This window comes from Zootoca vivipara, chromosome 7 (assembly GCF_965207765.1).
Source record: "Zootoca vivipara chromosome 7, rZooViv2.hap1.1, whole genome shotgun sequence".
Lineage (NCBI taxonomy): Eukaryota > Metazoa > Chordata > Lepidosauria > Squamata > Lacertidae > Zootoca > Zootoca vivipara.
In genome coordinates this window covers 44243236-44383595 of record NC_142590.1, presented here as the reverse complement: position 1 = coordinate 44383595, position 140360 = coordinate 44243236, and the positions used below count along the sequence as shown (strand labels likewise).

Below are 140360 nucleotides of genomic sequence, written 5' to 3'. Positions count from 1 at the left end.
TGAATACATGAAAAAGGTGTCCTGTTTGAAGTCCAAACAGGGCAGGGAACACATTCCCCCCCCCCCAAGAAAGGACAATCACATTTTTCTAGGGACAGGTGGCAACCCGAGTGCCAGATTTAGTCCTAGAATAAATGAAGCAGTAATAGTAATCCCATTAAGCAGAGAGCCTTCTCTTCAACACTGCGTGAACAAAGCCAGTCACCATACAGAAAGAATGGAGTAAGAGCTTCCCAGACAGAGGATGTAACATTAACCCAGCAGTTCTCATTTTAGAAATAAAGCATAAAGCACTTGAATAGGGCTTTTAATAGCGCACTTGGTTTCCCGCTGTTCCTCCTCAGTTTCAACAAACTCAGTAAATACACTATCTGGGCTTCATGTATTGTTTCCTGGGGTCGAACTACATGTTACAGCAGAAGAGCTCTGCCGGATCGGGCTGAAGGCCCATCAAGTCCATCATCATGCTCTCTCAGTGGCTAAACAGATGCCCCTGGGAAGTTCACAAACAGGCCCTGAGAGCAATAGTACCCTCCCCATTTGTGCTGGTATTCACAGGCATGCCACCTCCAGAATCATGGTTGGAAGCCACAGCCTTATCCTCTATGGATTTGTTTAACCCCCTTTTAAAGCCTTCCATGTTTGTGGCCATTATTATATCCTGTAATACTACAAATTACAGGTGTGGGTGACTCTAATCTGATCCAGAACCAAACCAGGGGGTAAAATCCCCTTACAACTCCACCCCCTCGGTGCTGGGTTTGAGCTGCAGGGGGTGGGGGAGGGGGGACATTCTGGAAATTTGGGTAAAAAGTGCACGAATGCAGGCACATCTATGTAGCTAATGTAATGTACAGACTGGCTTGCTCTTCTCCACTCCAGTGTGACCTGGATTCTGCTGGCCTCAGGATAGGACTCTGAAGGGTGGGTGGGCATGGAGCCTGAAGGGGATCAGGAAGCCACAACATGGAAAAAAAGATGAATAAGTTTAACACATGGCGGTGGCTGCACATGACCAGATCAGCATGAAGTAGAAGTGGAATAATTTGGCAATCTGCATGGGCTTAAGTAAAGCAGCCACATGATGCTTACTTCTGTGTTCCAAGCAGTGTTATGAATTGCCCGATTGTGCAGTATATGTAATGGGATGCGGGTGGCGCTGTGGGTTAAACCACAGAGCCTAGGGCTAGCCGATCAGAAGGTTGGTGGTTCGAATCCCCGCGACGGGGTGAGCTCCCATTGCTCGGTCCCAGCTCCTGCCAACCTAGCAGTTCAAAAGCACTTCAAAGTGCAAGTAGGTACTGCTCCGGCTGGAAGGTAAATGGCATTTGCATGTGCTGCTCTGGTTCGCCAGAAGTGGCTTTGTCATGCTGGCCACATGACCTGGAAGCTGTACACCGGCTCCCTCAGCCAATAACGCAAGATGAGCACCACAACCCCAGAGTCATCCGCGACTGGACCTAATGGTCAGGGGTCCCTTTACCTTTATATGTAAGGGCACCAGAGTTATAGAAAGGCCCAGGGCCGTCTTAAGCAGGTCGGGCGCCCGGGCGCCGTGGTGCGCAGATCGCTCCGGTGCCCCCGCCCCGTTTCTTTCCGTGGCTGGTGGTTTCTGCGTGACTTCGCCGCGCAGCGCCCTCCTGCCAACCCGGCGCCCTGCGCCACCCAGCCTACCCCTAGAGAAAGGCCCTGCTACAGTTGCTCTGAATCGAAGCACGGATGTAGGAAGATTTTCCTGCCACCTTACATGGGTATGTAAACTCAGGTAGACACAGCAGGGCCTGTTCTGTAATTGACTCAGCACTTCACCTCATTTTCCATTACCTTAGCGGCTTTCTCTCTGACCTCTATGCACCAGAAAACTAATCTGCACTTTTGACTCACACCTGTTCGTAAAAATGTCAATTCCTCTGAAACAAAACAATCATCTCAGTTGCTAACTACACCAACGCAAACAGCCGCAGTAACATATAGACAGTATCAGTTGCTAAATAAGCTGCACTTTCCCTGGGTTTTCCCCAGCCCTTAGCTAGCACCAGTTGAATAATACCATGCAAGTGGCAGCCTTGCTGCAGGAGGGCAGGGGGACACCAACGCTTGAAAGTAAAAGCAGGGGACACACATGTTCCATTGTTGAAGATGGCATGTAAACTAAATCAATATAAAGTGAAAGTACCACAAAATAGCATCTGCTACTGTAGACCAAAGGAGGCAGCCTTCTGTTATATGTCTTTTTATTAGTTGGAAGCATTCCATAAAGAAGATATTGCACTAGTATAATTATTGTTATAATGATTGGTGATGATATTGTTATTTTAATAATAATAATTATTATACGCCATGATGCTATGTGCAACTAATTAAGTCATAGGTGCTATCCATAGGAGGCTGGAATATTCACACGAGCACATTCATGGGCGTAGCCAAGGTTGTTGGGGGGGCAGGCCTTTTGTTAGGCGGCAGAACCCCAGTTTGCTATGTATTTCTATTTATTTTTATTAATTATGGGCGGCAGCCCCTCCCTGCCTACCCCCTTGGCTATGCCCATGAGCACATTCTATTCAGCACTCTCGTTCACAATGGACATGTTAACAGGGAGGAGAAAATTTCATTTTTTTTCAATGACAACATAATATCGTTTGACAGCTAGGAAAATGCAGTATTCATTCAGCAAAGGCTCTGAATCCCCAAGGAACAAATAGGAATCAACATTGTGCAAAACCAAACAAACCATCTCTCTGGAAAGACCCTCAGTGGAGGAATAAAATGGTCTCCTCACATGCAGTTGGGACAGCTCCTCATCAACACTACTGCAATGTACAAATCTCCTTGCAAATTTGGGGGACATTTTTTTTAATCAAAGTGATGCAGAAATATGATGCATTGAAATTAAGTATGGAAAAATGATAAACTGATAAAAACTGAAATTTCATCTAGAATGTAGAGGCAGACACCTCTATATTCAGTAACCACATAATGCAATCTTGTATGGTAAGCCCCTAGAAAAATCCCTTACATCCTGATCAAATTCTTCATGGGAAGAGAATCTTCACTTGTGCCATGGAATCCCCGATTGCTATATCTCTAAATTAGATATTGTAATAGGAAAAGATCCTGTTTATTACAGATGAAAACCATGGAATGTGACCACTGTACCAGTAGCACAATTCGGATAAGAAAAGCATTTAGAAAAACACATCTTGATAGTTCCAGAAAGCAAGGCATCCCACATTGAATAAGGAGGGAAATCTCCACCTCAAATTCTGCCATTTCCGATGACTTGGAGGACAAAAAATGATTATTGGTTCTAAGCTGAATTAAACATATGAAGTAATACTAAGAAACTAATTAATGCTCAATCCTCAAACTTTTACTCAACCAGCATTAACAAATTAGGGCTTTAGCACTGATTGAAGCTCCAATTTTTAAATGAATTTCACAGGTTTAATGCCCATCTCATGTTGTATGCAATATCAAGTAAGCAATCAAGGAAGTAGGGCTGAGAATCCTTTGAGAGAAGCCTAGGTTCGGTCCTGGGCCCATCATCTGAGGCACAGATGAGGTAACATGACATATACACACAGGCTCAATTTGATCAATAAAACAGGTGAAAGCAGCTAATTGTTTCAAAATGTTGTTTTCCAGTCAAAATGTTGTTGTCCATGTAGCACAGTGATGGGCAAACTTGGCCCTCCAGTTGTTTTGGGACTACAATTCCCATCATCCCTGACCACTGGTCCTGTTAGCTAGGGATGGTGGGAGTTGTAGTCCCAAAAGAGCTGGAGGGCCAAGTTTGCCCATCACTGATGTAGCAGGAGTGGGTTTGAAGGGCCAATCATCACTGTTGGGAAAAGGGGGTGTGCTCAGGCACTGCATAACAGGAATCAAGAGATAACAGGCTCTCCATGCAGTTAAGAGCTATTACATGGAACCTTTTAGAGTACCAAGTTCCCGGTAAGTAGCACTTCACTCAAGAGGGTAGCACCTTTGGAGAGGATGCTTAAGATGCATCTATTCAATAACTATTACCTAACAAGTATCAGTATTAACACAGAAAATCCAGTGGATGTTAACCAGCAAAGGCATTCTTGGTTCGGTGGCTGAAGCCCTGAGTCTTTTGTACGGGCCCCCAGATCTTCTGGCTTTTTGTGCAGGGTCCCCCTTTTTAAAACGCAGGATGTGCATCTAAGTGCAGCAATGGTTAGACCTGAGGCACCTACCATTTTCATTTGTCTAAGGTACCTTATAATATTCATGCAGGTTGTTGCTGATCTGTTTTGTGACCCTTTAAGTACCTAGCAACACTACTGCTAATCAGAGTGGTCAGCAGGACATGCAGCATGTTGCCAAAATAATCCCACGTTTGTTGAAAGCAAGATGTTGGTGTGGACAGCCCACTGGCCTGGCCTGTAAACTGTGCTCAAGGCTACACCAGCGTTTCTCCCCCTTGTTTATGAAAGATAGATTCAGGTGTTATATGAAAGGCAAAGCTCAGAAAGAGGCAGATAACAAGGTGTAAAGTCCCACTGTGGGGTGCTATGGTGTCATGATGGGGATCCTAGCATGGACAGGGCCCTTACCTTGGGCAGGGCAATGGATGAAAGGTAGGAATCTGCCACTCCATACATCCCCAGCCCCTTGTAGGATTGCTCTGCCCATCAATTGAACCAGTTTTGTCAACCTGGCACCTTCCAGATGTTCTGAACTGCAAGCAGGCTGGGCGTGATAGGAGTTGACAGTCAAAACATCTAGAAGAGGGCATCACACTGGTGAAGTGAAGGCTGAATTGTTTGATATTTTGGGTAGCCAAAGCATTCCCAGATGACACAATAATGCGCAGCCGATCACTCATGCTGTGCTTCTGGTATACAGTATATGGTTTCACCTTTACTACCATCTCCACATGAAAAAACATCAACAGAAAAGCTCATAGGAACAGCTGACACATGCCTTGATAACATATTTTGTATTCTAAACTGCTTATTTATTTCATTAAAAATTATACCACTTGATTGTAAGGAGGGGAGGAGTCAGAGTCGTTTACAAAAAGATAAAGCAATAGACTTATCACTAAAAAGATTACAACTGTGATTTAAAAACAAACTGTTCCAGCCTCTCCCCACCCTGCACCAAGAATGCATATAAAAATATTTCATCAGATTATTTGCACATGGGTGCGAGGATAATTTCCCTTTCTTTGATAATTTAAAAACCTTTCTCAGATATCCCCTCCCACTTTTCACAATCCCTAAAAGCAGAGGATCCAAGATAACACCAGTATATGTTGTACCAGTCACCACTCACCACAGTATTTTTGTACCGCTTACAAACATATAACTCTTCCTTGACAGTCATTAGCCAGTTCTGCAAGAGAGATTGGCAGATAGTGGAGCAAGGTGGGGTCAGTTTCTTCTCTTCACAGTGACTTTGACCCAGTATTATGAATCTTCCCAGCTCAACAGCCTGGCAGAGCTAACTTAAAAGCTGCTCCCCAGTTTACCTCCCTGTTGTGGCCTTCACTCCCAGCTCCATCTTGATCCCCAGGCTCTCTTAGCTGGGTCTTCCAGCTGGCTCACCTGAACTGTGGGTTGTTGATGAGAGTCCTGAGGGCGGCAGCAAAGGCAGCTGAATCCCCTAGCAGGACAGCTGAGCAAGGAGAGGCCATGGTTAGGGAATGGGCTCCGGATCAGGATCAGGTCCAGGCCTAGGAGACCAGGGCAGCAGGCACGCTCAGGGGCTCAGCGGGGGCTTCCTTGGCCTGTCTGTCTGTGATAAAGATATAGCTGAGAGAAGTCATGGCTGGCTGGGCGCTCAGCTGCGAGGCAGGAATGCAGAGAAAGGCCAGAAAAGGGGGAAGCAACATAGCTCATTGCCAGGCAACAGCAGCTGCCCAGGCCCTAAAATCCAGCTGCTCTGGGAGGGACCGCAGAAATCCTGAAGGGAAAGGCTTTTGTAAAAAGCATGAGCAACGCAGCAAAACAGGCTGGAGAATGTGGAAAAATGAGAGAGCGGGGGTTAAATAAAAAAGGAAAGGGGGATAGACTCATTCCAGGGGCTGTCTTAAGCAAGCAAACTGTACCTTTGTGTTGGGGAAACTGCCTGTGTGTGTGTATTTTTGGGGGGGGGACTCAGAACTGGCTCAAACTTGGCAGGAGCTCATCCTTGGCATTGGGAGGTCACAAGACTGCCAACTCCTCTGTCAGCTAAATGAAAATGACACATCTCTGCATCTGGTATCCTCAGTGTTTCTGCTTTGCCACAGAGTTGCTAAGGTCTTTTGCATAATTTCCTGAAGGCATATAGAAATGATTGCTTCATTGTCGCAGAATGCATGTGCGCGCGCACATGTGACAAAAAGAGAGATTGTGACGTGTTGAGGTCATATGACATCCACGTATAACAGACTCCAGCACTATCTTTCTGTCAATAGTAGCTCAGGGCAATGCAGAGATGTAGTTTGGGTGGGAGGAAATGTTTAGGATCGTAGCAACATCCTTAAGAACATATACCTGGCCACTGAAATAGTTCAAAGGCCTTTGACACTGCTCTCCAAGGGCCGATTCTTAATTTACCTAATTAGTGTGGCTGATGTTTCTGTGGTTCCCTCCAGGCCAATGTTTTATTGTGGGCATATTTTGCAACGTGAATTAGTGGCAGATTTGATGATGATTATGTTATTATTTATACCCCACCCATCTGGCTGGGTTTCCCCATCCACTCTTTATTATTCCTCTTTATTAGTTCTGCAATACTTCCCCAATGCTACTACATTATTGCTATCCAGAGGGCCTATAGCACAGTAAAAATGGGACAACAAACCCAGAACATCTGCAGGAAGTTACGAAATGTGTACTGATTGGAAATGAAGCAGTATGACCACCCCAAAACTTTTGCAGGTGCGAATAGTATTGAAAGCAGAATCTTGTATGACCACCCTGAAAGCATCATGAGCAGCAACACAATGAGTGTACAATAAAATGGATGTCTGGATTATTATGTCCCACAGCTGAAGTAATGTGTGAAGCAGGGATACCACTTGGTAGGAGGGGCAAATGACATGGTAACTCCCCATATCCATGCCATAACGTCATCTGGCCCTAAGGAGAGGTGAAACTAGCAATGACATGGGGAAAGAATCGTATTATATGACACACACACTACACATGCTACTTGTTTCAGCATCACCAGACTAGTGTGGGAAGTTAAATAAAACATAATAAGTGGCCCCAGTTAACAGCCCCTGTCACTTTTAGGAGGTAGCTCTCATTTGGTCTTTGCCTCTGTGGTGTAAATGAGACGCTGCTAACACCAGCTCCCTCAGGCTTCCATTCAAAGCCAAATACTGCCTTAAACTAACTGTCCTAAGTAATGGTCTGAAGTGCCAGTCCATTGTATCTGTTAAGGCACTTTCCAACGGGCAGGGATTATGTAGTTCCACCAATGAAGCTAGGTTGGTCAGTGTGGGATGGAAAGTCATATTAAAGGTGCAGGAGGAGCTAGTCATATTAAGTCATTAAAGGTGCAGGAGGAGCTAGTTCAATTTCTTAAACAGTCACTGGGCAACCCCACTTGTAAGTAACCAAAACCTATCCTTAGCTGAGGAGCTGCCCTACATAGGTTTCATGCTGTTGAAATAATATATTTGGGAGACTGTCGGTCTCCGCAAGGCCTTCTGGGGCAGAAGGCTCTTTAATGAAATCCTTAAGGTTTACTGCCCAAGGTACTGGTGCCTAGGTAGTTAATGCCTAAAGTGAGATGTACATTACTGGCTTAAAGCACGGCACCTTTGTTTTCCTGCTCAGCATTTCAAGTTGCATTTGCGTGTTGCTGTGTGGATACGTCAGGGACCTGTTTGGTTTTCCCACGCCTGCAACTCCGCCACCCTAGAATTCATGAAGCTGTCATCTGACATGTGCAACAGCTGTCTCAAATGTACACCCCTCAGCTTTACTGCAAAGGGAACAAAGCTTACATTTTCAAATCAGATGGAAGCTGGTTTGAGGGAAAGGATACCAAACAGCAGTATTTCTCAAGAAACTACATGACAGATAGGAATGTCATGTATCCCCGGCTTTGAACACCAGTGGTGAGAGTGCACTGGAACCAGAATGAGCGGTAATGTGTACGCAGACTAAGTTAAAAACTACTCTCTCCTATCCCCAGAACAAAGTGTACAATACGCTTCCATTTGTATAACTCTCTGCCTGGCAATTAAGTGCTAGTCCTGTCAAAATTGTTTTATTATGCAGGTAAAGAAAGCAGTCTTGGTTAGTCAGAAATCACCTGACCGCAGCTGTACCCCCGCATCACTTTGTTTCCTCTAAAAAGACATACGTGGAAAGTGCCTTTTGACTTCTACTTAAATGTCAGATTTGACCTGGCATCAGTGAACACCTTTAGCTGGACAATAGATTGACTGCTTGCAGGAAGTGGATGGCAAGTGCTTGGATGAAGGGTAACCAAAGATATCACTGGAACTGATGGAGCCACAGGGGAGCTGCAACCACGGCAACCTGATAACATAAGAATAGGTTCGACATTTGATCATAGCCAACTGTATACTTAATGGCACATTCTTCATGTATATGTGTAAATAAAACCATGATGGGCTTCTTCCTTCTGGGGAAATGCACTTAAGATAGAGTTGCACCAGTGAAGGAGCAGACAGGATTGAGCACCCCTTCCCCTTGCTATTTATTTGCTCCAAATCATCCCTTCCTGATGCTGTTTTGCAGTTAAGCAATAGGGCCCGTCACGGTTTCATTACATGCATTCATGTGCAGCTGGTAGCTGGATCCTAAGGCTCTGTTGATGGCATTTCAACAAATTTAATCCAGCTTTGAGTAGCTTTAGTCAGCCAATATACTTTTCTATTTTATTTTGGAATGTGTGTATGTGTCAGAGTGGCAACCTATGCCTCATAAGAAAAGGGGACGCAGATTTGCACAATATTTGCAGTGCTAATTTATATGCATGAATGCATTTTTTAAATAAAAATACAGTAATTTAAATATAAAGAAAATACATCTCACCAACTGTGTGGCCCATGTGCCTACTTCCCACTGTTCTTCCTTATCTCTAAACCAATTTTGGCTCATGTAGCCCTTGAAATAGAGGATTGTACTCTGCCATCCCTTCAAATGGAGGAATGTCCCCTTTATGGTAGGACACATGGGCATCCGTGTTGGGGTCTGTGTATGTGCAGACATGCCTATAATTAATGTTATCTAATAAATAATATTTGACTAACCAAATAGTAAGAACTATTTCTGGAATACAAGGTACTCGGTGGGCTATTTTTTTTAAGAGCCATGCTGTTTTGGAACCAGTAACAAACATTGTAAAATAAACTTATTATTATTAAGTTTCTTCTTTCCTTTCCTTTCCATTAGGGACACTAAGGAAAAAGAGTGCAAATAAATGAAATCCAGTTACTGCAACTGGCAATTCCAAATAAGTCCATTGTGAGACAGTGTTTTGTCTACATGGCAGGACTTGGGCCTACAGTGAGAATGAGGGTGAAACTAGAATTGTGTGAACGAAGCTCATGCAATTTGCAAGTCTATGAGAAGTCTGAGGAGCCTCATAACTGTGTGGTGGGAAGGAAAAAGAGAGCTAAAACTCAACTCTACCATGGTACTGACTTCCCCACCACACCCTGCCTACAAAGATGCTCTGCTCTGAAAGCTGATCTTTGCTGTTCATAGGAATCCTCCCTGATTGCCAAAGGTTGGTTCGCTTAAAATGCATACAGCAGCTTCAAAGAGGGCACAGTTTTTTCAGGAGTGTGGCAGGAAGAGAAGGGGTTTCTGGGCCCCTCCAGAATTTCACATTCATGATTATTCGGTGCTCATGATGCTACCAGGGCAGCCATACACAATCCCACTTTCAATGCTGTTTGAGGTTTTGAGGTTGTATGGCTTTTCCATTCAGTATGTATCCTGCAACTTCCTGCTGGTTTACTTTTCATAGAATCATAGAGTTGGAAGAGACCACAAGGGCCATCCAGTCCAACCCCCTGCCAAGCAGGGCCATCCAGTCCAACCCTCTTGTCCTGCTTAAGTCGTGTGCAGCCCCTGCAGACAGCAATAATGAGGTAGCATTGGGGAAGCATCACAGAACAAACCAACAAAGCAGAATAAACCTGCCACTAGTGCATTATCATTGTGTCAAGGACATGTTGAAGAATATCAAACACCAGTCTGGAGAGATCCCTCCCCTCTCTCTCCCAAGGCTGCTGAAGTTCATGCAGTTAATATCACCTCCAGTTTGGACAACAAGCTATATTCAGCTATGAACCATAGACACAAATAGGAAGGGAATGGTGGGGTCAGAATGTATGACCTCATGGAGCCCCCTTGACTACAATGGCTACAAGGGACATTAGGCCATAACCAAATATTTCCTCTGCCCCCCCATGAAACATAGAGGCATAAACTGCCACACACACACTCTAAGCTGTGCAAAAATAATGTGAGTGAGACAGTCTCCACGGAGACCATGTATTTTGGGTGGCAGCCTGCCCAGTCCTCCTGCAATGCCTTTGATGGCTCTCCTCATTGAACTGTCACATTAAACAGCCAATGATTTACCAGGACAGGGGAGGGAGCTGAATAAGGCAGGGAGGTAGGGGGCGAGGGCATTGGCAGGTCCTTGCAACAAGCCTGAGCAAGCTTTAGCAAGATGAAGGGTATTAAACGGCTTCCACAGCCTATCTCTTGGCCACGGATGTAGCAGGACTCAACTTCTATCAAGCCCACTGGCCTCTGTGTGGGGCTTCATTGCTTCCAGGTAAGATAGGCCAGACTCGAACATCACTGTGGTCCATCTCTATAAATCACACCTTTTGCTGACTGAGCAAAATATTTTGCTGGTGTTTTCAATGGTTTTCTTGCATGCTCTGCAACTCGTGTGTGCTGTGCACACAAGATCACTTAATGGGAATTAATTACCTGTAATCACATTTAAGTCATCCTTTTTGCTTAATCAGTATCCGGTGAGGTTAAGCATGTGCCGATTTCCCACCTAATGAGTATTTGAAAATGGAGGAGGGAGATTTATACTGTTCTGTTTAGTTAATCTGACCTAAAATGCAAAAGGTTACCAGGTGGGCGTGAGAATACTCCTATTACTTTCAGTTGAAAGACCCAGGGCTTTTATTCAGCCAGAACCTGCCTGAACTCCGTTCCAGCACCTGTCAGGTGGGTGCCATTGCCATTATAAGAGAACAAGGGAGGTGTTCATGGTGCGTTCCGGCACCTCTTTTTCTAGAATAAATATCATTGGCCATGGGAAATCATTCCTTTGTTGTTGTTTTTCTGTGGTTGTTTGAATAAAGGACATGGAAGTCAGTTTAAAAAGTAGTAGATCTGTATTGTTATCATGTAAACGTTTCCATAAAAGATAGGATGCCGTTTCTAATCAAATTAGCCATATTTCACTTAAATTCCTAACCTGCTCTATCTCCAAGAGCTTAAGGCGCCTACAGTCCTACAAAAATATTATAAATAGTCTATGCCAAATAATCACAGGATTAAAGAAAAATTAAAATGGGTTTTTTAAAATAGCAAAGAAAGGAAAGGAAACCAAGTCTTCATTTATACCTACATAGACGTGATCTCTAGTATGCACCCTCACTCACTTTCAAGCAGTTTGTAGTATGTATTGCTTCCAATCCCAACAGAAAAGAAGTGAAGAAGGCTCAAATAATTTTGCAGCTGTTCTTTCCACTCTTCCTTCTTGGTTTTAATGTCCCTGGCAATGGCCCATTTATCCCACTTCCTTTATGTTTTTTTTTCTTAAGACTCTTGCCTCATAGAATCTGGAGTTACAGAGTTATGGGAAAATCTCAGTTTTCATGTGTAATTTTAAAAAGTAACAAAACTACTCCTTGGCCTTTTGAGCTAGCCTGCTTTCAACCCCCACTTCCTAGAACCACTCTCTCCCCTCCCCAACACATTTTTCCTTAATGGACAAATCCAGCCTCTGAGCCTGGATGTCTTACACCAGGGACGGAGTCAGTTCCTCTATCCCAAGCTCCATCACTTTCTTTCAACCGTCTGTTATTTCTTAACATATTTATCCACTGCCCTTTTGTGCAATAATGTGCCCCCCTCACAGGGCAGGGAACCAAACAAATCAAGGCCTAAATCTCAATAAAAACATGCAAATTTAAAAACAAACCTAAAATAGCAACAAAAAGCATCCAAAAATAACAGCATAAAGTCATGCAATGACATTCTCAGATACTCTGGCTACATAGACATTTGTACGTTGCTGGTTTTGAAGGAGGGAGTCAACTTTTTCTTTTTGAGGAATGCTCCTGTAAATAAACTTTTGTCCAGGTGAACCAAGAAATGGGTTGCTGGGAGAATAGTGGCCCTAGTGAGCAGTAATGTATTGATGTAATTTAGTTTTTCTTTCTCTTGTGTCCCAGGAGTTGAATACCACTTAGGCATGGCAGAGCGGCCTCAGGTACTCTCCCAGGAAACTCTAAACCAGATGATGTCCTCAGAGTGCACAGACTCTGGCCATCCGAAGGCAGGGCCACTCTCTCTCCCCCTGCACTCCCAGTCAACAGATATGGCACCCAAGCCACTACTTCGTTTGCAGAGTATCGAAGAAGGGAAAGCCCCCTTTCCACCATCCCGGAGAAGCTCCATCATGAGCACCCTCAATGCCCCTTTCCCCAGCAGGAGGAACTCGCTGGCTGCTGGGGGAAGGCGCCTCTCCATTGGACCCTGGATGCATTGCGGTCGAGTGAGTTTCTCTGGGTTACCACTCCTTGAACCCATGCGGGAGACGCAATATGAAAATAGCTACAAGACGAAGCCAGATGAAGGCTGCAAATTTAATGCCTCCCAAGTGCAGCAAGTTCTTGAGTCTGTCCTAGCCACCTCCCTAGGGGATGCCAAGTATATCCCTGCAAACGGCGGGCAGGTGGCCAAGAACCTGTCAGACCTCATCCGGAACAGAGTCAAAGAGCTGATCCCACCTCGCTACAAGCTGGTGTGTAACGTCTTTCTGGGCCAACAGGCCAACCAAGGTCTGCACATTGCTAGTCAATGCCTCTGGGATGTGGAGAATGACAGTTTTGCATCTGCCACTTTCACTAACTCATCACTCTTTGCTGTGGCCACAGTTCATGGACTCTATTTTGAATGAGCTTGCTTTGCTGATCCTAAAGTTCCCTCTCCCTTACCTGTTGCCTAGGTAGCAATAAAAGAAATACATAATGTGACTTGGGTAGTTATTACCCATATTTAAGCTAATATGAAATACAGTAGTGGAATAATTTAATATCCTTAGTATCATTGTCAGATAAAAATATATTACAGTAGTGTCATATCTTGGAAGTCGAACGGAATCTGTTTCAAGAAGTCCGTTCAACTTCCAAAACGTTCGAAAACCAAATTGTGGCTTCTGATTGGCTGCAGGAAGCTCCTGCAGCCATTCAGAAGCTGCGGAAGCCCCAGCGGATGTTCGGGTTCCAAAAGAACTTTCGCAAACCGGAATAATCACTTCCGAGTTTGTGGCCTTTAGGAGCCAAAATGTCCGAGTTCCAGGACATTCAACAACCAAGGTACGACTGTAATATGAAATAGAAGGGTTCTGATGGCTCTTGAGCTATTAGTTTCTTTTTAGCTTAACTTTAGGCTGCTTATTTACCTACACATAGACAGTACAATATAGAGAGAGTAATATTTTCTAGCATCATACAAACTAATTCCCAAAGACATGAAAGAACCATGAGTGCTACCAGCGCAGTTTGGCAAACACTCAAAAGAGTTTACAGAGCATTAAACTACGTAGATTCTATAGCAGTTCTCAGGCAGAATAACATTGGGAATCTTTTCCACAAGTAGAAAGGTATCTTTCTTCATGCCCAAGTTGTAACAGCCTGTATCTGTATCTTCCTATGACCAAATACAGTAGCTTATGGAAAACATGCATCTACTGCTGATTCAGCACATATCAGCATCAACTTCATGAGAAAAGCAAGTGCAGAAGAGGCATGAAATATTCATAAATACAATGTATTTCCATCTACTGTATAGTGTGGAGATGACTCAAAGTTAGGACACTGGCTTCAACTGTAACAATCCTGGATCTGCGTGCCTATACAGTGGTACCTCGGGTTACATAAACTTCAGATTACAGACTCGGCTAATGCAGAAATAGTACCTCGGGTTAAGAACTTTGCTTCAGGATGAGAACAGAAATCGTGCAGGAGGCCCCATTAGCTAAAGTGGTGCTTCGGGTTAAGAACAGACCTCTGGAACGAATTAAGTTCTTAAACGGAGGTACCACTGTATTTGCCATGAATTCTCTGCAAGGTGCTATAAGAAGTTACAGGCTTAATTTAAACCCGTTGCTAGAAGATACCGTATTTCATGTGGGTGTGCTTTGAACAGTTTGTATCTATGCAATTATCTGATTGTACCAGAAAAATAATTTCCTTTATCAACCCACTTGCCAGTACATTGTATTTTAGATGATTAAGAAGAATCTCCAAGAGACTTTTTTTTCCTTTTGGTAGGTATGAGGGTGTGGTGAGAAGGAATAGACTAACTCCATGACCTCAGGAGGCTCTAACATCTTAAGCCATCTTAATAAGCTTTTCACTTAAACTATGCTGCAGCCAACATTCAGAAAAAAGTCTCAGTGCTGATTAAGAATGACAACTTTCTTCACCCTGATAAACATTTGACAAATCAACACATAGCAAACAAAGGCTACAATCCCATGCACACTTAATGGTGAATACATGTACATATGTCCAAGCATTAAGTTTAACAAGCCAATCGCCACATGTAGGAGGAAGTGTTGGACTAGGACCTGGGAGACCAGGGTTCAAATTCGCACTCAGTTATGAAGCTCATTGGCTGAAATAACCTCTCAGCTTAATTTACCTCACAGGGGTTTTGTGAGGGTAAAATGGGGAGGGGAGGACCGTAAATACTGCCTTGAGCTTCTTGGAGGAAAGGTGGGGTAGAAATCAATCAATAAATCCAACAGGGCTCCTCTTATGGAGTCTGCCATTGTTCAGTTGTGCATGGTAATTCAATTCAATAAAGGCATATTTTGGCTGCTGCCAATCTGAGAATGACGTAGGAGAACCCCCTCAGTCCAGTTCAAAAACAGCCAGCTGGCAACCTTACACAGAGTACCTCTGCCCTAAAATAACTCCTTTCCATTTTTTACAACGGCTGCCCCATTTTTGCAGACACCGGATATGCTTCAGTAAGCCTCTGTTGGCAACAGTACCAAGAGAAGGGATGTCAGGGCACCAAACAAAGCAGGTGGCTTTGTCTAACACACACTGTTGCATATGACCTCAACCCAGAGGAAATTCCTTTGCGCACTCATCAAAAATAGTAAAATAAGAGGCTAGAGGTAACAAGGTGATGACAAAAGCAGTCAGCAAAAGGTGGGAAACATATGCCAAGTACCTCCAATAATCATAGCTGCCAAGTTTTCCCTTTTCGCGCGAGGAAGCCTATTCAGCATAAGGGGAAATCCCTTTAAAAAAGGGATAACTTGGCAGCTATGCCAATAATTCCTAAGGGGGGTTCATTTTGGACAGGTCATTAGAGAAATAGTTCACCTACTATACTGTGACAAGGTGCTGCAAATTGTACCCATTGACTATGAAAGAACAGCAAAAATCACAAGCAACAATAAGGACACTTTTTGTTTGTAGAGGGATTTTTTAAAAAGAACAACCCACCAACACTACATCTCAGCTCAGCATTTCATTAGCTTAGTCTATGCAATGTGTAAATCAGTTCTCACAAGCAGGAACATCTCAGCCACATTCAAACAGCTGCAAGAGATTTCTGTACTGGATGTAATGCTTGAACTAGCCTCCAACCATGTTGCCTGTGTACAGGGAAGTCCTCAGTGTTCATGCTCTGCCTAGACCAAAATAGCCTTTGCTTCCATTACTCATGTGCTTTGGTAACCACCCATTTGGATAACCGCCATGCATTGTACGCAGGATGCCTTTGAAAATGTCCCAGAAACTTCAGTTGGTCCCAAATAGGCCTGCAAGAGTAGATGTTTTGATCATGTTACACCAGAGCTCTCTCATCAGCACTGGCTTCCAGTCCATTTCCACTCCCAATTGTTTTTGATCTTTAAATCCCACTCAATGGCTTCCTCCCAGACGTTGAGATCAAGTTCAGAGATCCCTTTCCAGGTGACCCCAACAAGTGCAGCAGACAGCTATTGGGAAGAGGGGCTTTTTGGCAGTGGGACCCTGACTGTGCAATGCCCAGCAATGTACCTTCTTTCTGTAGCACCAGGTGAATTTTGTTCCCCAAACCAAGTATATAAAAGAATCTTTATTTTTCCTACTTCTTGAGCAGAAGTTGTTTTTATTATCTGCAGCTAATGTTGCGTTGCTAGCTAGCACATGATGTATGTCTACTGTCTGTAGGTGCACACCTGCCAAGTTTCCCCTCTGGGGACATACTAATATATGGAGCAGCTTTCTATAGCATGAATATGTTATAGTAGTCTAGACCAACGAAACATTGATACAGTTTTTTATCTGCCTCGCAGGCAGCCCCACTGAAACTCCTAACCACCAATGAGACACTTACAAAGTAACCATTGTTCTTTTGCTTTTAATAAAAATGAGTTTTATTGTAATCAAGACAGCTGGGTTTTTGGAGGCATGGTGTGCAATGATTGACAAGACACAGGTGCAAAATAAATAGCTCATAAATACATAAATAAATCTTAGGATGTTCACACCATTTAGGCTCCATAGCTGGACAAATAGTCTTGTCAAGTTCAAAACATTAAACTGGCAGCTTCCAACGAAGCCGTTCAAGTCTGTACCATGGCAATTTACAGAATCCCTCTGCTGCATCTTGGAATGAAAACAGCTGAGAAAATGAGGCAAATAGGGTGTTTCACAGTCTCAGCACAAAAGAAAAAAAGCCCATTTGCCTAATTAGTGTAACAGTTCCATTACCCAACATGTACCTTTGCAGCCTCGAGTGCTTAGCAGCAGCAGCAGCACTAGGTGTTTGAATTAACCCTGATTTCAGGCTGAAGATTAAGCTATCCTACCTCTGTTCCTCCCAAATTAAAGAGTTGTAGCAGTTCTTCCCTACCAATTCCAGAAGGCAGCCAGCTAACTAGTCCCCCAAGGATTGTGGTTGCCCTATCACAGCTAAAGCAGGGAAGCAGTTTGATCTTGTGGAAGAAGTTGCCTCTGCAGCATCCGTTTCTGCTGCCCTTCTTAGCAGAGCAGCCACACCCAATTCACAGATTTATTGTTTGGTCCATGAGTCAGAACCAGGCAAGTGATGCAACTCTGAGCAAAAAAACCTGCATTCCACGGGAAGGCAGCGGTAGTGTTGCAAGAGCCTGAAAAGGCTCACAACAGAAATCACTTGATTTAGCCTGAATACATGAACTGGACTCGCAGGCCTCTAACCCTTCAGACACAGATGCCAAGATCCAACAGCAGATTTGGCATTAGGCACTGGACAAAACTCGGAAAACTTTTTTTTAAAAAAGATTTGCTATTACCCTCACTACTTGTTTCCCATGGAGTGTATGGATCACAGATTCTCCCCTCCCCATCAACAAGCCAATGTGCATAACCATCTGTGCAACGGCCACACAGGAGTAAAGGCAATTATCTCTACTCCTCCTCTCCAATGTGGACTGGAGCAGTCATGTCAAAGTGAAAAAAAAATCCCTTTTGTTTAACAATAATAAAAAGTCATTAGGTGGCTAACATTCCAGAAGTTGATGGATTCTGAAGAAGGGCTTGGGCCCAATCCGAGTGCAGTTTTGGTTTTGAAGTTTTTCCTTGTAGAAAGGCATCTGTCTAAGGAAGAATTCTGATGTCTCAAGAGTTGCCTTCTCCTGCACCGTCAACATCACAGCTCTTGGAAGGACAGAAAGGGCCAAGAATACCAGGTGTCCACCCTGTAGCCTTATGCATCCACTCGCTGTTGAAGCAGCTTGAGGATGTATTTGAGCCTACGCTGGAGCTCTGGTGAACAGCCAAGTTCTGCTATGCTGCTGAGCTTGTAGGTGTAGGAATTCCTGTCACGGTTTATGTAGGTGAGGAGGCAGGTGTGGTCAGGTTTGCTGAAGATCACCTTGGTATGATCATTGTAGAAATTCACCTAGAATAAAGGAGATGGAGCACATCAGACACTTGATACTTGCGCCTCTTTCTGTGCAGCACTCCCTACCCTTTGGGACTCCCAACTCAATTGGGTTTAGCCTGCGCCTAGGTATCTGCTAGCATAGCCTTAATATGGAGAGTAGTTTTCTGCCCCCACCACAGACATCTCTATCTAAGTAGAAACAAAGGGCAAATTGCTGAAGGGATAGGAATCCAGATTTAGAAAAGGGCCTATGGAAAGCAGATATGTTTTAGTATTTGTAGAGGTGCTTTAAAATGTGTTAGAATTCATAATTCATAAAGCCCTATGCGACTTGGGACCCTCGTACCTACGGGACCGCCTCTCCTGGTATGCCCCGCGGAGGACCTTAAGGTCCACAAACAATAATATTCTGGAGATCCCGAGTCATAAGATGGCTAGATTGGCCTCTACTAGAGCCAGGGCCTTTTCAGTACTGGCCCCAACCTGGTGGAACGCTCTTTCCCAGGAGACCAGGGCCCTGCGGGATTTGTCATCTTTCCGCAGGGCCTGCAAGACAGAGCTGTTCCGCCTGGCCTTTGGGTTAGACTCAGCCTGACCCCTGTGTTTTTCTCCCTCATGGCTTGGATTTATGGCCTACTTGAAATGAGGCTGCACTTTAAATTTTAATACTGTATTTTAATCTGTATTTTAACTAATTTTTTTTTTTAATGTTTTATTGTGGTTCTGTTGGTGTCAGCCACTTATGGCCTACTTGAAATGAGGCTGCACTTTAAATTTTAATACTGTATTTTAATCTGTATTTTAATTAATTGTTTTTATGTTTTATTGTGGTTCTGTTGGTGTCAGCCGCCCTGAGCCCGGTTTTTGACTGGGGAGGGCGGGGTATAAATAAAAATTTATTATTATTATTATAATTTCAAGACACCAGCTGCTACTCAAAAATAGCAGTTAGCCATAACTGAATGTGCTCTACAAAGCACATAGCCCAGCATCTACTTTCAGCTTCTCAGAAGCACTCCACAGAAAGCTTCTTTCCAAAGCAAAAGGCAACACTTCAGATTATACCCCACACAACAGTTATAGCAGCTGAGCCAAGGTATGGATATGAAACGCCAGCATGTGCCACCTCCATCAATAGGTAGGACACAGGGCCTACATAATCTGCTTAAAGGACTTGGTGCCATTATTACCTGAAAGGTTCCATTGCTAAAAAGCATCAATAAGGCCTGATTAGTCTTCACCCATTGCAGAAGCAGCAGTGGAACCTGTCCAGTCTCATCTATGCTGGGTAAGTCTCCTCCCTGGGAGAGAAGGGAAGAAAAAAAGAGAAATTAGAGAATCATTGACACCACAAGGCTGGCTTAGTCCTATCAGTTGTTTTTCCGTGTAACCTTATCCCTAACACTAATGCCAAGCCAAGGAGAGGATAAGTACCGGCCAAATTCAAGGAACATGAATTAGCACATCCGTTTAATGGATCATCTCTGCTTTGGGAAAGGAAGTCCTACTCCATCCATCAGTCGAGACTTTTGAGTACATGAAGTAGTCATAAAGATGGCAAGGCAACTAGGAGTGCAGAATCTGGCAGTAAAGAGCCCACCAAATACATGCTTTGGTGTTTGGAGCCACGAACCAAAGTTTGGCCAACATGATGAAAGCTTCAGTGCTTTCAGGTGTATCCCACAAGACCTTCAAGGGAGGCTCTTCCTATGAACCTTGAATATGGTCAAACATACTTGAGAGCAAGGGGGAATTGTTCTCTGCAAAAATGCAGCTCGTGTTTTCTGCATCGAGCTGAGTCATCAGCAAGCCAATGCAACTAACTCTGTACACACATACCAACTACGCCAAGCCAGGCAGCTGCTCACCTTCATTAGATGCTGTTCCATATATGAGGCAAAGTACTGCAGGACACCCATCTGCCCCTGCAGCTGCTCAGGGACAGCTGAAGCCGGGAAGGAGAAATGCTTGCTGTTTGTCAGGTTGTAATGCACTTTCCTGAAGGGAAAGAGAATGCAGTTAGCTACAGTAGCCAGATTGGCCGTCAGATACGGATTCTGGGGCAAACAGATGCCAGCAGGTAGATACACATGGCAGCATCAGGGGGAAGAGAAGCACCCAGTTCAGTTCGTGACACTGCCCTCCAGCCATTTGGTGCAAGCAGCAAAAGCCACCTCTTGTACCAAGTGGATCCCATAAAACTTTAGCTTCAGTTTATGAAAGTGGTCTTTCTGCTATGCTAAAAAAACAAAGGTTCTAACACACCCTCAAAGGGTGTCTGTGCCTTATTGAATCAGACCTTTTGCATCACCCAAGACAAACCCCTATGTGGGCAAACACAGACTGTCCCCACCACCGTAAAATCATAAAGATAGGGCCTGATTCAACTAAGTGCATTCAACTAGCTGGAACCAGTGCAAGGGTGCCTGCTATTGCAAACTGGACTTGCCCTCCTCTCCTCCTCAATCTACTCTGGGTGGGTTGGTAGAACCCCCGGAACACACAGGGAGAAGGGAGGTCATTCTGCCTGGCAAGCAGAAATGCTCACACTAAAAGAATGCTTGCTTTAGCACGATATTCAACTCCTCCCACAATCTAGTCCTCTAGCCTTGCTCCAAGTAGGGGAAGCCCCTTCTCCCATGCTTGTGAATTACCCAAGAATTTGATCCATACAGTATCTTGCAGTCCCCCTCACCACACCAGAAGGTGGCTAGTAGGACCTGAGCCCTAGTCAAGGTACACCATGACTACACTTCTACACTTCCCAACCTCAAAACCCTCCAGGACGTCCATTTCTTCCACTCACTTCCAGTTGGCAGAGAGGGCCATATGAGTTCCATCGTTGAAGAGGACACCAATGCTGTGGTTGGAGAGCTGATAGCCAAAACCATACTTGTTGGAATAGTCTACCCACTTGCTCACCCAGACAAAGTGCTCATGGCAGGCCAGGGAAGCGGGATTCCTCTCAGCTAGACAGGAAAGAAAGGTATTCATTAAATAAAGCGAATAGGTTCAAACCTATTTCAAAAGCGGTACTGAAATGAGGTTAGAAGAGGTCATGCTTGGGATAGGAACAGAATCAGTCTCATCTTTCCCACCCCCAGATGTTGCAAAATCATTGGATTACCATTTATCTAGATAAATGGGTAGATGGACACACACACCACCCCTTAGTTTCTGCATTCCATCAGGATGCTACCTAAAAGGAGGTGGCCCTTATTCTGGATGGCAACAAATATCAGGTTACCGAGACCCAGGGAGCCTGATGTTAAAAGCCTCTTTAGCAGGTTAGAGGAACTAGGGCTGCACCTCTCCTGCTTCTCCTCCCTAATACCAGCATCCAAGACAACAGTTTGTTGTCTCTAACCATCCCATTTGTCTCTAACCATCCCAGGGGTTGTGACACTCCCTGAAGCTTAAGTTACCTGGTGGCATGACAGATAGGCAGTTCTTCAGAAGACCAATGGCTGATTCAATGACAGATGATGCTGTGACACAGTCTTCAAATACTAGTGGGTGGGGGAAAGAGGGGAAGAAGATAGTTAAGTTTTTACAAATTCAGCTTACATGGGTCAAGCTCAAGAGATTTTCTGCTCCCGAAGCACAAAATTCAAATGGGAGTGGGAAGAGAAAGGCTGAAGAACCCGTTGACCCCTTGCCCCCATTGCCGAATTACAACTCTCATCACCTCCAACCACTGGCTATGCAGTCTAGGGCTGAAGGAAGTTGGGGCCCAACAACCTGTGCAAGGCCACGGCTTTCGCATCCTCAAATTAAGCCACTTCTAACATTAAGACCTACAGGACCCAGCCAAAATGCCATTGAACCCAGAATAGAATTCATTATCTAACCATGAGCAGAAATGAATTTTTCAGAAACAATGGAGGATGTGACAGCAATGGCCCTCCTCAATTGTCTCCAGTATCCAGAGTTACCCCGCCTCTAAGAATGGATTTGTTGTTCAGTTCCAATGACTGATAGGCATTGTGAGACTGAACCTGCCAGTTCAGAGTCAGTCTGCTCAAGACTTAAACTGCTTGTTGGCCCTACTGTCCACAATGAAGTGCTTCTCTGCTTTGCTCTTGAAGGCCTCTACCACCCTGGGGCTAGTCCTGACAGACAGCAGATTCCATCTGACCAAAATACATCGAGACATTGCCACTTCCCACCTTCACAGCTGCTGCTAGCCATTGTCCCACGGATGGACCTGGAGATAGATTTCTGTGAGCCTTCCTCTGCTACCGTATCTACTGGGCTAGAGCCAGGACTCTGACCATTCAAAGGAGTGACCTAAGGAGACAGAAAGTCTGATCAGCACATACCAGGGTAACTTCCTTGTTTCTCTTTCCTTCCTCTGAAAGCCACAACTGAACAGCCAAGTTCCTGCAGTTAGTTTACCTCATTCCCTTCGACAGTTTTGTGGCTCAGTTGCCTACAGATGGAGGTCTTCACAAGGCCTGTTACCAGCTTGGAGATATCATCTCTCTCTTCTGAAGGAGCCTTCTTAACTAAAGTAAGAAGAATACGAGTTAATAAGATCCTAACACAAAGTCAACAGGACAGGGCTGCAGATACTGCTTAAAGTAGACTCTCAAGTACATACATTAGGGGTTAGGGACTGACATGGAAGTTCTCTAGGGGTTGCTCTAGCTTGGCCACTTGGCGTTAATTTAAGGATCCAAGTGGCAAGCCTCCTTTCCCCATATTCTCCTATTCTATGCATCAGGTGGTGAAGGCTGTCCAGCTGTTTTGGGACTACAATTCCCATCATCCCTAGCCAACAGGACCAGTGGTCAGGCATGATGGGAATTGTAGTCCCAAAACAGCTGGAGGGCCAAGTTTGGGGATGCCTGGTCTAGTCTATTGCCAATCCTAATATCTCCCAGTTTCCCAACCCTGCAGATGAAGCATCAAGGGGAAACTAGTGACTACCTTCAGGCAGGACCAACATGTTGCTATTGGGGCTCATGCCTTGCTTGTGTGCTTCTCAAAGGCATATTGTTGGCCTTGGCAGGAACCAAACACTAACCTAGGTGGGCCTTTGGTGTGACTGAGCAGGGCTCTTATTAAGCAGAAGTGTGAGCCTAAGTTTTCACAGGCGCTACAGCCAGCTCCCAGAAGAAAAGGTCAATGTGCAACTTACCTTTTGACTTTCTTTTCCCAAAGAGAGTCTTTGTGACCTTTACAAACAGGCTCCTGGCAGGGTTGGGGGGGTTCAGTTCTGGCACCATCACACAGCTGCTGGGCGGGAGCTTATCAGGCGTGTATCCCTTGAAAGTTGAGGAAACTAATTAGCAAAGCTGAGCTATGCATCAGAACAGATTGTACACAATATACTGGGCCAATGCCAGCTTCAAGGCCCTATTGCCAATCAACAGGATTTGGCCACATTCACAAGTTTTGCAAGTCCTCTAAATGACATGCATGCTTGGAAAGGGTATAATAATAACAACCAGGCAGCCCAGAGCAAAGATATCTGAGGATTGTTAAGCGATAATTAGAAGCAGGATGTAATTATCTAAATTGCAATCCAGGCAGGATCCCAGGAGCTAACACCCATATTAATAGATCACTGCCATTCCAATAATGGTGGTGGCCCAGTCATAAGACTCCATATGAATAGGAAGAAGTTATCACCCCAAGAAAGAGATATTGCCACTTCTCACCTTACAGCATGTTGTGTAGCCTAGCTTACTACCTTGGCAGTGACATCCCTAGAAAACAAGCACACACACACAAAAGATTGCTGCTCACTTTGGTGAAGAACTCATGGTCCAAGATCTCCTCCAGCGTGAAGCGGTCCTGGGGGTTGCGTTTCAAGATGCCAACAAGCAGGTTCTTGGCTGGTACCGAAAGAAAGGCTGGGAGCGTGTATGTGACATGCTTGATGCACTTGTAGGTCTCTTTGAGGTCAGAAGTCTCAAAAGGGGGGGTCCCACATAGCAACGTGTACCTGAGGGGTGGGGAGAAGAAAGGTGGCAAGTGGTGAATTCACTCAGTGCTGAGGAGGCTCAAGAGCAGTTCTGGCCTAGCAGCCTGCCCTTGGCAGCCTCCATGAGCACATGACTCAGCAATAACTCTGGAGGAAGTCTGACAGGCGGCAACGCCCAGTTAAGTGCTCCCTGTAATGAAGCTCATAAGACACTGCTGTTGCTTTAGGTGCTCGCAGACCGGAGGCACATCCGGAGAGCATGACAGCCCTAACCATGTGATCAGAGCTAGCAAGCCAAGCCTTCCTAGAAGAGGTTCTGTGCCTAGCTGAAAACTGGGAAAGGAGAGAAGGCGGGATCTCCCCTTTGCACTCTGTTCAAGGCCACTCTTCCCTCATCCCCCAGCACTCAAGATAAAATTTCCATTTAACTGCGCTGTGAAAACTTAACAGGAAGCTGTGGCTAACCAGGGCAAAGAGAGCTGAAGGCACAAACTATTTTTTAAGACGACACTCCGGAAAGCAGCCGAATAGCACCTGAGCCAAATAGCCAGCCGTGAACCACAGGCCAGCCACTTTTTCCATTTGTTCTAACGAAATTGTCAATAAAGATTGTGAAAGATTAGCAGCAGCTTTGTGGTGTTTTGAATTTCATCAAGTAAACAAATTTGTCCTCCAAACAGACCATCTTATAATATGGCCCATAAATACACTGAAGCAATCATTTTGGGCAAAGCTTTATGGGTCTAGTTCAGGGGTCCCCAGACTTACCGAGCGGCGGGCCGGACGGCAGGGGAGTGCGCGCGCAGCGGGCCAGAGGAGTGCGCGCCCGTGCGCATGCGCACACGCACACGGGCGGAAAAAAATAGCCGAAAATCGCTTGTGCGCATGCGTATGGGCCTCCCCCGACCCGGAAGTGCACCAGAAATGACCTCTTCCGGGTCGGGAGAGGCCTGTACGCATGCGCACAAAGGATTTTCGGCGATTTTTTGCCGATTTTTTTGATTGTCGCTGCGCCGTGCGCCGTGAGAGCGGGCGGCGGCAGCGGGCGGCGGGGGTCGTCGCGGGCCGGATTGGAAGGCCGATTGGGCCGCATCCGGCCCGGGGGCCGTAGTTTGGGGACCCCTGGTCTAGTTGCAGTCAAGCTATGCTAGCAACATATGCTCAGCATACAAGCATCTTTTATCTAATACTCAGACCAATACTTCCATCGCTCAGGGGATCCAACAGGTAGCCTGAATTCCACACTACTATCATAGCCAAGAGCACTTAAAATAAATTGGCAAAGCCCTCAGCTTTCTATCAACCACTGAGAAGCTTCAACTGCTACTTTCCCTCTTAAGATGCCCTCGGCAAGTGTTTGTGAGCTTCATCTAGTGCAGAACATGGAGCACTACGCTGTCAAGCTGACACAAGCGCTTCAGCATTTGTCGGAAGCAATAGGGAGGCGATAAGCACTTAGCAAGGAGCCCTACAAAGCAGTTTGTGATTTGATCCCGATAGACTTGAGCAAACTGTTTCCTCATTCCACCAATCTCCAATAACCCCTACTTCAATTACCACCTCTTTGTTTGAGCCCCAGATAGAGGGATATGCAGTGGTACTCTGTGGCTAACTAACCATTTCCCCCACAAAGCCATCAAAATGCTAAACATTTTTAGAGAAGAGGAATCCTTTGTTTGAAGCAAGGTGCCAACAGCTGGAATTTAGGCTGCTTGGCTGCATTCAGACTCCATGCTTCATGCATTTAATTTCACTGCAGTTTCTCTTTAGGGTTCCTGCATTTGCTGCCCACTCCGAGCTTTTGATTGTAGTCTATTATTTTTAGTACTTAATCTTAAACAAGCTTTAAGTTGTGCTAGAGCATGCTGGCCAAAGAATCCTGCTTCCTCCCATTTAGCTATACAAAAAGAGCTAAAAAGCCAAGAAGTTGCAGCACTGAAACAGGCCTGCAAGAAGCCTTCAGAGGGGGCGAAAGTGCTTTGGACTTACATGACACAGCCCAAAGACCACACATCTGACTCTGGCCCATGCCCTTGTCGCAGGAGCACCTCGGGGGCAAGGTAATTGGGGGTACCACAGATAGTCCTGGAAGGCAAACACACATAGGGTCATTAGTTGGGCTACAGCAGGGATTCCTTGCCACCCCTGCCTACCTTTGATGCAGCTATACAAAAAGGGAGGTTCTGGCATAGGAAATGCTGCCGCCGGAAGAATAAAGGGGAAAGACATGCTTTGCATGCAGAACTAGATCCCAGGCTCAATCCCTTGGCTATCATGGACAAGTGATCTGGGCTCAGGGCAGCTTTGTTTGTGACATCTTAAAATCTTCTACCACAGACCATGCCAAGCCACTCCAACTTCACTCAAGTTTCTACAGAAATACCACTTTCACAACATCCTCTCAGATTCATTTCCTACTGCAAAGATTTTAGCTGAGTAAACATGTACCTGGGGAAAGTTACAACATGCGTTTCAATTAACCACAGAACTCTATCTTAAAAAGGTCTCGTTTCCCCCCCCCTTTTTAAAAAGAGTTCTACTGTTAGATGTTGGGCGCCCTCTTTTGCAATAGTACAGGCTGGATTATAGTTTCTTAACTCTAAGCAAACAGTGAACAAGGTTTATTTTACTACAACAGGATCACAGCTGATCGAGTGGATAACAAAAAAGAATGATCTGGCAATATTCTGCCAGTTTTCCATGCTGCAGCTGAGGTTCTGACTTGTGCATCTCACTGTAGCTCCTTTTCCAGCCACCTAGTGCCCCTGCAACATGTGACTGAACCAACCAATACCATACTACTTTGCTACATGGGCCTCCCAGTAGCCTCAGTCACATCTTTCTGACTAGAATCGCAATAGTACTGACTCGGCTGTCCCTTGCACCTATACTCACTCACTGCTACCCTGTTGTGTGCAAGAACCCTTCCCCATCCAGAACTCCTTTCTACGCTGTTTGCTTGCCCATCGCAGTTACAGCAGCTACGAACACTTTGCATGAGGCAGAAATCCAATAAAAGGTTGGGCATTGTTTCTGCTGTGCAAACATGAGGCTTCTGCCTTAGACAGAACTGCACACACAGTAACTGCTTTGTTCCTTTCACCACCAAGTTCCTGGCTGAAGCAAAGGAGTATTTCAAGTCCCAGTGTCCCTGTTGTGCTCCAATTCCCCTTTCCCCAAATGCACACAGCTGCAAAAGCAGGGGGCGGGGGTGGTGGGATAAACAGACTAAGGAGACACTGTAAGAGAACCTCTTTAATCTGGAGTAAGCTAGGGAAGCATTCAACAGAGAAAGAGCATACGAAAGTGATCCAGGCATCATACAGAACATCAAGCCACCTACTTTTTTCGCTGGTCTGCGGGCTCTTGTCTGGCAGCCAAACCAAAGTCTCCAACTTTCAGTTCCATGTTTTCATTGACGAAAAAGTTACCTGCAACAGAAAGTAACAAAGCTCTAAATGTCAAACATTGCACAACTGTCTCAGCAGTTCCTCCTCAAGGTACCTAGAAGTCAAAGCTGTGCTTATTCCCCACAGAGCAGCATTTCCTGAATAGGTTTTAGTATCTAGAAACCCAGTTTTTGTATTTTTTTTAAATGCAAGTTTCTAAGTTACAAGGAGATTAGATGCTTTCTTCTGAAGGTTACTTCAACCTCAGCAATACAAATTCGCTCCCAGCTATGTTGCACATACCCAGTTTCAGATCGCAGTGCAGGATGCCCTTAAGGTGGAGGTATTTCAAGGCAGAGATGATCTGTTTGAGGTAATATCGGACCTCTGCCTCCAAAAGGGTGTGCCGGGATTTCCAGATATGTGCCAAAGACTGCAAGAGAAAAGGTTTGGTCACAGAGATGCTGCTTGCAGACTATTAGTCTAAGAATGGCTCGTTGTCCTGGTATATTGCAGGCAAGAACCAGGGCGGTGTAGTTGTTCCAGTATTAGTATTAGAAGCACCATATTCAAAGGACTCCTCAGCCATGAAGCTCACTGGGCAATGCTAAGCCAACCTCCTCTCAGGTTCAAAATAGTGGTTTGGGCAAGTATTCCAAAACTCTCACATACTTGTGTTCCACTATCAGCTTCTTCTTCTCCTCCTCCCATCCTAAACCTCTGAATCCAGCTAGGGATGGGTCTTCATGTTTTATGGCTTCTCTCAAAATAAATCTCTTTTCAGAGTCTAATCACAAAGATTCCAAGTTTTGCTACAATGTGCCCTTTATACACGAGGCTGGTCATGAGTCCAGGGGGATTTACTAGACCTCTCCCAACAGTTATTCCAAAATGGATGTGAAGACTGCAGATTTAATCATGCAAGGCTTACAAGCAAGCCGAATGAAGATAAACGAACTCTATTAAACATTAAGAGATGCAACTGAAGTGCACCGAGAAAAGCCTCTGGACAGCAATAACCAGTTCTGTTTTAGCAAAAATGAAGTTCCTGTGTGAAATCCTGGATCCGATCCCAATTCTTTCTATACAAGCACTATTCCAACAAGTAATCCTTGCAGGGCAGTTTCATATCAAGTTTGATCTATCCCAGAGCAGCCAAAGCCATTACGATGCCAGTGGCTGACTTACTGTGTTTACAGGGGTTTGAACTGCAAACAGAGAACAAGCAGCTAAAATAGCATGACTGTTATGCATGGCAGCTGCAGCTTCCATGCCAAGGGCACCTGTATGACAGATTCTTATGCAAGCATTTGTGGCGCTGTATCATGCAAAGCAGGAGTATCAAATGGCAAACAGCAATTGTGCCAATTCAGTATCGGTAAGGAAACCTGCCTGTGAACATTCCTACATTCCCAAGGATGCTGAAAGGTCTGCCTGACCTACATGGTCCCCAGCACTCCTGGCAAATGTCTGACAGCAGTACTAATTGCCACTATTACTGGTCCTCCTGCTTTGACACAATAAGAGGCATTCTAACACAGCAACTCCCTGTACTGCAGTAATATATCCCACCTTTTCCTACTATGTCTAGTCATAACAGAAAACCATACTTTCATCCATTGTACCCATGGGAAGTATCCAGTGGATGATACATCTAGTACAGGCACCCCCAAACTCACCCCTACAGATGTTTTCGGACTACAATTCCCATCATCCCTGACCACTGGTCCTGTTAGCTAGGGATGATGGGAGTTGTAGTCCCAAAAACATCTAGAGGGCCAAGTTTGGGGATGCCTGATCTAGTATAAGCCAATAGGCAGAGGCCTGCCTCAAGTTAGAGTTCAGTGCAAACCATTCTACAGGTTCTATTTCTGCTGCCCTTTGTTCACAGTGCAATAAAACATCGAGTCCAACAGAAATAAAGTATGCCTGAAGGTAAGGTACGGGGAGAAAGAAAAGTTGGGACTCACTTTCCTGCTGCAGTGCTCAAGGAAGATATAGATGTTCTCTGCATCCTCAAAATGATGCGAGAATTTCACGATGTGTTTGTGGTGCAGGTCTCTGTGCAGCTCGATTTCATTGATGATCTGGAAGAAGCATAATCAGAAAGTTTAAGAGCTGGTAGCTAGGACATGGCCAACACCCCAGCTATCCTCATTCTGCTCGGGACTTGGAGCTACATACCTTCTCCCGTTGGTGCGGCTTGGCCACTCTGCTGTGAGGAATGACCTTCACTGCATAGGTCTTGTTGCTTGAGAGGTCTGTCACTTCATAGCACCTTGCAAATCCACCCTGCAAACCAATAAGGCAGCAATTAGAAGGGTGGGCTAAAGAAAACTCCTTTCTTGTCCTTGATAGATTAGCAACATGGGAAGCATCTCAGGTCTCATTTCCCCCTGGCACCTGTACCATCAATTTGACTTCTTAATTAAAAATAGGGGAACCGCCGTCTTCAGCCAAAGTGCTAGGACTATATTTGCCACCAAAACGAAGTCAACATAAAACACTAGTTGAGGATAGATTTTAAGGCTCTTCTTTTAAGGTATCACAAGTTACTGGAAGAACTGCCTGCTTTCATTCATACGTAATGGGTATCAGAAGAGGAGACCTTAGTTCAGAAGGTTGGTTGTACAGCATATGCTGTATATACAGAAAATCTCCAGTTCAAAGGCTCATAAGTAGTAGTGGAAAGACCATTTTTTGCTAGAGACCCTGGAGCTCTTGCTGCTTGTCAATGGTTGGACTTTGGACCGAGGTTCATATGCCTGCTAGCAACTTACTCAGCATTCTCTCTGCTCTTCGCCTAAGAGCACTGAATGCTAGGAAAGATGAAAACTAGAACTAGACACATCAAGACCACAAAAAGCAAGGAAACAGGATTAGGACAGGACCCAATTCAGATCTAAGTAGGATGAGATCACAGAAAATGCAATTGCCGCATGACTAACAGCATTCTAACCTGAAGTGTGAGAAACATCTAACATATGTCTGAGATCACTGCCTTAGCACCTCAGGCAAAGTATACAAAAACAGGGACCCAGCCAGATGGCAAGAACTAATGCAAACTCACCCTTCAAGTCCTTTAAGGATGGACTACTTCAAAACATGGTCATAGCCACTTAAGCCAGTAATATCTCAACCATGGTGCTAAAGAACAGACTCAATAATCAACTCAAATATTTCACGGGCTTCCGAGTTTTGTTTAAATGAGAGGGATCCAGCATCACAATTTCAAGTTTGGGAAACATGCCCAAGACATTTCTTTCATTCCGTTCCATTCCATTCCCTCAGTGACATTGCAATATATTGAAATTATAATCTAGGCCAAGTGTATGGGCTTGATAAAATAAAAGTTCCATTCCAAGTCAGGAGGGACAAGTTTGAGGAACTTGAACAGAGGAAGTCCAGCATTTGTGTCCTGCCCCTTTGGATATTCAAAATTTATGGACAAGTTTGTGTAACTTGAAAACCAACTTATTTTCATAATGGTAAACAAAATATTCTCCTAATTCAAACATTTGAGCATGTTATGCAGTGAAAACATTCCATTTTAAAGAAACAGTTTCACTTCTGACTATGGTTTAGTACATTCTCCAGACATACATTTTATTTCATGTTACAGCTCTCACTATCCTAGAGTTTGTGTCTATTCCTTTGGGTCTCCCCACACTCACTGTCATCATGCTTTTTTTAAAAACAGAATGTGGTTTAGTTCTTCTCACAAGACAACCTGCACTTAAGGAGGACTACAGACAGGTTTTTCCAGCTGTAAATAAAATATATCTTTGCTGCAGCCTACACCTTACCTAAAATAAGCCTCACACCTATACAACATCCTGAACAAAGAGAAACCAGTTTCTCATAAAATCCTAGCTTGGGCATCAGGACAGAAACAGCTCTGGCTACTATTGCCAGAAAGGATATTTCAAAGAAGCAGTAAGAACAGGGGTTGGGGAGAGAGAGAGAGAATGATACATACTGCCAAATTTAACATTAGCTCTACCGCGTTTGGAAGTGCCAAGACACCCACATACACAATGAGCAAATTTTCCATATGACACATCACATTGTTTGATGTAGGGCAAAAGGAACCAACCGACTGCACCCCCTCCTTCAAAGTATAATCTTTAAAACAATGCCAGATTTGCTCACCAAGAGGAGAGATTTCCAGTGGAAATGCTGCTGCTTTCCCCCCACCCCCTACTCTGAAACCTGATTACACAGATTGCTCAATGAGCAAGGTGGTTTTGAGCCAGGGGGAAAAAATTGAATCAGAAGAGTTCTAAGGCAAAAAAGAAATATTTACAGTATGTGCAGTCTGGGAAACCAGTGTTTGCAATACATATAACCAGTGCAGTCATGCAACATCTCAACAACTATTACCGCAGTGTTGCATTTGTTTTACTGTTCTAAAATGTTCTGTCATTTTTTCCTTTCTGTCAAGAAAAAAATTGCATCCTTATGCAGACTTTGTTACTAAATCGGCTGCTGAGCAAAATTTGCATTTGCCAGGGAATGATGCTATAGAATGGAACAAAGGATGAATGGAACCCTGAAGGCCCTGCTCCTTTAATAGGGACAGCAGACAGAAGGCCCCTTCTCCAATCACTTAAGTCCTTGCCTAGAATCCATTTGAGCATCTTTAGCAAGCTCGCATGGCTTTGCAACAGTAAGCATCAGATATGTGCTTATTATTATTTGGATTTTATAAACAAGAATAATGTTATACATGTATGTATACCATGTTTTCTCATGTCATTTGCATATCACAAAAATAGCATAATAAATGTGGAAAATATCTACAACCTATGCTTCAAGCAGAAACAGCTACTCGCCACTCTTCCGAAACCTCCATATTGCAGATTAGCAAGCCTCCATCAGCAATCTACTGCATGAGGCTTTTGCTAAGCAAGCTACTTGACACTCCTGGATAAACATGAGAAACTGTCGGGATCCAATCCCTAAATTGTCTGCTAAATTTCTTTTACATTTATGCCCTACCGTTCTTCCAAGGAGGTCACAGTAGCATAATCATAGCCCTGAACAGAACAGTTGTCAGAGTATGACCAGCCTAAGCCTGGTCACTCAACAAACTTCATGCAAACAGAATTTTCAATATGGCCAGCTACATTCTATCCCAGCACTCCAATCATGATATCACACTAGCTCTCTAGAAGGTGTAAGGAATGGTGGTCAGCTATTGTAGGCAAACTTTCCCAAGCACCTACTTTGTTGAAGTAGGACTATAAATAATGGAGATTACATAATCTAAATCACCAACCATATCTCGCCCCGCCCCGCCCCGCCCCCCAATCCCTGTGGTCCATGTTATACAAATAGTATAAGAATGCACTCGGGATCTGTCATGGCATCCCAGAATATATTCACTGAATTAGACCAGTAGCTGCTGTTCAGCATCCGCAAGAGAACACAAAACCTAAAGAAACCCACCAGAAAACGGCTTACTAGTCGTCAAAGGGCTAAGAACAACGATTTGAACATCCGGTCCCAGACGTGCTTGACTCAGTCAAATGGAATCATAGCTGCCTTGAAGAAGTCCTAAGAGATGGCCTATTATATTTTTTCAGAAAAACAGCAGCCATTTCCTGCCTCCTGTTCTCACACACCCCAAACTAAGACCCACTTGGGTAGCTTAACCATTTCTATCTAGCCTTCTTTAAAAGCTCCGGTCGCTTGGGGTGGGTGGACGGGGAAGAGCGCAGTAAAATACGAAGTGGGGGAATGAATGACAAGTAGTTAAATATTAAAGCCCCATCTGCACCCGAAGCCCCACACAAAACGAGATTGCGGGGGGCGGGGGCGGGGGGAGAGAATCGTGCCTAGACATGCCTGCCTCTGACCAAGCGAAGTCTTGGCGGGGGAAGGAAACCCTCCACGCACGCAAACAGAGAACGAGAAGAGGGAGGAAGGGAAGCGGATGAGGCGCTTTTGGGTCCCCTATCGCGACAAGCCGCGGATGCCGCTGTTCGTCACCATATGCGAAAGTCTCCTCCGTCGTAACTCGCGGGTAGCTTGGGGGGGGGGTCCGGAATTGGCCCTTAAATCCACCACGATCACTCACTAACGCCACACACGCTAGAAGCCGGCCGGCTCAGATTATAAGGCAGCGGGGCTGTGAAGGTAGAAACTCATTGGCCTTTCGGTTCCACGTAGCCCACCGCTCTCCCAAGACACCGCAGGTACCTTTCCAAGCAGGCGGCCTTTGCTGTAGGATCTGCCGGAGACCGGGTCCGTGATGATCCGCGTAGGTTCGGCTGGCTTCGGCTGCTCTACCCGGTCGGATTTGGGCGAAGCGACCGCGGGAGGCGAAGGCTTGTACAAATCCGAGCCCACCCCAGCGTCGCCGAACGGGTGGGGCTGGAGGAAGCAAGCGGGCTCCATGGCTAACGCGGCCCACTTACTACGAGCGGGTCTGCCCTCTCCCCGGTACCTTCTCCCCAACGTCCGCACAAAAAAATCACGTGGCGCCCTGGAAGTTTCGCGCGCACACGCTGCCTCTACCCGCGGCCAGGGAATCCCGCGGCTTTTATCAATGGGCGCGGCAGACGTCACCGGCTAGGGAACCCTCCCTCCAGCCAGGGGGCGGAGTTAGTTTTTTTTAAAGCAGCCGCTGCCCGCTGGGAGTTGCATGATTACTTTCTTTTTCTGCGAGGCCAAGGGGAAATTCGGAAGAATGCATGAAAGGGAACGAGAGGGATAAAAATAGCTTTTCTTCGCTCCCTCCCTTTCACCCGACCGAGGCCTTGGAGTATTAACAGTGGGAGAGGCAGGCAGACCAATGAATACAATTCAAAGTCGGCTTGAGTTCGGTTTTCCTAGGACAGTGAACTCTGCCTTGTTTCTTTCCAGCCCATGAGCTAGTTTATGCTGTGGGGAAGATCCTCAGCAATTCCTCATGTGGCTCAGTAGGGTTCTTTAGTAGGGCCCAGGAAAGGAAAGGAAAGGAAAAGGAGAGAGACCACTTGGGACATCATCCTATAGTTTATGTTGAGAGCATCCTCTGCCCCATCTTAACCGTGCTGCACTGGCTAGAGGAGTCTTCGTCAACCTGGTGCATGGTGCCCTCCACCCGTTGTTGAGCATCAGTCATGCTTGCTGGGTCTGGTGGGAGTTGTAGTACACCTGCATGACATTTTGGACTCCGACTCACCAGACCCACCCAGCAGGGTCAAAGGTGATGGGTCCCACAGGTTCCTCATTATGTTAGAATTTGCAGTCCTTCTTTATTTTAAAAGTTTGACCTGGTATAAGGCAATTCCCTATGTTCCAGGGCCGCCCTGCCCATGAGGAGGTCTGAGACAGCCGCCTCGGATGGCAGAATCCCAAGGGGTGGCACCCTCACAGGTACTGTGCCCACCTCTGCCACCAATGCCGGAGAAGTGAGGAGAACCAGCTTTGGTTTCCCGGTTCTGGTGAGATCTCACAGACCTCTCACAAGATCTCACCAGAACCCAGAAGCTGCAGTCATGTTACCCTGTTACCCCAGTAATCAAAGAGGGGTATGAGGGCAGCACTTTCCCATTTCACCTCAGGCGGTGATATGGCCCGTCTACGTTCACAGCATGAAGAAAAGCATTATAATCTGCTAAAGTCTGCACATCAAGCAAGGATTAAAGGAAAAGCTGCACAGCTAAAAGTAACTCTATTACGAACCTAAATTTGTGGGATTGTGACCTGACAAGATGCTTGATACCCCACACCACAAGTTGATGGGAATGCACCTGTGTACTCCCAAAAATTATCCATCCTGTGAACTAGGATTGCATATGATGACTGTGGTGATTGTGGTAATTGACTTTTCCATATAAGAAACACTGGTATGGGAGTTGAAAGATGATCCCTGGAGAATCTATGAGTGGGTGGAGCCTGACCAGCTGGAGGAGCTTCAGAGGAAAACTAGTTGTTTTAACTTCTATTTAATAAAAACTCTCTTGTTTCAAGATATTGAATGCAAACTTATTACAATTGTCAATGCAACTTTAAAAGAAAACTAAATTATCTGCTCTTTTCAACAGGGCTTCCAACTTTTCCAAATACCTTTGTAACAATGCCTTTAAGAGCAGTTTGGTGTGGAAATATTAGCTGGTGATAATGTTCATCTCCATACCTTAAAGCTTCACGTGCTTATTTATTCACAGAATGATCAAGTTACTCCTGCCACACAATAATAGATCAAGTACTTGGGGGGGGGGGTCGGTTGGAAACTCTGTTTTAAATAACTTATTGGTTAAACAGGTAGACAAATTTAAAAGAAGCTCTTTAAAGTCTTTCCCACCCAACTTACCATCTCCCCTGAATTTATTTTCCAGATGTTTACATTTGATTTCATATTAGAATGGAAAATGTAGCTAACACTTCTCTTCCTCTGTTTTAATTGTCCTATGGCTATTTTCCCGCCCCCAAGAGGAATTCAGGTGGGTTTGGAATAGTGGGTGAGTTTCTATGTATCACACCATTTCCCTACCCAGTTTTTTCTGTCCTTTTGTTTGTTCTGCCGACTGGAAATAGTTATTTTGTCCCTTAAAAAGTACGCTGAAGCAACAACACAAACTGCCATGGCAACAGTACTGTGGGGCCATGTGGAGGAGGTTCCTCTTTGTAAGGAAACAGTTTTAAACATGAAAGTACCCAAAATTAAGTTGGGTTAACACTTTGAAACTTGTGGGTAGAATCCTGCATGGCATATATATGTGAATTAGCTCCTCCATACTCCAGACATGATATACAGTATATGTAACCAAAGTGTACAGATTACATTATGTATGTGGCTTCTTTTTCTCTGCTATGTAGAATCTCAGAATTGCCTATTGGGCATGCCCAGTAGATACAAAAATGTATGTATACATTGAAAGCAAATATCATGTGTGAGGGTGCGGAGAATAGCTATACTTTTCTATGTAAGTGGAACTCATTTCAAAATGGTTCCATACACTTGTTGGTTGTCTGCAGATAAGAGTCCTTTTCCTTTACATATTTGTTTGCTGGTTAAAACAACCCCCAAAACTAAAATAAAAATATGTGCAAAATAAAATTGTGTAGAAAAGAGCATTGTTATTTACTGTTCAAAGAATAAAACAAATGAGAGATAAGAAATTACTGGAGCTACTCTGCTTCAGTTTATATGCTGATATTTAGATTCTGCCCAGCATCTTGCTTAGCATCCTTCAGGATATGCTTCTTCCGTGTGCAGTTTTGCCTCTCAAACCAGATCCTAGGCATATCAAGTCACACACAAAATAATGGGCACAGCTGTTTTCCTTTGTGACTTCCCCCCATGATGCTCATGTCTGAAAATATGGGGAATCAATGCACCTTGTCATCTAATACACTATAGCAGAGACTGAAAATCTTTTGGGGGGTCAATGGGCACATTCAGAACTTTGAGAAAGTGTTGTGGACACCAGTCAGAGAATGGCTGCAATGGACTGTGGCATAAAAAAAAATATGGCTGCCACATCTAAAAATGCAGAAAAAGACGCTGCCACAAGATTGCATGTTCCCATCAGTTGTGGGGGCGGGGGCGGGGGGCAGGAAGGCACCTACACCAGCCACTATTCTGTGAATACAGAAGGAAGCTCTTTGCATCTCTTCTCTGTTCAGACTAGGAGGGAGGGTATCCGGCTTTGGCATCCAATGACATATTCAAGGTGTAATATTCAACTCTTGAGAGTCCCATGGACTGCAAGAAGATCAAATGGCTAGTGTGTGTTTGTTGTCTTTGTCCATGGAGTTTTCTTGGCAGGGATACTGGAGTGGCTGGCCAGTTCCTGCCCCAGGTGGATCACGTTTAGTCAAAACTCTCCACTATGACCTGTCCATCTTGGGTGGCCCTGCACAGCATAGCTCACTCATAGCATCTCTGAGTTATTCAAGCCCCTTCGTCATGACAAGGCAGTGATCCCTGAAGGAGGAGCTATGGTTTTCCCAGTAGTGATGTATGGAAGTGAGAGCTGGACCATAAAGAAGGCTGATCGCCGAAGAATTGATGCTTTTGAAATATGGTGCTGGAGGGGACTCTCGAGAGTCCCATGGACTGCAAGAAGATCAAACCTATCCATCCTGAAGGAAATCAGCCCTGGGTGCTCACTGAAAGGACAGATCCTGAAGCTGAGGCTCAAATACTTTGGCCACCTCATGAGAAGAGAAGACTCTCTGGAAAAGACCCTGATGTTGGGAAAGATGGAGGGCACAAGGAGGAGGGGACGACAGAGGATGAGATGGTTGGACAGTGTTCTCAAAGCTACGAACATGAGTCTGACCAAACTGCGGGAGGCAGTGCAAGACAGGAGTGCCTGGCGTGCTCTGGTCCATGGGGTCACGAAGAGTCGGACACAACTAAATGACTAAACAACAACAACAACAACATATTCAATGTAAGAGAGGCTGAGCCAAGGCAAACAGAAACTGAGCAGGAATAGCAACTTCTTCTGCAATGTAGACTTTTGAGGGGATGATTACTAAGACCTTTTGTGGGTATCATGGCCTTTACTGGTGGGCACACAGCCACCCATGGGCACCCCATTGATAACTTATCTCCTATAGAATATGGACTTGCATCAGAGATAGGAGTTACTGGGCACCTGACATGGCCCACATCCCTGCTGCAAGCCCACACTACCACACTCCAGGCCTCATGGCCCTCTGCGGTGTCGCTGTCGGTTCACCTGCCCTCTCTGAGCAATGCCAAGAAAGAGGACACAGAGCAGCCTCCTCCACTTCTCTTGCACTCTCCCTTCTGAGCAATTTGTGCAGACTGGGTCAGAAGGGAGAGAGTACAGAAGTGAATCTGACCTGGGGGAAAGCCAGCTTGGGGGTGGGGGTGGGGGTGGGGGTGGGGGTGGGGAAAGCACCAGTTGGCTAGTTTTTATAATATCATCAATACCCCACCCTCCCCAGTCGCCAGAGCATTTTTTAGCTGTTTAATATAACATGGAGAAAGAAAGACAGAAAGAAAGTGAGTTTTGTAGAACAAAGCAGACAATCTACCTGAATCCTAAGAAAGGCTAGTGGTTGAACCAGCTTGCTGGTATGGATGTTTACCATGTCTACTGTGAAGCTATTCATACCATGGGTGAAGGACCAGCTATAGCTTCTCTTTCATCACTGTCTGCTTCCACATCATGGCAGGGGAGGAGGATGATGACAGCATTGTTTGTCCCTGCAGACATGTTGTATTAGCAAACGGACTTCTTCATGGTGCTAATGGGAGTGGTGGTTTTATGTGTCTGTCGATGCAGTGCATCCGATTTCTACAATCCATTTGTGCTGTGATCTTTAGCATGTGTTGGGTCCCTACCCATCTGCATGACTTTCAAGTGACTGCACAAGGCAAGTGTGGGTTGTGGCGTTTGCAGAGACAGCTTTCCGGTATCGGTACTTTAGAACACCCCAGAAGCAAAAGTATGCACATTTTCTAGGGAATGTTCCTGCTTTTCCAGTTATACGTGGAAACACTGGCCTAAAAGTGCCAGATGCAACTGTGCAGTACTTATGCCACCTAGAGGCAAAGGAAAAGGACATTTCAGCAAGTGCCTTACCAGTTGCATCGGCCAACATCCCTGCTTCTGCACACCAGAGGCCCTGTCCTCCTTTGCCCCTGACCATGTAAATATCCTTCAAGAGAACACTCTATACCTGTGCTGGGTTTTGTTGTAACAGCACAGTCATTGGAAATGATAAAACTATTTAAAAGTCCCGGTGTCTATCACCCTTGCCACAACACCCTCAGACAACTGTCACTGTGTTTAGTGTAAGCAGAAGGAAAATTATCTGTAGAGAGCCACCTGATCTTAACTTTTGTTGTCTGAAGTTTTTCAGTTCTCAGAGAACCCCCCACCTGCATGGAGTCTGGGTGCTTCTAGACTGCTATTTTCCAGTGGGATTCAACCACTTACTGCTCAATTCAGGCTAGCCAATTGCAGTTGATTTGGAACTCTTATGCAACAATCACACTTCCTCAGGAAATCAGACTTTTTGCTATAGGGAATGTGATGGGGGAAATGTACTGGCTAACACTTGATTGAACCATCTAACCTGTACGCAAACAAACCAGAATAAATGCTCTCTAATCAGGCCATCTGGAAGTGATTCCAATTTCCAAGCTATTGCTCTATCTCAGTTCTCCACAGCTGGGTCAGAAACCAGTGTGAATATTTTCTCTTTTCTGGACACCGCACTCTTCTATTCAGCTAATGTAGTGGGAAAACTCATGCAATTATAGCAGCCTTTGCCAACCTGGCACCCTCCAAATACTTTAGACCACACCCTCCATCAACTGCAGCCAGCAGGTGCTGACTGGGGCTGATGGGACTCATAGTCCAAAATATCTGGAGGATGCTAGGTTGGTGAAGTGTGTTTATTACAGCATGCAATTTACAGACCTTTATGGAGGAAAATGTAAGGTAGCTCAGCCATTTAAATATGTAATAATAACACAAAATAATGGCGACTCAGTGAAACACTTGAAGAGATACCTTTTCTGAATGCAATTCTTCTCACACTCTCTGAAGAAGCAGGTTCATAATGTTACGAGATTGTGGGTATGAGACCCCTTTCAACCCCTGGAACCAACAAGTGTTAAAATACTGTAGAAGCCAGGCTAGCTTCAGGTAATTGCCTGGGTGATGGGGCATTAAGAGAAGGAAAGGGAAAGGGAAAGGGAAAGGGAAAGGGAAAGGGAAAGGGAAAGGGAAGGGTAATTAAGAGAGCAAAGGAGAGGGGGCTCTGTGCCAGATTGGCAAATGAGTGGGGCCTTTTCTCCAGCTCTAATATAGTTAGAAGGAACAAAATAAAAAAATTCCTTCCAGTAGCACCTTAGAGACCAACTTCTTCAGAAGTGTGCATGCACACGAAAGCTCATACCAATGACAAACTTAGTTGGTCTCTAAGGTGCTACTGGAAGGATTTTTTTGTTTTTGTTTTGACTATGGCAGACCAACACGGCTACCTACCTGTAAATAGTTTGAAGGATAAAGCCTAAGTTTTGAGGGCAGAGTTTGCTGTGAAGTGACCTGTTATTTGAGCCCCGAAGTAGCTGTAGGTCTACTGAGAACTGTCAAATCTCAAGACAAAGAGCCATGTAGGTGGAGGTTTTTTTATTTTGGGTCCTATGTACTGATTTGCTGCAGGGATCCTTCCTGCAAGTTTTGGCAATGGTTTTTGAAATGCTGCTAATTTGTGCTTTTTGCATGTTTGTGGTGATGTGTAGGAATTATTCTGAAAGGTCTGTGTGTCTTTGAAAGCTGCTTGTGTTGCAGTGGCACAAAGGAAAGAACAAACAATGCCTTTGGGTAATGTAGCTCTGGTACTGAGTTTTGTAATCCTGGCTTAAATATGTCTGAAACCCATCATATTAGGCATGCAAGTGTGGGGACCAGGTAAGCTATTTGGAATTAGAACTGACTAGAATTGTGCACCAGATATAAAGAAGGGCTTTAGAGATCCTGACAGACTGAAGCTTGCTTGAAAGGGATAAGCTGTTACTGTACTGGGTTGGGTTAAAGGTGCAATTGTGTTTTATTATCTGTTTCTGACGGTGGAGAAAAATATACAGTATTTCTAAAATATTTTCACCTGAGAAGTTTTTGCAATATATTTCCACCAGGGGTTGCTGCTGACACAGTCCCAAAGCACAGGAAACGCAAATACTGTACCAAGTTTCCACCCAGCAAGGAATGAGCAATATTAATGACAGGAAGGCACTGCCCTCTACTGGCCAATCAAAGGATTGTGCAGAACTTGGCTTGCTCCTTCCTTCCCAGATGAGATTCATTTTGAGCAAGTCTAGCAAAAGTCACACTTCCATGTGGCATAGCTAATGCAAACACCCAGATAAATTGCAGCATGGGACGTGGAAGGCAAATGGAGCTTAGCTGGGTTTCCTGTCTTTTGATATCTTTCATGGGAATGGATGTGGCGCCTGTCCTACAATCTTTGTTTCTAAGGCAAACAAACCCTGGGGTGGGGGTGACAATGGCTTTGACAAACATTAGATTTTTGCTAGGGCCGCCAGCTTCTCATCAGGTCCCTGCAGCTTTCCTTTTAAGACTGGCTTCATATGCGGACAATAGAAGATGGTAACACTTATTGTGAAAGCAATAAGGAGTCTTGTGGTGCCTTAAAAATCTAACAAATTAATGAAGGTATAAAGCTCCCTCAGCCTGTAAAACAAGATGAGTGACACAACCCCAGAGTTGTCTGCAACTGGAATTAACTGTCAGGGGTCCTTTACCTTTTACCTTTAAGCGTTCATGGACTAGATTCCACAATATTAAATGCATAAAGTGGAATCTTAAGTAGACAGGTATATATGTATACACATGGGTATAGAGAAAAAAAACATGTAGGTACTGTAGTGACTTTAACCCATGGGTAGGCAAACTAAGGCCTGGGGGCCGGATCTGGCTTAATTGCCTTCTGAATCCAGCCCGCAGACAGTCCGGGAATCAGCATGTTTTTACATGAGTAGAATGTGTGCTTTTATTTAAAATGCATCTCTGGGTTATTTGTGGGGCATAGGAATTCGTTCTTTTAAAGAATATATATAGCACAGTTGACTGGCCCCCTGCTGAAAATGTTTGCTGACCCCTGCTTTAACCTGTAAAGTCTGAAATAGCTAGAATTGAAAAGCCTGCATTTAAAAGGGCTTTTTCAAGGGAAGTGTGCAGGAGGGCAGACGGGCTCCATCAGAGGGGAGAGGCACAATTTTTGTGGGGGGGGGGAAGAACCTCATATTTGTATTGATGTGTATTGATTTACAGTAGGAGAGCAGATCCCCCCTTGGCTAAACCCATGAGAGTGCGCTCAAATTTTATTTATAGCACAGGAGGGATCAATACCATTACTATTCCTGATATAGTGCAGTTCAGTACAACCATACTTCTGATCATAAAGGTAAAGGGGCCCCTGACCATCAGGTCCAGTCGTGTCCGACTCTGGGATTGCGGCGCTCATCTCGCTCTAGAGGCCGAGGGAGCCGGCGTTTGTCCGCAGACAACTTCCGGGTCATGTGGCCAGCATGACAAAGCTGCTTCTGGCGAACCAGAGCAGCGCACGGAAACGCCGTTTACCTTCCCGCCGGAGCGGTCCCTATTTATCTACTTGCACTTTGATGTGCTTTCGAACTGCTAGGTGGGCAGGAGCTGGGACCGAGTAGCGGGAGCTCACCCTGTCGCAGGGATTCGAACCGCCGACCTTCTGATTAGCAAGCCCTAGACTCTGTGGTTTAACCCACAGCGCCACCTGGGTCCCTTACTTCTGATCATACACACCTGCAAAGCAAATCACATGCCTGAGTCATTTACATGAACCAGTTGCATGCCTGTACTGTACTGTACCATTCTCACCAGCAGGGGGAGAACGAGGCAGTGTTATGCAGATCAGCTGATAAAAATGGTGAAATTGTTATTTCCTCCTCAAAATTCAGATTTTAAATTATTATTATTATTATTATTATTATTATCGTCGTCGTCGTCGTCGTCATCGTTGTCATCATCATCATTATTGTTATTTATTATTATTATTATTATTTACAACTTGGAAACAATCACATTTTAAAAGTGTCTTGGAGGGTTTGCTATGACATGTTTTGGGGTGGGAATCATTGCTTAGGATCTATTGCTAAGAAACAGAGGCTGATGAATGAGAAACAATATTTCACTTATTAATAGATCATATTCTAACATAATATACCTATATATATTACAAATAGATGAATCCCAAGCCGGAATTAAGATTGCCGGAAGAAATATCAACAACCTCAGATATGCAGATGACACAACCTTGATGGCAGAAAGTGAGGAGGAATTAAAGAACCTTTTAATGAGGGTGAAAGAGGAGAGCCCAAAATATGGTCTGAAGCTCAACATCAAAAAAACCAAGATCCACTGGTCCCATCACCTCCTGGCAAATAGAAGGGGAAGAAATGGAGACAGTGAGAGATTTTACTTTCTTGGGCTCCTTGATCACTGCAGATGGCGACAACAGTCACGAAATTAAAAGACGCCTGCTTCTTGGGAGAAAAGCAATGACAAACCTAGACAACATCTTAAAAAACAGAGACATCACATGGCCAACAAAGGTCCGTTTAGTTAAAGCTATGGTTTTCCCAGTAGTGATGTATGGAAGTGAGAGCTGGACCATAAAGAAGGCTGATCGCCGAAGAATTGATGCTTTTGAATTATGGTGCTGGAGGAGACTCTTGAGAGTCCCATGGACTGCAAGAAGATCAAACCTATCCATCCTGAAGGAAATCAGCCCCGAGTGCTCACTGGAATGACAGATCCTGAAGCTGAGGCTCCAATACTTTGGCCACCTCATGAGAAGAGAAGACTCCCTGGAAAAGACCCTGATGTTGGGAAAGATGGAGGGCACAAGGAGGAGGGGACAGCAGAGGACGAGATGGTTGGATAGTGTTCTCAAAGCTACGAACATGAGTTTGACCAAACTGCGGGAGGCAGTGGAAGACAGGAGTGCCTGGCGTGCTATGGTCCATGGGATCATGAAGAGTTGGACACGACTAAACGACTAAACAACAACAACAAATATTACAAACGAAGAAAGGCGGAATGTTTTTAATTAAGTAAAGCATCTCACCATCTCACAGTACAATTCTATCTCAAGTTATGCTCACTAGATGAGGAGAGAATTACTACTGGTGTGTGTGTGTGATAGGAAAGTCAGAATTGTGCCATTGAATATACACAGTGACATCCTTATATCTGTGGTATCCTATTGTCAGTGGAACCCTACTGCTCGCAGGATATTACCGATATAAGGTAGTGGAGATGTAGTCGGGTGTGGCACAGCAATGGCAAGGCTTAATCAAAATTATTTTCTTAAAGACTCATGTTCCCTTCACAACTTTTTGCTCTTGCTGCACGTTGATTGATACCTTCCATAAATTGATAATTAGATCAGATCAATGAGGGTCATTTTGACTGGTGTGTGGTAACAGTTGTTAGGGATACTTCATGGGGCGGCTGTCTTGGTTGGCATGTTAGTTGTTATTTCTGCTGCTAGTTTGTTGTTTTCTGCTTTGCTTTAGTGCCTAGGGGTAAGTGTTCAAGATATGTTATGTGAGACCAGTGTGGTGTAATGTTAAAGCCTTACATGGCTTCGGCCCTGTATACCTGAAGGAGCATCTCCACCCCCATCGTTCAGCCTGGACACTGAGGTCCAGCTCTGAGGGCCTTTTTGCAGTTTCCTAACTGTGAGATGTTAAGCTACAGGGAACCAAGCACAAGACTTTCTCGGTAGTGGGGCCCACCCTGTGGAATGCCCTCCCATCAGAGGTCAAATAGATAAACAACTATTTGACTTTTAGAAGACTTCTGAAGGTACCCCTGTTTCAGGAAGCTTTTAATGTTTATTGTTGTTGTTTTTTCTTGTATTTTTGTTGGAAGCTGCCCAGTCAGATGGGTGGGGTATAATAATTTTTTAATAATAACAATAACAATAACAATTTTGAACTGTGACCTGGAACACCATAGTTCGAATCCTTACTCAGCCATGAAGCTCACTGGGTAACCTTAGGCCAGTCGCTGTCTCTCAGGCTACCCTGCCTCAGAAGGTTGTTGTGAGGATAAAACAGGGAACAGAAATTCCTGTACACCACTTGAGCTCCTTGGAGGAAATTGTGGTATATAAATGAAATAATAAATGTTGGCAATGGCCTTGGCATAACAGAACTGCAGGACCATAGGCCTCACCTGTTCATAAAGAAAGCACTTCACTGAAGTTTTCACCATGCAACCTAGATATTATTTTAAAGGTATCTTATATCCAAATCGGCATAACATTACCATGTTCAGCTCTAGATACCTGAAGCTATAACTGCTTGAAACAACAAAGCAGCAGGAGGTTATGTGATCACCTAACAATTGTGAGTGACACAACAATAATGTGCAGGCAGCTTCTTCATGGGAGAGAGGTCATGGAAATACATTGGACCTTACCCCTGCATGTCTGGAAGGACCTGTTTAGCAAAAACTGCCCATGCTCTTGCTTCACCTGTGTTTGGAAATGTCATCTCCTTATCCTAGGCTTGTTTCGAAATGTCACCTCCCTACCCTAGCCAAGCAAACACAAGAGACCTCACCAAAGCTGCAGTCTTGGGCCATGACTTTGGGGGAGAAGCCCAGGGGACTCCTCTGCAGAGTGAGAGGAGCATTACACCACTGGGCTTGTATCCAATGCACACTCAGAGGATGACCTCCAAGCCATCCTAAATATCTTCACAGAAGCCTACGAAAAGCTTGGCCTATCGCTCAACATCCAAAAAACCCAAAGTGCTGCACCAACAAGCACAAAACAACCCCTCTGCAGCGCCACAAATCCAACTCAATGGTGCAATATTGGAAAACGTTGGTCACTTCTCCTACCTACCTGGGCAGTTACCTTTCCACAAGAGCCTGAGCTCAGCGAGTGCAGTTTTCTCCCGAATGAAGTGCAGAGGACCGGGACATTCATAGGGAAACCAAAATGCTTGTTTACAAAGCTATTGTACTTCCAACCTTACTGTATGCTTGTGAAACATGGACCACTAATAAATGCCATCTCCAACTCCTTGAAAGATTCCTCAATGGTGTCTCCAAAAAAATTGCATATCACTTGGGAAGACAAGCGTACTGGCAGAAGCAAAGATCACCAGTGTCGAAGCAATGATTCTTCAACATCAACTTCGTTGGACTGGTCTTGTTATTCAGATGCCTGATTATCGTCTTTCGAAGCAACTACTCTATTCCAAAGTTAAAAATGGAAAGCGTAATGCTGGTGATCAACAAAAGAGGTTTAAAGACTCTCTCAAGGCAAATATTTTAAAATGGTATAAAGGTAAAGGCCATCAGGTCCAGTCGTGTCTGACTCTGGGGTTGCGGCGCTCATCTCGCTCTATAGGCCGAGGGAGCCGGCGTTTGTCCGCAGACAGCTTCCAGGTCATGTGGCCAGCATGACAAAGCTGCTTCTGGCGAACCAGAGCAGCGCACAGAAATGCCGTTTACCTTCCCGCCGGAGCGGTCCCTATTTATCTACTTGCACTTTGATGTGCTTTCGAACTGCTAGGTGAGCAGGAGCTGGAACTGAGCAACGGGAGCTCACTCCGTTGCAGGGATTCGAACCGCTGACCTTCACTTTACCGAAGGTGTCATGGGCTTTGAAGACACTCGAACTCAGGACAAAAGGGAGAAACATGCTAAGAGAAAGGCACTTTTGGGAAAACCCTCACCGTGATCAATTCCCACCCGGAAACCTATGTCCCCACTGTGGAAGGACGTGTGGATCCAGAATTGGCCTCCACAGTCACTTATGGACTCACTGTTAAGACTGTGTTCATGGAAGACAATCTTACTCAGCTGTGCTTGATTGCCAAAGAAGAAGACTTAGTGCTGCGTTGCATACAAGTCACTAGGTAGAGAGTCTAAAGTTATCTAGCGGTAACCACTAGTCTCAAATACAAATGACAGTTGTGTTGTGGGTAATAGGCAGAGTTGAGACCCTCTCGAAAAGTCCCTGGGGCCGGGCCAGAATACTGTTGTGTCTGTTGTTATGAGACTTGTATTGTTCACAGGGTGCTGAAGTACCTATGCTAAACTAGTCTTTGCAGAGCCCTCTGATGTTCTCTTGATGTACATAGACTTCTCTTTGTTTCTGAATCTGTTTAGATATCTGTTTAGATACAGCCAGTCTCTTCTGCTGGCTGATCTATATAGAGTGCTTAATATTCCTTTGCTCGATGGTCCCATCATAATTCTTTCAGTAGATAAAAGATTGTGGGATAAAACTGATATTGTAGAAGAGAAGTTATCACCAAGAACCCAAGCAAAGTTATTCCAAACAGAGCAAAAAAAAAAAATTTAAATCCCGATTCTGCTTTGGCCGCCCTCTAGGCTGATTCCTACAATGAAGCATGATTTCCCCCCACTGCTGTGTGAAAGCTCTGGCCTGGCAACCAACTCAATCATATTGGGAAGCCCTGCATCAGGGGTAGAGATGCTCTGGCCTACAGGCCAAATGCAGGATTGGACTCTCTAGGCCAGGAGGGTCCAACATGTGCCAGCCACCATGCTGCCTTCAAGGAGGCGTGAGGGCTCAGGCAGGATCCTTCCGAAAACCTATTTAGTGCTTTCCCAGATTTAGGAAGGAACTGGAGGACTCTAGGACCCTGCCAGAGCCTCATGCCACCTTCCCAAAGCTCTGCTATCAGTAGGAGGAAAGGTTTATAGGGAATTGTCTTGATCCTGTTATGTCCAATGCAAATTTTGCAATTGATCATGGCAAGATCAGGGAGACAGCTTAAAATTTTGAACTGCCAATCTTCATTTGACGTATACTGAACATAAAAATTGTGAAGCACCAGTGATCTCTCAGCAGTCTCATAAACCCAAGGATTGAGAGGATCAGAGCGTTTGGTAGCTAGATCAGCCCCACATAGCACACAAAAAGTGCAATTACATAGTTTTAAAACAACCAGTTGTGAAAACATGATGGAAGCAAGCTTTTTGATTACACATAACTCTTAGTTTTGGAATGAACGCTAAAATATGCCAAGCGGTGCAGATTCAGACCCTCCAAGTGTCCCTATTTTCCAGGACGTCCCTGATTTAGAGAAGCCATCCCAGTTTCTGATTTGATCCCAAAATGTCCCACTTTTCCTTAGAATGTCCCTATTTTCATTGGAGAAATATTGGAGGGTTTGCAGGTTAGTTTCAATCCATCATTCTTTACACAAATTGTGTAGGTTTGCTCCAAATATTGCGCTTTGGGATTTGTGTCACCTGGTTCTTCTGTCAGATGACCCAAATCTCAAGGCACAAAACTAAAATGGAACTGGGTGAGCATATCCAAATAGACCTTTCCAGAGCAGATATGCATTGCTAGAGCTGCTGAGAGGCCCTAGTGGCCAATTAATCAGCCAATCAGTTCATGTTCCCCCAGGTGCCTTCATGTTTCACAGTAAACCACTAGCCTGGGTTTCTCCCTGGGTAGTAAGAGTTACCCAACATCAGGCCCAAGTGGCCAATTAATCAGTACATTAGTGCATATAGGGAGGATTGTTTCTACCTCTTTTGGTTGGGCAAGAAGGGAAACCCCCAATGTTAATTTGCTTACTGTATTAATAATCTACTTTATGCTTGTAATTCTAAAGCCAAGTATTGTTTACTGTGAGGTTGAGCTAACAATACTGGCCCACTCAAATCCTCCCTCCAGTTTGACGAAGGACCATTGATGAGCAGGAAGAGGCATTGCAGAGGCGCAGAGAGGCATTGCAGAGGCAGCAGGGAGGAATATGTATCGTCATGAAGGGAGCGTCAGAAGTCATATTTCCAGCAACTGCCTGGAAAGCAAAGTTTTGGAACACCCCACCCACCCCTGCTACGCTGGCAAATGCAGATATACCTGCTTCCAGAAGGGATTCAGGCAAGTGCAGTGGAATTGGAACCCCTTTTTCCAGCCGGTTACAGGTGCCAGCCACACTACATGGCCATCTTGCATCTCCTATAACATGTGGGTTGCTGGAAGAGCAAAAGCTCTGTGGGTCACTGCCACTGAACTCAGTAGGGTAGAGAGAGAAACCAAATACAGAAGCTTAGAGATAGTGGTGTAGAGAGGCCTGGGGGTTGGAGAAGGAGAAACGTTGGGTGACATAGAGGTGGGGTATTTTGCTGTAGTGCTATGAGGTGCAATGAGGAGCAGAGGGTGTGATTTGCAGTGGAGGGAGGAAAGAGGATGTATCTGAGGTGTCCGGGAAAAGAAGCAAGCTCTGTGAATGGGGAAATCATGCGAACTCCAGGTGGGGAAAGAGAATACAGTAATAGTGGCACAAGTGAGGGAAGGATGCAGATCTTGTGCAAAGAGAGGAAAGAGTGCATTTGACCCTGAGTGCAGAGAGAAAAGAGTATTCCTGTGTTAGGAGTGGGAAAAGGAAAAGGGCTAGCCAAGAAAAGGAGCTGTGTGCAAAAGGTGATTAACACTGGTTGGGGTAAAGCAAAGCACCGCAGAGTTAAACTATAACAAAATTGCTTCTCCCTGGTTAATGTTGCAATGTGGGATTCAGAATTAATAAATCAGTAAAACCAGGCTAGGTGGTGGATCACTGAAAAGGGGCTTGAATTGTGCATGCTTTGGGGGCCATAAGCCATGGGGTGTCTATGTTCCTGCTGCACTAGCTGGACAAACATCCACTGACTCAGACAGGCCCCCACCCTCGCACACACACCTGCCTCTCTGCTCACTTGGAAATATAATTTATTTTCATGCACCTTCCTCCCATGTAAGTCAGATGTATAATAGAATGCCAAAGGGTTAAAAACGATCTCTCTAGCCTTGTACAGACCACACTGACTGTCAATAGGTCTTCAGGGTCTAAGTGTTAGGAGTCCAACAACACCTTGAGGGCCATAATTTCTCCATCCTTGTTCTAAAGCTCCAGTTCAATGTCCTGGCAAAGGACCTAGTCTCCACAAGCAAGTTCTGAAATAAATGCTTTGGCTGTACTACTTCCATTTATTCCAGTGAGGATAGCTGAGTAAATTCCCTGGTGGGTACTGCTCTGGTTTCACCATGAGATGAGCCTTTATAGGCAACTGTATACTGTATATCATTTTGACCAGATAAGTGGGTTGAGGTATCCTGGTGAACATACCAAGTTGTCAATCAGACAATAGACAATGGGAATACAAATATTATTACTGACGATGATAGTATTACAAAACCACACCCTTAAAGCTGGAGCTGTAAACATGATACACACACGCATCAATATTCGTTTGAATATCTAGCTTGAATCTAAAATATAAAAAGGATGACGCTTCTATAAGATTAATTTCTCTTGGTGCAAACTTTGCAGTTGCACAGAACTCTTCAGCAGGTGGATTTCGCAGCCTGGGTAAAGAACAGAGGCCAGGCGGCCACGGGCCAGGACGCCAAGAGAACCAGGCAACATTTCTCTCAGCAGAGCCCAAATGCAAGGTGGGGGAAAGAGGTTTGTCCTGGGTTTTAGATGCGCGCAGCTGCCCTGAAATTCCAGCGTGCTGGGTGAGCGGAGAAGGAGCGGATCGCGGTGTTGACGCGCCTGCCGGCTTGCTTCTAGCCCAGGCGAGGCGCCGTTTGCAACAGTTCCGCGGGGGCCACGCCCCGGGGAAGAAGGCAGAGCCAAGTGCTGCCCGGCGGCAGAGATCGCGCACCGCCAGGCAACCCGGAGCGCCCGAGGTATGGAAGAGCCTTGAGAGAGGCTCCCCGCAACGCGCCCAGAGAATGGGACGGGACGGGGCAGGTGAGTGACTGGACACCTTCAGGGCTGGGCGCACCGCCCTGGGCAAGGCGGGTGGGGTTCGCCTAGGGTTCCCCTTACCCCTCCCGCCCGAGAGCGCCCTCTTGCGTTTCTTGCTCCCTTACGAGTGTCCGTCAAGCGCAGCCGAGATATTGGATCAATGAATCAGTGGGTCAATGAGACTTTGGGGCGAGGCGGGGGGGGGGTCAGGGGAACCCTCGTCTAATCCCCACTACACCCTAAGTGTTTGGGGTGGCGATCGCGCGCAGCTGCCCTGCTCGCCTGTGTATCACCGCGGGGGGGGGGCGAGCTGCGTTGTTCGCAAGAGCGCTGGCTGATCTGTCAAGGGGGAAGCAATCTGGGACGGCGAGGAGGATCTCCCTGGCATTTCTCGGCTCGGCCCGAGGTGGTTTGCCATGAAGCAGAGGGAAGATGCCCTCTGTTTCCTGACCTTCTATCCCGGGAGACCAGGCTCTCCTCTGGTCAAGTTATTTTGAGTGAGAAGAACGCGGAGTTTCGGCCGGCGAGTCTTAAAGAAACAGGGGCCTCATTGTTCCAAGTCTGATCCAGGCGGGGGGGGGGGGAGGCGGCCACTGAGGAGGAAAATCCGCTTTCTTGCCTCCCTGGTTTGCCCCGCAGTCAAAGGGCCCCGAGTATCTGTTTCTCCTCTTTTTAGCCAAACATGAAGGGGAGGGGGGAGAGTCTTCACCCTTTTCAAAAACGCAAACAGGTGGGGTGGGGGGATAGGACTGCCCTTCAGAGTATTTTGTGTGCTGCAGGAGGTAACAAAAGAAGGTAAAAAGATACCTCTTGCTGGACCGTATTCTCGTGGGTGAAAGTGCGTGAGCATCAGGGCAGCATTCAGCTCTTCTGGGGGAGAAATGAAACGTTTCTCTCATCGCCACTGCCTGGCGGCGCGAAGCAAATCCAAGGGAAGGTATCGCTTTCCATCTTTTCGGCCGGGTTTCCCACAGTTCCTCAATTGCCCTTCTCTCCGAGTCACTTGCACCCCCAAGGCTTTAGGGGGCAGCAGACCCTGGGAGAGGAATGGGTGGTTCTGCAAAGGCTTGATAGCTTGTTTGCTGTATTTTTGTAACCAAGCAAATAGTAAACTTCACAGAAGGTCACCAAGGGTGCACTGCGCAGAGCCATGCCTGTGCTGGTATAATTGTTACACACCAGGCAATTCCTCCGAGGTAGCTGCTTTCTCTCAGGTTTACATACTTCCCCTGGCACAGAATTGGTTACTGGGGGAACGTCCAGCGTACAGTGGCTGGCTGCACCATGCGTTTGTGTGTCAGCACCCCCAAGTTCTACTCCTCCTTTGAAGAAGAGCTGGGAAAGGAATAGCCAGAGCTTGTCCCGGAGCCAGTCCTAACATTAGGCAAAGTGAAACAACTGCCTCAGGTGGCAAATGCTCAGGGGCGGCAAGCAGGTATTGGAGGGTGGAGCTGTGTGTGCTACAGGTCCCTGCCCTTGTGTGCTGGCGGATGCTGTCCTGTCACAAATGTTGAAGTAAGATTCAAGAACCTGTCCCTTCAGCTTCTGTACATGGAATTGTGGTGTGCAGGGGGCAGGGGCGCCATCTGAGGGGTTGGGCAGAGGCCGAGGGTCCCCCACATTTTCAAGTAGGGGCTGAGCCACCTCAAAATTCCATGGCAGCCATGCACACGTCGTGCATGCAGGTTGTGCGATGTCCTCGTGTCACTTGTGCAAGTCGCACAGCATGGACGCAACACATCATTTGTCTATCCTGGCCCAATGTAGCGTGTGAGACTGTGGAGGGGGCTGCCTATGAGAAGGGAGAAAGTGAAAAGAGCAGTGTCGCTCACAGGGTTACAGTGTGGGGTATAGGCATCCTACTGCAAGATATCACAATGCAGACTTGGGTGTAAGGTGTGGAGCAGGGTAGGGCAAGCAGGGTAGCTTGCCTGACGGGTTAGGCAGAAAAGAACATTAGAGCCATTGCTAGGATGCCTGAGCAGCAAGTATGTGGTGATGGTAAATTCTGAATCACTGTTCAGAGGCCAATGAGATGCTACATCCCACTCCTTGCAGACAGACAACTGTGGTCTAGTGTGCATGGGGAGTATTAAAATAGGCAGTCTTTCACCTGCCACTGTGAAACGGTGCAATGCCTGTGAGCATTCTGGTCATTTGTTTCTGCCCGCAAGAGAGCTATTTTACCCTGGTAACAAGGCTGTAAACAGAGGTCTTGCGACGGGAAGTGGCCACCTTAGGGCAGCATTTCACAATGCGGGAAATGGTGAGAGTGTGCCTGTGAGTCAGCTGCATACCTGGATTTTGTGCTTTCAGAATAACATGGAAACGGAAAACTCATGATCTCCCCTAGCAGGGAGAGAGTCGTTCATTCTGCCTTACCTATCAGGGATATATGCTTCAGCTTTCCATGTGCATGTTATGCTAGAAATGGAGGCGGGGGAGAGATGTGCACTCACTACCTGAGAGAGCTACCTGGACCAGGTATGGGAAATGGGGTAAGAAGACTAAAACTCATAGCTGACCCAATAATTTTGCTGCCTGGGGCAAAGGACAATATTCCCTCCTCCTCAATTGCACACACAAATGCGAACTAGACTAGCAGCTGAATCCTACTTCAATGCTTTTGATGGGGCAGCATCTCTCACTTCACCCAAGGGCAGCAGGCTAGCTTAGTGGGTAGGGAGAGTGTTGTCATGCTCACATATTGCCTGTGGGCTTCCTGTGGGCATCAACATGTTGACCATGTTGAGAACAGAATGATGGACTAGATGGGGCTTTGGTTTGATCCAGCAGGGCTTTTCTTGTGCGCTAATGGGGTGCAGCCCAGGTTGCATGACACACACACAGCTCTCTCCTCCAGCACCTTGCTGCCACTCTACTTGACACCTGTATGCTACCTGCAGAAAGTAATGCTGTGTTGCAGCAACTGCACCAATACATATCACATGATTGGAGTAATGCATGTGTGATGCCTGTGGGAGTTCATGGCCTGGGCTGTGTGGTGCCTCTTTGCCTGCTCACAGTTGTGCTGTCTGTGACACATTGGGAGAAGGAGCCCAGTGCGACACAGCAATCATTCCCACTACTGGGATCTTACTTCTGCCAGCTCAGGAAGGGTGGTTGCTGCTGCCACCATCCAGTATCCACTGCTTGAGGCAACCGCCTCAATCGGCATAATGTTAGGGCCGGCTCAGAGACTGTAAACAAAGGGATCACAGACTGCCTTGTGAATGCTATGGATCTAATCTAAAATCCTGTGCCTAACAGCAGCCTGAGTCAGATGCTTCAAAGGAAATGGTACAACAAAAGCACATTTGTGAAGCAAGCCATCCGTTGTCAGGCATATGATTTTAGCAGCTAGAAAATTTGGGGTCTGTGTCCCTCCCAGAAAAGTGTACCTTAACAGATATTGTTTTGGCTTGACTACCATGAATTTGTCTCAATTTTTAGGGGAAACTCATTAGTACTGTACTAATTTACATCCTGTGATCCCATGACGAATACAAATCTACAGTTTAATCATGACTCTTCTGGAAAAACAAAAAACAATTTTGCTCCTGGCCAAAATAGTGCAGGTTTCTGTTCACACCAACAGAGGTATGGCTGCTGCTCTTTGCCGCTTTTACATTTCCCAGGGAATCAGGCACTAATTTTAATAAGCTGCTTTATGAGTTTGGAATTGTCACTGGACCTTTAAGGACAATAGCCTGGAGAGGAAAAGCTGACATCACTGCTCAGGAAGAGTCCAGGGAGGGACCCTATTCCGGCTCAAGGTATTTTAATTGTTCCAGCACTGCCGAGATAAAATCAATGTCTCCTGAACAGGTTCCAAAGCACCACAGCTTCCGTTTACACACAATGGCAAAAGCATAACATTATAATAACACAAGTAGCGGCTGGCTTGGCTAAAAGATGGGAGGTTGTCAAGAGATACAAATAAGAAGCAATTTAGCTTTTAGAAATCTAGGTCTGAGGTCTTAAAAGCTCAGGATTAAGCTGTCCCAGTGTAGATCAGAACAATGTAAAATACAACTTTAAAAACACCTTTAAACAAATTGCAATCGCAACTAGGGTGGGTCCTGAATTTATTTATATCTCTCAAGTATCAAAGGCAAGGGTTAAGAGGTGTGTATCTTCAGCATAGGATGAAAGCTGTACAATGAAAGTGTCAGACACACCTCTGTGATGACTGAACTCCACAATGTAGGGGCAGCCACAGAGAACTCTCTCTCATGGGTCAACCCCACGCCTGAGCTTCTGAGGGTGGAGGACCTTAACACCCAAGAGGGTGTTAATATCTTTCAGATATTCGGGACTGAAGTCATTTATTTATATAAGTAAAATGACACGCAGTTACAGCAGATAAATGTTGTAAATACATTACACACACACACACACACACACACACACACACACACACACACATATATATATATATATATATATATATATATATATATATATATATATATATGAGCACCAGTTTGAGGTTGTGCCTATCTGCCCCTGGAATCTACTAGAAAGAGTTTCTACATGGTACATTCTAGTCCAGGGATTTCCAAACTGTGTGCCAAGACATGCCTTAAAAAAGTTAAGCCAGTGTTTTGGATCCATCCACCACTCTCTGCCTGTTGAAACACAGAGGCCCCAAGCAGCATTGATCCTCCCTCTTTCTGCCCATACATGGGCAGTGGCATCTTTCCAAGGGAATGAGTCTCCCTGACAGGCATGAGAGAATTCCAGAAACATCACCATTGCCCAGGAAGTCTGGCCTCATCCCGAACCCTCGAGTAAAGGGGAAGAGTGGACAGTGTTGGGAGCAATATTGATCATTAGGTTACCCTCCAGCTGCAAGGATGCCTGCGCATCATTCTAGGAGCAGACCAACAAAATATATACGTCTCTCTCTCTCTCTCTCTCTGTCTCTCTCTCTCTCTGTCTCTCACATTCATATTTTATTGAAAAAAAAATCAAATATAAAGCAGTAAAGTGATACAAAAAGAAGAAGAAAAGGGGAAAGGAACAAAACACAGAACTGTGTAAAGGGAAAAAAACATTAAATGAATATATACAAAAAACACCCTAACCCATACATTCTTTTATAAATTTGATATTATCCTAATAGAAATATTAATAGTCTACTACATTTTGTATAAATTTGTTCCAAATACAGTATTGTCATATTTATCCAAGCAGAGTCTATGTCTGTAAGCAGTTCGTTTGTAGGTTGCAAGTGTTATCATATTATCAATCCAATCTTTACTCTTCCAGTTCATCAATATCAGCCTCTTGGCTACCACTAGAGCATATCTCTCTTGAGTGCAAGGGTAAATTGTGCCTCTAATCCATTAAAAAAACCCAAATACCCTATTCCAGGTTACAAAAGCTTCAGAAACACAGTTCCAATCCTTGTTTCCTTTTTTCCATACTGTCAGAAGGTCACTACATAGCTGACAGAGAGGAAGTAGCGCACACTTGTTATTGTTTAGTCGTTTAGTCATGTCCGACTCTTCATGACTCCATGGACTAGAGCACGCCAGGCACTCCTGTCTTCCACTGCCTCCCGCAGTTTAGTCAAACTCATGTTGGTGGCTTCGAGAACACTGTCCAACCATCTCGCCCTCTGTCGTCCCCTTCTCCTTGTGCCCTCCATCTTTCCCAACATCAGGGTCTTTTCCAGGGAGTCTTCTCTTCTCATGAGGTAGCCAAAGTATTGGAGCCTCAGCTTCAGGATCTGTCCTTCCAGTGAGCACTCAGGGCTGATTTTCTTAAGAATAGATAGGTTTGATCTTCTTGCAGTCCATGGGACTCTCAAGAGTCTCCTCCAGCACCTTATTTCAAAAGCATCAATTCTTCGGCAATCAGCCTTCTTTATGGTCCAGCTCTCACTTCCATACATCACTACTGGGAAAACCATAGCTCCTTCTTCATGGCGAAGGGGCTTGAATAACTCAGAGAAGCTATGAGTGAGCTATGCCGTGCAGGGCCACCCAAGATGGACAGGTCATAGTGGAGAGTTTTGACTAAACGTGATCCACCTGGAGCAGGAACTGGCAAGCCACTCCAGTATCCCTGCCAAGAAAACTCCATGGACAAAGACAACAAACACACACTAGCCATTTGTTTTGGACTCTGGACTTCTGGGAATGCCCATTTTAGATTATTATGACTTTGCTCACTTCAAAATGTAACAAGACAGCCCTTCTGTGTTTGGGGGAACCTCTTGCTCCTTCTGGGAAAGGGGGGTAAAGGAGAATCCAGGGCTTGTCTGCAGAGTGGAAGGAATAGAGGACCTTTTTCTGCCTCCCCACTTCCAGCCACTCTCTGAAGACTGCAGAAGGGACCTTTCTTAAGAATATTAGTGGGGAGGGAAGCATGGCTTTGTTTTTTGAAGTATTGAGATGAGGACTAGACCATGTCAAAAATAAACATAAGATTTTAGCTGCAGTTCATTCATTTTCAGTTTCTAACACTGGTTTGGGAGCTGTTTTTTCCAATGGGTTTATCCCACAGTGGGGCAGTACCATTTGAACCCCAGGACCACATGGATGGGACCAGGTGTGTGGGTCCTCCCCCCATCACAGAATCAAAACCCTTCCAGGAGGATAGGTAACCATTCCAAGGAAAGGCCTTCATGCTTAGCCCTGCCCAGGTTGTGGTGAGTAATATCTGTACTATGGGCTCACTCACTCCTTGAAAAATGCCTCCTGTGGTGCTGACATAATGTCTAAAGGCCACCTTAGCAAGAGTGTGGTTACTTCTCTGAGCTGTGTTAACAGCAAAGATGGAGCTAATCACTGTTTGCAAGGGATTTGGAGGCAATTCTTTGTTTGCATTTGGTCTGGTTGCTTCAGAAACCCTATCAGCGTATGAGAGTGCCTACGTAACCAACACAGGGATGGCTGAGGGAGACACCTCAATACGAGTGGCAGGGAGTGGTTGGCTCTGCACTGAAGATCGATAGGGCAAACTTAGAAGAAGAAGAAGAAGAAGAAGAAGAAGAAGAAGAAGAAGAAGAAGAAGAAGAAGAAGAAGAGGAGGAGGAGGAGGAGTTTGGATTTGATACCCCACTTTATCACTATCCGCAGGAGTCTCAAAGCGGCTAACATTCTCCTTTCCCTTCCTCCCCCACAAGAAACACTCTGTGAGGTGAGTGGGGCTGAGAGACTTCAGAGAAGTGTGACTAGTGCAAGGTCACCCAGCAGCCGCATGTGGAGGAGCGGAGACATGAACCCGGTTCCCCAGATTACGAGTCGACCGCTCTTAACCACTACACCACACTGGCTCTCCTTCTTCCTGACTTCCTTACAGGAGAGGAGAATGTGTGGCACTCCAGATATTGTTGGACTACAGCTGCCACCATCCCTGACCATTGGCCATGCTGGCTGGGGCTGAAGGGAGTTGGAGCCCGACAACATTTAGGGTGGTAGTCAATGCTAGTCTTAGGTACAGTAGACGCCCAGCCTAGCACTTGTGTGTTCAACCTTTGCGTTTCATGTCTTTTTGCAGCTACTGGAAAGGGACTAGGTTTAGGAGATTATAAATGCCTTCCTAGCACAGGGAATGGTTCCAGCTGCCAGGAAGGAAGAATATGTAAGACCACTCCTGAAGAATGCCTCCTTCGATTCACAGGATTATAATACGAATCAGCTGCAAATGTTTCTTCCTTGGGCTAGGTGTTCGAGTCAGTGATTGATGGCCAATGCAAGCGCTAAATTATGTGTCTGGATAGGTTTGCTGGAACAGACGAGTTTTTAGCAAGCATCTAAAACAGTATAGTGAAGGGGTGCCTGCCTAGTGTCAATAGTTCCAGAGGGCAGGTGTTGCAATGCTAAATGAGTGACTTCCTGCAAATCGGAATTATATATTGAAAGAGAAGCCCAAACAAACCCTAATCTGTTGTGAAAATTGTAACAACGTATGCTGCTTAATCTGTCAGATCAACCTCCCCCAACCTGTTGTCCACCAGCTGTTTGGACTGTGTACACACCATACATTTGAAGCACCCCCAAAGAATTATGGGAACTGTAGTTTACCCCCTCACAGTGCTATAATTCCCAGCATCTACAGTTCCTAGGATTATACAAGTGGGAAGATGTGCTTTTGTTCGATATTGTTGAAAATATTATTATTGTAATTTTGTAATAAGGAAAATGCTTATACATTGTATATGGCTTTGAGGATTTTGTAAACTACTTTGAGGTTTTATTACAATCAAGTGAGATGATAGATAGATAGATAGATAGATAGATAGATAGATAGATAGATATTAAAAAATGAATAGAAGAAAGGGGAAAAACACTTAAAGCAAAAATGAAATAAAAGAAAGAAATCTAAGTATCATATAAGCTCACAGAAAGAAAGGTTTACACTCTCAAGTCTTACATCACATATTATTAGCAGCATTGTTAATGTCTAGAAATCTGGGGGGGGGGAGTATCAAAAATCTATCCCAAAATATCTTTCCATGATGAAGCGTGAGTCAGTGGTGGGCTCCAGCAATGTTCCTTTTGAGCCACATAAGTTATAAAGCTGTAAGTTACGAAGCTTAAATGTCCTCCTGTCCGCTTCAACCAACAGGCTATATATATCCAGGCCCAGATTTGGACATCCTGCTGCCTGAATCTGGTCAGTAGTAGCTGTCCTTTCTCATACCAGCAACTTAGCACTTGGAGGAGAGTCATGCTGCTCACTGTGACTCCACAGTGCCCCCAGTGACAAGTGTGGTGTGATTAAAGTCACCAGGCTATTTTGGGGGGTGGGGTTGGACAACGTACAGGTGCAGTGGTATAGCAGTGTCTTCCTCAGAACCCTTGGTTGCTGATAAGAGGAGGAGAGCACTCAACCCTTTGGCCTCTGGGTCTCGATCCTTACCGACATTCAAGAAAGAATATTGTTCTGTGATGCCACACCTGTATGGTAATAAGCTCCAGTGACCAGCAGGGGCACAAACTAATGATGACATCAGCCCACACAGCTACCAGAAGCCTCCAGGTGTGTGTTACCATTGATATGATAGGAAGTAATGGAGTTGTTGCTTCATAAGTTATAATTGCAAGAATTGAATAGTCAGATATGTACCACTCTAAGCTCCTTTCGCAATGAAGCTGATACTCATTATAGGTTTCACTGGACAGGGGTTAAATTTCCAAAGAGGGCATATGAACCCAAATCTAGCCCCGTTAAAACTTTTAAGAATTTAATTGGATGTTTACTGTGTTTAAAGGGACCCAGGTGGCGCTGTGGTTAAACCACTGACCCTAGGGCTTGCTGATCAGAAGGTCGGCGGTTCGAATCCCTGTGATGGGGTGAACTCCCGTTGCTTGGTCCCAGCTCCTGCCAACCTAGCAGTTCGAAAGCACATCAAAATGCAAGTAGATAAATAGGAACCGCTACAGCGGGAAGGTAAACGGCGTTTCCATGTGCTGCTCTGGTTCACCAGAAGCGGCTTTGTCATGCTGGCCACATGACCTGGAAGCTATACGCCGGCTCCCTCGGCCAATAATGCGAGATGAGCGCGCAACCCCAGAGTCGGTCACAACTGGACCTAATGGTCAGGGGTCCCTTTACCTTTTACTGTGTTTAAGCATACATTGGCACTAGGGGGTGCTAATGCATTAAATAAAATGGTATTCCTGGTTCTTTAAAATCTAATTCACATTGTAATATGAATTTTAGCTCAGGCACATTAATTGTGTGTGTATATATATATATATATATATATATATATATATATATATATATACACACACACACACATACCTACCTATGCATTATTTGTGAATTTGGTGAACAACTACTGGAACCCAATTTAGAGGCAATGGCACTTCACAGATTATTGTCTGTTACGTCTGTGAGTGAACCAGGAACAACAGTGTTGCCGTCTAGTTCCCGCCTGTAACCTGTGAGAAATCACTGATGCTTGTCATCTTTTTGCTATAGGTCAGAAGAGGTGGACACTCATACTCTTTGGCCTTGTCCTCTTAGCAAGAGAACTCGTGTTAGGAGCTCTGGAAGAGACGTGCAACTGCAGCGCAGAAGTTGATTTCCAGGAACTGCAGACCAAATTGGCTCCTGAGATGTGTTGCTTGAATCTCACCAGGACTAAAATCAACTCCTTGGACTGGAGCATCTTCACCGGAATTGCGGGTTTGAGGGAGCTCTACCTATCAAACTGTGGCATATCAGACATTATCAATGCAGAGAATGGCTCTTTTACATTGGAGATTCTACACTTAGACCATAACCAGCTAAGTTGGCTCCCAGATGCTTTTCTAAGCTTTGCACCCAGCTTGCGTGTCATTCATTTGGAGAGCAACCAACTCCAGAAGCTGCCCGAGTCATTCCTGAAAGCATCTGACCAAATCCAGGAGATCTACCTTGCCTTCAATAACTTGTCTTCCCTCCCTTCGGGGATTTTCAAACCCTCCCTCCTCACGCTAGATCTCTCCAACAACAGCTGGCACTGTACTTGCAGCTTGCTTGAAGATCTGGAAAAATGCCTACCTGCACCATTTAACGTTGAGGTGACTTGTAGCACCCCAGAGCGTTACCATGGCATGAATCTCAGAGACATCCCTAAGCAGGAGGTGTGCCGCAACCATAGCCTAACGGCTCTCTTTGTTTGCCTGCCTGTGGTGGCTATTCTGGTTTTGGTCACCTGGTGCTTTTGCAAGCAGCAGAAGAAAACCACCTACCATCCTCACGCTGGGAAGGAATGCCGGCTGGCTACAGTGGAAAGAAACGGTGCCAAAGAGCCGGGGGCCCATCACTGCTACATTGCATGTGAGCTGCCCATGGCATCGGCTGCAGAGAGCGAGAAGAACATCTTGTTGAGGAACCAGGTCTTGCTTAAGCCTTCAGCTGCACTACTAGGGAGCAACAGGGACCTCTATGAAGAGGTGGAGATCAAACTGGGGGCTTCTGATGATTCCTTGGTGAAGGCCAATGGGGAAAGCCTTGAGCAAGAGAAGTCGGGATCCAAAAAACTGACTGTTGCAGAGGAGGGTTACACAGGTGGGGAGTCTGAAGCCGAGACAGTGAGTGTGACAGACGTTCTGAAGGATTCTGCAGACCGTGAAAAGCTCTATATGAACCAGTCGGTAGATTATTACAACCTGGTTCCCGGCATTGAGCTGGAGGACTCGGACCACATGGAATATGAGAATGTTGACCTTTGCTGAGGCTGCTTGTTGACCCATAGTATGATAAGAACACAAAATAGGCTAATTCTTATCCAGTTTATGAAAGGGACAGCAGGACCACCAGCTCCCAACATTATGCAAATTTCACAAATAATGAGAGTTCTCTTGTAAATGATTTTGTGTTCCGGGATTTGTTCTTTCTTCTGTGCCTTTGGAATGACATAGGTGTTGTTATTAATATGCCTAAAATGACATTTTCATCGGGGTCTGCTCCAGTTTGGGGGTGTCTGATGGAGGAACAGTATGAGCTGCAGCTTCTAGCCCTTTGATAAAATTATTTTTTAAAAAATTGCATTGCGGTTTCCAGTAGAGGTGAAGATTTCTCATGATCTAGCCTCCTTCCAGGAAATAAGATGTGGAACACAAGACTTGGGGGCAGTGGGGAGCCCATATGAGCAGGGATAAAGGTTGCAAACTGGGACAGGATAACAACTGTGCCCATTATTTTTTAATCTGCTATTTTACTTAGAGAATTTTTTGGCATTTTTAGATTTTGGGGGGTATTACATATCCCTGCCTGGCTTTGCCGGAAGCTCCCATCTAAATCCCCAAACCCTCTTCATTGACCTTCTTTTCTGCTGTGTGAGCTGGTCTCTGCACTTCAGTTTCTTTCCCTGTCAAACACCAATCATAGATGGGCTCTGCATTCCAGGAATCTCCTCCAGTTATTTAATGGCTCAGATTTCCTCTGCAAGGAGGAGAGTGACATCTAGTGGAGAGCTCTGCACATAGCCACCTTTCTTTCTGCTGTCCTTCTAAACATTGAAAAACCTTTCCAGCATATTTTCACTACATCCAATTAACATTTCTCTGATCTAAGCTGAGTGCAGTCATTTCCTTCTGTTTATTCTGATGGAACTTGCTATGCAAGTAGCCTGATCCGGGGTGACAGGTAGGTGGATGAGTGGTCCTGCCTCATGTTTTAAAGATGGTGTTTTGGCCCCTTCTGATTTTATGATTCAGCAGCTGAGCATCACAGAAATTTATGTGGCACAGAAGTTAATGAAACTAGAGTAGCTGGTTAGTAGAAATCAACATATGAAATTCTTGTTTCATATTTTCCCATTAGGACTGCCATTGGCAGGAGAAGCCATAACTGGCAGAATTCCCCTTCTCAGCACCGGCCCTTCCATTTGCCAGACAGAGGCAAGTACCTCAGGTAGCAGATGCTGGGGGTGCAGACCATTAGCAAGAAGTTGGTAGATGGAGTTGTGTGTGCCAAGCTTCCTAAGCTAGGCTTCTGCTCTCCTAAGAACGTAAGAAGAGACTGCTGGATCAGGCCAATGGCCCATCTAATCCAGCATCCTGTTTTCACGTTGGCCAACTAGAAGCCTATGGAAAGCCTGCAACCTGGACATGAGCACAACAACCCTCTGCCCACCTTAGCCTCCGAGCAACTGGTATTCAGAAGCATTACGCCCTCCAACTACTAAAGGCAACACATAACCATCATGGCTACTAGCCATCAATAGCCTTGTCCTCCATATATTTGTCTAATCCTTTCTTGAGTTAGTGACCATCACTGCCGCCTCTGGTAGCTAATTCCATAGCTTAACTGTGCACTGCATGAAGAAGCACTTTTATCTGCCCTCAAACATTCAACCTCATTGGATGTCCACGAGTTCTAATGTTACGACAGAGAAAGAACAGTTTTCTATCCGCTTTCTTCACATTATGTATAATTTCATAAACTTCTGCCATGTCACCTCTTACTCATCTAAAACGTCTCAAATGCTGCAGCCTTTCCTCGTAGGGGTGTTGCTCCATCAGCTGCTGTAGAGGATACTGAGATGCCACCAATGTTAAGATAAAATTCAGTTGCCAGCAATCTAATTGTGTATGTGGAATTGAGAGAGAGAATGTACTGTAACTCAAGGCATAAAATGTCTTCAGCAGGTTTTGTCAGGGTCTAGGCCAGGGTCTCCAGCTGTTGTTGGACTACAGCTCCCATCATCCCTAGCTAACCGGGACCAGTGGTCAGGGATGATGGGAATTGTAGTCAAAAAACAGCTGGAGACCCAAGTTTGAGAAACCCTGGTCTAGGGTGAGGATGAGACACCTCAGGCCTACAGGGTGTCTAATGCATCTCCCTCCCTCCCTCCCTCTGGCCCCCTGGGGCTCTCCCCATGCCTTACATAACTCCTGCTCCACAACGACCTCAAGTGCTTTTCCCTGGTTATACTGTGTCCTTGAACTGTGATATTGTAAAGCTCTTTCTACCATGTTGCAATGCTTCCTGGTTTTCTCAAGAGCAAGATATATAGCTGTATAAATATATTCCATATGACAAATGAAAGCTCTGCTTGCCAAAGAGATGCTAGCATCTTAACTCCCCGTCTTTATAAATCACAATGCACTGAATGTAAAAGACTTAACATATTTTTTTGTGTTCTGATCTAACTTTTGCACTAACCTATTCAACCTATGATCTTTCCGGACTGCATCCCTTTCAAAAAGAGAAGAAAAGAATACTAGTGTATGTGGGGCGGGGGGGGGGGGAGGAATGTAAGTAACATGGAATAAATTGCTATGTTCTACCTTTTGTAAGAGTTTAACAAAGATGCAAAAGTGTGTCTTTTTCTTGCTTTCTTCTTGCTGTTATATGGATGGAGATGGCCCAAGGCATTTTGCCACCTGAGGTGGACCAGCAAATGATGCCCCTGCCACCCCACCTCTTCCTCCTAAATACTGCCCCCCCCAATGCTGCAGTGATAGACTTGCTGCTGGCTTCTCTTCCTGCATCCATTTTTCTGCACCCTTACTCAGAACGAGGCATTGTGGAACAACTGGGTGGGATTTGCCTATTGAGATGGACATTCAGCAGGTGCAACATTAATAACTTACTGTATCTGCAGAATATGCTGCTTTAATCAAAGATGTACAGCTATGGCATACGCTCTGTCCTACCAGACAATACCACCCACCCACCACAACTTAGCCTAACACAATCCAGACTACAATTGTGTCACAACTTTTGTGGATGTAATTTGGTCAGCTCTGCTTTAATGCTTCCTGTTACTACACACACACACACCCCACCATTGGAACTGGCTGGGGAATATAATTCATTGTAATTTTGAAAGGCATTACTTAAATTATCCAACAATCTTTAGATAGCTGAACTCCGAAACAAGTGGGACAGATGGGAAACAGGTGAGTTTGCTTTAATCCTGAAGAACTGAAAAATTTGATTTAGATCAACAACATGCTGCTTATGACAAATACTGCCTTGCGCAGAGTCAGGCCATTTGTCTATCTAGCTCAGTACTGTCCATGCTGGCTGGTAGTGGCTTTCAGGAAAGGAACAATCACAGCCCTACTTGGAGATGCTGTGGATTGAACCTGGTTGGGACCTTCTGCCTTAACGCAGTGGCTCTGCTACTGAACTACGACCCTTCCCTAAAGCAAATGAGAAAGCTCTCTTGGAGGATGGATTTACAAGCAGCAATAACCATTGCAATCCAAGCCTACATCCCCGTGGGATAAATTACTTCTTTATGACACCACAGAGCTGTAAATTCATTATCTGTGTAAAGTCCAGCTATGTTTCCCAGGGGAATTCTCACAGAGGATATATTTCATCCATTCTTCAGAGACAACTGTTAGAAACAAGTTACTATGAGAGGGTGTGAAATAGGAATCAATGAACCATGATGCAGGTCTCCTACAGGCAGGAGTTTCTGAGCTAATGCTCCTTGTTCACTCCTGTTCACTGTTTCTGGCACCAGGCTATCTGATGCAGGTTAATCCACGGCCCTTTTGTAGATGTCCAGTGAGTGAGCCTGTGGATGAGGGAGGAACTGTGATCGGATCCGCTGTGTCTTCCCTTTCTGCTATTATTTTATTATGGGTCCCCCCCCCCCATATTTTCATCCGAATATCACAAGAAAACAAAAAAATTCCTTCAGTAGCACCTTAAAGACCAACTAAGTTTATATTTTGGTATGAGCTTTCGTGTGCATGCACACTTCTTCAGATGCACACGAAAAAGTTCTGCATGCACACGAAAGCTCGTACCAAAATATAAACTTAGTTGGTCTTTAAGGTGCTACTGAAGGAATTTTTTTATTTTGCTTCGACTCAGACCAACACGGCTACCTACCTGTAACAAGAAAACAAGAATGCCTTTAGTGCTGAAACCATAAGGAACACATTAAGGAACATTAACATTCTTTGGCTGAAACCCTGGTCACTCATTAACGGAAGTCCAGACAGCTAAGATCACATCAATGCACTGGCAAGACGCACCTATTTATGTGGCTATGTTCTTTATACACATAGGCACATGCTCATCCTGTAAAGTGTGATGAGTGCCTAAGGCTTCATCTGGAGATCAGCTTCTTGCAATGACGGTAGCATTAGTTTGGAATTGTGGAAACCTTACCAGAATAAACACAGCGCATGATTGCATGATCTGTACAGACAAGAGCACACATGGCTTGGAGTAGTATTGATGTGATATGCATTACAGACATACCTGGTGTCTTGAAGCATCAGTAGTCTTTAAGGTTTTTGTTTGTTTACTTATTTATTTAACATAATTCATGGGTGATATGATAGCCATGTTCAAATATATGAAAGGATGTCATATGGAGGAGGGAGAAAGATTGTTTTCTGCTGCTCCAGAGAAGCGGACACGGAGCAATGGATTCAAACTTCAAGAAAGAAGATTCCACCTAAACATTAGGAAGAACTTCCTGACAGTAAGAGCTGTTCGGCAGTGGAATTTGCTACCAAGGAGTGTGGTGGAGTCTCCTTCTTTGGAGGTCTTTAAGCAGAGGCTTGACAGGCATATGCCAAGAATGCTTTGATGGTGTTTCCTGCTTGGCAGGGGGTTGGACTGGATGGCCCTTGTGGTCTCTTCCAACTCTATGATTCTATGATTCTATATACTGCTTGATTGTCATAAAACCTCAAGTGAATTTACAAAATAATAATAATTAAAAATTAAAGTTAAAAGCAGGTCTTTAAAAACATTCAAAAACCACTTCAAATCAAGAAAAACTAAACAACAATTAAAACACGTGTAACTTCTACACGTCTGCATAAGCTTACCTAAACAAAAATATTTTAAGCAGGCATTGGAAAGAGGACAGTGAAGGTGCCTGCCTGGTGTCAATAGGCAGGTAGTTCCAAAGTGCCACACTAAAAGATCGGTTTCTTAGAGAATGAGTACTGTATGGCAGATGTAGCAGTGTCAGTTCTGCAGAGCAAAGCACTCAAGTGGGCATATATAGGGTAAGGCGATCCCGCAAGTAAACTAGTCCCAACTTGCTAAGTTCTAATAGTAACACATTGGACTCGGTCCGATTTAGAGGCAGGCGTGCTATAAAAGTGGGGGAAGGGAGAAGAGAACACTACCTTAAGCTCTTTAGAAAAAAAGGTGAGGTGTAAATGTAATAAATAAATTAGAATGAATTTTCCATCCATGGCTTAATTTTCACAAAAGTAAATTATAACCATGAATATCACATAGGCATTTACACAGTTCCCTGTTCTTGAGCTACTAACAGCCTACCATCGATCATTCTGAGCAGTCTAGTTTATTTACCATGAGTAAGATATTTAAAGGAAGTGGGTAACAGCTTTTCTTCTTTCTCTGCATTAGTGAGACAGTTATAACCAGCCTCAACTTAACTCCCAGGACAGGTAAGAAGTTCTAGCTTCTTTTCATCAGGGAGGTATTGTCACTTTGCGGTTGCCACTCCACTCTGCCCTAAGCAAAGCTCCTGTGCCTTTATTGACTGAATGGCAGTAGAAACCTAACAGCAACAGCAGTAGTTTTATCTAATGCTGCTCACGCCTGCTGAATATCCACTTAGTAAGCCAAAAGCAGAGGAGCTGCTTCTCTCTCACACGCAGCAGCTCCAGTGCTGGGCTGGCCATGCAAGCAACCTTTCATTTCTCCATGTGTCCTGGCAGCTGTCTTGCTCAAGATTGCCTGTAATTCTGAGACTCAGAGTGCAAGTCTAAACACATTTACCCAAAAATAAGGCCCTTTTGTTTCAATGGGGCTTACTCCATTGTAAGTGTGCCTAGGATTGCAGCCTATGAAAAGTCATCTTATGCTGCCTGCTGTGTTTTTGTGGACCTCCAGATCTGAGTTACAGTACTCACTCATCCCCTCCTAATTACCTTCTTAGGTCACCCCCTGGTTCACCTCCACTGTTGTTTCTCAGGAGGTGAGGAAAGCTTTAGTATCTCTCCAGACAGAGCTCACTGTTCCGTGGCTTCCAGACATTATTAGTAGTATTAGGGCTACCATACTTCCGGAATTTCTTGGACATATCTGGGATTCGGCTGTTAAAAATAGTGCCTGGGCGCAAAGTTTGAAAATTGGTCAAAATGTCCAATAGCAGCCCGTATCAGAAGTGTTGATTTTTTGTGAATTTTCCCCAAAATAGCTTGAAATGTTTTTGGGAGATTTTGCACAACAGTTTTTGTGTCCGGTTTTCACTTTTTGAAATATGGCAACCCTATTAGTTGTAATCCCTGACAATGGTGTGAAAGCTGAGGCTTGCTTTGCTACCACATTAGTAGTTCCTGCCCCCTTGAGATTACCATTACCTGTTCACTCACTCCCCCCCCCGCACTCCTCCTCCTCCACCAATGTGATGATGATCTCAGCCCATTGCATTCTAGTGTTTTCTGTGTAGTCCTCTATGGTTTCTTCCATACCCAGTTTTCTTGCAATTGTCTTTTGGTAACAAAATTCAATGGCAGCACTAGCTTGACCTGTGTGGACAGGCAATGCAGGACTGAGGCTTTTTAACTGTTCTTGTGCCATTAATTAAACCCTTCCTGTTTTATTGCTTTCCAATGAACAGGAGTCGGGGATTAGTGATAAATTGCATATATATCCACCACTGAAAAGCCTCTCTTGACTGTCTCATGCAGGAGGCTCTAATTCCTGCTTTCTTCTCATCATTTATTTTAATTGTAGTGAAATCTAGCCTCACATGGGAAGCACTCACTTCAGTAGTGTTTTATTGACACCTTTATTGGCTGTATACTTTTTTATTGGGTACATGTCACCTCCAGGTTCTGACACCCCACCCCCTTGCCTATGCATACCAGTTGCTGGGGAACAACCCTGAGAGAGGGCTGTTGCGCTCATGTCTTGCTTCTGTTCCTCCCATGAGCATGTTTGGGAAACGGAATACTGTACTGGACTAGATGGGCCATTTGCCTGATCCTGCAGGACACTGATTATGTACCTATCACAGTAAAAATACAGGTCCTTGATCTTGTTTAGTTCTTATGCCACAAGAACTATTCTATTCTATTCTAATTCTATTCTAATTCTACTCTAATTCTACTCTAATTCTACTCTATTCTATTCATGTCACATGAAATGTCCTCTAGGAAGGGACCACTCACATGCCAACACTCTCTGGAAAGATTGCAAAGCATGTTGTGCGGTGGGGCTCATTTTCCTGTACAGTGGTACCTCGGGTTACAAACACTTTGGGTTACAAATGCTTCAGGTTATAGACTCCGCTAACCCAGAAATAGTACCTCAGGTTAAGAAATTTACCTCAGGATGAGAACAGAAATCGCGCGGCAGCGGCGGCAGTAGTGGGAGGCTGCATTAGCTAAAGTGGTACCTCAGGTTAAGAACAGTTTCAGGTTCAGAACAGACCTCCGGAACGAATTAAGTTCTTAACCAGAGGTACCACTGTATAATTCTGCATAATTCTATTACAATTGCCTTGGAGAAAAGCCATTTATTCGGATCACCAGAAAAGAACTGTTGTCCCTGAAGCTGATGGGTAATTGTGAAAATGGAGAGATCTGTGACTAGAAAAAGGTCAGATTATCTGGATGTAACTAATGGGTGCAGTTTGTGGCCCTTGAGTATGTCCCTTGAATAAGGCAAGAACATACTATCAAACCAGGGCTTGTCTCAGCCGGAACTTTCCAGAACTCTGTTTCTGCACCTCTCAGGTGGGTGCCATTGCCATTATTAGAAAACAAGGGAGGCAGCTGTGGTGAGTTCCGGCACCACTTTTTCTAGAAAAATAGCACTGTGCAAAACCATTCCTGCAGAAGATCTCATGGTGAAGTAAATGGCCCTTCTGTTATTTGATTGATTCTTTGTACCAGCTACCAACTTTTAAGAAGGGCCAGCTTGGCAAACTACTGTGTAAAATCACCCAAAATTTTAGATGGCTTCAAGTGATTTAAAATACTAACTTCACTTGCCACTGCTGTATAAAAGTGACAGCAGCACTTGGACCCACCTGGATGGCCTGCCCTGCAATGCCGCACTCTGAGGGAAGACCCCTTCCTCAGACTGAGGTCCAGGGTGCTCACACTGCCACCACTTTGTCAACGATGAATGGGTGAGCGAGAACCCTTCCCTCAGAATGATGCCTGGAGTGCTCTTACCATTACTTTGTTAGCAGCAGGTGGGTGATCAATTGAGCAGGTGATTAGTTGAGCAGGTGAAGGTGGAAGGGAGGAAGAGCGGTGAACAGATCGTACAGTAGCTCCAGTGACCCGCTGGCTGACCAATCATTCGCAGGCAGCTCTGTGGGCGGGAGATTTGGCCACGATTCACTGCCTCTCCCAATTTGTTGCCTGAGCCCTGTGGATCAATGCAGCTCCTGGCAGGTCCAGCCCTACACTTAGCTTTCCATAATCAAGGTGGCAGGAGAGAAAAGAGAAGTGATATTTTCCTCCCTGGGTGTTATTTCTCTCCGTGTCTCAGCTGGTGCCTGCATGAGGCACAGACAAGGCAGCCATGACAGTCTCCTACACCTTGAAAGTGGCCAATGCTCGCTTTGGGGGCTTCTCCAAGCTACTTTTCCGTTGGAAAGGGAGCATCTACAAGCTGCTCTACAAGGAGTTCATTGTCTTCATCTTGCTTTATGGAACACTAAGTGTCATCTACCGGTAAGTTGGCAATACCCTGTTTAATGGAATGAAACCTCGCCAGGGGGACATAGTTAAAGACGTCTGAACTTAAATTGCTGTTCTTTTTTTAGGAGCATTCAATGTTGTGGTACTTTTGCTCTCAACTTTCAGAGCTTCATTACCAATCTGCTTGCCCCCTTTAAACCAATCTCAGACTGTTTAGTGGGGAGGAAGGCTCCCAGGGGTGACTTTCCTGCTGGGCCTCTCTCTCCATTACAATTGCGTTCCACTCAGCCCACCAGGTCATTTACATGGGGATGACTTTCCAGTCTTTCTTCCCATCACAATCATGCTCTTCCCAGACCACCAAATGGGCTGCAAGGAGCACCAAATACATGGTGCTCCCACCCCCTGTCAGCCGTGGACTGGAACAAAATTAGGCTGTGCACAAGGGCCAAATTTGGCTGTGGGAGGCAGACTGAATACCTGCAATGGACTGCACAGATGGCCTGCAAAGGGCTATGGGTTGCCCTCATGTGTTTTAAAATATTTTGTTGGGATTGAAGAAGAATGTTTATACCATGAGAGAATTCTTCCCCATCTCCTGTAGGCACCTTCTGAATGTGGATCAGAAACGGCTCTTTGCAAAGGTGGCTGAATACTGCAACCGCTCCACTGACCTCATCCCTCTGTCCTTCGTCCTAGGTATGATTAAGTACCTGCTCTTGATAGGAGGCCTTGTTGCTATGGTTTCTTGATTGCTTGCTTTAATTAATGCCCCTTTAATCTTTGATTGCACAGAATGCCAAATCATTTTCCATTGGGAGGTAACACAAATCAGTGGCAGAGCTCATGGTATGCATCCAGGAGTGAATGAAGAGTCAGGTGATCTGAAGGACTCTTGGCATAGACCACTCTAAAAGCCTTGCTCTGAATTACTGCGGAGGCTGACCCTGACATTTGTGTGTGTGCGCGTGTGAAAGTGAGATTAATGCAGCAAACACCACATCACGAAAAAAAATTGTGAGTGGTGTCACAAAACGAAAAAGGGAAGTGAAAAAGCAGGAGATGGATAATTAAAATTGAAAAGGAAGTGACAGCTTGACAGGTGAGAGAGTTGATGTCTAAATGATGTACAGCTAGGGCTGCAAAAATGCACAATGAACATGCCTGACTCTCCTGAGTAAACAGTTTTCCCAGAAGAAAGAGTCTATATCAGAAATGCAAGCCTAAATTGGTCTGCTTAAAAATGATTCCATTGTGAATTTTCATTGCCTTTGCAAAACTTTACCGTAAAAAGGTCAACTAAAGTAAAACTGCAATTGTCCCTAGCCTGAATTATTAGGAGTTGACTTGCTATTCCTAGAAGGAAGGCACTGGAAGGAGTAAACAATGACTCTCCATGCAGGCCAGGTGTTCTTTCGTGCTTCCAAGAAGCCTATATCATGTCATAGCAAGCATTGGAAGGGAAGGGTAAGAGGGGAGAACCCTTCTATTAGGCAGATGGGGCAGCTGCCTCAGGCAGAAGATGCTGAGGACTAAGGACCAGAGGTGAGGTGTTGGAAGGCACAGATCTGTGTGTACCATGGGGCCTGCTCTGCACTTCAGGCATGGTTGAGGTTGCTGTAGAAATTGGAGTTCTTGGTAAAGTCCAGAAGTAAACGAAAAATTACAAGAACTCGGGCCAGAAAGGATAATTTCAAAAAATCTCCACAAAGTTTTATTCAGGATAACTTCCAGTAAATATCAACATCAGGACAAGGCCCTGTTTCGATTATTCTTCATCAGCGAGGTTTCTCAGGTCTAAGTGTACCAAGTATGTTTGCTTTTTGCAAAGTAACTTTGCTTTTTGCAAAGTAATTTTTCGTTTACTTATGGTTGAGGTTGCTGGCATATCAGTAGCTGCTGTTGTCAACTCCATTTCCGTACATGCAATATGCAGGTGGGGTGGGAAGAGGAACCCTCTTGTTCTTTGCCTGGATGGGAAACATACCATTCCCCCCCTCATACGAAAGCTGCAAGAAGGGGAAATGGGAGGGCAGGGGGGAACCCAGTGGTTTTGAATGTGTTAATATTTTGTTTATATGTGCAAATCTAGAGGGTTGGTTTTTGCCTCCATGCCTGCCAGAATCCCTGAATATAGATAAATATAACTCTTTGCACTTCCCTGTTTTGTATGGCTGCTGTTTGTTTTTTGACTCAGCCACAACCTGAAAAATGAAAAAGAGTGAAGTTTATGACGAATCCTAAGCACTTGGCAATTTCCTAGAGAAATGGTTCCCACCATTAACAAGTGTGGACTCTTTGAAGGATTTTTGTAAATAAAATGCCTCTAAATTGTGATTGCAGACTTCTGCATTAAGTATTAAAGATTTTTATTTACCTAATAAGAAATAGCAAGCTATGAGGTACACAGTATACTGAAACTTTTCATTACTCCATTACCAAATTCTAAATGTAAAAAATAATTCGACAACTTCATAAATCTTTAGTTTTGTAGCTTTCATAAATGTTTTTGCTTCTTTTGTAAAATGACCAACCAACAAAAAGGGGAGTGAATTTTTTTCTTGTGTCATGCAGATAACTTCTAACAATTCCTTAACAAAATTATTTGACAAGTTAACCAACTCCTAGAGCTCAAATGGGTAGAATGTTTCTGCTCTCAGTGCCAACGTGCTAAAATGGCAGCAGTTCATTATGCCTGATGACTTTGCCTCATGCTCTCTCACTGTTTCCATGTTCTCATCCCTCATCCCTGCTAATGCCCCTTCCACCTCTCTCTCCTGGCAGGTTTCTATGTCACACTAATCGTGAACCGCTGGTGGGCGCAATATACCAGCATTCCTCTGCCAGACCAGCTAATGTGCGTCATTTCCAGCAATGTGCATGGGAAGGATGACAAGGGCCGCATCCTGCGCCGCACTCTCATCCGCTATGCCAACCTCTCCTCTGTGCTCATCCTGCGCTCGGTCAGCGCTAGAGTCCTTAAGAGATTCCCCACTATGGACCACTTAGTTGAAGCTGGTGAGTTTAACTTGGGGAAATGAACACAATGGTCTGGGAGTCTACTTTTATTAGTCTTTCTAAGGTGCCACAGGCAGCAAGAGATTATTCCACTAGAACTTATTAGGACCCAGTGTCCCTGACTGGTGGCCCCTGAAACTCTTCCCAGTATCAAGGAGCAGATGGAAAGGTAGCGCTCCAACTTTCCCTTCCTCTCTTGCAGGTTTCATGACACAAGATGAGCGCAAGAAGTATGAGAGTCACCACTCAGACTTCAACAAGTATTGGATCCCTTGTGTGTGGTTCACTAATCTAGCAGCCCAAGCCAGGCGGGAAGGAAGGGTCCGGGATGATGTGGCACTCAGATTGCTCATAGATGTAAGTTGGAGCAACAGGGGAGGCAGCTGATAGCTGGCAACCTTTAACCAACCAGCTCCTTCTTCTGCAGCATCTGGCAGGGTTGTGTTTTTCTTCTTTCCTTACTTGCTTGTATAGACTCAATGTTTGGCAACTTTTGAAATTTCTTTCTTATTTAGAACAGTAAGAACAAAGAATGGTTGGGAGATAGTTAAGAAAAACAGGAGTGCTAGACCATCTGATATCTGTGCATATAATACCTGTGCATATAATACCCACAATTAGGCAATACAAAAGTGAATTCCACAACTTGCAGTTATGAGTTCAAAATTTCATGCATTGGAGCATTGTGATTTGCTTTAACGTAATTAATTCCCACCAAACAGCATAGGGCACATGCCTTTCCCTCAAAGAACCCTTAATAGACTACAGTTCCCAGGATTTTTCATGGGTATTAAAGAGAAATGAGTGCTTTGGGTATGGCCTCAGACTAATTTAGCCAGTGCTTATTTCTCAGCCCAATTGAAAAAGCAAAGTATTATCAGTTTAACAATATTGACAGGAGGAAAGAAAGGTGCTTTGGGAGGCTTGAGATTTAACTCTCAAGAAGTGAGTATTGTAGTACAATTGCTATGCAAACGGGAAATAACCACATGTCTTTCTCTGTCCAGGAACTGAACCTCTACCGCTCCAAATGCAGCATGCTTTTCCACTATGACTGGATAAGCATCCCCTTGGTGTACACACAGGTGAGCAAGGAGCACTCCACATCCTCTGGATACTCTTACATGTCTCAGTGCTCATCTCTCAGTAGCAGTTTTGTTCCTACGAGTAGACTAAAAGTTACTTTTCCCATACACTTTCTAAATCTGTCTCTCTTGCTGCATCTCCACAGTACAACTCTACTTAGCTTTACTTAGCATCTCATTTTTTCTTGCAGAAAAAAGGAATAGGTTTCCAGCTCCAAAAATATTTGATGTTTGTTGGGAAACAGCTAACAAGCTAGGAAATACATCAGTTTGTGAAAGGGCCAGTTTGTTTTTTAATTGGTAGGGTGCGCATGACATGCTAGCGCATAATGTGCAGGCCTCCTGTACTGTAGGAGAATGTTTTGGTTTCTGCAATGAAAAGCATAGTTCCATGATGCTCTCTTGCAACCCTGGCAAACGTTTAACAGCCGCTTCTCCACAGGTGGTCACCATCGCTGTCTATTCCTTCTTTGCTTTGTGTGTGATTGGGCGTCAGTTTCTACAACCTGTGGACCCAGGTCAAAACAAAACAATGACAAAAAAAGATGAGGACCTAGATCTGTATGTTCCCCTACCCACTCTTCTACAGTTCTTCTTCTATGCTGGTTGGCTTAAGGTGAGGATCTTGGCTCCCATTTTCCATGCAGGTGGCTTCATTTGGCTTAATCTTCAGTCTTCAAATTATAAGATATGGGGTGCTGAGACAGAGTGGGTCCCATGCATTGCTTGAACCAGATGGGAAGATTCAGGGATTTTACAGTACTGTAAAAATAAGTGGGCTGTGGGTGTTCTCCCTTTCCAGCCTCTTGATTCCACTCTCCCTGCCGTAGAGTCAGCATCCTGACTGAGCATGCACAAGCCTCGTTGGGCTGGTTTATTGTGGTTTCTCCCCTTATGGTCCCGTCCCCCCAAAGAAGGTCTTTCGAATCTTTGCACACTGCAAGTTTCCCCCAGCCTGCTGTTACCTCTCCTTGTAGCAGGGTGCTGTTGATTTGCCTACATAAACAACACTCACAGCCTAAAAGCTGGAAATAAAGGGAGCAAACACTTGCAACAGAAGCTGCAAGTCAGATGCTCACCTGAAGAAGTAAACTGTTCCGATTGTGGATGCTCAGTCCCCAGCCTTTCTGTTGAGTGGGGAAGGTCTGCAGAGGACTTCTGCTTGTGCCCACTGGAGTAGAATCCTCCAGAAGATCAAGGACTCCAAGTAAATCTCATTGGGGGAGGTTTCATGCACGTGGGGATGCTAAAGGTAAGGGTTGCATGTGCAACACGCCACACACCCGAGTTTGAACATTTGTGTGTTCAGGTATGAGCATGGCTAAAATACAGCAGCACCCACTGTTCTGGATAGCAAGCACTCTGGTTTGTGTGTGTATGTGTGTGTACACACTGCCATTTTGGATATGAAAGAACCAGCACCCAAAGAACTGGCAAGAGTAATGGTATATGCAGCTCAGCTACCTCTTTAATCACATCAGGTGGCGCTGTGGTTAAACCACTGAGCCTAGGGCTTGCTGATCAGAAGGTCGGTGGTTCGAATCCCTGTGATGGGGTGAGCTCCCGTTGCTTGGTCCCAGCTCCTGCCAACCTAGCAGTTCGAAAGCACGCCAAAATGCAAGTAGATAAATAGGAACCGCTACAGCGGGAAGGTAAACGGCATTTCCATGTGCTGCTCTGGTTCCAGAAGCGGCTTTGTCATGCTGGCCACATGACCTGGAAGCTATACGCCGGCTCCCTCGGCCAATAATGCGAGATGAGCGCGCAACCCCAGAGTCGGTCACGACTGGACCTAATGGTCAGGGGTCCCTTTACCTTTAATCACATCAAAGCAAAATGCTTAGCAGTGTTTGTCTGAGCTTTCCTGAGGATGCCATTGGCAGTTAGATATGCTACACCTTTCTTTTCCTATAGGTGGCAGAGCAGATAATTAATCCCTTCGGAGAGGATGACGATGACTTTGAAACCAACAAACTGATAGACAGGAACCTTCAAGTGAGTCTTAAAACAAAGGGCTAGGAGGGAAAAATATGCTAGTCATACTTCACACAGGTATATCCAGCATACGACTTGGCAACCTGGATGTTTGGGTATTTTTTAATATAATGCTTAACGACTGCCTTGCTGGCCTGAAAAATCTGGTTAAGCGATTTGTCATCTATACTGTTCTACCTGTGTATACCTCCTTTCCCATTTCTGCTATCCAGTCTGAGCCTTTTATCGTTCTCTACTGTGGGCTAAACCACTGAGCCTAGGGCTTGCTGATCAGAAGGTCGGCGGTTCGAATCCCTGTGACGGGGTGAGCTCCCGTTGCTCGGTCCCAGCTCCTGCCAACCTAGCAGTTCGAAAGCACATCAAAATGCAAGTAGATAAATAGGAACCGCTATAGCGGGAAGGTAAACAGAGTTTCCATGTGCTGCTCTGGTTTGCCAGAAGCGGCTTTGTCATGCTGGCCACATGACCTGGAAGCTATACGCTGGCTCCCTCGGCCAATAATGCGAGATGAGCGCGCAACCCCAGAGTCGGTCACGACTGGACCTAATGGTCAGGGGTCCCTTTACCTTTTTACAGTAGCACCTTAGAGACCAACTAAGTTTCTCATTGGTATGAGCTTTCGTGTGCATGGTCTCTAAGGTGCTACTGGAAGGAATTTTTCTATTTTTATTTTGTTTCGATGGCAGACCAACACAGCTACCTACCAATGGATGCAAATAATCGTCTTTACCCACATGCTGAATATAGGGCCCTGAATATTCCGTTTGTCTATTAATACTCCCCTTCCCACACTTTTGACAGTACATGATCCTCTTGTAGGCTTGGACATAACCCAGTTCACCTTTCATTGAGACAACCAATTGGCTTACTTCAAATCTCCAGTAACAGAGAAAGTGGCATTTACAGTGATTTGTCCTTTTTGTAGTATCATGAGCACTCTATGATCATGTTTATTGGATCTTGCCTTCTTTCTGGTTATTAACTGTTTTTTGTAATCAATCTTAGCAATAAAAAGGGTGCGACTTCTAATCTGAGATAGTATTTTAATTTATATTAAAATACATTATATTCAATATAATCTTATATTGCTGGTGTTCTTTTGATACTTTTTCCTACGGAGAACCTTGCATTAAAGCACAATTGAAATTAAAGCAATTACAAGTCTCATGCAGGTCTCCTTTGGTGAGAGAAATATTCCTTTGTCTGCTCAGGTGTCTTTGCTTTCGGTGGATGACATGTATCAGAACTTACCACTAACTGGAAAAGACAAATACTGGAATGAATCTACAGCTCAGCCCCCATACACAATGGCCACAGTGGCAGAGACCTTGAAACCTTCCTTCATGGGTTCTACCTTTGACATGCGGTAAGTTCATCTACCGGTATGTTGCCATGGCAAAAGGCTGACAACCTGAGCCTGACATTGCCAGATACAATCTTTTCCATCAGCTATAAGGGAAGGGACCATTTTCCTGGATTGCATTTTACCACCTCAGCCTTTACTTATAGAGCTTTGATTTACAATTAGCCCTGAATTCAGTGTTAAGAGGAAATATTTGCACAATGCATGGTGAACACAGGATGCATGCTGTAAGCAACACAGGGCCATATCCAAAAATGGCAAAGCAGCCTAATCCAAATCCTGGTTAGATACAGGCCCAACCACTTTATAGAGATACAGTACAAGAACCTACATCAGATGATTTGGCAAGATTGAATGAATGCATCCACCCCACTAATACTGCCACATCATTTTCCTTTGAATTTTATTTCGTAGTAGGAAATCTGACCATTCTGATGGTATGGACTGGACCAATTTCAGTGCTACAATCAGGTGTGTTTACTTCACCCAGTCTGTTCTTTTGCAGGATGAGTGACGACCCAGAGCAGAGCCAGCAGGTGGAAGCATCACCCAGCATGAGCCGCATTCAGACTCCCCTGCTCAACCGCTTCCTCACTGCAGCTGCCTCTCCTGCAGTCAGCCTCAAAAATTTTGGCAAGGGCAGTCGGGTTCAGCATCCCCAGCTACTTCGCCTAAGGACAGAGGGCACCTTCCCCTCTTCCAGCCCCAGCTTCTACCGCAGGGAAGACCCTGAAGCAGTTGGTCGCATCGACGAAGAAGACATGGAGGACGAAGAGACCAGGCTTAGTGAAACCTCTTCCCCTGGCTCCCACCTCAAAGACCCCCATAAGAACACAAATGCTGAGATTTGGAGAAAGGAGCTGCCCAGCATTACAGTAGTGGGGCCCCCAGATGAGATCAGTATCAGTGACCAGCCATCTAGCTAAGGCCCACTAGCATGGCCTTTTAAGGTAGGATTTAGGACTAATGCCCCACTCAAGCCACATAGGGAAAGTTTCTCTTGTACTGGATCCATCTAAACATGCATACATTAAGGGATAAAAACACTACTAATGCCAAAGATTTGCAGCTGTCCATTCTCATATTGAAAGCCACGTACTCTAGAAATAACTCAAAACAGTCTATGGCAGGCATCCCCAAACTTCAGCCCTCCAGATGTTTTGGACTACAATTCACATCATCCCTGACCACTGGTCCTGTTAGTTAGGGATCATGGGAGTTGTAGGCCAAAACATCTGAAGGGCCGCAGTTTGGGGATGCCTGGTCTATGGGTAGGAACAACATAAGGATTTGAAATATTTGTTTAGCCCAACCACATGCTGCGAAGCAGTGCTTCCACACTGTAATTACTTTGTGGGTCCTGAAATAGGAAGAAAGTACTGACATATGTACACACAAACAAATATCATCCTTTCACCTAGCAGTTGTCCTTGAACAGGTAAAAAAAAGCTTGAATGAACAGGTACTTGCAGTGATGCAGCTTTTTTGAATCTGCACTCAGCTGAAGATTTGATTTGTTTAATAAATATAAATAAACTAAACTAAATCTAAGAAAAGTTAATTTTACATGCTGTATAAATAGCTGGAAGGTTTTTTCAATAGAGAAATGTGTGTGGTTAAACTGAAATATTGGGAGGAAATTCTAGGGAAGCACAATGAAACAAATTCAAAGCTTACTTTCCAAATGTTTATTGTAAGGCTGCAATCCTATACCTATTTACCAGTGAGTTAATGAACTCAAATTTTTTTACTTCTGAGTAGGCATGTACAGGATTGCAGTATCCCTCATATTAGTATAAATATGCATATTTATTAGTAAATAGGTCAATGGGGCTTACTTCTTAGTAAGCATGTTTGAGAATACAGCCTGAAAAGGGGCTATGAATGAAGGCATTGAAATCCGACCATGAGCATTCCTAGCAAGAGCTATACAGTACACACAAAAACCTTTCTTAGGATAATCTCCTGAATAAAGTTAATTCCAACTTTGATTTTAGACTATTATTTTATCAATTCCAGTTGCCCAATTTAATTTGCATACTGTTCAGTCATTATCGTACCAATTCTATGATCAATGCAGTTCTAAAAGCAGCAAATATGGATGTGTGTTGCACATGTCTGACTGGCTGCTGTGCAGTCAAAAAGCAGAGTGCAACCTGGTAACACGTACATGTGCACTCACCATTCTAGGCTCCATACCCATAAAAATCTTACACGCTTCAAATTTTAGTAGTGGGATGACCACTGTATCTAGCTGCATATGCTTTCTGTAGTTATGTGGAAGTCTGGAAACTTGCTATATGTCCAAACCCAAATAAGCAAGCCATTTATTTGTCTGGTATGTGTTTAGATTCATGCTCCCAATTCATAGCACTTGTCCTTACCCCCCTCAGATGAAAATGTTACTGTTACAAGATAGTATTGTTCCCAGCCTTCGAAAGGACCAGACCTTTGGAAAGAGGCCTGGCCCTTCTGCTAGAAGGGAGTTTATCTTGCACTGGAATGAGACCAGAATGTCATGAAGAAGACAATCCAGACACTTAGCAGTGCACCAGTTGCTTTGTTGCTAAATGTAGTACTAATCATGTAAAAAATGCAATTAACAGCTTCCAATTTTGGCAGTTCAACTGCCAACAATGCAACAAACTCAATAATTTTCTCAGCTTCCATTCATTAATACCCTGTGCACATACCTAATCATTAGAAATGTATGCTATGCATTGGAAGAGGATGAAGACTCTGAAAATCTGTTCTCCATGGGGTCACCAAAAGCAGGATATTTTGAAGTGCACACTACAAAGCTCATGTTGCAAGGGAACTGGGAGAATGAATAGCACACAACACACCTGTGCTGCTGACATTTATAGTGCCATAGTGTATAATGACAGTTCATCACACCTAAGTATAGAGCTTCAACCCTATTCAGGGAAACTTAACCGTTACAGTGGTACCTCGGTTTATGAACACAATTGGTTCTGGAAGTCTGTTCATAAACTGAAGCGAACTTTCCCATTGAAAGTAATGGAAAGTGGATTAATCCGTTCCAGATGGGTCCGCGGCATTCGTAAACCGAAAATTTGTAAACCGAGGTTCCACTGTACTAGCTTTAAAACATGGGCAATTTAGCAAAGAAGTAAATACAAAGCAAAACTTTGCTTACATTGCTGCTGTTTTACCAGAGTACTCAACACACAAATGAAACCACCATGGCAGATTGATGGTCATTAAGTCCTGTTACTTATTTACTATTCTAAATAAAAGTGAACTCACATCCCCTCAATGCATGTTGGAGGGAGTAGTATTAGTAGGCATGCCTGGTGGCAGTTGGAGACCACAAATTCTACACCTGCCTGCCAAAATCACAGCTCCATGGGTGGCATTTTAGTATAGGACAAACCTTGGCTACATATCATGGTTAGGGAGGAGAAACCCTAACTAGGATCCTAGGTTCAGAAGACATTAAGACAAACCTTGCATTAGCTTTCATCCCATAGCACTTAAAAATCCTGGGGAAAAGCAAAGTAGGTGTGAGCTCCTCGCCAGCAACCAACACGTTCACATGGTCACAATAAACCATACTCAGTCTTTGCCTCACTGTCCATAAATAATCACATCAATCATTTATACAAGACTCTGTAGGTATTTATTCAGCACATTAGATACAGTGACTGTTCATTTGCCTTTCCTGGCTTTGATCTTCCTCAGGTAGAATTCTAGTTCCTTGCCTTCCAGAAGATATCCATCTGCTCGACCACACTGCCCAGGCCGGGAGGCAATACAAGCTGCAAAATGAAATCATATTAGAAATGGGGAAATATCAAGAAAAAACTGAGCTGCTTTTCCCTGTGTAATGTACTTCTTGCCAGTCTTTCATGCCAGAACACCATCGTTAACCTCAGGAGACAAAGCAATTTAATGCTAATGAACCCATCTTTTTCCCAACTGGGGTGGGTGGGAGGATCATACCATCTCCCCTCCCCAAGTTGCAAAGTCTAAGGAACCACCAAAACCATCCTGATGAAGTCACCTTCAGAATTTGAATTGTCACCACTTGCATTCAGCAGCAGAACTGGACAAAGTTTTCCTCACAAGGCCAACTTCAAAACACCAGGGAACACGATGTTGCCTGCCACATGAATGGCTTTACACATGTGGCAATCGTGGTTGAGAAAAGCCTGTAACGCTTTTCTAGTGCAGTCTCTCAGCTCTCGCCAATTACTATTACAGGAGCTGAATGAGCAAATCAGCAATGCAGTCTCAGATTTGCTGAATTAGTACCATAGGGTTTCCAGAAATCCAGAAGGTAATAAAATGCAACTTTATAATAACTATAAGGTAAACAGCATCCGCCCACCACAGCACCTAGGCTACTGGCAAACAGAGGGCCCTTTTCTGTTTCAGAGTCTCACCAAGTAGCTTCCCTTGCTGGAACTGCTCCTCCAGAAGACTACTGATCTTGGCATTCTTTTTTCTTTCATCATACTTCTTCTGAATTTTCTTTGAACGCTTCTTGTTTAAGATTTCTTCTTCCTCAGGAGTCTGGAACAAGTGCAGAAGCATGTGAATAGAACTGGAGTTAAACTGGTAGTCAGTTCCCATAATTTCACCCATTTAATGTTTATGTAATTGGTTTTTGTAAACAATGTAGAAGCCTCATTTGGCATTAAGCAGTACAGTGGTACCTTGGTTTATGAACACAATTGGTTCCGGAAGTCTGTTCATAAACTGAAGCGAACTTTCCCATTGAAAGTAATGGAAAGTGGATTAATCTGTTCCAGACGGTCCGTGGAGTACTTAAACTGGAGCCTTCATAAACTGAAGCAAACTTTCCCATTGAATGTAATGGAAAGTGGATTAATCTGTTCCAGACAGGTCCGCGGAGTACTCAACCTGAAGCGTACTTAACCCAAAGCATGGGTGTAATTGGTTCCGGAAGTCTGTTCATAAACTGAAGCGAACTTTCCTATTGAAAGTAATAGAAAGTGAATCAATCCATTCCAGATGGGTCTGCGGCGTTCGTAAACCGAGGTGTTCATAAACCGAGGTTCCACTGTATATAAATTACTAACAAGTGATTGAAGGAACTTGAATGAGCTGAGTATGTTTAGACTGGAAGAGGAGACAGAAGAGATAGCCATCTTCATATATCTTAAGGGCTGTCACATGGAGGAGGGAGCATGCTTGTTTTCTCCTGCTCTGGAGGATAGGACTAAAACCAATGGCTCCAAGTTCCAAGAAAGGAGATTCCGACTAAAAATTCGGAAAAACTTTCCGACAGTAAGAGCTGTTCAGCAGTGGAGATGTGGTGGACTCTCCTTCCTTGGAGGTTTTTAAACAGAGGTTGGATGGCCATGTGTCATGGATGCTTTAGCAGAGATTCCTGCATTGTAGGAGGTTGGACAAGATGACCTTTCTATGATTACAATATTGAGGATCTGAGCCTGGCCAAGTGACAAGTAACAGAAAGAGCCAATACCAGCACGATGTACATTAAGAATTCATTTAACTTTCTGCATTTTTTAAATTCCATATGGATCTGCATCTTTTTAATTCTATATGTACCCATATCAGCAAAGAGATGCTGAAACTGGGCAAGAACCAACAATGGAGGGTGGTCAGGTGTCTTCTTCAGATTAATGTCTGTCATCGCTCTCCATTCAGCAGCAGAACTGGACAAAGGTATCCTCACCAGAAGACAGAAGAACCCTAAACTCTAGGGCACAGTGGCTGAACACTTAACAATTAAAAAGCACAGGACAATCATCTGCCTCTGCAGGCCCACTTAATACATACCAACTTGGCACCCTTTTTGCGCCCGAGTGGTAGGGCATAGTGGGCTTCATACCACTGTCGGTATGGTGTGCTGTCAATGAGGACAATGCAATTTTTGACCAGGGTCTTTGTGCGCACCAACTCATTGTTAGACGCATTGTACACTACGTCAATGATTCTGGTTTTGCGTGTACAGCCTGTAAAGAGAAGAGACCATGTTACAAATTCCAAGAGCAAAATACAAATCCATGGCAAAAAAGTCTCTAATGTACATAAAAATGATAGGCCCTGAAATCCCCTTGGAGACTGAAGTTTGCAGGATCTGTACAGCAGCTGCTTTAAAAATAAAGCTGTGAACTTTCTATTGCATCTACTTTTAAAACACCCATTTAAAGTACATGAGGAAAATTGGAATTTGCATACTACAATTTGGAAATAATTTTCCCAGAACCTAGTTTAACCAACCCACTTTTTCTGCAAACCTTAACTTTTAAAAAATAACAATCTGTTACAGAGCAGCACCATAGGGAAGGAGCATTTTCTGCACTACTACTATAGGACAAAACAATAGCATAGAATCAGCCCTAGAAATGTGCAGTATTTCCCAATTTCAGTAGAACTTATCCCTTTCTGTGACAGGCAAATGCTTTACAAGCAACTCCATGTCTGTGAATGCGTTGCCTTCCAGGCCTTCACACATGTTGGCAGAGCGCACATAAGCCCACCCCGCCCCCTTCCAGGTTGAAAACAACCCACATGTCGAAGGTTCCACGTCAACTGAACGTATGCCTGTACCTTCTCTTTTTAAATTTATGATTACCTTTTGCCTTTGGAAGATATTCTTGAATATTGGTCATAAGCCAATGGTCTACAATCAATTAATGAAAAGGTGTGTTCCAATTGCCCATCTGCACAAAATTTTAATGATCAAGTTCAGTATTAAATATGGAATGGTGGAAATACAGAATCTGCAATCAAGTGAATAATATCCACCAATTAGAAAAAAATAGTAACAAGATTGTAATCTGACACTTCCATAAGAAACTTTGTGCAGACTAACACAAATAGGAGCTCCAAAGCACCAATAAGGAATCACACTCAATGTACACTCAATATTTGATTTTCTCTGCACGCTGCAGGGGATTTTCTTTGCCTGTTACTGGCTCTGCAGCCACAAAATGTTTAGACAAAGCCTCCCTCCTTCTTGTCCCTTTGTCACAGAATTGAAGTTTTTCAATCAATCTTTAACATCTCACAGTATTACTCAATGTTTAACAGCATCTGTGATCAAAATCAATTCACACAATAAAATTCTTGGAAAAATACACTTCAAACGTAGTATACAAACAATTTTGTTTCCCCTTTAATTGTACATAACTGCCCTTGAAGCAACAATGCACTCACTCAGGGTAACTATGACACCACCATCACAGAGAGTTTAAGAATTCACCAAAACTCTCTTAAGGTCAAAGTTATCATCACTGTTCTCTTGTTTTAGCTTCCAGGTCACTAGTATGTACCATCCTATCTAATGCCACACAGAGGAGCCACTTTGCACTTACATTCAGACCCCCAAGAGAAGTTTCCAACATCGAGACGCAGAGCACGGTATTTTTTATTCCCTCCACGTACCCTTACTGTGTGAATTCTCCTAGGGCCAATCTACAACAAAACAGAACAGACTGGGTCAAACCACATGGATATGCAGCACTAAAATCTTCTTACAAATACTCAAACCACATGGCAACATGGTCAGTGTAACTATGACAACCCCTAGCATTGGTGAGTGCAACAATGACCAAAACGGTCTAGCACCCACCTAAGGTGTAGCTCTCATCACTCCAGTTGCCTCCCATTCCAAATATAATGGTTCAGATCTAATTATTTATGCAACTACTCCAGCACACCAGACTTTGGACTTGTGTTTAACTCCCCATGCTGCACTATAGAGTCAAAGGGGAAATTCAGACGCAATTTGTTAAATGGCACATTTGTGGTGTTATTCAGTTGCTTGAAGTCAAGCACCCCACCAGGAGTGTCCCTGCACTTGAATGCACACAAAGTAGATTGGATCCTGATGCATACATAGAAGAAAGGAATTGCTGCATGCTACTCACAGTCAGAACAGTTACTACTGGGAAATTCAGGGGCACACTTTTATTAAGTTATAATTTCTACTCTGAATATAGTCTATTTTTGCACATTCATACTGCTTCCAGGTCAAACACACAAAAATAGATTAATATCTTTTATAACATGAACCTCCTTTATAGCTTGAGCCTTTTATGACTCTAAACTGGGATAATCCCATGCGCTCAGCGTTTTAAAGTGTGCTATTTCAGGTTACTCAAGAACAAAGCACCCCTGCAACGAATACTGAGGGGTCCTGAGCAGTGCATGGAGGTCCCAAGTATTTCAAGAAACATATATATGCTTTATAATTTATACAGGAATTTTGCGCTGAGCATCAAAACCACAAAGAGACAGCTAGCTGCACAAGTAATTATTCGCTAGAGAGCTACAAGCACATACTTTGGTATTGGCAGGGGGTCGCCCCAATTCATACTTCCTCTTCTTGTGGTAGGGCTTTCGCTTTCCCCCGGTCTTGCGGCGCTTGTGCCAGTTGTCCCTGGAGATACCTGAGCGGACAGAACAAAAGCCAAATGGTGAAGACGAGAGCGCGACACAGAGCAGGGCCTTTTCACCACAGCCGACAGCAAGAGTTCCTTATGCCCAGAGTTACTCAGCTCTCCAAGGTAAAAAATGTCTCCGCATGGCATTCTAGGTGGAAGATGCTTCATCACAGCAACACACGGGGCAAAGGAACGCTTAGGGGGCCCTTGGCTCAACGCGAGTGAAAGGCCGCTTCCCGCACTCTTCCTCCAGGGTAGGCAGCCAACGCGTCAAAATGGCAAAGGCACGCAGGCCCAGGCACAACCTGCGACCGAGGCGGGGCCCAACCATGAAAGCGGAAAAAACGAGCCACCGGCCCTAATAGACCCTGCATTGAATAGTGCAAACGCCCCCGTTCCACATTACTTGAGCTGCATCCCCGCTGGATCGACCACCTGGTCGGATGGAAACGGATGGAAGGACCTCACCCTCCAGACTCCCAAACTACTCACCCATCCTTCTCCGGAGGCGCCGACTGCAAAGAGAAGGCCGCAAAGCACCACGGGGCGGTTTGTTGCCCGTCAAATCTCGCGATGGCTTCTGCGTGATCTCAGCGCGTCGTCTGTGCGTCTGAACGTCATCGAAGTGAGACGCGCCTGCGCGGTCGGCGAAGGAAGCGACCGCGGCAAAGACAAGAACCGAAGTGTGTCCGATGGCAGGTATGGGCAGAGGAGAGCGAGCTATTTGCACCCAGCCATGGATGACCGCTCCACGCCGCATTAACGGTGACTTCTGTGGTTTGCTACTCTGCGCAGGTATGTTACTCGCTCCATGCAATCGCGTAGGAAGGTTTCTCCACTTGCAGTAGCTGTAGAAAAGGGAGCTTCTCGCACGTGCTGTTTTCCGCAGCTCTGCAGCCATGACAGGCAAGCTAAGCCTGCTAATGTTCCCTTTCCTGCATGACCGTTAATAAGGTACACGGCTTTTGTAAAACAATTGTATCCGGTAGTTTTTAAAAAAACGCACGCAACGAGACGGAAAGGCAGATTAACACAAAATTTAAGTGGTACCAACTACGCCTGTCCTTCAGTTTGATATGGCATTGGCGACAGTGAAGGGTTGTAACAGTATGAGAAAGATGAAAACCAGAACATTTGGAATAGGCAAGTGTTGACCTCAAAAGTAATAATACTTGAATTAAAAAAGTAATAATACTTGAATTAAAAAGTAATAATACTTGAATTAAAAACTGGGATTTATCAACAATCTTACTCCAGTCACATTATCCCCCACGACAGGTGCAAAATTAGATACGAAGGAAACATCAGTTACAACTATTATGAGAAGGGTATCTTCTATAAATTTGGGTTTTGCATAGATATGTCAAAAACCCACTGTGCCGCCCCCCCCCCACTTACACACACACATTTACACACACACATTGAAGACAACCCTTTATACATCTAAGAAATGAGCTCTAGTTTATGAAAGCATGTAACACAATAAGTCTGCTCTCCTTTAAGGTGTCAAAGCAGGAAAGCCAGTATTTCAGCACAGAATCAGAATTGGATGGGACCTTGAAGTTCAGCTCTTTGCTGACGCAGAAAATCTACAAAATCTCAAATAGGAGACCAAGATTTGGTTAGGAAAAAAACCCGATACCCCATTCTAATCCTCCATTGTGCATCAATACTGACATGAGCCAAATTCTTCAGAAACAACATAGTCATATCCCCAGCCGAGTCTAGTCATGGCATATCAATACCGCTGTAGGAAAGTTCCAGATTTTACTATGCAATTCTTGCAACCTAGTTCAAAATAATTTGATAAATGTTTAAGTACATGTGAACCTATGTAGCCATCCTACAAGTTCAGCTAAGTGTATTTTTTATTACAGTAGTCCAGAGTCACAAGAAATGTTATCCTTTCGTGAGTCAGCATTCCTCTGCTGTTACTTGCGATTGAGAGTACTTGCAGCAGATGATTTCTGCATATTGGCAAGCAGAGGATACAGTCTCCTATGGTGGCTGTATATAGAGGTTGCCTGTAGTATGTTGATTCATAATATATTCCTGCTATTTCTGCAAATTAAATATTTTGGTTGTTCATGTTGAGTCTGATGCAAAGGCCCTCGGAAGATTGCACATTCCCAGTGAGCTTTTGTTGAATAGCAGGTCCCCATGCTGTATAATGCATTGCTTTTAGAAGTGATTTGCCATGTATCGATGAGAGTGTTGTTCAGGAAGCTTCAAGCCCAAGGAACTGCTGAGCATAAGGAACTAAGTTCTTCGGGTGCAATAATTGTGTCTTTGAATTTTATGAATTGAAGCTGTTTCTAGGGCCTGTTGATTAGAATATTTATTTCCCACTTTCCCCCAAGGAACTTAATATAGCATATGGGGTGGTGGTTATTGGGTTGTTTTTATTTTGATGTATTTTGTGATTTTATATTGTAACCATCCCGAGACTTGCGGGTATGGGGCGGTATATAAATGAAATTGTGTGTGTGTGTGTGTGTATGTATGTATACTTGGTTCCCCACCCCCTATTTTATCTTCAGACAACCCTGTTAAGTTTAGGTTGAGACTGACGCAATGAGTATCAAATTAAAGTAGGTTTGATTTGAATTCTCTATATTTTCTTCAGTGTATAAACATTAGCATTTCAGCTTAGCCTCTCTCCCTCACTTTACACTCAGATGTTAATTAATGTTCAGTTCTGCATTGTAATGTAAAGTTGCAATGCACAGAGAGTTACTCAACATACAGAAAGAGAAGCACAACTATTAAACTGGTACCCCTTGCTTAAAAACCAAATCAGGATTTATTCAAGTTACTCAATACTTTTCTTTAAAGCAGGTTCTGTTATATGAAGGCCACAATAACACAAAATAAGGATAGCCAAATTGCCTTACTTCTATAATATTTCATGAGAAATGAGACACAGAATTGGCAAACTGATGCAAAATATTTATTCCAAGTTAGTTATCTTTTGTTGCAGTAGTTTTCCCCCTCATACAGACTCAATGTGATAGTCACTTTTTTAAATCTGTAAATAATGTTATCAAAATAATCTTAATCTTTGAAGTCCCACAAAAATTTATATTTTACAATCCACCCTGAATATCAAGGTTGCAAGAACACAAACAATTCCTATATCCAAATATTTTACAGCTGTACCCCCAAAAAAGAAAAGAAAAAACCCAAACACGCCTGGTTAAGTGATGAAGCTCCCCGAGCCGCCAAAAAACAAAATAAAAAAGTTCCATGTTATTAGCATTAATTTAACACAATTAGAACTTCCATAGCCATTTTGTCATTGACAATGATTGTTTTAGCACATTATTGCCGCACAGCATTTTGCTATGTGGACGGCAGTATGAGAAGCATGTGGCTGCCCAACTCAGTCCCTTACATCCTGCTGCTGATGAGACTGAAACTATGCCTTGCACCAGAAGGCCATGAGTCACCCATCTGCATGGACTGTTCTCTATGAAGCATAGAAGGGTAAAACCAAAAATAAGCCAATAGCTTTCTTCTTTGGGATATAATTCTTTCCCTTGTGCATGAAGTTTTCAACAATAAAAAGAAACTGAACAGACATGAGACAGAATAAACTCTGCTTCATTTGAACCCCAAACATTTATGTGCTGAACTACAAACTGAGTTTGCTGGGTTGGTTTTGTACTGTGGGTTTTTTTGTGCCCATTTTCAGGCATCATCGTCTGAAGTTTCACTGCTACTTGTTTCTGTATCTGACTCCTCAAACTCTGTCTTAAAAGTGCTTCTCCAGTGGGAGAATAGTTGACTGTTGCCACGGCCTTGAAGAAATCCATTCTTCTTAAAGCCGTTTCTTCTTAGCTGCAGGAAAGAAAGGAAAATGAATTCATATTTTTTCCCCTTTTCAATTCAGAGCTCAAAGCAGAGTACAGTGGTACCTTGCAAGACGAATGCCTCGCGCAACGAAAAACTCGCTAGACGAAAGTGTCTTGCAATGCTTTTGGTGACTTGCAAGACAAAGTTTTCAATGGCCGCGCTTCGTAAGACGAAGTTTTTCGGTGGTTTTTTTTTTTGCCACGGCAACCCGCGCTTCACAAGACGAAATTATCGCTAGATGAAGCGACTCGCAGCACGAATTAATTTCGTTTTGTGAGGCACCACTGTACACAGTAATACTATGTACATATAACAAAGTCTCTATAGGTTTGTCCACATGCAAAAAAATAACTTTGGGTAGACGCTTTTGCAGTCATCTCACAAGTTTTATAAAACTGGGAAACAACCAATGCTAAAAGACTGATAACAATATTAAGCACAAAAGGTAAACATACCTGCTCTGACTTTATTTGGAACTCTTTGAGCTCATCCTCTGTGAGGGGAAGGCAATTCTCATCATTTTCAGGGTACTCTTGCCACCCCATTGCTTTCAATAACCTAGCAAGTTAAAGGAGATGGGGTGGGTTGAGAAAGAGAGGTTGGATTAACAATGGAAGAAAGACCCACCCTCACCTCACAATGCATACAAAATCGACACGTTTCCTATAGATACCCACCTCGGATTTTGCCATGAATAGCCTAGTTAAGTTCTATTTAACAAGTATTGCTAAATTCTTCAGCTGCAAAGGAACATGGGATGACTTTATGAAGAAGGACCTAGGTAATGAAAGTTACAGGTATGTAGCTGTGTTGGGTCTGCTGTAGTCGAAACAAAAAAAAATCCTTCCACTAGCACCTTAGAGACCAACTAAGTTTGTAATTGGTATGAGCTTTCATGTGCATGCACACTTCTTCCGAGAGTGTGCATGCACACGAAAGCTCATACCAATGACAAACTTAGTTGGTCTCTAAGGTGCTAGCGGAAGGAATTTTTTAATTTTGTTTCAACTAGGTAATGAAAGTAAATGATCGATTATGAGGGGCTGGGGAATGAAAAAGGAATGGGGAGCTTTTTTGTGACAGACCCACTCCCTGAGGGTTAATGTGAGAAAGAACTGGGCCAGTGATGGCTGGAGTTAGAAGCCAAGTGGATGGGGTTGCCCCCTAATCCCTCTCAGGTTATAACTGGATAGGATACACCTCTTGTATTCTTTCATCATTAGTAAGAAAGCAACTATTCTTGAGGAATTTTTTTGTGTGTATGCATGCTGACATGCATGTATTAGGTGCTTGTCAGCATGTCAAAATCTGAGGGGTGATTTGACTGAAAAATAGAAAGTCCTTTATAAGCAAAACAATTGTGTCATTTGCCTCTTCCAGAGCAAATGGGAGAAAATGTCTCTTCCCCAACTCACTCTGCCTTGTGGCAGCAACATCACTGCCAACAGAGACTCTCTGACAAATGATGGCAAATACACCTTGCTCCCTACTCCTGTTATGAATCATAGAACTGTAGAGTTGGAAGCTATCCCAAGGGTTACATAGTCCAACTAGTCCTGCAATGCAGGAATCACAACGAAAGCACTAACAGATAAGGAGCCATTACTCCTATGCCTGCTCTGAGGGAGCAGCACTGCAGGATCAAAGGTTGAGCAGTTACTGGGTAGAGGTTTATGCAGGCCTGATCTAGTCGTGACATTAAGTATCTACTGTCGTGCTCAAACAGCTGGGGTAGCGTCAGAGGACTTAATGATTTATTCCACAAAAACATTCTGGTCTTATGTGTGATAGATAGCTGTTAGGAAGTCACCCTTGCCATCACCTTTGAAATAATATGCCTCTGTGCAAAGACCCTCCCAGTATATGAGCACCCACTGCAGCATACCACAATGGCACACTATGCTACAAGAACAGCATGATCAAACAATAGAAGCAAAAACTGACAATATATTGCGTTGGTGATAGAACTTTAAGAAGTTCCAGGTTCTACTTTTACTTCTGACTCTTATTCCACTAATTTATCTACAATGCTGTTAGAAAAAGATTTTCCTCAGCAGTCTGTCTTCCCTCTCACCTGTGTTCTGCTTCTAATGAGTGAGAAAGGTTCTCCCCTTCTTCTAAAGGCAGAGAAAGACCATTCTGGTGACAATTCTCTGCCCAGTTTTGCTTTGGTTCTGGTGTGCTGCCATCCTCCATCTGGCAAGGGAGAAAAAAATAAGTCAAATTCCCTCGTGAAGGCTGCTGAGCTAGGTGGGCCTTGTACTCTTAGATCATAGCATGAAAACAACCACTCTTGTACTATCTAGCCAATCAAAAACACACTTTCTATGGAATAAGCCCAGCAAGACTTTGAAACATTCACAAATTGCTCTGTAAGGAGTATACTTTTGGGGAAAGAATCAATATACACCCAGCCTTCCTGACCATAATTAATGCTAACAAATTACATTGTAAAAAATATTCCTTTTTTCAAGATCCCTCTATCTAGAAGCTGTAATTTCTAGAATGATAAGCAAGTCCTACTGATAAGAACACAATCCAGCAAAGTAAAACCACATGTGCAACAGGGTGCTATGTGTACAATTTTTGAGCCTTGACGCATCCTACAATCAGGATTGTGAATGGGTTCCCAACAAATAACTTAACCATGTATTCTACACACATTGGATCTGGTCACACAGACATCTGACAAAGTGTTTAGTTATAACCTTATTGTAACCAATAAGGTCTTTTGCTTCCAAGGTCAGTAGCCAGTACTCTTTAATACCTCTATCACCCTTCATTTCCCAAAAGTAAAAAGACTTTAAAAGCTTCCAAGTACCTTAATGTGCTAGTCCAGCACAATTATTTAGGGAGTGGGAGAATGAAAATGTCTATACTGTTTTGTGTTTTGCACTTTACATTCCTAAAAATAAAATACACTTAGTTTTATTTGTTGAAAAAACTAGTATATATAGATTAAAAATGAATTTCTGCAAGGGTTATTTGCTAAATGGACATACTGTGCATGAAGAGGACACATTTTGTTTATGTGACAACTCACTCCTTTAACTACCATTTATCACCTATCTGCACAAGTCAAAGAACAGAACCAAAATTCAAATTCCCATAAAAAGTAGCTGATTACCAGACAAGTCAAGCAACTCATACTATCAGAAGAGTTGGAAAATACCAGCTCTGCCATACCTTTAACACAGCATTTCATTTCACACTCAAAAATCCCTATCGTTTTAATACTCTAGAAAGAAAAACCAGAACTGCACCCTTACATCATCCAATTTGTTGCTCTCATGGCGCTCTGGCAACTCCCCATTCCGGTCATCCTTCAAGGCCTTCAAGAACTCACTCTTCTTATCTGTGGTGCGGCGCATCAGCTTTGTCAAGCGAGAGGAGTTTATTTCAATGGGAGGGGTGATACTGGAGGGACTCTGTAGAGAGAATAAAAGTGCTGCAAGTTTTCCAGAGTTTACTTTTTACCAGAGGGATCCTGTCCTCCCTACCTCATTTCTATTTGTGTCATTTAAGCTGAGTGATCACAAGTGCATGTTCACTGATGTTCAAATAATTTTAAATCCAGTTTTTTACTTCAACCTTTCAAGCTTACCTCTTTGGAAGAGGTGAGAACAGAGCCACTGGCCAGTACAGCAGGTTTGGTTACAGACACTGGACTTGTAAAAGCAGAATCACGGCTGGAGGAGAGCGAGCCTGTTTTATGTTCACTTCTGTTAGCTTTCCATTGGCTTGGCTACCATGAGAAGAGAACAAATACAGGAACATTAGGGAGCAAGAAACTGCATAATAGCAACATCAATAATTAACCTAGTAACTTAATTTTTTGTCTTGCTTAAAACTAGACAGTCACTTTGATTACTATTTATATTTTTGTCAGCAGGCTGAAAAATCTGGCACCAGCCGCATCATGGATCCAGGAAAAGGAGAAGGAAAAGAAAAGTGGTCAGAGTAATGTAGAAAGTTTCCCATCCCCATTTCTGCTCGTGACGGGATTTGGCAGGCCTTGCTTATTCCTACAAGGAGGTGAGAAGGTGCAACAGTGGACAATTAGAATTCCCCTGAATGTGTGCAAATAAAGGGGGCTGCATTTATCCTATAGGACACATGTTGTGCATGGTGATTATATGGTAACACCCTGTGTAAAACATTTAAACTGGAGAGGAAGCACTTAGAGTTGAAGACAGGGAAAACAACAGTAGAAGCCAGGAATAGCTGGGGAGAAAGCATGCAGAACTGGAGTAATGAGGGAATCTGGCATATGTCCCTAAATCAAAAGTAAATAGAGATTGTTGAGAGCTTAACGCCAAATGTTCCTGTGTCTACTGGAGAGCTGGGTTGTCATAATGCAGCCCTTCTCAGCAAAGGAGAGAGGGCACATCTTCACATTGGGGAGTGGGGAGAAAAGAGAAAAGGAGGGAAGTGCATATAGAACACCAACTCAAGATAACAATTAAAAAAACTTTTAACTTTCAACATCAACCCCTTATTTCCATTTACATTCTAATAGTATTGTATAGGCTTAGTACAGCACAATTTAACATTTCCCTTACGTTAGGCAACAGAATGTTAAAACTTCCCCTGCGGTGGTACCTTTACCTTTTACCTGAGTGAACCTATGCATACCTTGGAAGGGGGTGTTGCAGGCTTGGGAACCAGATTTTTGTAGACGCTTGGGACAATGGTGGTTGCCTTGTTGCCATTTGAAAGCTGAGGCCCTGGTGACGTAAATGCAGCTGAGAAGGCAGCAGCAGGATCTTCTTTTGAAACCTTTTTGATGACCAGCATCTTGGTAGGTTGCTTGGCACTAGGAGGGTTTTCTAGTAAAATGGGTGGGGAAGAGAAACACACCAAATTTTCATTAAAAATGCAGTTCATCCCTAGTTCAAATGGGAATGGATGGTTTTATAGACGCTACTTGTTAAAGGAATGCAGAAACATAGTCCTCAAGAGTTACAAGTTCACTATTTTCTCAGCCCAGTTATTTTAGCACCTGCTCAAATAGGAAATATTTGGTGACAGCTCATCATATAGGATAGGATCTGAGAAGGACTAGTCTGGAAATGTAGTTAACAAATAGATTTATTTTAGGTTTTCAACCAAGATGGATATTCAGTTCAAATAAAGCCCAATTCTAAAGGACAGTGCTTTATATACCGTATTTTTCTCTCCATAAGACACACTAGTTTTTAGAGGAGGAAAGGGGGAAAGCCCCGGTTTTTTGAGGATCAGCTCAAAGTTGTGCAGCTTTTTTTGCAAAGGGGAGAAGTCCCTTTTTTGAGGATCAGCTCAAAGTTGTTTAGCTTACTTTGCGAAGGGGAAAATGCTGTTTTAGGGGGTTCAACTCACAGTTCTGCAGCTTCCAAAGGAAAGGAAAGGGAGCCATTTCTACAGTTTCCAGATAGATAATCTAATCAGCCAGTCACATGTCGTTGGGGAAACAAACAGCCTCCGTCTGCAGAACATTCAACAATGGAGGCCTGGGCAAGGGGGTGGGGCCAGAAAGGGAGCCAGCGATCAACCACACATTCGCTCCATAATATGCACAGACATGTCCCCTCACTTTTTAGGAGGAAAAAAGTGTGTCTTGTGGAGTGGAAAATATGGTAATTGCAATCTGATGAAACAGGTTATATTCGCTATTCTTCCATGAGAGTCTTTGGAGGGAACAAACCTGGACCAGTAGGAATTATCAGTTGTGTGTATTGTTACAAGCTCATCTTTACGCCCAATATAGTTTAGATGAGCACTAAGATGCAATTAGCTACCGGTATGCTTAGCGTAGGTCTCTCACAAAAGTCTTGACTTTCAATTAGTATGTTCCATTCTGACTATATGTCTGTAACCAACCAGTGGTATGCATAGGGCCTAACAATGTTAAGGACTACTTTGGATGTTATATGGCTGAAGCACTGGTACAGTAGATGTGTGATTAATGGTTAGTAGATGACATGGACTGCTTTGGGCATTAAAAAGGATCCATAACTCATTGAATCGAGTCCTTCCTTTAGACTATGTGGCTTCTTAAGGCTCAGGGTGCAAGCATCACTCTCTTGCTTGTGCCATGTGTCTGGTGGTTTGGATGAGGTAAGTGCTTAGATCAGGGCATTCTCGAGCAGGTCACACGCCCTGGTGCTGGGGGGGGGGATTGCTCCGGCGCCCTCACAGGGCGTAGCATGGTTTCCGCGCGGCTTTGCCACGCGGCGCCCGGCCTGCCGGCCCGGCGCCAAAACACACCGCACCACCGGGGGTCTACCTAGAGCCGGCCCTGGCTTAGATGGGAAACACAGCACTTTCCACAATGCTGGAAAGAAATGGAGAAGTGCTCTAGATACTGAATGGCCAGAATTTAAATGTCTAGGGTGCTGAATGTCAAATATGATGGGGGTGGGGGGAGAAGAGAACACAGGCATTTCTTGGTGAGACCCAAGGACTCTACAACTCTACCACCAAATATCCAAGACATCTTTGAAAATTCTAAGATTCAGCTCAATCTGCTTCAGAATTCTTGAGATTGAAAATGGAAAGACAATTTATATCTTTTACTAAGAAGATGGCTGTTCGATGATGCCTCAATACCTACCCCAAACACCAGATGGAGTCCCAACAGGTTTACTCTGGCTGTTCTGTTTTCCAGCTTCTGGATTCAATGATGGCTAGAAAACAAAAAGGAAAACCTATGTCTTACTATGATACAGAATTTTATTAACTCTATTTTCAGGTTACTTAGCTAGGACTAAGTTTTTAAAACTTAATAATTGTATTTAAATTCAACATTATTCTCTCACAATTTATATACCGACATCTTGACAATGTTCCTTTGCTGTTGTACTTAATTACTCTGCAAACCAGTGTGAGCAAATAGCAAGTTTATTAAAGAACTAGGTTGGAGATACAAATAGGTTTAAGTGAAGCAAATGTACTGCATGAAAAGAAGGAATATTTACTTTTTTATATAGTCTAGACATGGAATAATCAGTATGTCTAATCAGCATCCAGCCTTAGGGAAAGCTGTGAGTTGGAAGGAGGAAGGAACTAAAATGATACTGGTTGTGGGAGGAACTTCCCATCTATATCCAAAGAAAGGAGTTTTCCTATGAACATGTAGGTCTGGACACGTGTCTGGGGGGCAGAGCATTCACACATTATGCAGTTTGGGGAAACACAGAGATGCATGAAAGCATACCGTAGAAGACATCAGTTCTAGTGTTTGTGAAAAATCAGAAGGAAACCTTGTTGAAGACTTACAAAGTCTTCCTCCTCAAATTGCAGTTTCTCCTTTTCTTCCTTTTCCTCCCTCGTCTCAGCAGGTAGCTTTTCCTGAAAGGCTGAACCCTTTCGGGAGTGGAAATTGCCATTCCAGTGGCGATGGGATCCCGATCCTCCTCTTTGATTCATGCCATCATGGCCTCGTGAAGAACCATACCAGCCAGGCTGATTGCCAGCTAGCCCAACATGAACTCCTTTAGAAGCACCAGAGTCCACAGAATCATGACGGTGCAGGGAAGGCTGATGCCAGCAGTCTGCATGAGAGGAATATTGTTGTATGAATAAAGATAGTCAGCACCTAAAATATCTGTGATAGTACAGATCTCTAATTAAGCCAGTGTGCAACAACAATGCACCATGTCGGGTTGGAAACCTCTGGTGCATGAGCCAACTTTTAGCTGGGCATTCAGTGCAAACACCATAGCAATCCTGGAGCAAGCCTCTTTGAAGGCATACTGGGAGTGCTCTTTCAAAGAGGCACATCGCCTCATTGTGATATTGGTGATTGACAGGTGGGAGACCCTGCCGAAATTTGGCCTGCAAGGTGTAGGGCAGAAACAGATTTGGCCCACCTGGGGAAAAAGTCCTGCATCCCTGCTCTATGTAAGTTTAGAATATCACCCTTACTACTCCAACCAGATCTTGGGACTACAGCCTTTATTGTGAAGCCCAAGTGAACAATATACCCTAACCATTCTACCATACAAGCAATTACATTACAATGTAACCTCGGTTTATGAACACCTCGGTTTATGAATTTTCGGTTTACGAACGTCGCGGACCCATCTGGAACGGATTAATTCATTTCCATTACTTTCAATGGGAAAGTTCACTTCAGTTTATGAACGCTTCAGTTTAAGTACTCCGCGGACTGTCTGGAACAGATTAATCCACTTTCCATTACTTTCAATGGGAAAGTTCGCTTCAGTTTATGAACGCTTCAGTTTATGAACAGACTTTTGGAACCAATTGTGTTCATAAACCGAGGTACCACTGTATAGTCTTCTATCACAGCTGTCTTCTTGACATTTGCTTAAGTATGCCAACAGACTCCTAGCACATTATGAAAAATCAGAATACCATCTACTTTTTATAAGGCGGAGTGCTCACAGTTTACTCTCTCATAGGAAATAATTGTTAAAAAGCCCTGGGTAAGTTGAAAACCTCCACAATTTATCTCAGACAATCAGGTTTTTCAAGCATTTAAATGTTTGCAGCACCTAACTGTGTAATAAAACCCAAGACCAGTGTGTACAAGTTCTAGTATGAACCCTTTTATATACCTCCTGCAGTTCTGAGAGGGCCATTATTAAAAAATCCATCAGAAGAGTTGTGGCGTCTCCGGCTTACTCCAAAGCGGCCCTCTCCCCGAGGAAGATGCTCTCCGTGCTTCTCAAGAGTGGTTCCAGGGGCCTATTAAGAGAGAAAAAATAATCAAAACATGCAAAGGCTCTGGAATTATGAGTTCCACATGAGTTTTCAGGAGTTTATCAACAGACTGTTTCCTACTTTGTTCAAAAGTGATATTCCAGTAACCACCAGAACCAACCGACAAAGCTAGACGTATTTATGTATCTGCTTCAGCCACACATTTGCAATTGTGTAGAATCTTTTCCTTCCTTGAAGCCTTTTAAATACACTGTGGCAGCAAGTTATCTTGCTATTATTTCAGGGTAACAGATTGATCGACTGCCAAACAGTTTAGGACCCATATTAGAAAATGGCATTTAGATTCTTCATTTATAAGAAGCCACTGAAAGTGCACATTGAGTGCATTATAATAGTTCTATGCATTATGATAATCCAATCTGGATATTAAGTCATGAATTATTGCAACCAGGTCTGTCCTAACCAGGAACAGGAACTGCTGGTGCACCTATCAAAACTAGCAGAAAGCACTTCTGGCTATAGCTGCTACTGGGCACACAGGAGCAATGTCATCCCACCCGCCATGCTGCACATTTGAATCTTAAGTGTGAATACAACCCTATCCAAATTATATATTTACTCTTACAAGAGGCTCCCAGTAGTCTGGCTTCCAGGACAACACCAGCTTAGCTTCAGTCATATTGTAGCATTTGTTGTTACCAGAACATCCACAGGGCACATACTTTGCCCACACATTAACAATTTTGTGTGTTACTGTAATGGTAAATGTTTGGATTTTCTCTGTGCGTGACTTTGAGACTGGCTGTTCCAAACCAGGGGTAGAGAACCTTTTTCAACCCGAGGTCTATATTCCCTGGGAACCTTCCAGGGGATGCATGCCAATGGTGGGTGTCGCCAGAGGCAAAAGTGCATGGATCAATTAATGTAACTGTAGAATAGGCTACATTCCAGCCACACAAAATGCAAGAGTTTAAACCAACCCTTCCCAATGAAACAAAAAACAGTTTGAAGAGGCAATTGGTTACATTTAAGTTTTGCAGCTTTTTCCATGTCATGACGACACCACATCATTAGTGACAAATTGTCCAAGAATGCAATTTGTCTGTTTTTTTAATGCAAGCATTAGTTTGACAAATGGGCTATCGACTCTGGTAGCAATGTCCTACCATTTTATTGTTGATGCACTTTTAATGCGGACTCAATATGGCCAATATAGCTTAACTATTTTACAAAGCCATGTATGCATTTCATAATCAAATAGGCAACCTGGCCATAATTTGTCTAAATGTTATTGAAGAGTTTGATCCAAGATTCAATCGTTTACCTTTGCAGACTGTGGTGTAGAGAAGTTAAGCCAGGCAGGAACAAAGTCATGCTGCGCCATTTAGGTCCAGTGTCTCTCCTTCAATAAAGCGAGGCATCAAACCTCATGGCCAGGATCTAAGACAAGATGAATAACACATATCCACTGTCAGCCCTTCCCAGAGCAAAGACAACACAGCAAAGACAGCACTGGGCCTGCCCTCAACAGCTTGGACAGCAGCTCAGTATCTTTCCAAGAGCTAATTGAAGGATATACAACTTGACATAGATCCATTCTGAACTACTGTAGTTCAATGGCTCCTGTTGATTTCCACCCTCCATTGGCTCAAACCAATAAACTTAGAAACTGAGCTCCATCAACCTCTATAGTTGCTGCTGGGAACTAGAAAAAGTTGATGAAGAATTCATTATTAATTTTCCCTCCAGTATATTAGTATTTCACTCAGGTCTCCCTCTGGACACTATAAATCTTTCACAATAAGCATGTTTGAACGATATCATGGCTTTTGCACAAGCACATAACAAGAAATCCACAGTCAACAATATCCAATTTCCCATTTTGTCTGAACTAGGAAACAGTTCAAACCTCTTCAATTAAGTACTGTCATGTGAAGGATGGAGCAAGCTTGTTTTCTCCTGTCCCAGAGGCTAGGACCCAAACCAAAGGATTCAAGTTACGAGAAAGGTGACACTGACTAAACATCAGGAAGAACTTTCTGACAGTAGGGCCATTCAACAGTAGAAAAGACTCTCTTGTAAGGTGGTGCATTCTCCTTCATTGGAGGTTTTTAAGCAGAGGTTGGAGGGTCATCTGTCAGGGATGCTTTAGCTGAGATTCCTGCATTGCAGGGGGTTGAACTTGATGACTCTTTTGTCCCTTCCAACTTACGATTCTATGCTAGACACCATCTGAAGGCAACTTCAAGCCATGGCTTCAAATCCCGGTGAGTTCCAAAGCTACTAAATGGGATACAGTGGTACCTTGACTCATGAAGACGATCCGCTCTGCGGCAGTCTTCGTAAGTCAAGGTTTTGTGATGTCAAAGCGCTGCTTATGCGCATGCACAAAGCGCGATTTTGCGCTTCTGTGCATGCGCCGACCGCGCGGTGAAAAGACTTCCAGGGTTGTCGACTTCGGAAGTCGAAGCGTTCGGATGTCGAGGTATGACTGTATTATTTTTAACTAAAGACTTCCCTGTTGTTTGCCACCTCATGCAAAGAGATGAAAGGAGCAGCTGCATGTGGGTGCACAAGACTTAATATTTCTTCTTATTAAATCAAGATATGATCATTTGAACATACCTGCTGGGAAATATCACAGATGGAAATGAAGGTGCAAAGATTGTATTTTCATATAGCTATAAACAAAAGAAGTCCCACAATGACTTACCTAGTCCGGCCTCTGCAGTCCACCACTCTCACTTTTTGCACTTCTCTTGGCTCTCCAGATTTCTTCCTTCTCCAGGGTGCACCTATGCCAGCTTTGTGGCAAGGGTGAGTCCCAAAGGAAGCACGAGAAGCCGCACTTCGTGCCGACTGCACCCCTCACCCCTCTAGCTGCTCATCTTAATTGCTCTCTGCACTTATATGAGAAAAAAAATACCTAAAAGGGAGTGTGCATTTTTGAAAAGCCACAACTACATTCACCTCATTAATTTTGCTGTTGTTGTTACAATGCTATGCAACTCAGCTTTTACATTACAACAGTACTTGTCAGATATGCACAGCATTCAGAAAGACACCATGATTAATGGTGAACTCCACAAATCTACTCTGTTCATCTTCTGCAACAACTTGATTTGGAATGGGGGTGGGGAGGTGGGTGGCAGGACCATGAAGTATCTTGCAAATTCTGAAAATGTGTGTTAAAACTATTTGTAGAAGTTCTAAAATGCAAGGTTCATCTTCACCACTTTTATAGTTGCTAAAAAAGTTGTTAGCATTCTTAAAACTGTATCTTGAAAGGATTTTCACATAATGTAACTTAAATTTCCTTGCTGAGGAACTAAAAGCAACTTGATGAAGAGGTAAGATTCACAATGATTTCTGTCCTATTGTTGCTATGAATGCATTCAATTAAAGCTAAAAGTAAGGGGCTAAGTCAGAAAATAATCTCTCCCTGAACTAATTTAGTTGAGTTGTTGCTTTAAAAAAGAGAAAGTTGGTGTATTATAATGAATTTGGGTTATGATCTTCTGAAAAATGTAGAATTCACGAAGTATTCTCTGAAAGAAAGACAGTATTACCTATCAGTAAATGAAGCAAAAAAGATCTAAAAGCTCAATAACATATTATAAGTTTTCCATGTCTTCTTCAGTTTCTACTGAAATCATGAAGCAAGCCAGTTTTTAAGTTGCCTGTGATTATTTTCAATCAACACCCTATTTCAGCATTCTTAACTTGAAAGTTGTCCTATTTGTACCCCATCCATCCATGTATTACCTTATTTTGTCTTCATAAAATAGCTTCATGAAGTAGGTTAGGCTGAGAGACTTTACCACCCACAGTGGCTGGGGCAACCCAGTCAGATAGGCGGGGTACATATTATTATTATTTATTACTACCACCACCATCAAAGCTACCTTGTGAGCTTCATGAATAAGGATTTGAACTCCAACACTCCAGACATACCTACTTTGCAGGTGCCGCCATGTTCAAACACAGGTCTCCCAACATGCACTCCCAACATGCACTACCAATTGCAAATTCAACACTTTACAAGGGGGCAAAAACCCCAAAGTCAACTGAATGAGGACTGAGCACAGTCAATACTATGCAATGCTGAATATGTAAATCTAGCTCAGAAAAACTCTTATGAAATGTTTAGATTTTATTACCTATCAAAATAACCCTCACTAATACAATGTCTATAATTAATCAACCCTAACAGCTACTAATCTACCGTATGACTTATTTGAAATTGGACGCATACACACACCACAACACTAGCACATCACTAAGGATGCTATGCATTTTATAATTTAAAAATTCCACATTCTGCTGATTTATCACCACGGCAGAAATTATAGGCCTACAATCACAAAAGGTAAATTATGGAAGGTTTCCTACTGGTCAAAAAACAAAACAAAACAAAAAAACCACAACAGCAGCATTTAAGATATCCCACATAGCATTCATTTCTTTAAGGCCTGAATTTCACTTTTGATACATACTTCCTCTAAAGTTATATTTGACTGGAGAACTTGGCCCAGGCTAACAAAATGAATTTCAATAGGGACAAATGTAAGGTTCTGCACTTAGGCAGGAAGAACCAGATGCACAAATATAGGATAGGGGACACCTGGACTACTAGCAGTAAATGTGAAAAGGATCTAGGGGTCTTGGTGGACCACAAACTTGACATGAGTCAACAGTGTAATGCAGCAGCAAAAAAAGCTAACACTATTCTAGGCTGCATCAACAGAAGTATAGTGTCCAAGTGAAGTAATAGTACCATTCTATTCTGCCTTGGTCAGACCACACCTGGAATACTGTGTCCTATTCTGGGCACCACAATTTAAGAAGGAAGTTGACAGGCTGGAACATGTGCAGTGGGCAACCAAGATGATTAAGAGTCGGGAAACTAAGGCTTACAAGGAGCGCTTGAAGGAGCTGAGTATGTATAGCCTGGAAAAGAAGAGAGGAGATATGATAGCCATCCTCAAATGTCTTGAAGACCGTCATGTGGAAGAGGGAACATGCTTGTTTTCTCCCTCTCTGGGGGGTAGGGCTTGAACCAATGCCTTCAAGTTGTCAGGAGATTCCGACTAAACATTTGGAAAAAACTTTCTGACAGAGACCCCCATAAGAGGTAGTGGACTCTCCTTCCTTGGAGGTTTTTAAGCAGAGGTTGGATGGCCACCTGTCATGGATGCTTTAGCTGAGATTCCTGCATTGCAGGGGGTTGGACTAGATGACCCTTGCATCCCTTCCAACTCTTAAGGTTCTATGATCTCATGGCAAAGTAGTAAGCTGATATTCTCTAGTCCAGCCTTTTCCAGCCTGATGCTCTCGTGACATTTTGGACTACAATTGCCAACATCCCTAATCATTAGCTATGCTAGCTGGGGCTGTAGTTGGGGGTGGAGGGGGCTCCAAGTCAGGGAAAGCCGCTCTAGCCTGATTCAAAAAGTTCTATGTCAAGATTGGCACATTTATATCTAGTGAAACACTATGAAATCATGCCCCCTTCAAAAATGTATACTTATGTAATATTGCAAGTTTGTGTGCCACATCCATATTATAGTGGTCAAAACCCTGTGTGTAAATGTTTATATCAAATGAACCTACTGTCCCAGCGAGCCTCTCAACAATCTGACAGATAAGCCATCACTCATCAGTCTAAAAGTTAGCAATATTTCATTCATCTCATTACCTCGAGTGCCTTACTTCAATGCTTCAAAGGTTTGTCAAACCACAACTTCACAGGAAACTGACTTAAGTGCAACTAATAAACCAATATGGCAAACAGCTGAGTGTGCAGAAGAGCCTAGTTTACTCTAGAAAACTGCATGTTTTATGCATACAGCTTTTTAATCACTGATGCATACAGTTACAGCTCAATGTTTGTTACATATAAAAAAGGTAAAGGAACCCCTGACCGTCCAGTTGCGGACGACTCTGGGGTTGCGGCACTCATCTCGCTTTACTGGCTGAGGGGGCCGTCGTTTGTCCACAGAGCTTCCGGGTCACGTGGCCAGCATGACTAAGCCACTTCTGGCGAACCAGAGCAGTGCATGGAAATGCTGTTTACCTTCCCACCAGAGTGCTACCTATTTATCTATGTTTGAACTGCTAGGTTGGCAGGAGTTGGGACTGAGCAACGGGAGCTCACCCCGTCGCGGGGATTCAAACCGTCGACCTTCTGATCAGCAAGCCCTAGGCTATGTGGTTTAGACTACAGCGCTACCCGCGTCCCATTCTTGTTAGGTACTGGTGTACACAAATTACTGAGTGATTCACATGGGATTTACTATCTAACCTTAAACAGAAAGCTGCAAAAATAAATAAATAATACCCAGTCCAGAATCCATTAATTCTACCCAAAAATGATCAGTTACCATGTTCTCAATTAAAAACACATTTCATCCCACTTCTTCGAAACCTTGTTCCTTACATCTCTTGATTGCGTAACTTCCAACGCCATGTGTAGCAGTTCTTTGCTAGTTAGTGCTACATTGCATTTCCCCATATAAATGCATTTTGAGCAATGGAATTCTGTATTGGAAGACACTGGTAGGCAAAAACACTTGGATGTGCTGTTCAGCCACATACTAAGACTTACTGGCCCATAGGTCACAAGCAGCACTAGCATCTGGACACTCAGAACTTGAAGGATTGAACTTATTCCCACACCAAAGAAAACATCTTCATATATTAACAATTTTGAATTTGATCTTTCAGTTAATATGGCAGAATGTATTTACGGTGAACCAGTATAATCAACTAACACTGCTTCAGTCTAAATCCTAGTCTATTTTCAAGCACAGAAAAAAGGAGCAACAGCAGTCTGGCCCAACTCATGTAGAACAGAGTAGAATCATTTCACACCACATCTTTTCACCTTCTACAAAAGTGAACAACAGCCTTTACTTCCATCCTTAGGATGACAAAATTCAAACTGGTATGGTCAACCCTGATCAATTTTTTTTCAAAAGGTATGAGATTATTATAACCTGTAGAGCAGAGGCAGTGACTGAAGGCCAAACTAAATGTTAGGAGGGGAATATAGGATTCATCAGATCATTATGCGATTGTTTGCCTAATGAGTGATTTTCTGGGAACGCATTATGTTCAGATAATGGGATCTGCATGTATTACTTCCGAGAAAGCTTCAAATCAAGCACTGTATATACTCGAGTATAAGCCTACTTTTTCAGCACAAAAATGTGCTGAAAAAGCTGCCCTCGGCTTATACTCGAGTGAGGCGGGCAGCGGCAGAAAAAGGCACAGGACCGGGGGGTTGGAGAAGCGCTGTGCTGCGACTCTCCGAACCCCCATCCTATGCCTGCTCTGTGTGAGGCAGCGGGGAGGGAGAAGCAGCAAGGAAGGGATCCTTCCTCGCCGCTTCTCCCCCCACCCTGCCGCCGACAGCTGGGAAAGGCATAGGACGGTATTTATTTTATTTTTGAAATTTGCCAGTAGCTGCTGCATTTCCCACCCTCGGCTTATACTCGAGTCAACAAGTTTTCCCAGTTTTTTGAGGTAAAATTAGGTGCCTTGGCTTATATTCGGGTCGGCTTATACTCGAGTATATACGGTAACTGTCATGTTAAATCTGAAATTTCAAGCCATGTTCTGGAGATGGTTTTTCCATCTTCATTTCCTTCCACTGAAACCTTGAGTATGGTTGATTAGATGGAAGAAGGTGATTTGGTGGGATGTTCTTAGGTAGTTCAGACAACTGCTGCAGTGCTTATGATTTACACCAGCAGTTTTCAGATTTTTCTTTTATGGGAACCCATTCTGCACCAACTTATCTGCTGAGGAACTCCTGTGTCCTAGAAAGGGTTATGGGGCTTTTGACACACAGCTCTATCAATTCCTGATGAAGCACTGCTGTCCTGGTACTTGGCAGAGAACCATTAAATTGTAACCAGATGGAAGTGCTGTTGGTGGGTGGTTCATCTGCCCAGGGAGGTGCTGTTCAACCAGTTCTGAAAAGGATTTCTCTCTCCCTGAAGGATCAGGTGCGCATCCTGTGGGTGCTTATGGATTCAACTTTGCCATTTTAACGTGTGATTGCTTCAGTGGCATGTAGTGCATTTTATCAGCTAGGCCCGATATGCTGACTGCAACCCTTTCTGGACAAGAGAGACAGCCTGGCCATGGCTGGTTAATTTCTAGACTGGAATAATGCAATGAGCTTTTCAAGTGGTTGTTTTTGAAGACATTTTGGAAACTGCAGACTATTGCAGCTAGACTGCCAACAAGAATGCTATGCAATCATATCTTGCTTGTGTTATTGGTATTGATATTAACCTTTTTAAATGGGAGTGGGAAAGGTCTCAGACAAAGGGCTGCAGAAAGGGCCAGGTACAAGAGTAGACAGAATATCAAATACAACTCTTACCTTCCAATGTTAGAAACACATATGAAAGCTTGGAGCTAAATGGCACCTTAAACCTAGGTTATAGGTGCAACAACGGAATGCTTTTTAAATAACAAGAATACAAAGCTGAAAATGAGTGAACTGCAGCTAAAATATTATGTTCATTTTTCACATGGTCTAGTTCTTCTCTTGCCCACCTCCCTAATATTCTTAAGAGGGTCTCTTCTCCAGTCTTCAGAGAGTAGCTGGAAGTGGGGAGTCAGAAAAGGTCCTCCCTTCCTTCCACTGCAGTTTTAATCTGAAATCTTAGCCTTAGTACTGCACCCAGAGCTCAGAAACTGCTCACACTAATAAAATTCCCTGTCGCACAATGCGCCTAAAACAATGGGAGTTTCGAACACTGTTACCTTCGTACAGTAGGCTACATTGTGGCCACAAAAATCATATATTTCCATATACAAACTGCAGGTGCCCCTGGAAAGTGTGTAGTGTACACGGTATCTCCACATGTGTGGGTTTACACACACACACACACACACACACACACACACACACACACACAAAATGCCCATCACAACAACAATCATTTCACTAGTAACTTAATATGTCCCACATTAATCTACGAAAGCTTTTGTGAAACCCTTGAAAATCAGAACTACAGGTTAACATACGAAGAATTTACCCTTTGTACACTGAAACAAGAGAGGCATCATTATTGATATCATTGTGAAGTGGGCCATTACTAAACTATTATTATTATTGCTATCCATAACGCCACGCATATAAGCCATGGCTCAACTGAAATTTGATCACCGAGTTGCTTCATCTAAGTCAACATATTGGTTGCTGAACCCATATTAATTTATGCATACTTTATACATGGGTGATGTTCAGAGGATAATCTTGGCTTAGTAAATCAAGATTTACACAAGTTTCAGGCACGCACATGCAACCATTTAACCTCTTCCTTTGCACAAATGAGCAAGCCAGGAAGCTGCAGCCAACAGCTTCTTGATACATTCACACTAGGAACTACGTAGTTAATGAAGTGACCACTTTAATACCATGGCTTCATACTCTGGTTTGTTTGAAAGCCATAACTATGGTTCCTGGTCTGGATGCAGCTTCCTGGCTGCTTCACTCTGCCGAAGGAAGGAGTGAAATGGCTATGTGTGGATGCTGACTCTTGTTTGTATCTCAGGTTAATACTGATTCAAGTCTAAGGTGACCAACTGCCACACTATTTAAAACTTTCCAAGCTTTAAAATGTTCTGGGTTGTATCTGAAAACATCATTGCACAAGTGGAATGGCTTTCATTCATGTACTTCTCCTCCCCCCTCCATGTACCCCCACCTTCCCAACCCACTACCTCAGATTTGGGGGTCATAGGGAGGACAAAATTCATTGCAAGAGCAGAAGTCATTCCATTTATCCAATGGTTGCTGGATTTAATCCATAGTGGGCTGCAAGTAAGCTCCAATTTTGGCATGGGCAAGTTTAAATGCCTGTACATAGCTATTTTGGAGATGAAATTATTTGGTTATAAACACCATACATTGTTAAATAAGTGGTTTTGAGTCTCCCCCTTTTAAAACAAATAATATATTTCTAAAAGAAAAGTAGTCTGTTTCAATATATTTTTTAAAAAGTCATGTCAGACAAATTGAAGACAAGTCAGCCATTTTACACACCTAACCATTTTTTTGTAATTCAGTTACACCTGAACCTGAATTACTACTTTCCATATTTCCACACACACAGCTGTAAAATACTAGTACAGTATCTGTGTACACTCGAGAAATTAAGCCAATGAAAGACCTGCATTAATTGTCCATAGCATCTATGACATACTTTTAAAAACTTTTTTTTAAAAGTGTGCCATGAGTGAATCCCGTGTTTGATTAAATACATACCGTAGTGGCATTCACCCTTCACAGAGTTTCTCTTTATTACCTAGAACATAATTTTCTTTCCACCATGAACCAAACATATTACAGTTTTTCAAAAAGAAAGCTTAGATTTAAGACCATCACAATTTACTTTTTTGCATTTCTTCTTCTGACCTAATATGGTACTTGAAACTATGTTACAAGGTCATATTTATACCATTTTACAAAAAATGTGATATGCCCCATATGCACCATTTTCTCACAGTACACATGTCTATTTCAGAAGTCTCTCTCTTTTTTTAAATAGGGCTTATTCTCATGTAAGTACCGGTAGATACAGGATGGCAATTTATGCTTTGGTTTAGGACTGTCATTGGGGAAAACAAAGCTATTGTGCCTTTGTCATTAGTGCCTCCACAGCTGATTTCCCATGGTAAGCATGAGGTTGCTCAGGGGCAGAAAATCTGCAATATCTTCAGTTTCTCTAGTTTTGTGCCATGCCATTCCCCCATGGCCGCCATACTGTAACTGGCACCATCAGCATTCTCTCAACATTCAAAATGGTCCAAAACAGTTGGTGACCCCTCCCCTGGTTATGTTACAAGTGCTTGAGCTTAACATTATTAATGACAAATTAGTAACATGCTGCAGCCTACTGCAGGAGACATGTTAGGAGCCAGGAAAAAGAATAAAAATTAGGCATCAGTCTCATCACCTTTTTAAAGAAATGTGTGGCCTAGAAATGCATTACATTGGTCTCAATGTAGTTTGACTTTATCTTATAGTACTCAACTATTTTTACAGCTAAAGGAGGAAGTGGAGAGATGGGAAGTATCAAAACCTCTTATCTTTCAAAGTACAGTGTTCTTTCTAAAATACAAAGATTGCAGCAAAAGAGCGAACTAACATATTTCTTTCACAATAGTCATTCCTTCCCCCTTAACAGTTGTCCATAAGTCAGTAAAGGCTACAAAATACCATGCAAATCAACTGGTGAGGCAATACTGGCTTCTCTTTCAGTACTTGCTTTGAATGCAACACAGCCATTCTCATCTCTTTCCTTAAAAGTTAACAAAATTCTAGAAACTTAAATGGAAACCTATCCTCTTTGCAAATTATATTCTAGTTCTGTTGTTTCTTCTAATACTACAGTAAATGTTTTTTTGCACTGCTACTCTTTTGTAAATAAATATTGGCAATTTGTTACTAGGGCAGTCAAAATTTCTGGTGCAGTGAAGTCTTCCAGAATGGTGAGGCTTACACTCTTAATTTACAGAGACAGAAAACCTAGCAAGCACCATAGCTGCCAAGTTATCCCTTTTTTAAAGGGATTTTCCCTTATGCTGAATAGGCTTCCTCGCGAGAAAAGGGAAAACTTGGCAGCTATGGCAAGCACCAGAATGCCTAAGTGATAAACTAGTTTCTGTATAAGCTTCACTATGTACAAAGCACTTGGGTTTAACTCAGGTATCTAAAACAAATCTGTGCAATAAACCACATTAGCTCAGAAGTTCCACTATACTGTACTTAATGCAGCTTGAAGTTAGTGTGAATAGGAATGCTAACTATTAACTGGGTGGACATATTTGAAGAGCATTTAGCATAACAATGTCAATATTTTGCAGGATTTAAGAAAATTTCTAATCTTTCCATTTCTCATTACAGTAGTGTATATGACAACAGAAGCAGAAATTTGACAACACAACTCAAAATCTAATTTAAAAAATCCCCACCCACTGTTGTATCTGTCTACTACTATTAGCAGAAGTGTTAATGCAGCATTCAGTACTTGGACTGTAAGGTTAAATTTCACTTATGGTTGTTGTGTAAGAAAGGGAGAATTGCAAATAGTAAATCGACTAAAAAGTATTAGCTGACATACAAATAATCCCAAACCCACTAATCTCTTTGAGATACATCTAAAAAGAACAACATGTGACTTATGCAAAAGTGTGTACAAGTTTTTATAAATGAAGTACCTATCAAAATGATTGCAAAGTTCTTTTATCCTTTCATAATATACTTAGTTCTCATCCTCACCCTGACAATGATCACCCAAGACAGGGGTGCAGAGATTGGGGATTTACTGGAATTTCTATGTGATTTTCAGGAGGTTGGCAGCGATTTCTGACTATCAATTGCTTAATAACAGCAAGACGCACAAATCAGATTGTTGAAATGAAGAAAATAGGGTGGCAGGGAGCAACAAGGAGTGGATATGTGTGTGGAAGAACTGTCAGCTCAGTTCACGTCTGGTACTAAAAACAAATTCTTGGGCTCAGAATTCTTTAATTTTAAGTATGCCTTTTGCACCCAACTCTGGTTGATGGATCTTGGGGTTCCAGAAAAAAAACAAAAAATAGATCCTATAAGTCTGAAGTCTCTCCCCCCCACCCCTAAGAAAACACTGGTCACTGGAACTCTTTTTTTCTATTGCATCTAAAAGTCAAACTAGTTACTAAAGTATTATTAATAGATCTCTAGGTGCAAATTCTTACTGTTAAGGTTATTGGGCTGAAGTACTACTTCAGTACATTCTCTTTAAAAGTTAAGGATTGTTCAGTTTCCTTCAGACTATCTTCTACATAGAAGGCATATAGACAAATTGTCCTATTTCCAAAGTAATGTTGGTGCAGAACAGGCAAAGCAACTATTCTTTTAAGACATAAAACAACTTCCACATTTGCACTAGATTCTATTTAACATTTATATTTTAACTCAGTCACCCAAATTTTATAGAAAAATGTTTTTACACCCCCCCATCCAAATAATTTCAAGCAGCATCTAGAGTTATATAGCCAACAGGAAAGACACAAGAAGTGCACATTCCATTCAAGTATTAAAAAAATATCTACCAGTAACTGCCAGAATCTGACACTCTACTCCTTACCTTGAGTCATATGCAGCAAAGAAGTATTACACAAGTATAATATGCCTTCCTTCTGCCTTAATATTCAAAATACTCTATTTGTACCTCCCTACAAACACACCCACAAGTCAACTCCCTCCTTCTCAGCCTGCTCAGCAAGAACAACAATGCTAGATTTTACAAGGCAGTCTGCATCAGCTCAGAGTCTGCATGGAAGGCAAGATATAATTATCCAGTCCTGACACTTGTATATTTGTTCCTGAACACAGAGTCGCTGTTGTTGTTTGGGGCGGGCGGGCGTGTGTGAAAAAGAAAACGAAATCTGTTCCAAAGGGAAACTACGCCAAGTCAAGCATTCTTACTTAAATATTCCTAGTTTTGACCCACCACACTTTGCAGTCTCGAGTTGTCCAACAAGCTGTCTACAAGTTGTCCAACAAGCCAGCATTTTACCCCTTTCCTCTAAAGAATAACTCTTCGCACTTTATAAAATCCTGTGCCCTACTCGACAGTCCCCCCGGCCTCCCCCCCAACCACACTTCGGGGGGCCCCCACCTTTGCCTAGTCTCACAACTGTTTTGATCAGCTTCTCCCTCCCTTCCTATACCCACGCTGGAACCCCAAATCCATTTCACCCCCATGCCTACAAAAAACAAAACAAAAAAACCCCTCTCCGACCTGAAAATCACATGCCACCGACTGCCTGCCCTGGCCACTCCGCACCTCCTGCTCAACTTTGCACTCATGGGGCCTACCGTAGCCTCCTCCTTCCGCTATTCACTCTTTACTCCAGCCGATCCTTCCTCGCACACCTCCAGTCGCCCCCCGCCCCCCAATTGCCCGCGCAGACACCTCCAAGCAGGTCCCCCCATTACCCTCTTCTTAGCTATCGCCCCCCCCCGCCCCTTGCCAAGCACCTCTCCGCTAAGCCCCTTGTCCCGAGCGCTACTCCCCCGACACTTCCGCAAACCAACAACTGCCCCGAGCAACTCTCCCGGCCGCCAAGCTACACCGCAGGGCCTCCGCCGCCCCCTCGGCTCTTTCCTGCAACGGAACCTCCACTTGTTTATGCTCCCGCCCCCTCGCCTGCTCTGGGCTTCCCCCTGCTCGTTCCCTACCTTACTCTCTCCCCAAAAGCCACTGGCTGCCGCTCAGCGCCGCCTCAAGTCCAGCTCTTCTTCCCTTCTCTCCACACAAGGCCGTGCTTACGGGACCAGGCCCCAACTCGCCCCCTCCCGCCTCACTCTCTGTGTCGCTTGAGTTCCCCACACCGAACCATAACAAAGCTCTGCCCAAAATGGCTGCCCGGCCCAGCCCGGCCGGGGGCCGGAGGGGGCGGGGCTACTCACGCGTGCGAAGAGGGGGGGAGAGGGGGAAACACACCCACCTGGGCCCAGCCCGTGCCAAAGACCGGGGCGCACGCGCACTCGCTTTCCGCCGCTCGTGCTCTGGCTCGCCCGAGCCAGGCGAAGTAGTCTTTCGCGTGCCGCCCACCAAAGAGGCTGCTCAGGGCTGTCGCGCGCCTTCCATTTCTGCTCTGCGCATGCGTGAGTGTGTATCCTCCTGGTTGTGTTATCGGAGGCTGCAGGCAAACCAGCCTTTCACAGCTACGGTACTTCCGTGATGCTGTGCGCTTTCCCTGCACGCTAAGGTCCTGCTGCCCGAATACATTATGGACTTCGCTTATTCCTCCTTCACCCTTATCCCCAGGCATGGCTCTGAAGTCTCTTCATTCTTAAAGCGCCAGGCACTCATTTATTCTCCCAAAGAATTTAAGACGGTGGAACAAGTAGGCATTCCGCCACCGAGAAACGCGCAGGCCTGCCTAATATTGCTGATAGGAATGAAAAAAAAAAACCTTTCCGAAACATTTGTATGTCTGTAGTTTTCTATTTATCAGCGATCGCGAGCCCAATGGTGCAAACAGCCCCACCACAGGCTACTTAAATTTTAATGATTCTCAGGAATTCAATAGCAACTTTATCTAACCAGACTTTTACGTTCGTGTGCATAAACCAGGCCTAAAGAAATGTAGCCAAAGCAATTTATGCATTCTTCTACAGCAAAATCTAGGTAACTGGGCCAAGCAAACTAATTTGCAGTGACAGACTCCAGAAAGGCTGCAGTCTTCTAATACCACCATGCTCTCACTTATTAAAGTGGGTCAACTCTATAGAGTAAATAATTACCGTAGGTATTATCACGTAAACCTTACATGACAATCGCTAACTGTCAGGAAGGAAAAGAGACAAACCAGTAGTGCCCTCCAAAACAGATTTAGGATTAGAATGAATAGCATTACAGCAAATAATTTTAAACAAGGGGAAAAGAAGACAGATAAACTTTGCCTAATCTTTGCAAATGCAGAAAACTGAAATTGCAAAAACAGCAGCAGCTGCCAGATCCTGTGCTTTAGACTCCTTTATGTTGACACAATGCTGACTACATGGGGTTGGCTTTCTTTTGCCATATAAACAGGCAAAAGATGCTAGCTCTTTGGTTGTTATTCTGATTCCTGGTGTGTTGTGCAGAGCTAATTAATTTCAATAAAGCTATCAAACATGGGGTGGGAAAATTGGGTTACTGAAAGTAAAGGAGAAATTAATGGGGGAAAGAACTAATATATTATGGCTGTCTGATGAATACAAATATTATACATACAGTCACAAACCATAAAGATCAAATGGAAGCTAGAAAGAGTGTGATGTGAGATATGCTGTGAAACATGAATTTATGTGTAGAAGTTACCATAATGTCCCCCGCCCCCCAAAAAATTGTTCAGCGCTTTCTACAGTACTTTTCAGCACTCAAAAATATGTTTCATGGACAGAAATAGCTGTACTGTATAATGTAACTGTTCACTTCAGATGCTGAATCTCCCTTTCTCTCTTTCACACTTCCTTATTCATTGCAAGGCAGGATGAGACAGCAGCAACAAGACTCGGCATGAAGAGCAAACCAGAGAATTAGCATAGCAGAAATGATATATAACTTAATATCATTTTGATATCTACTGTATATTATTTATGGTATACACAGTGTATATGAATGGATACATAACAACTTATGTGTAAAAACATCAGGTAAGTGCATAAGAATAGCCCTTCAGGTTGAGACTCAAGACCTATCTAATCCAGCAATATTTTCCCCACACTGGCTAACCAGATGTCAGTGGGAGACCCACTGATCTGTGGTACACATTTTAGCTGATATTTTATTATTGTGGCCTTGAGTATGTTTTGTAAAGATTTTACCTCCTTGACCAAGGTTGGGGAACCACAAGCCCAATCGCAAGCTCTGGGACCTCCCCATCAGACCACCTTATTTCCACTGACTGCCTTTTTAATAGCCTGTTTGCAGGGGGACAAGTGCTGTGCACATGTGTGCTGTGTGCAGTGCTTTTTCTGGGGGGACGAAGGGATACACATACCCCTAAACATTTTGTGAATCTTTGTACTTTTGTCCATTTACTGTATTTATTTCTCCCTGATTTGAACTGTACTGTAGAATGGTAATTTTCTTGAGTCAAAATGAGAGCACCCCTAAACATTCTTTTTGAAAAAAAAGCACTGGCTGTAGGTAATGAAAAATGAAATCGGTGTGACTCTTACCTCTCAGCCTTCTGCCTATTTCTAGTCCTGTTATCTCAAACACTTCAAGAAATTGGAAGGGACTCAGGCATACAGCCTACCATCACCAGCCTCAACTCAAGGGTACTGTGGTCACCATTTATAGTCAGTTTAATAACACCAGGTATGCCTGAGCATCACTTGGGGTTAACTTCTGGAATGCCTTCCTTCCCACTGGCTTAATGGCTACCTGCTCTAACTAGATAGTAGTTAAGAGTATTTAGAATTTTTAACTCTTCAGTGTAACTGGAGCATGCATAGACTCATGTCTGTGTAAGCAGATCAGATTAGTATTTATCTTTGAGTAACAGGCTGCAGTTCTTAGGGCTGTGAAAAGACTGTGCGATTGCTACCCACTGAGCGCAAGATTCCCTGGGAATATTTTTCAGACCTACCTTTTATATGTGTCCTTAAATTCTATTTGTTCTATGCGTTTACCTCAAATATTTGGAGTCAGGGAGTGCCACCAAAGACTTCTACATAGGAGCAATCTGCCACTTTCCATTCCCAAAATGTTTGCAGATTCCTGCCCAACTACATTGCCATTCTCAGGGAAGACATGCTTTGAGCAGAAGGAGGTGCCAGTTAAGTTAAGAAGGGAAGACTGGATCAGCATCTTGTGAGGTTTTGAGGCGCTCTGAGACATAACAAGTTTGGCCTTGAGATAAGGAGTTGGAATGTTCATAGTTTACTGGCTCACGGCCAGGAATGTGCAGGTGTCTGGTGTAGTTTGTGTAGATGGAACTTGCCCTTGTAGGGATTTTTTATTATTATAGAAACTTAGAGGGGATATGGGATTCAACAAATGGGGAGAATTAAAAGGGAAAAGGGGAAGGACATAATGGGAATAAATAAACAAATAAGAGAGAAGGAGAAAGAGTTGATAGAAAGCCCCAAAAATGAAGATCTGCTGCAACAGATAAAGAGGCTACAAACACATCTATCAGACTTATTGAATACTGAGGTACAAAACAAAATTAAATGGACAAAACAAAGATACTTTGAACATGCAAATAAACCCGGCAGAATGCTAGCCTGGTTGAATAAAGAACAACAAACCAGTAGGATAATAAACAAAATTGTGGATGGAAATAGAGAAATTACGGAATCAAATCAAATTAAAAATTGCTTTATAAACTATTATAAAAAGTTATATAAAGAGGGAGTGAAGGGCGAGAAAGAAATACAAAAATTCTTAGGAAAAAATAAACTACCTGAAATTAGGGAAGCAGAATACCAGCACCTTAATGGAGAAATTCAAGAAGAAGAAATAAGGATCGCGATAAAGAAACTGAAGGAAGGTAAATCACCAGGGCCAGACGGGATTTCGGCTAATTACTATAAAAATTTGGAGGAAGTTATAGTACCAAAACTAAAAATAATCATGAATGAAGCCTTAGAAAAAGGGGAAATACCCGATTCATGGCAAGAGGCGCTGATAACTCTAATACCAAAAAAAGGTGCAGATATGAGCCTAGTAAAGAACTACAGGCCGATATCTTTACTAAATATAGATTACAAGATTTTCACTGGTATTCTGGCAAAGAGGCTGAAAAAACTACTGGAGAGGATAATAGGAAGAGAACAGGCTGGTTTTCTGCCAGGGAGACAAATCAAGGATAATATTAGAACAATTATTGATTTAATGGAGTATTTGGAAATGAATCCTAGTAAAAGAACTGCAATGTTGCTGGTCGATGCAGAAAAAGCGTTCGACAGCGTTTCATGGAGTTTTCTCCATGGAACGTGTGAAAGTTTACAACTAGGTTCAAAGTTCATGAACGGAATCAAAGCAATATATAAAAAACAGAAAGCAAAGTTATTGATAAATAATGAAGTTACGGAAGAATTTAGCATAGAAAGAGGGACCAGGCAGGGGTGTCCCCTTTCACCCCTCCTGTTTATTATGACATTGGAAACTCTACTAAAAATGCTGAAAGAAGATAAGGAAATTGAGGGAATAAAAATGGGAAAATACTCTTATAAAGTTAGAGCTTTCGCCGACGACCTAATTGTAATGACAGAAACACCAGAAAAAGGTATATTAAAAGCACTGGATGACATGAAAAAATTTGGGGAGGTGTCCGGTTTCAAATTAAATAAAGATAAATCAAAAATGATAACTAAAAATATGATTGAAAAAGAAAAGGAAGAATTGGCAAAACTCACAGGAATTAAAATAGAAAGCAAAGTGAACTATCTAGGGATATGGATCACAAATAAGAATTCAAATTTGTTCAAAGACAACTACGTAAAGAAATGGAGAGAAATTAAAAATAGTCTTGAGAAATGGAAACATATGAATCTTTCCATTTGGGGGAAAGTCTCCATGATAAAAATGATAGCTCTACCAAAGATCCTTTTTTTGTTTCAAAATATACCGATAATAATTGGAACTAAATATTTGAAGGATTGGCAGAAAGATCTAGCGGATTTTATATGGCAGGGCAAGAAGGCGAGGATGAAAATGGAGACGCTAACCAGTCCGAAAGAAGCTGGGGGTTTTGCATTACCGGACCTGAAAAGGTACTTTGAAGCGGCTTGTTGGACCTGGTTGAGGGAGTGGTGTATTCTAAAGACAACTGACACTCTGGAGTTGGAAGGGTACAACAAAATTTATGGATGGCATGGCTATATGATGTATGACAAGAGTAAAAACCACAAAGGACTTAAAAATCATACGATCAGGAGAGCATTATTAGAGGTTTGGGAAAGAACAAGAGAAAGAATAATAGGGAGAACACCCTGGTGGCTGTCGCCGCTGGAAGCGAATGCGACACTAAATTGTTATAAAAAAGAAAATTGGCTGACATATAGGGAAATAACCGAAAATGATAATGGAAATATTATACTGAAAAGTTATGGAGAATTGAAAGATAAAGGTGTATCTTGGTTGGAATACTTCCAAATTAAGGCAACATTTGAAAAAGATAAAAGAACTAGGGGATTTGAAAATAAGTCAACACGATTTGAAAAAGAAATCCTGAACAGTAATGAAAAACTACTTTCCAAAATGTATAGGTTATTAGAAGAATCAGAAACAAAATTCGAAGAGAAAAATCAAAATATGCGAAAATGGGAACAAGATATTGGACATGAAATAGATATAGACGATTGGAAGAAATTCTGGAGGAACAATATAAAGTTTACAGCCTGTTACTCTTTAAGAGAGAACTTTATGAAACTCCACCACAGATGGTACTTGGGACCGGACAGGCTAGCAAAGATGAATAAAAATATGAGCAACAAATGTTGGAGGTGTCAAAGCGCAGTCGGTTCCCTGTTCCATATGTGGTGGGCATGTCCGAATGTGCAAAAATATTGGGATATGATTCATACGGAAATTCAAAAGTTAATAAAAACATCTTTTCCAAAAAAAGTAGAATCCTACCTTTTGGGCATCCTGGGTAGTGATGTACCACAAGATAGAACCAATATTTTTCTATATGCGACAACAGCCGCCAGAGTGTTGATTGCTAAATATTGGAAAGGTACCCTTGTACCAACAAAAGGAGAATGGGTAAACAAACTGTGTGAGTATTTGGAGTTGGCGAAACTCACAGATATAATACGACAAAAACCAAAGAACAGGATAAAAAAACAATGGGAATGTCTAAATGATTATTTAAAAAAAACAGACAAGGGGACAAAAACATGGCTATGTTTGGAATAACCCTGTAAGGATAAATATTGTATATAAACTATAACTGTTAGATAGGTACAAAGGTAAGATGTTTATTAAAATATGTTCGACAGGAGAACGAAAATGTAACAAGAAATACTGTGCCGAAAGCGGTGGAAGTATTATGCCCTTGAGATGATTTCTCTCAAGTGGACCTTTAAATAAATCTTTTCTTTCCTTCTTTCTTTTCTTCCTTTTCCTTTGCTCTTACTTTCTTTGCCCACTACCTTTCCCTCTTCTACCTTTACCCTGTCCCGTCCCTGCCTTCTCGGTCTTTTTTCTTTTCTCCATCCTTTGTTCATATGTCTACTTCCTCCTCCCCCCTTGGTCCTATGCCCTTCTCCTCACCCACACCCCACGCCCTTCTCTTTCTCTCTTACCCTTTCTTTCCCTTTTCGATACCTTATAATTTTGATACGTGTAAAATACAACTGAATGTTCTTGGATTGGTTCGAAGATGTTGTGTAATGTTTTAACAAATTCTCAAATAAAATCTTTAAAAAAAAGAAAAAGAAAAAAAAAGAAACTTAGAGGGAGTAGTTATGGTTATACTGTGTTCAGCTCACACTGTGGGAACTCTGGTGAAAGGATGGTTATTTTGAGGACTGTAGAGATGTACTGTAGTTGGATGTGGATTATTTTTCTTATGGAGAAGTTGAGTTGGGATATAGCTAGTACGTACAAGGTTTTATGGAAAAGTGCAATAATGTTGTTGCCTGTAGATGGCGGCAATAGGGCCTTTCATTTTGGCCTTGCAACGCCATTAATTAAATGCGAGGAGGAGGATCCGCTCGTGCGTTGTTTAGTACACAAGAGCGGGAGTCTAGCCTCTGTTCCAAGCCGAGAGACTAAGCGCGACGCACGTGCACCCGGCGGAATTAAAGCAGGGGACAGGAAACGCCCTTTCTCCCGGCGGAGGGCGGGTTGTGTTTAGGTTGCTGTGAAGAGCTGCTGATTTTGGAGCAAAGCTAGGAAAACGCGAATTGCTCTGAGAAGGCAGAGTCAGTTTCCGGATCCGGGACAATTTTACCAAGCACGTTTTTGTAACGAAACAAAACAAATCCAAAGGCTTTGGATTGTGGGAAAGCTTTCTGTAAGAATCTACAAAGGCTGTGAGTCGCGTTTATTGTTTCTGTCACTTAGAGGTGAAAGTTATTAAGCAAATAGGTTGATGCTACAGCCCAAAGTGCCCACCGGGAGCGCCTTGCAACGCCCTCGATTTTTCCCTGCTACTAAAGGGTGAGGCTCTGTGGGTTTGTGACAGGCGCGGGACGTGGAATAAACTCGCGGAAAAGCAAAGTACTGACGGGGCCGGATGCTTAGAGAAAGGAGGAAGAGTGCGGTTCTGCATGCGAGGAAGTGCATAACGTGCATGTGTTACCTTTTGCTTTTGAGAAAGTTTGCACAAATTTATTAGGGATACACCTTGTCTGGAGCAGGCTATTGGACAAGGTAGGGCTCCTGATTTGTTCACAAGCTTAAAATTCTACAATGCCTTTAAGAAACTTGGCTTTGTTAAACATGTTTAGAATCTGAGTCTTCTCTTTACAGGGTTGTATTGAGAGGTTGCAATAATTTTGTATTGCCTCTGGCATTGCCTTTACCTTGGAGCAACTTGGGTGGGAGGGAAATAAATGGGCACATGCAACTATATCATATAGTACCGGTATATATTTTGTTTTGAATGTCTTTGCTTGTCTGACTTATATCCAGTGCAGTACTAAGTAAGCATCACATCGGTGCAGGATTCCTGCTTGTACAATAGGATTCGCGCTGCATGCCCCTTCATTTGTTCTGGGGTTTCCCAAACCCTTCAGGGCAGATTTGGGCAAGGTTGAGGCAGATGCAGGGGAAGGAAAGGGGGAGAGATTTCAATTTACACTGATGGGATGTTCACTCAGCACTGTACTGGATACAAGCCTGTGTTAGCTTCTGTGCCACTTTAATCTTGTTTTAATAGGTCTGTGGCGCTATCCACTGTTGCTGACATCATCCACCAACATACACAACCAAGTTCCAGCAAATCCTAAACATAACGGGCTTGCAAGCCCACAGTACCATGTGGTTCCCATTACTGGCTTGGTATGGCTGGAAATGATTTCATATATTCACACCTCAAGCAGCAGCTTTGACTGCTGGACTGTGTGGGAATTGACCTCCCAAATGTCTCTGGGATATTCTGAATTTCATCCACCAGTTCTAGTGCTGGATGAAAATTGAATCAGCATAGCATGCCACAACAGTGTGGTGGATCGCACCCTTATCCATGTATTATATTCCATGTGAGGTAATGCAAGAGCATATTTCACTAACCATCCCTGTCTTTCAGAATCTCTGAAAATGTTTCACCTTCTACAGCGATGTTGTTTCCAAGTTCCTTCCAAGGTAAAAGTCCAAAACAGTTGCATCTTGGTTTGCTTTTAGACCAGGCATCCCCAAACTGCGGCCCTCCAGATGTTTTGACCTACAACTCCCATGATCCCTAGCTAACAGGACCACTGATCAGGGATGGTGGGAATTGTAGTCCAAAACATCTGGAGGGCTGAAGTTTGGGGATGTCTGTTTTAGACCTGTCTATATATTGAAACTCTCATTGCTCACTAAAGTGAAACCTGGCTCGACTTCCGGTTTTACCGCTCCCCGCGACAGATGCGCTCCGCGGGTGCTCTATGCTGGAGCGATTGTTGGAGGGAATTAATATATATCTGTGGGAATAAATGTTACTTTGCAGCTTTTTAGAGGTGGAAAATTTAAAGAATGTACAAGTCTTGCCTAGGCGAGTTTCTCATATGTTGGTGGGATTTAACTAGCAATAATGGGTGGTATTCAGCTAAGTTTTACTCAGAGTAGACCCACTGAAACTAATGAACATGATTAAGTCAATTACTTTAAATGGATCTGTTCTGAGTAAAACTTAGTTGAATCCCTCCCAATATGCATAAGTTGTGGTGGGGAACCTTACTCCCTTGGACAAATGCATAAAAAATGGAAATATAAATCACTGTTCATTGCTAACCCTTAGCTGTACCAGAGGCCCCAATTAAGAACTGTAGCAAAAACAATGAAAAGTCTAATGGCACCTTAAAGACTAACACATTTTTAATGATATAAGCTTTTATGGACTATGGTCCACTTTATTAGATGCATGAAGCATCCTTCTGAAAAGTATGAAATACTGTAGTTGGTTCTTTAAGCTACCACAAGGCTGAGTGATGTGAAGTGTTTTTGCATTTGTAATTGCAGATGATGTATCTTCAAAGACTTCTGCAACCTGGAAGGAGTAAGGCAGCTGGCTCTCCTGTCCCTTTGGCTGTGCTGCCAAAATCACAGCTGCTTAGGCAGGCATCTGCTAGCATAACCAAGGCACGGGGTTTCCATTCTTCCTGCTGCATCTGGAAGAAGAAACAGCCTCCGGAACCTGAGCCACGACAGCTGGATTTGTTGCGATACGACATGCCCTCACTCAAGGACTCTCCAAAGCCTGCTCTGTATTTGGGCATTGCAGGATTAATTCCCTTTGTTTCAGTGCCATTGTTAATGGCTATCCAGGAGGTCTCCTACCCAGAGTTGGTGTTTGCTCAGATTGCATATGGTGCATCTATACTATCTTTCCTAGGAGGGATCAGATGGGGATTTGCTTTGCCAGAAGGCAGTCCTGCCAGTCCTGATTGGATTAATCTGGCTAGCAGTGTTGTTCCTTCAGTACTTGCCTGGTTTACTTTGCTTTTCAAAGATGACCTCACACAAGCTGGAGTCATGCTTATAATAGGGTTAGGGATAGCCTTGCATTATGATCTTAGTCTTCTTCCCACCTATCCCAAATGGTTTAAAGCCATGAGGGCAGTCCTGACTATAGTAGCCACAGTTTCTCTGATTATCACACTATGTCTTGCAAACATGTATCCAGAAAAACGACTAAGTCGTGATGCAAGTGAAATGGAAGTATTGAAATAAGCAACCAAAAATGCATTGGCCTGTCCAATGAGGGGACCTCTCTCCTTAGCCATTTTCATAATCTGTTTTACATGTTTCCCCCTCTGAAGAGTACTGTGAGGGAATGAGAGAAAGTTGGTTGACTTCTCTGCTTATGAACTTATGGCTGAATTTATGGACTGAAAGAAGAACAAGCTCCATGGAAGGGTGGATATTGAAGACCTAAGATGAATTAGCTAATTACAATTTAGTAGAGGTTGATAATGTTTCTGCTCTAATACGCAAATATGAGTTAGGGCATCTTCTTCCACGGGTAGGTGGCTGAGGCACTGCTGTGGAGCACATCTCTCCCTGTACAAGAAAATTACTTCTTTGAAAGTTATACCAGAGATAAGACTTGTGGAGACTTCTTGATAATATGGAACATTCTGATACACACTGAATATTGCAAGAACACCACAAATGTCCAGTTTAGCTAAGAAGCTTCAATAGCCATCAAATTCTTGTGATTTTAAATACTTCCGGGATGCTCAGCTGGAAGGTGTACTAACTGCATTGCTTTGTCCACAGGCTATTCAACTGCCATCCATCCATTGCTTTTTAAGCTACAAGTTGTATGCTTCTGTTTCTCTATATAGGCTAATTCTTAGTGAGTAGAATATTTTCCCCTTTCACAATTTTTTAAAACTGCTGTGGGTGAATTATTACTAGCCATAGACAATTATGTTATTTAATTAATATAATTCTACAGTTGTTAAACGGCAGTAAATCTCTTGTTTTAATGGAACTTGCTTTCTGCTGAATCCTGATCAGTGGGCTGCTAACGCGGAAGCCTGCAGTAGCAACCACTAGCTGGTAATAAGTGTTCGACCTCTGTGCAAATGTATTGGGATGGATGCTCAGTAAACAGCCAGTCTGGAAGCTCTGCATATTTAGTAGTACACAAATGGGACTTCTAGTTAAGGATGGTTAGACTGTGATACAAGTACACACAAGTCTCGCTTTCCAACACAGTGCATTCCCAGGAAATTGTTAGGCGAGTGTTTGCATATCAGGCTGATTTTTATTATTTCCTGTGGGAACTTTTCTAATCTGTGATTTGTCTAAACTCCCTCCCTGGTTTCTGCCCCAAACTGCTATAGCCAGCCATCAAAAGTCAAACAAAGGAAAAAATGATTAGTCTTATTTCTCCTGCTCCAATTTGTCCAATTTCTCCTTAGAAATAGGGAAGTAGACAGACAATGGCTTTTTGGATATCTGAATCAGCTGTTCATATAACAAGGTTTGGGTATAGTTCTTTGGGTTCTGATAACTGAGATTTTGGATAATTAGTGTTCCAGTAGCGGGACATGCATGTATTTTATTTATTTGAATTATATACCACCCTTCATCATAAGATCTCGGGGCAGTTCACAGGATAAAGTACAAGGTAAAAATGTATGTAAATATTTAAAACAAAAACAAAAAATCAATCCCTCCTTCTCACAAACACATTTAAAAGCTATAGAATATTAATCAACCAAGACTGGTTGAAGAGGTACGTGTTGTCTGGTGTCTAAAGATACATAATGAAGGTGCCAGGTGAAGCTCTGTGGGGAGAGCATTCTACAAATGGGAAGCTACTGCAGAAAAGGCCTGTTCTTGTGTTGCCACCCTCTGAACCTCATGTGGCAGCACACTGAGAAAGGCCTCAGATGATGAACGTGGAGTCTGGGACAGTACAGTCAAACCTCTACTTACCACCGCCTCTTATGGTTGTTCCAAGTCGCAACTGCGGCAAACCTGGAAGTAACCGGCGGGTTTGCTGCCATTTGCACATGCGCAGAAGCGGGCAATTGCCGCCTGTGCCTGCACACAACAGCGCCTCTCCCAGCAACCCGTTTCGACCTCTAGAACAGATTATGGTCACAAATAGAGGTTCCACTGTATATGGGAAGAAGCAGTCCTTCATGTATTTTGTGGGCCTGAGCCGTTTTAAGGCTTTATAGGTCAAAACCAGCACTTTGAATTGGGACCAGAAGCTAATTGACAGCCAAAGCAGTTGGGCCAGGATCTGTGTAATATACCCCAGTAGCAACCTGGCCGCCAAATTCTGCACCAGCTGAAGCTTCCAAACAGTCTTCAGAGGCAGCCCTATGCATAAGGCATTGCAGTAATCTAACACAGAGGTTACCAAAGTATAGACAACAGAGGTTAGGGGAACAGATAGGGGTGTAGCTGAGCCACCAGCCAAAGCTGATGGAAGGCACTCTGTGCTATCAAGGCCATTTGAACCTCAAGCAAAAGGAAAGGATCCAGGAGTACCCCCAAGCTATGTACCTGCTCCTTCAGAGGGAGTGTAACCCCATCCTCTCAGCCATTTGGTCTAAGTCAGGGGTTCCCAACAAAATTTTCTCGAGGACCCCTCATCGAGCCGCTATTGTGACAAGGACCCCCATTAATTCCTAATCCTAAAATTAAAAAGTGAGAGCCAAATTAAGAGTCTTTTTATATTTTATATTTTTAACCAACGGTCCATTTTTAACATTGCGAACTGTAGCTTCCGCGAAAAACAACACTTTGTTTACAAACACTACTGTTTTGCAAAGAGGCAGCGCGCGCCAGGGAGGAGGGAGGGGAATGGAGAAGACAGGGTACCTGCGCAGTAGTGCACAAATGAAGCCGACGCGCGCAAAGCATCTTGGGGAGGTGAGCGTTAGTAGAATGCGCGCTCTGCCTCTTTGCAAAACAACGGCATACAGCAGAACTACTGCCTCTATCTAATTCTAGTTTTGCGCTAGACTCTGCTCATGCAGGAAGCGGCCATAACAAAAAATCTGTTATACGAAATATATTTAATATATTTTTTATTCTAAGAGCATCTTGCGGACCCCTGTGGCATAGCTCGCGGACCCCTGGGGGTCCGCGGACCACCTGTTGGGAACCACTGGTCTAAGTTGCCTCAGTCTTCTTTGGATTGAGCTTCAGTTTGTTGGCTGTCAACTAGTGGGTGCAAGACATCGGTCCAGCACATCCAGTGCCTCACTTGCAGATGCAAAGGAGAAGTAAGAGTTGTGTGTCATAAGGCAGAGAACTGTTTTCCACTGACACGATAATAGTATTCAGCCATAAATAGTGATGCTTCTCCACAGATGTAACTGTGTATGGGGTAAGGCGCTACAAAGATGGAAAAGGCATTTATGATATAACATATGAACTGGTAGGTTACCATCTGATGTTAGATCATTTTGCTACTGCCATTTCCCTCTCTCATCCAACTCCTTTATTGTGCTTGTTTTTATTACTTTTAACTATTTGTTTTTACCATGGAAGCACAGGGCATGATGTGGATCCTTTGGAAGTCACACTGGGCAGTCTGGAAGGAAATGTGAAGACAGATTTGTTTTTGGTTTTTAATATTCCAGTTGTCTCCTGTGTTAAACAGTCCTACATAGCTAAGTATGCATATGTGGAACAAAAGCCCAGAGCCAAGGGCAGATTCTTAATACCCAACATGAGCCAGGGAATGGAACATTCTTATCTGTAAGCTGCCTTGAGTCCCATCAGGGAAAGAGGTGGCATATATATGTACGTACGTATAAATAAAGAGTGAGATGTAAACTACTTTCATTTTGTAAGCAAGTTTGACTTATTCCTAAAGGCAATGAGCAGCTAAAACAAAAGTCCCAAACAAGTACGTAAAGAATAGCTCCATCATTTTGTTGCATTTCTCCAAGGAAACTAATTTAGGCTATGGAAGGCCAAAATCTGCTCATAAATAAATAAATAAATAATATAGTGGATTTTCATGAGAATAAAACTGTTGCTTAGGATCCCCGTTAAGAAGTAATGTGGTTAGGACAATTTCAGCCTTCTTCACTTCAAATGCAGCAAGTCCAATTGCATTCTGATTGTGTCTTGGCATGTGACGAACAGCAGAGGGTTTCCCAAGTGTCAAGGGCAGCAACCAACCATCAACAAACTGCCAGAATCACCCATGAAGTCTGTGCTGCACATGGAGAAGCATACGGTTTCTATAGAGCCTGTGAACAGAAGTCTCCAAATTCGATCTTTCTTAGAAGGTGCCCAAATTGTCACCATTCCTAGAACACTTTAAAACCCACTCCCCAATCTTCGTTGTTTTTACGTGTTCTGTTCTTCAGAGCACTGCCACACCTCCCTCACAGCGGCTGGTGATCATGTTAGCAATTTCAGTCCAAGTATCCAAATGCGGATTATAAACCTCCACAGAATCTGATGTTACTGGGGCAGCTGAATCATAACTGGCAGTCCTTCCTCCAATGGCGTAAAGGAGGCCATTCACAGCTACAACGCATACTCCAGCTCTTGGGGTCTTCATTGAAGCAACTTCTACCCATTTCTCCTAATGAATGAAACAAATAAAAAAAAATGTTTTCTATGTAGTATGTTCCTTTCCAGAGATGTGCTTTAAATCTACAGTTAGCAGGCGTAAAGAAACTGTAGGAAGGTCTGTGTTGAGCTGACCATTCACCGTATTCTTAGTAGTGGCATTCCAATTAATCATCATCATCCTTTTATTTATTAAATTGATATACTGCGCTATACTAGGCATCCCCAAACTTGGCCCTCCAGTTTTGGGACTACAACTCCCATCATCCCTAGCTAACAGGACCAGTGGTCAGGGATGATGGGAATTGTAGTCCCAAAACATCTGGAGGGCCAAGTTTGGGGATGCCTGCCCTATACCCACGGGTTTACTACCGGTACTACTTTTTACTATTATTGCTACTGCATTTCGTTTCTATCTTTCCTCCCAAATGAGCCTAAGTACAGAACCAGGAGGTGGCAATTATTCAAATTAATTCTGAGTAAAAACGAGATGGGGAAAAATGAATATTTGCACATTCAAAAGCAAGTGTATCATGGTGTCACAACAGGAAAACAGAAGGACTGTAACCCCCATTAGTTACTACTTGGCATATTGGCATGAGATTTTATAGTTACTAGCCTACTTATTATGACCTGGGATGTAGGACCCTTAGGCTATATATAGACATAAGAACCTCCAGCAGCATGTGAAAGTTTCTTCTGTGGGAGGAGCTCTACTTTCCCCAAGCATCTGGTTTTCTTAGACTTAAAATATTGCTCTGGGCAAGAGTGGCTTTGTGACAGCCAAAATGGTCAACCAGACACTTTGCAGAGGCGAGTGGCTTCATGGCTGCCACAAGAACTAGTCAATTAATACGCTACCTAGTTGGCTTCTTATGAAAACAGGGGAAACTGGATATTCCTAAATGTCATTCAGTTGAGAAGTCTAAACTAAGTATAGGCCAACATCAGGTTCATTGCTTTAACTATGTGCATGTGAACATAATCACACACACACGACTTCAGCTGCATTGGGGGACTGATGAACGCATTATCGACAACTTCATTTCTTTGTACCTATCAATGAGACAAACTACTGCAAACCAGCATAAACGACGAATACACATTGGAATCCGATTTGTGGGAACTGAAACCTACCTCTTCAAAAGAGTATTTCTCAACACTTGGAAGGGCATCTTCAGTCTCGTTCCAACCTCCAATAGCATAGATACAGTCATTCAGAGCAGCCACACCCAGATATGCCCTTCTGGTGCCCATTTCAGGGAGTGCAGACCAGCGCTTAGATATTGGATCATAGGCTTCGACAGAACACAGTTCTATTCCTTCATTACTAATGCCCCCAACAATATAAATTAATCCTGGAAATGTAAGGAATATCTATTATACCTATGCCACATCAGCACCGTTGGTATTCAAGGATTTCTAGGAAACATGCACTGTGGACTGTAATCCACAGCCCAGTAATTCCCAAGAATTTCAGTGGTCTTCCTTGTTGGACTGTACTTGAATGAGTGGGTTGTGGGTTGCAGTTTGAAGTTGCTTTCTAAACAATCGGCTCTTTTGCACAATGCAACAAAATTGTTGCACATACAGGTGAAACTCGGAAAAGTAGAATATCGTCAAAAAGTGCATTTATTTCAGTAATGCAACTTATTATTTTTTAATTTTCTTTTAATTTTTACAAATGCTTTCTTTTGGAAATCCCACAGTAGTAAAACAAATAGTTACAACAATACAAAAATAAACAAAAATAAGCATCACTATTACATTTCATTAATTACATTCCATTTATAATTGACCCCCCCCTAACGACAAATAATTACAATTACAACAAAGGCTTGACATATCTTGCTTTGCATGTCATGCATCTATCTCATATATTGGTTTCACCTTTTAAGTTGCGTTACTGAAATAAATGCACTTTTCGCTGATATTCTATTTTTTTCAGTTTCACCTGTAGTCTGCTCAATGTGCTTCAAGAGAGCACACCACTTGTTAGGTTATCATTTTTTTCAAATGTTCACCTCAATTCTATGCATGCCTACTCAGAAGTTAGTTCAATTCAAATGGGACTTAATCTGAGGTAAGTGTGTATACCACATGCAGCCTTCCATGTCTCTTTACCTGGCCCCTAGAACACTCCATAAGCCTTGAAATATCCTGGAACCAACTTAAGGGCCTTGTAAATTAATACAAGAACCATGAACCTGACCTGATAGCCTATGGGCTAGCTAGTGCAAGCTTTTGAGCACCCGAGTTACGTGCTGCCGATAGTCTGTCCCCATCCACAATCTAGCTGCCGATAGTCTGTCCTCTCCGCAATCTAGCTGCAGGGTTTACCACAAGTTGGGAGTGCCGGACCAGCCCAAGGGTAGTCTGTGACAGTATCCTATATAATAATATGCAAGTGTCTCTGCATCCAGATTCCCTGTGTCCCGTTTTCCGCGCTACTGAACACGTGCCCCAGGGACACAGGGATTGGACGCAGAGACTGCACGCACACACACACACGCTCTCCCCACCCCACCCCCTACCCCTCTGCCCTGCACTGGTTCAATAAGCAGTTAAAACAGAGGACACCAGGTGGAAGGCAGGAACAGGCAGCAAGGCTCCTAATCAGGGCAGGCCCTCTCTCAACGTGCCCAAGGGCCTGAGGAGGAAGCCGGGACGACCAAAAAATCGAGGCCCCGGCTTCTCCTCACTAACAGGCCCGAAATTGAGGCCCAAACAGCACAAGCAACCGGGAGACCCCCGCTGGGCCGGAACGGCCAGTAACGGCGCGGGGAGGCCACCGAATGCTCAGCGCCAACCGCGGGACCCTCAGAAAGTGCCGGGGCGGGCGCAAGCCCCCCGGACGGCAAAGCTCCCTCCCGGACGCAGCAGGTGACTGAAAAACAGCCGCGGAGGCCAACAAAAGTAGCGGGAGCCACCCCCACCCCCCCAAAAAACTGGGCGTACACCCCGGAGCAGCCGCCTGGGCCGTCCAGGAGCCAGAATTCGGCCACTGGGCCCTGGCAGCAGCAGCGCTATTGACGGGGGGAAATTAGGAACCAAACGGCAGGAGCAAAAAGTGCACGAAAACAGGGTGGGGAGGGATCCGCACTCCAAACACAAGCTTCGGAGGGAGTAAAGGAATAAATAACCCCCGCACCCCCCAGCCGAGCCCGGGCTGTAAAGGTAAAAGGGGTTTCGGAACGGGAAAAAAAAATTAGGGATAAATTAAGGATCAAAGGGAGGGGGGGAAGGAACAATCAATTAGACAAGGAATAAAAGCCCCCCACGCGCCGCTGCCACCGAAAAAGGCCGAATGTTCTAGCGCCCGTTTATTAAACGGGCTGAGTGGCACTAGTTAACAATAAGTAACAATTATTCAAATATCCAAGCCCACTCACCTTGCATTTCACAGCACCCAAAATTGTAGCGCGGCACAGCCATGCTGCCCACCACTTCCCAGCTATTCTCTTCAGGATCAAAACGTTCAATCGAGGTGCCAATCTCTGCTCCAACCCAGCCTCCTGAAAACCAGAGTAAGTTTGAAGGCAAGGAATAGAAAACATTGTTAAGATTTCTATCTTCTTGAAGCAGCTACAATGGCAGCTGAGCCAAAAAGGCTATCTAATGTAAAGGTGGCTAGGGCTGATGAAGTTGGAACCCAACATCTGGAAGGCCAGATTGCTAGAGCAACATAAATGTATCTACAAAGCCTATAGGCTGTCCGGGGCTGTATTACTGAAGCCTGATTTTCTGCAGCAGTAAACTATTTTGGACCGTAAACTGCCTCTGTGTGGTGACAGTAACTGGAGGCAACTTCTGCTGTGTGAGTATCTCACCATCTCTGTTAGCAACAGCTAGCGTTGAAACCCCCCAAATGGGGAAGGGGCTGAGCCAGCACGGGATCCATTGGATCCTGAGCCAACCCTGCTGCTATCACATGATAGCAATTTGTCCAATCCAGGCATCTTCACTGAGCCAAGCTTTATTCTTGCACATTTTCCCTTGTCCCCTCAGGGCTTTCTTTTCCTGCATTTCCACTTTCCAGGGCTATAGATGTAGCACTGGCTGCACCACCCCATCTAGCCCTGCCCTGCAAGCCAGAGGACAGGACTGCAGCTTAATATCTCTGCAAACTGACTGGAGACTCCAACAGGACAGCAAGCAAGTTGTATGCAAGGCAGCTCTCAGCCACGTCACCAACAAATACTCCAGGCTTTGGAATCTTCAAGAATTTACTGAAGGAAAACATTTGTGTTTGGCTACTGAAAAAAGGATACTTTACCAGATAAGCTACTAATTAATTGCTACCATACACATTTGGGTGTTTTCTACAGTACTATTTTCTACAGTACACAACATTAATGAAACTTGGCCCCTAGCTTAAGGAGGTAATGGATTTTGTAGAGTCAAAGGACTTGCCAAAAGCATAGATGGTACCATAACAAGCACACACTCCAAGCCCACAGCGAGGATGGTTCATAGATGCTACAGCTGCCCACTGTTTAGTAATAGGATCGTAACGTTCAGTACAATCAAATATCATAGAGTCTTTTTCACCTTAGAAGAGAGGCAAGAACATAGAGAAGTTAAAACATATTTTGTATGCTATCTCTTCAAAATATCAATCAACTAATAGCAGAATAGTTCATCCATTTGAGCATCTCAGCATAGTTGCAAGATGCAATGCTCTATTTCTGAAGGCAAAGGTCCTTTCCTTCCCACAATGCCCAATCTCTAAATGGGTTCTCTGATGCACAGGTACCGCCAGTCAAAACTGGGTTGACTTTATCTTCAAAATACAAGTTATCCAGCGTAAAGGAAAATGTAAATCATACCATCTTCTTTAAGTAATATGCAATAATTGCATTTCTGCAAAATTCAAACTACTGAAAGGTTTGAGGGATTAAATTGCAAAAGGAAGAAAAGTATGCAGCAGGAACAGCAATGGCAGGATGTTAATTAATAGGACAGTGAGTATCCTGCAAGCACAGGATGGAATGCTTCAACAGTTAACAGTATTTACAAAACTTTTCATTTCACACAGCAGAAATCTGTATACTACAGATGCCCTTAGAGTTTTCACTTTTGGCAGAAATTTTACCACATCCTTAGCAAGTATAACTAAGATAAGGCACAGCTCCACTTTTGGATGCAATGCCTCCTATAAGGGCCTGGTGTTCCAATTTATAAATGAAAACACTTTGCATGCAGAAGATTCCTGGTTCAAATCTCTGGCACCTCCTGTTGAAATGATGAGGTAGGTGATGTAAAAGACCTCTCCCCACCTGAGAGTCTGGAGAACTACTTCCAGTTAGAGTGGAACTGCACTAGGTGGACAAATAGTCTGACCTAGTATAAGGCAGTTTCATACATTTCCTTAAACCTACAAAAACAGCTGCCATTGAATGACAACAAGCAATCATATTTTTAGTAGTAGTGGCTGTAGAGCAGGAAAGACGATCATTTGAAGCATCTACGTTTATTTGGCAACACAAATTTCTGGTAGGTTTCATAGTTGTTTATATGCATATATAAATAAAACAGGGACCATTTAATGCAAAGCAGTAAACCATTTAATGCAAAACTATGCTTTAGTGCTATGTGGATCAGGATGAAGGAGCTGAGAACCAGCTCACACACTCAACACCCTCCACCCCCAATGCAGTAAGGAGATGTCCTTCTGCTAAGTTTAGTTTAACTTTTACAGAATCCTATCTTAGTGTAACGTCTGAACCAGGGATCCTGATTTAAAACAAACTTAAGATTCGTAATATGCTAATTCCAAACCACGGTTACAAAGCCAGCTAATCAGAATTAGTTTTAAGTCAGGATCTAAACTCCTTCAATGTGTACCTCCCAGCTGCATGGGAGAAGCACTCAAGCTCGATGCATCACTCAAGCTCATCCATATAGTACTAAACCATGGGTTGTGTGTGTATGCAAGCGTGAGAGGTGATCATACAAAAATATGTAGGCTTCAGGAAGGTAAAAGCAAATGTGATCAAAGTTTTTTCTTCCTCTTCCTCCTGCCACCCTGAATAAAGTACAGGGGCTCACCCAGTCTCCTCTAGAAAAAAAAAGAGATATTCAGGGGTGGAAGGTACAATGGAACACAGAGAAAAGTCATTGATCTTTTTACCTTGATAACCCTATATGTGAGTGGAACTACAGCTGTGTGTTTGACTACATACCTATGAATGTCTGCAATCAAATACACATGTATATGTTAGCAAGACAATGAATAGGTTTATGTCTGCATGGTGCAAGGACTGGAGAAGTCTGGGAAAGTGGCCTGTACCAAGTTCCCACCCCCCCAGGAATCCCAAACGGCAAGGCCCAGATATTTTCGCTGTCATACTCAGGACATCATTGTACCTTTTGTATACTGTGGCTTTAGAATGCTACATGTTGTCTCTAGGCGAGTTCCTTCCTTTAAGTGAATAATAAGAAAGACCTGTGGCAAGTACTAAAGAGCAGCCTATCCCCCACCCCCATCCCCATAAATGCAATTCTTTCCCCTTACCTCCAATAGCATAGATCATTCCTCCGACTACTGCAACTCCCAGCCCATTTCGAGCCTGGTGTAAAGAAGACACAGTAGTCCAGTACTGACTGAACGTGTCAAAACGCTCCACACAACTGAGAGCTCTGCTGTCACTCCAACGGCCTCCCTGCAAGCGAGTATATCCACCTATTCAAAAAACAGAGATGGCAGGTCCCATAAGCAGCTCCACAGGCTCTTCTCATGCAACGTTTCTCCAGCAGTTCAGGTTCTGAAGAGACATGAAATGCTAACGAGGAGACAGGATTCTTACCTACTGCATACAGGTACTTCCTGGCTTTCCTCCTGGGACGCGCCTTTGCTGCCTGCAGGAAACTGCTAACCTTGCTCTCCTTTGGAGATTTACATACTTCACAATATTCTTTTAACAGGGTTTGAAGGGCCACTCGAAGGCTGAAATCAGGAACCCCTCGAGAAGACAAAAGCATAGGACAATCAGTGATAGTCAATCTACAGATGAACCAGGTGGATGTGTAGTTTTTAGCAATTACATTGTTACTGCTTTATTGCAGGGCTTGGAAACCTCAGGTCAGGGGCCAAATGTTGTATTTTTTTTATGTTGTTAGGTGCCTTGAGCATGGTTTGAACTGTGGAAAGGCGGCATACAAATAAAATTATGTGTGCGTGTATGTATCCAGTGTTTCCCTGCCTGTTAGAAGTAAAATGCCACCACGTTCTGCCTCATGTTGTGAGGTATTTTTAATGGATCTACCCAGTACTACCCACAGCTGCAAACTTCCAAAATGATTTTCAGCTTTATCACAGGCCCCAATATGGCAGGTGCTATATGTAATAGTGATTCCAGGCCTAAATGCTAATGGGAGGTTTTGGAGCTATGCTGGGATGTCAGTGTTTCTAGTTGTAAAGGCTTCGCAAAATTAGTCCAAAGAGCCCATGATGAGTCACTGAGTGATGTGAAAAGATATACATATTTAGATACAGAGTTATAGTACGTACACACACACACACACACACACAGAGAGAGAGAGAGAGACACTACCCTACACTGAGTTACCTTCTATGTATTTCAAGAGTCTTTGTGGGGGTAACAGTGGAAATCGAACTGTATCCAGTATTTCCACCACGTGTTTCTTTCTTCTCCCCAGGTCCTTCAGAATCCATTGCATTGCAGCTATGAAAACCTGGTACTCATCTTCTATGCTCAGTTCCTCACTTCGCAAGATCTTAATGAGCTGGTCCTTTGTCAGAGCCAGGAATTCCTCTCCGTCCTGGATCTCCAGGAAATGGGCATGGATGTAATTCTCTGTGAATTCTAGCAGATCGTGACAGGCAATTTGCTCGGAGAACTGGAAGAGTCCAATGCAGTTTGAAGGATCAATCTGCCCCTTCAGAAATTCACAGCAAAGGTCTACCACTTCCGTGAGTTGGAACATGTCTGCTGCCACAATCAACTCCTGGACATTACTTTCACCAATACTGACTATGCCTAAACACACAACAGAGAACTATTTCAGCTGGTACAAAATCTTGCATACGGTTTGATCACAAAAATTGTGAATGTCCCTTGAAGGATACTACTGGAGTACATTATTGCCACGCTATGAATATCTTACGGGGAATATCATCAGCCATCAAAATAATTAACTGATCAGGAAACATTACAGCACAGGCACCCTTTTTAGTAAACCAAATAGCACAGATTGAATGTTTTCCCCCACCCCACTAAACGGATGATAAAACAGCTAATGCTATGGTAATTAGCTAGCTCTCTTCATAAAGAATTGCAAATGTGTCTCAATTATAACTTCAAACTGGGAACATAGACATTGACGAGACTAAATGTTCCTCCTTACCCCTCCCCAAACCCCAGCACATGGTTAGCATGACAGAGAAAACTAGATTAGAAGCCCTCTACCTCACATTTTATTTTTTCATGCAGAGTGGACTTCTCTTATGGATGAATATTCAGTCAAGGGAGCTCCTCATATGAACTCTGAAGTGTTACAATGAAGACCAATGAAGACCCTGTGACATAATTTGGGGAGTGCCTGTGATGTAGTCAGTGAAAAGTTATAAAACAGCACATACATTTGATTCACAAGCTCCAGGATACTAAGGCATTGTCACAAAGCATAACAAGGTCTCAAAAATGTCTACCTGTGTAAATAAAGTCCAGCAGGATCTGAAAGATGTCAGCCTCCACACCTAGGATCCGTACAACATCCTTTGAAGACTCTTTCATCCCTCCTGCAAACAGAGCTGCAAAATAAGGACTGCTTGCAGCCAAGACAAGCCGGTGGACTTTAAATACTTCTTCACCAACCTGGAGCTGCACATCACAGAAGTGCTGCCCACATCTCATCTTGTTGATCTGGGCCAGTATAAGACGAGCATGCCTGTCTGCCAAGAAGGGGAATTCGCTGGTGTTGGAACAAGGCACACAAGCCATGGCAGGATCACAGAGAAATGGAGTGAGTGATGCCCATCATCCCCCAATGATGATCTAGGAAGGACAAGAAACCCTTTGAAAATGAAAGATCTAATAACAGGGTTAGTACTGAACATAATTTTGAGTGACAATAACATTTCCCCCCCTTTAATAAACTAAGGACGCTTCCAGGTCTGATCAGCCCGGATTTTAGTTTCCAAATAAGCCTGTTTAGGGGTGCAGCCCTAATCTAATTTCACCAAAAGTAACGTGACACAACACAAACAACATTTACCGTATCTGTTGTGGTACAGTACTAAGAAGGCCTGAGAATGAAATCTCTATTCATTTTACCTGCATCACTTCAGGAAAATAGATGGGGACCTTGTCATATCCTCAGCACGACAATCAGAACAGGAATACGGAATCGGGAAAAGAAGAAGTGGTCTGGGTGGCATTACTGAAAGGGAGCACAATATTAATGGAATTAGCACTTTGCATACGCTCAGAGACAAGCTTCTGTTTCTATGTTACTATGCTCAACTACAGGTCGAATTAAACTAATCGGCACTCAGGTCTAAAGCAAAGAAAGGCTGACGCAGTGTGGGAGAACTTAATAAATCTATTGCATGTAATACTTCAAATTAACAGTCGGGGCGGAAGGCTATCAAAACACGGGATTGCCTCGCGCGTTCATTTGCGCGCAACGGACGGCAGACACTACCTTCTTCTTCTTTTCCACTCATCCATTCATGGTCCTCTCCTGATTTCCCAACAACTTTTGCGTCCGCCCCCCTCCCCGTCCTTTCCGGCACCAGAGAAAGCTGGGCAGAAGCGTCCATTCAACGCTCTCCGGGACGGGAGATACCACTGCGCATGTCTCAGGGAGCCGGAGACGGGCAGGAGAAGGAAGGCGCCTCTTGGCGCTTGCGTATTATAGACTGTGAAGGCCTTTGCCCATAATAGAAGAAGGGGAGGGTCGAAGAGAGAATGCGCGGAAGAGAACGTGATTGTGCGTACGCGAGAGAACGCTGCGCCAGCGAGAGAGAAAGGCATCCATTCGTTGTCGAGGCAGGATGATCCTCTCAGAGCAGGCAGGAAGAAGCCGGGCTCGCTTCTCCCGCTGCCCCTTCAGCCGCAGGAAGGTGGGCGGTGGGGCGGCCTCCCTATTGGTTGGGACCGGGAGAGCTGAGTGACAGCCATCAAATCAGGAGCAGCAAACCAAGGCGCAAGAGAAGCGGTTTTATTTAATGGTCGTGGTGCTGAAAGTCAAGGGGTAGAGTTACTCTGCCCTCCCCAAGTCCAAGATATCCCATAATAGCAGAACAGTAACGTGGGCGGGGCGAGGGGGGCGATTGCCCGCGGCGCACATTTCTGAGGGTCGCAACCCCATGACACCATCGTTTAGGACTCCTGAGTGGCAAGTCCCAGGCCTCGCCCACTCAGCTTCAGAGCAGAGTTCTGCCTCATTTTGTCAACCCCTTTCTCTATCTTATCATGCGACCTCTTTTTGGACACCAAAGAATCCCTGTGTTTCTCAAGGGATGTTAGCTTTGCCACCAGCCCCTTTATTTTTGGCCTTCCCATTCTCCTAGCATTTGGCATGCATTTTTCTCCTGTGGTATGCTTGCCTGAGAACATTGCACACACCAAGTTAATTTCTGCATACAGCGGAACGGATCGTCTTTGTAAGTCGAGGTACCACTGTATATTGCACCGCAAGTGGCAATCCTTATTTTCCTTCATTGTGGAATTAGTGCTGCTTGTGCACATGCTCACATATTTTTCACATGTTCCACATGTCACCACCAAAATGCCAGCCCATACTACTACTTTCTCTTTTTTTACATTTGGCTTTCCACTTGCTGCAGAAAATTTAGTAAGTAAAAATATATGATATATCTGCAGTTGCTAATGGTGTGAAAGTTCAGCGGTTTTGGGGGCGTATGTGGATTTGTCATGCTTTCACCTCACCTGATTCCTGTGGCTAACGTAGCCAGTGTTGGGTACTATGCACCTTGACTGGGGCTGCACCCGGCCCCCGGGCCTTAGTTTGGGGACCCCTGTTATAATGGCTTCAACTTTGTACTTGAAATAATGTTGCACCAGTTTCTATACCATAGTTGGTCTCTGTCCTAACTAGCAAATACAGACATTATCATATGCAGAAATGCACTCTTAAATACTGAAATACTATTTAGATTAATTTTTATTATTTCACATGTCACCACAGATGTTCATATCACTTAACTTGGACATATTATCAGACAGTGCCACTTTAATAAATCAGGAACGTGTGGCTCTCCAGATTTTGTTGAACAACAGCTCCCATAATATCTTACCATTGGCCATGCTGGCTGGGGCTAGGTGGGGTCCAAAATCATCTGGAGGGCCACAGAAATGCTAATGGATCAATTGCAATAGAGTCTGATCGCAACTGTTTGAAACTTGACTCTCAGGGTTTGATAACCTAACACCACATTTACTTTGCCTGGGGTTTGATAATGCAGACCACAAATCATCCCAGTAGGAGGAAATCCTTAACATTTCTCCAAGTAATACAACAGGAGGTGGATGCTTCCAGCAGGGGGCACAACTGCAACATGTTTTAAATACAGTGATTAATATAAGAGGAGGGTTAACAATTGTGGAAGTGGCCCGTAATAACATGTGCTTCCATTATTAAGGTTTTGTAGCTAATCTACTAAAAAAAAATACCTGTTCCATTTGTTTAGCTTTGTAGCATAATGGGTCAGAATACCGGGAACAATGTCATAGCAGAATAGAAGGGGTGGGGACTCTTCTGTTTAGTTTCCACTAGCATGAGGTTCATAAGACAGGATTTATAAAATTGGTCAGTGCAAAAACATACCAGGTGAATGACAGGGTGCACCTAATGCATTTTTTTGTACCAGATTTACATGCTGATACCAGAAACACTTCTACTATTCATTTATAACAATTTTTGCTTAACAATTCTTGTCTTTAAATCCTTTGCTTTCCCTCTTCTGCAAAATTATTGGAATGTTCAATATTTCTCTCACTAATTTTCTCAAAGGGACATAGGAAACTTTGGGGAAACACATTTCTCTTAAAGCATACAATGGTTTTCCAGTGACATTATTAGTTTACAATTTGAGTCACCAGTAAAAAGATTTGCTGATGTACTGAGGTTTCCAGATTGCCTCTCTGAAATTAAAGTTCCCAAAAGTTGCAGACTATACAGAAAACATAGCTCCATGTTTTACATTTTGAAGTTTTCTGTGATTAGTGCAGGGGTGACCAGCTTCTTTGTTGCTGGGCGCTACTGTCACACACAAGTGTATTTTGCCACACACACTCACTCCATCACATGTTATCAAGCAATAAGAGGGGTTTGCAGCTGCAGGCTCATGGCTTGGGCACCCCATACGAGAAATGTAGCATTACAACGTGGAGACTTTCTCTGTTAGAATGTTTTAAGAACAACTTTAGTTTTGG

The 140360-nt window shown here is 43.7% G+C and overlaps 9 protein-coding genes, 1 long non-coding RNA gene and 4 other non-coding genes across 27 annotated transcripts in view; 5 read left to right on the top strand and 9 right to left on the bottom strand.

The window, feature by feature from the left end:
- BTBD19 (BTB domain containing 19) overlaps positions 1-5811 on the bottom strand; it is a 43918-nt gene extending 38107 nt beyond the window's left edge. For both annotated transcript variants that reach the window (XM_088673250.1, XM_035122517.3), the window contains exon 1: positions 5577-5811. In XM_088673250.1, the coding sequence (XP_088529376.1) occupies positions 5577-5665 (89 nt within the window). In that variant the 5' untranslated portion in view covers positions 5666-5811. The remainder of the gene's footprint in view (positions 1-5576) is intronic.
- Positions 5812-10652: 4841 nt separating this feature from the next.
- Positions 10653-13237, top strand: DYNLT4 (dynein light chain Tctex-type 4). The gene is made up of 2 exons (XM_035123528.3): positions 10653-10791; positions 12437-13237. Exon 2 carries the CDS (start codon positions 12457-12459, stop codon positions 13162-13164), a length of 708 nt encoding a protein of 235 aa, XP_034979419.3. The 5' UTR covers positions 10653-10791; positions 12437-12456; the 3' UTR covers positions 13165-13237.
- A 3378-nt stretch (positions 13238-16615) lies between these two features.
- Positions 16616-34010, bottom strand: PLK3 (polo like kinase 3). Its single transcript, XM_035122518.3, has 15 exons — positions 33666-34010; positions 29646-29753; positions 29432-29548; positions 27765-27894; positions 27416-27503; positions 26062-26157; positions 23895-24093; positions 23284-23410; positions 22539-22648; positions 22310-22430; positions 21566-21649; positions 20947-21109; positions 20009-20138; positions 19331-19441; positions 16616-18155 (listed from the first exon to the last, which is right to left on the bottom strand). The coding sequence occupies exons 1-15, from the start codon at positions 33861-33863 to the stop codon at positions 17961-17963; spliced, it is 1977 nt and encodes a 658-aa protein (XP_034978409.2). The 5' UTR covers positions 33864-34010; the 3' UTR covers positions 16616-17960.
- A 16609-nt stretch (positions 34011-50619) lies between these two features.
- LOC118089039 (uncharacterized) lies at positions 50620-64323 on the top strand. 3 transcript variants are annotated; one of them, XM_035123392.3, is made up of 2 exons: positions 50620-50751; positions 60694-64323. In XM_035123392.3, the coding sequence occupies exons 1-2, from the start codon at positions 50733-50735 to the stop codon at positions 61932-61934; spliced, it is 1260 nt and encodes a 419-aa protein (XP_034979283.2). In that variant the 5' UTR covers positions 50620-50732; the 3' UTR covers positions 61935-64323. The 3 variants fall into 3 exon arrangements, with proteins under 3 accessions (XP_034979283.2, XP_088529371.1, XP_088529372.1); XM_088673245.1 differs by lacking the exon at positions 50620-50751 and adding an exon at positions 52956-53232; XM_088673246.1 differs by lacking the exon at positions 50620-50751 and adding an exon at positions 57042-59745.
- Positions 50633-80272, top strand: BEST4 (bestrophin 4). 2 transcript variants are annotated; one of them, XM_088673243.1, is made up of 10 exons: positions 50633-50751; positions 70669-70853; positions 71425-71519; positions 73605-73838; positions 74041-74195; positions 74846-74923; positions 75366-75539; positions 76838-76918; positions 78130-78284; positions 78787-80272. In XM_088673243.1, exons 2-10 carry the CDS (start codon positions 70702-70704, stop codon positions 79205-79207), a joined length of 1545 nt encoding a protein of 514 aa, XP_088529369.1. In that variant the 5' UTR covers positions 50633-50751; positions 70669-70701; the 3' UTR covers positions 79208-80272. The 2 variants fall into 2 exon arrangements, with proteins under 2 accessions (XP_088529369.1, XP_034977308.1); XM_035121417.3 differs by lacking the exon at positions 50633-50751 and adding an exon at positions 67578-67604.
- Positions 80273-80700: 428 nt separating this feature from the next.
- Positions 80701-80833, bottom strand: LOC118089612 (small nucleolar RNA SNORA35). Its single transcript, XR_004693165.1, has one exon. It is a non-coding gene; the product is annotated as a small nucleolar RNA SNORA35 (small nucleolar RNA).
- Positions 80834-81901: 1068 nt separating this feature from the next.
- On the bottom strand, positions 81902-87211 carry RPS8 (ribosomal protein S8). Its single transcript, XM_035121423.3, has 6 exons — positions 87179-87211; positions 86586-86692; positions 85616-85715; positions 84075-84250; positions 82691-82820; positions 81902-82063 (listed from the first exon to the last, which is right to left on the bottom strand). Exons 1-6 carry the CDS (start codon positions 87180-87182, stop codon positions 81954-81956), a joined length of 627 nt encoding a protein of 208 aa, XP_034977314.2. The 5' UTR covers positions 87183-87211; the 3' UTR covers positions 81902-81953.
- Positions 82308-82374, bottom strand: LOC118089597 (small nucleolar RNA SNORD38). Its single transcript, XR_004693151.1, has one exon. It is a non-coding gene; the product is annotated as a small nucleolar RNA SNORD38 (small nucleolar RNA).
- LOC118089596 (small nucleolar RNA SNORD38) lies at positions 83905-83976 on the bottom strand. The gene has a single exon (XR_004693150.1). It is a non-coding gene; the product is annotated as a small nucleolar RNA SNORD38 (small nucleolar RNA).
- Positions 85800-85900, bottom strand: LOC118089598 (small nucleolar RNA SNORD46). The gene has a single exon (XR_004693152.1). It is a non-coding gene; the product is annotated as a small nucleolar RNA SNORD46 (small nucleolar RNA).
- A 102-nt stretch (positions 87212-87313) lies between the features above and the next one.
- Positions 87314-94654, top strand: LOC148685055 (uncharacterized). Its single transcript, XR_015950817.1, has 2 exons — positions 87314-87481; positions 94431-94654. It is a non-coding gene; the product is annotated as an uncharacterized LOC148685055 (long non-coding RNA).
- Positions 89615-113898, bottom strand: GPBP1L1 (GC-rich promoter binding protein 1 like 1). 2 transcript variants are annotated; one of them, XM_035121421.3, is made up of 12 exons: positions 113729-113898; positions 101922-102756; positions 100533-100648; positions 99103-99232; positions 97799-98073; positions 97134-97206; positions 95177-95370; positions 94146-94286; positions 93811-93969; positions 92616-92737; positions 90997-91099; positions 89615-90526 (listed from the first exon to the last, which is right to left on the bottom strand). In XM_035121421.3, the coding sequence occupies exons 3-12, from the start codon at positions 100590-100592 to the stop codon at positions 90377-90379; spliced, it is 1407 nt and encodes a 468-aa protein (XP_034977312.1). In that variant the 5' UTR covers positions 100593-100648; positions 101922-102756; positions 113729-113898; the 3' UTR covers positions 89615-90376. The 2 variants fall into 2 exon arrangements, with proteins under 2 accessions (XP_034977312.1, XP_034977311.1); XM_035121420.3 differs by lacking the exon at positions 113729-113898 and adding an exon at positions 113460-113658.
- A 1411-nt stretch (positions 113899-115309) lies between these two features.
- Positions 115310-124372, top strand: TMEM69 (transmembrane protein 69). Of its 4 annotated transcripts, none has more exons than XM_088673247.1 (3): positions 115310-115424; positions 121982-122037; positions 122896-124372. In XM_088673247.1, exons 2-3 carry the CDS (start codon positions 121993-121995, stop codon positions 123604-123606), a joined length of 756 nt encoding a protein of 251 aa, XP_088529373.1. In that variant the 5' UTR covers positions 115310-115424; positions 121982-121992; the 3' UTR covers positions 123607-124372. The 4 variants fall into 4 exon arrangements, with proteins under 4 accessions (XP_088529373.1, XP_034979830.1, XP_034979832.1 ...); XM_035123939.3 differs by lacking the exon at positions 115310-115424 and adding an exon at positions 120625-120764; XM_035123941.3 differs by lacking the exon at positions 115310-115424 and adding an exon at positions 120753-120891.
- A 2591-nt stretch (positions 124373-126963) lies between these two features.
- IPP (intracisternal A particle-promoted polypeptide) lies at positions 126964-137789 on the bottom strand. 6 transcript variants are annotated; one of them, XM_088673240.1, is made up of 11 exons: positions 137605-137758; positions 137235-137340; positions 136776-136955; positions 136610-136699; positions 135507-135938; positions 134745-134900; positions 134453-134620; positions 132349-132486; positions 131328-131450; positions 129073-129293; positions 126964-127948 (listed from the first exon to the last, which is right to left on the bottom strand). In XM_088673240.1, exons 4-11 carry the CDS (start codon positions 136692-136694, stop codon positions 127724-127726), a joined length of 1548 nt encoding a protein of 515 aa, XP_088529366.1. In that variant the 5' UTR covers positions 136695-136699; positions 136776-136955; positions 137235-137340; positions 137605-137758; the 3' UTR covers positions 126964-127723. The 6 variants fall into 6 exon arrangements, with proteins under 6 accessions (XP_088529366.1, XP_088529367.1, XP_034978834.1 ...); XM_088673241.1 differs by adding an exon at positions 136373-136477 and having other exon boundaries at positions 136610-136955; positions 137605-137744; XM_035122943.3 differs by having other exon boundaries at positions 136610-136955; positions 137605-137789.
- Between the last annotated feature and the right edge of the window lie 2571 nt (positions 137790-140360).

What these genes read in the sequence shown, in the direction of transcription:
- DYNLT4 (XM_035123528.3), top strand. Translation starts at nt 12,457, where the DNA reads ATGGCAGAGCGGCCTCAGGTACTCTCCCAGGAAACTCTAAACCAGATG.
- PLK3 (XM_035122518.3), bottom strand. Translation starts at nt 33,863, where the DNA reads ATGGAGCCCGCTTGCTTCCTCCAGCCCCACCCGTTCGGCGACGCTGGG. An exon ending in GCACTGCGATCTGAAACTGG is followed by an intron (nt 27,504 to 27,764) that starts GTATGTGCAACA and finishes TTTCTGTTGCAG; the next exon opens with GTAACTTTTTCGTCAATGAA. An exon ending in CCCGCAGACCAGCGAAAAAA is followed by an intron (nt 26,158 to 27,415) that starts GTAGGTGGCTTG and finishes TTTGCCTTCCAG; the next exon opens with GACTATCTGTGGTACCCCCA.
- LOC118089039 (XM_088673245.1), top strand. Translation starts at nt 53,088, where the DNA reads ATGATCTCCCCTAGCAGGGAGAGAGTCGTTCATTCTGCCTTACCTATC. An exon ending in GAGAGAGCTACCTGGACCAG is followed by an intron (nt 53,233 to 60,693) that starts GTATGGGAAATG and finishes TTTTTGCTATAG; the next exon opens with GTCAGAAGAGGTGGACACTC.
- BEST4 (XM_088673243.1), top strand. Translation starts at nt 70,702, where the DNA reads ATGACAGTCTCCTACACCTTGAAAGTGGCCAATGCTCGCTTTGGGGGC. An exon ending in CACTCAGATTGCTCATAGAT is followed by an intron (nt 74,196 to 74,845) that starts GTAAGTTGGAGC and finishes TTCTCTGTCCAG; the next exon opens with GAACTGAACCTCTACCGCTC. An exon ending in GGTTCTACCTTTGACATGCG is followed by an intron (nt 78,285 to 78,786) that starts GTAAGTTCATCT and finishes GTTCTTTTGCAG; the next exon opens with GATGAGTGACGACCCAGAGC.
- RPS8 (XM_035121423.3), bottom strand. An exon ending in CTTCTCTTGGGGGTCTGAAT is followed by an intron (nt 84,251 to 85,615) that starts GTAAGTGCAAAG and finishes TTCTCTTTACAG; the next exon opens with GCTGTACACGCAAAACCAGA. An exon ending in CCAGCAAGGGAAGCTACTTG is followed by an intron (nt 82,064 to 82,690) that starts GTGAGACTCTGA and finishes TTCATTTTGCAG; the next exon opens with CTTGTATTGCCTCCCGGCCT.
- GPBP1L1 (XM_035121421.3), bottom strand. Translation starts at nt 100,592, where the DNA reads ATGGCGCAGCATGACTTTGTTCCTGCCTGGCTTAACTTCTCTACACCA. An exon ending in TTCTCACCTCTTCCAAAGAG is followed by an intron (nt 93,970 to 94,145) that starts GTAAGCTTGAAA and finishes TTCTCTCTACAG; the next exon opens with AGTCCCTCCAGTATCACCCC. An exon ending in TCATTAGAAGCAGAACACAG is followed by an intron (nt 91,100 to 92,615) that starts GTGAGAGGGAAG and finishes TTAACTTGCTAG; the next exon opens with GTTATTGAAAGCAATGGGGT.
- TMEM69 (XM_088673247.1), top strand. Translation starts at nt 121,993, where the DNA reads ATGTTTCACCTTCTACAGCGATGTTGTTTCCAAGTTCCTTCCAAG. An exon ending in GTTTCCAAGTTCCTTCCAAG is followed by an intron (nt 122,038 to 122,895) that starts GTAAAAGTCCAA and finishes TTGTAATTGCAG; the next exon opens with ATGATGTATCTTCAAAGACT.
- IPP (XM_035122943.3), bottom strand. Translation starts at nt 136,901, where the DNA reads ATGGCTTGTGTGCCTTGTTCCAACACCAGCGAATTCCCCTTCTTGGCA. An exon ending in GCTGGACTTTATTTACACAG is followed by an intron (nt 135,939 to 136,609) that starts GTAGACATTTTT and finishes TTGTGTGTTTAG; the next exon opens with GCATAGTCAGTATTGGTGAA. An exon ending in TGGGTGCTGTGAAATGCAAG is followed by an intron (nt 129,294 to 131,327) that starts GTGAGTGGGCTT and finishes TTACATTTCCAG; the next exon opens with GATTAATTTATATTGTTGGG.